The sequence below is a fragment of the Salmo salar genome, chromosome 01 (assembly GCF_965601325.2).
Source record: "Salmo salar chromosome 01, fSalSal1, whole genome shotgun sequence".
Taxonomy (NCBI): domain Eukaryota; kingdom Metazoa; phylum Chordata; class Actinopteri; order Salmoniformes; family Salmonidae; genus Salmo; species Salmo salar.
In genome coordinates, this window is record NC_138291.1 from 83421342 (window position 1) to 83565520 (window position 144179).

Consider the following 144179-nt stretch of genomic DNA (forward strand, 5'->3'; position numbering starts at 1 on the left):
TATTCACTTCGCCTACCACAGAGAACCGTTTCACCCCCGCTTTTTATGGAAGACCAAAGGAGCCAACAGCCCCAGTGGTTTTCCAAAGCCCCCTTCACATGCCCTGGCACGCATGCTCTGTCCATTGTACTGACACAGCGCAGCGGAGATACAGATTTTGAGCCAACCTGTCACTCAATTCTTACTTTTTTGCTATTTTTATATTGGGACATAAAACTGAAACTGAGGGGGCAGAGGTTCCAAGTTAGGGGGCTAAGCACCCTTTTACCCCCTTGTGGAGCCGGGTATGCCTTTGACACAGCACATTTATGGGAGCAAGACTTCTGAACAGGTTTCAAAACCATGGTCAGGGCTAGTAGAAGTATCATTCTCCTGGCAGAAGGGGCCTCATTAATAAATCGTGCATAAGTACAAAAAATAGACCCCAAAACATGCGTGTGCCAGTTTTCACGCAAAAGTAGGCATTCACAAAAACTTGACGTGAAAATGTGCTCACCTTCCCGTAAACTTTAGACCATGTGTACGCACATCTTCTAGTGGTTGAAGTATTGCATTGCAAGCAGACAAGTAGATTAGTAAATTGTGCACATGGAGGATCTGATGGACAAGCTTATTCGTAACAATAAACAGATTAATAACAAGATGCAATCTTCTTTTTTTTTTTGTATCCCCAATTTTACTAGGTAAATTGACTGAGAACACTTCCCATTTACAGCAATGACCTGGGGAATAGTTACAGGGGAGAGGAGGGGGGATTAATGAGCCAATTGGAAGCTGGGGATGATTAGGTGGCTATGATGATATGATGGCCAGATTGGGAATTTAGCCAGAACATTGGAGTTAAAACCCCTACTCTTATGATAAGTGCCATGGGATCTTTAGTGACCAGAGTCAGGACACCTGTTTAACATCCCATCCAAAAGACGTACCCTACAGAGGGTAATGTCCCCAATCACTGCCCTGGGGCATTGGGGTCTTTTTTTTTTGACCAGAGGAAAGAGCTTGCTACTGGCCCTCCAACACCACTTCCAGCAGCATCTGGTCTCCCATCCAGGGATGACAAGGACCAACCCTGCTTAGAGTCAGTGGCAAGTCAACAGTAGGTTGTATGCTCCTGGCAGGGTGGTATGCTGCTGGCATTTGCCAATAGTGATAAGAGAGAAAATCTATTTATTTTATCTTTGCATGATCATTGCATAATAAATTCCTCACCTTTTCTGTGATGTTTCATACCCACGAGGTAGCATAGGCCTACAACAAGGATACCAATCGTCCCATCTCTCCTTTAAATTGGACCCACTTCACAGTAGTAAATACAGTGCATTCGGAAAGTATTCAGACCCCTTGACTTTTTCCATATTGTTTTATTACAGCCTTATTTTAAAATGGATTAAATACATTTTCCCCTCGTCAATCTACACAAAATACCCCATAATAACAAAGCAAAAACAGGTTTTTATACATTTATGAAAATGTATTAAAAATAAACAGAAATACCTTAATTACATAAGTATTCAGACCCTTTGCTATGAGACTCGAAATTGAGCTCATGTGCATCCTGTTTCCATTGATCATCCTTGAGACGTTTCTACAACTTGATTTGAGTCCACCTGTGGTAAATTCAATTGATTGGACATGATTTGGAAAAGGCACACACCTGTTTATATAAGGTCGCACAGTTGACAGTGCATGTCAGAGGAAAAACCAAGCCATGAGGTCGAAGGAATTGTCCGTAGAGCTCCGAGACAGGATTGTGTTGAGGCACAGATCTGGGGAAGTGTACCAAAACATTTCTGCAGCATTGAAGGTCCCCAAGAACAAAGTGGCCATCATTCTTAAATTGAATAAGTTTGAAACCGTCAAGACTCTTCCTAGAGCTGGCCGCGCCGCCTAACTGAGCAATCGGGGGAGAAGCGCCTTGGTCAGGGAGGTGACCAGGAACCCGATAGTCACTCTGACAGAGTTCCAGAGTTCCTCTGTGGAGATGGGAAAACCTTCCAGAAGGACAACCATCTCTGCAGCACTCCACCAATCAGGCCTTTATGGTGGAGTGGCCAGACGGAAGCCACTCCTCAGTAAAAGGCACATAACAGCCCGCTTGGAGTTTTCCCAAAAGGCACCTAAAGGACTCTCAGACCATGAGAAACAAGATTCCCTGGTTTGATGAAACCAAGATTGAACTCTTTGTCCTGAATGCCAAGCGTCACATCTGGAGGAAACCTGGCACCATTCCTACGGTGAAGCATGGTGGTGGCAGCATCATGCTGTGGGGATGTTTTTCAGCGGCAGGGAATGGGAGACGAGTCAGGATGGAGGCAAAGATGAACGGGGCAAAGTACAGAGAGATCCTTGACAAAACCTGCTCCAGAGCACTCAGTACCTGACTGGGATGCAGGTTTATCTCCAAACAGGACAACAACTCTAAGCACACAGCTAAGACAACCCAGGAGTGGCTTCGGGACAAGTCTCTGAATGTCCTTGAGTGGCCCAGCCAGAGCCCGGACTTGAACCCGATTAAACATCTCTGGAGGAACCTGAAAATAGCTGTGCAGCGACCCTCCCCATCCAACCTGACAGAGATTGAGAGGATCTACAGAGAAGAATGGGAGAACCTACCCAATTACAGGTGGGACAAGCTTGAAGCATCACACCCAAGAAGACTCGAGGCTGTAATCACAGCCAAAAGGTTCTTCAACAAAGTAAAGGGTCTGAATACTACTGGTGAAAAGTTTTAGAAAACCTACTCATTCCAATGTTTTTTATTTTTTATTTTTTTTACTATTTTCTACATTGTAGAATAATATCAAAGACATCAAAACTATGAAATAACATATGGAATCATGTAGTAACCAAAAAATAGCCACCCTTTGCCTTGATGACAGCTTTGCACACTCTTGGCATTCTCTCAACCAGCTTCATGAGGTAGTCCCCTGGAATGCATTTCAATAAACAGGTGTGCCTTCTTAAAAAGTTAATTTGTGGAATTTCTTTCCTTCTAAATGTGTTTGAGCCATCAGTTGTGTTGTGACAAGGTAGGGGAGGTATACAGAAGATAGCTCTATTTGGTAAAACCAAGTCCATATTATGGCAAGAACAGCTCAAATAAGCAAAGAGAAACGACAGTCCATCATTACTTTAAGACATGAAGGTCAGTCAATACGGAACATTTCAAGAACTTTGAAAGTGTCTTCAAGTGCAGTCGCAAAAACCATCAAGCGCTATGATTAAACTGGCTCTCATGAGGACCGCCACAGGAATGGAAGACCCATATTTACCTCTGCTGCAGAGGATATGTTCATTAGAGTTACCAGCCTCAGAAATTGCAGCCCAAATAAATGCTTCACAGAATTCAAGTAACAGACACATCTCAACATCAACTGTTCAGAGGAGTGAATCAGACCTTCATGGTCGAATTGTTGCAAAGAAACCACTACTAAAGGACACCAATAAGAAGAAGAGGCTTGCTTGGGCCAAGAAACACGAGCAATGAACATTAGACCGGTGGAAATTTGTCCTTTGGTCTAAAGTCCAAACAGGTCATTTTTGGTTCCAACCGCTGTCTTTGTGAGACGCGGTGTGGGTGAATGGATGATCTTCCGCAAGTGTATTTCCCACTGTAAAGCATGGAGGAGGAGGTGCTATGGTGTGGGGGTGCCTTGCTGGTGACACTGTCTGTGATTTATTTAGAATTCAAGGCACACTTAACCAGCATTGCTACCACAGCATTCTGCAGCAAAACGCCATCCCATCTGGTTTGGGCTTAGTGGGACTATCATTTGTTTTTCAACAGGACAATGACCCAACACACCGCCAGGCTGTGTAAGGGCGATTTTACCAAGGAGAGTGATGGAGTGCTGCATCAGATAACCTGGCCTCCACAATTACCCGACCTCAACCAAATTGAGATGGTTTGGGATGAGTCGGACCGTAGAGTGACGGAAAAGCAGCCAACAAGTGCTCAGCATATGTGGGAACTCCTTCAAGACTGTTGGAAAAGCATTCCAGGAAGCTGGTTGAGAGAATGCCAAGAGCGTGCAAAGGTGTCATCAAGGCAAAGGGTGGCTACTTTAAAGAATCTAAAATATATTTTGATTTGCTTAACTCCTTTTTTGGATACTACATTATTCCATATGTGTTATTTTCATAGTTTTGATGTCTTCCCCATTATTCTACAATGTAGAAAATAGTAAAAATAAAGAAAAACTCTTGAATGAGTAGGTGTTCTAAAACTTTTGACCAGTATGTAAATGTGATAGCATTTTTATTTTTTTATACATTTCCAACAATTTCTAAAAACCTGCTTTTTCTTTGTCATTATAGGGTATTGTGAGTAGATTGATGAGGGAAAAAACTATTTAATACATTTTAGAATAAGGCTGTAACAAAATGTGGAAAAAGTCAAGGGGTCTGAATGCTTTCTGAATGCACTGTAAATAAAAAAATACATTAAAAAATCTGCATCTCTGCCCAGCCTGGCAAGATTAGCTCTAAGGGTGTTTAGCTTCTCCAGTGGCTCTGCAAGAATGGACAGGATAGTCTCCGCTGCTGGCCTGCACTCCAGGCACCATCACATGAGCCTGAAGCCACAGACTCTGGCCAAACTTGTGTTTCTAAAAATGAATTAAAAGGCACTGTAGACTGAGCCTAATAAGCATGTTTTCTTTCATTTGTATTTAATTCTAAGTAAGTCCCAACCTATATGCGCAATTTATAGACTATGATTTAATACAACGAAATGTTGTTTATTGCTGAGCGCTTTATGTCCCTACCAGCCTAGTGTCTCCCTCGCAAATGCTTCACAATGTATTTCTTTGTAGGCTATAGCCTTGAAATAATTGAAATAAATAGCCGGAATAATTCATTATCATTCCTTCTTAGGCTCCCTTTCTGGCTCCTGACCTATTTAGAGTGTTTATATGCCGTTTAATACGACATGTAACCTATTTCAAATGATGAGTGCTACTTAGGAGCAAGTTTAAGTTTGTTCCACCTGAGCAGAGTATTTGAGCGGAGTTGAGCGGTCGGAAATCGCGCTCATTGGTCATGGAGCAGCTCCAGCGCTCCACATCCTTTCCAGCGCTCCACCAATACCTTTTCCTGTTTATTCAAATACATTTCATTCAAATCATATGGTTTGGTTAAATTGTGAGCAGCAGCTTTATTATCTGTGAGCGCAGAGTGGTTTTTGGTGGAGCGGTTGGAAAGGATGTGGAGCGCTGGAGCTTCTCCATGACCAATGAGAGCGATTTCCGACCGCTCAACTCCGCTCAAATACTCTGCTCAGGTGGAACAAACTTAAACTTGCTCCTATTTTCAATGCTGAATTGAATGTCATTGAGAAAACAGAAAGGTGTCAAACATCCTTTCTGAATTTAAAAGTAATCCAAGAAGTTAAAAATATTTTGCTGGTAACTGATTGCAGTTACAGTTTTGTAATCAGTTTACATGTAACTGATTAGATGTTATCAGTTACTCTCTAACCATGTTGAAAAGATGTGTTGATATCCCCTGTTTATTGATTGTATATGGGACTATCCAAATAAAAGTGTGACCGTTTTATTTGTCATATATTGTTGGACAGGAAAAATGTGTCGTTTTTATTAGACAAGTTTAAAAGATTGACGTTTCGCCCTTCAGATTTATTATTGATTCTGAAGAAGGCCAATGAAGGATGAAATGTTTTAAACTTGTCTAATAAAAAAAACGAAGAAAAATATGGTGAGTGAGCGCTGCGCATTTTCCTGCCCAATGATGTCAACACATTTTTAGGTTGCACCTCTACTCACATTGGTTGAGTACCTTCTACTTCTTTCCAAAATGTTCATATATTGAACATATATTTGTATTGATATCCTATGTTTATTTGTATTGTCATTTAAATTCTAATAAAAATATACATTTGCCCTGCTACTGTAAGCGGGCTAGATCGGCAGTCATGGCATTACTAGGCAGACTGAGTTTGCTGCGGGTCATTCCAGCTGCAGAGTTTTTTGATGACGTGACTCTTCCTATTCAGTCCCTATTGGGCAAAACAAACCAGAACACAAGCAAAACAAACCACAAATGCATCCAACAAGTTTGTAGAGTCACAAACTTGATGTAGTCATTGCGTGCAAGGAATATGGGACCAAATACTTAACGTTTGACTACTTTGATACACTAAGTGAATTTGTCCAAATACTTATGACTTCTTCAAATGTGGGGACTAGATACATAAAGTTATTTGATGTCTAAATGGTAAAACAGATATGTATGAAAATACCCTCAAATAAAATCTGACATTCTAGCTCAAATCTAAAATGCTGGAGTATAGAGACAAATAAAATGTTTTCACTTTGCTGTCCAAATACATATGGAAGGGAGTAAAAACATAATGCTTACCTGCTCAGGGAATGGGCATCAAAAAAGAGCAAAAAAAAAAGCAATCTAATGTTAACATTTTACTGCAAGTGACACTAAAGTCCACAGAATAAAGGATGCATTGATATTTTAGTTAACCATGATAGCCTTTATAATAGAACGCTTGTGACAACACACATCTAAATATTGCACTTGGGAAAAACATCTTAAAGTAACTGCCAAGTGAAAATGTCACTTAAAAGTTCATATTTAGTTAACTCGTATCCAACTAATGTTGACTCGTCCTATACTCGTTTGTGGCCGGAGCATACGTTGGAGAAAAAACCCCCAACAACCCCACCTCAAACAGACCTTTTCAAAAATGCTTGCCATTTCCTCATAGAACATGTCATCTCCCTGAGGATGAGCTGGCCAATCAGATGTCTAGAGGAGGCTGAGCTGGCATACCAGCGGTCGACTTGCAAGAATATTTTGACCGGTATACGCCACACCATTTTGTTGTTGTTGTACACCCACACCATTCCGACACAGGAAAGTAGATTTTTAAGGTAATTTAAAAAATAATAATTGGAAGGAAAACCACTTCACTCATATTGTAAGTAATTATAGGTCAACCTTCATAGATCTCTGGAACATCTGGGCAGTTACTTTAAAATAGATAAGAATTCAGTGAATGTAGTCCATCTCACTCCATACACAACTCATACAGAATGAAACATAACAGACATTCTATTTTCGCTCTATTATAGTGGTGACGATAGCACAAGGCTACATGTGTGCAAAAATAATGTTCAGAGTTAAAAATAAAAATGCTCTCTCCACTCACACGATAGTGTTAGAGTATGTCAACAGAACAAAGCAATATCTTTAAGCATACACAGTCAGTGGGGTATTCTAGAAAGAAGGATTATCAGACAACAAATGCTGCCTGTGAGAGGTTGTACCATATCATCATAAAAATACCAGGAATCACAGAACCATACACTGAATTTTCACCAACAATGCTCAGTAGCAAATACTCTTTGAGAGCGAGAGAGTAAAGTAGAAAACATCCTTTACAAATTTAAAATAAAACCAATTGTAATTAACTTCAGAGGGCAAATGAACAGAAACCCAACAGACCGGTCCTATACCAACATACATTTTCAGATCACTTTCTTAAAAAAAATATATGAATAGAAAACACAAAACATATATTCCATCAAATGAAGGTCAATGGTGGCAAAACAGGCCTCTGAGATGCTACTGCATCCTATTTCTTGGGCTTCAACCTCTTCTTTAACGACTTTTCATCAGTTTAAAAGACAACACAATAAGCATAATGATAAACTTAACCACACACATGACATGGTAGACAAAGGAAGCTATGAACAACCACTTCAATTAACTTGCGCCAACATTATCCAACAACACCTCAATAACCCAAACACCACATTACAAAACTATGTCACACAGCTCCCCATTAAAATAAACAATGTTATAATAAAAAAATCTCCCTTAATAAGTTGAGATGACGACTATAAAGCTTCTGCACCCCAGGTTGGAGAGATGAGACGTGAGAAAATATCTAGTTCACAGAGAGGGAGGGGAGGTGGGTTTATGGTAGAAGGCAAAAAGGGACAAGAGGCATTTTGCTCAATGATTATCACTGCCCAAAATAGGCGCTACACTCAGAAATATAATCGCTAGAAGGGACAAAGCCCCTCAGGCCATGGTCTTTTGACCACCTGGAACAGTATATTTCTATGGCCACACCACCCGTAAACAATAAGTGAAGGCCTCCTGTTCTCTGTGAATGTTTCTTAATTCAGACTCATGGCCAACAGACTGATATTAAGTCTCAGTATCAGAGAGAGGCTGGCGAGACATCAACAAATCTGACTCACTGTCATATTCTCTACTACGACACGTCTTCGTCGGCAGGATGATATTCTCTACTACGACACGTCTTCTACGGCAGGATGATATTCTCTACTATGACACATCTTCTACGGCAGGATGATATTTTTTATTATGACACGTCTTCTACGGAACGATGAAGAACACACACGTCTGTAGAAAATACAAGCACTCGTGATTTATGCTACAGGAAAATATATCAAATTAGACATAATATTATGCCACACTGTACAATATATTTACCTTTAGTGAGATATATAGACAGTTAGGTATTGTAGACACTTTTTAGGGAATCCTGAAATTGTGTTTGCATCTTTGTAAGTATGTGATGCAACTTCATCAAGCAAGAGGCCAGAGGGATCATGCGTTTCAAGCAATCAAGAATCTACCATGCCGAGCATACGCCCGCATCACAAATAGGGTCAAAAGTACCATCTGAAAACATTAGTTCAATTCCATGGACTCTCAATTTGGAAACCAACATCTTCTCTCAGTTCCACCATCCTCACATACTAAGAATTCTCTTCTGAACTCCCTTCTGTTCATCTCTTATTTGCTCTTTCAAAGCTCACCTGAATGTCACAAGAAAAAGTTAAAATTTTTACTGTTACAATTGTTTAAGTATTGCACCAACACTTAGTGTGCTTCCCTGGAGAGGGTTATATGAGTACTGTAGCAGTCTTATAACAGTAGCCAAACATGAGTCACGCACGCACACACACACAAAATACAATACAAATAATAAAATATATCTGTGGTTAAAAGCGGCACCAGAGTGACACAGAGTGAAAACTGAGCTCCTTTCAGTCCAACAGAACTTCAAAAACTCTAAGTCACCTAGATAAAATAAGAAGCCTCTTTTTGGAGACATTCAAAATTCAACACTTTGTCACAAAATACCAATTTGAGCACACCTGGCCAAGATAAAATAATCAAAATATTTCATAATAATAAAATAAAAACAAGACCTACTCTTCCAAACAATATTCTTCCAATTGACTGATTCTCTAGGGTTGGTGACTTGGTTCCCATACCAAATGTTTGATGAAGCCAGAGTGCTACATGTACTGATGTGCATTTAAGATACTACATTACCAAGCTATCATTCCTATTCAGACACTAAAGTATTGTAGGAGTGGAAGGCCACTGGGCAGTGTGAGCACATTTCCTAAACGCTCCACCCTAAACCCTCCATACTAAACCTTACACTTGTGCCTTTTATAACATCACTACAATACTGACCATCTTCCCCTTATTTATCCATAATTCTTCCTCTCAGACAAGCATGTTAATTCACTCAAAAGCAGGCCTCTTTCTCCTTGTCTATGAGAACTGGGGAGAGCTGTGTTTATAGTATACAACACTAAAATGCATGCTGGTGTAGAGACACAGTACTCACAGTGCCCCATAGAAACACAGAGGAAATGGCACCCTATTCCCTATATAGTGCACTACTTTTGACCAGAGCAAGTAGTGAATATTGTGCCATTTTAGATGCAGCCAAAGACAAACACAGTAACAGCAGCAAACCCTTAGTGCAGAAGAGGCAGAGGCAGAGTGAGATGTGATTTTCTTCACACCCACCAGAGGGCGATGCAGGGGAGGAGAGGGACTGGAGCTCCAGTTCTGCTGGGTTTCCTCTTTTGCAACAAAAAAAGGCCACTCCATCTGCCAGTAACTCTGTCTGTACTGGAGATCTGTCAGTTGATCTGTCAGTAGTTTATCTGTACTGGAGATCTGTCAGTTGATCTGTCAGTAGTTGATCTGTACTGGAGATCTGTCAGTTGATCTGTCAGTAGTTGATCTGTACTGGAGATCTGTCAGTTGATCTGTCAGTAGTTGATCTGTACTGGAGATCTGTCAGTTGATCTGTCAGTAGTTGATCTGTACTGGAGATCTGTCAGTTGATCTGTCAGTAGTTTATCTGTACTCACACGTCCAGAACAAGCAACCTACACAACTACGACACAAATAGTCCACATCATGCTACAGACGCTAAAAGCACCTTAGTGTCAACGTGTTAGGTAAGGAGTGTGTGAGTAAATAGGGATGTACTGCTTTGGTTCTAGTGGATCTAGAGCCAGAACTGGACTGGTGTTGTTATAAAACACACAACGTTTCACAAACACAGTGGAAGACACGAGCAAACACACTTACTGCACTGCACTGATTCCCCATGGATAATCTTGTTCACTTGACACTTCCAATTTGCCTAGGGACGAGGTTACCCCAGGTAGGGAAATGGATGGAAAGTAAAAGGAATCAATAAATACTATATATATAAATAACAGTTCAAAAGTTTAGGTTCACTTAGAAATGTCCTTGTTTTTTTAAAGAAAAGCTACATTTTTTGTCCATTAAAATAACATCAAATTGATCAGAAATACAGTGTAGACATTGTTAATGTTGTAAATGAGTATTGTAGCTGGAAACAGCTGACTTTTAATGGAATATCTACATAGGTGTACAGAGGACCATTTTATCAGCAACCATCACTCCTGTGTTCCAATGGCACGTTGTGTTAGCTAATCCAAGTTTATCATTTTAAAAGGCTAATTGATCATTAGCAAACCCTTTTGCAATTATTTTAGCACATCTGAAAACTGTTGTTCTGATTAAAGAAGCAATAAAACTGGCCTTCTTTAGACTAGTTGAGTATCTGGAGCATCAGCATTTGTGGGTTCGATTACAGGCTCAAAATGGCCAGAAACAAATAATTTCTGAAATTCATCAGTCTATTCTCGTTCTGAGAAAAGAAGGCTATTCCATGCGAGAAATTGTCAAAAAACTGAAGATCTCGTACAACGCTGTGTACTACTCTCTTCACAGAACAGCGCAAACTGGCTCTAACAAGAATAGAAAGAGGAGTGGGAGGCCCCGGTGCACAACTGAGCAAGAGAACAAGTACATTAGAGTGTCTAGTTTGAGAAAGACGCCTCACAAGTCCTCAAATGGCAGCTTCATTAAATAGTACCCGCAAAACACCAGTCTCAACGTCAACAGTGAATAGGCGACCCCGGGATGCTGGCCTTCTAGGCAGAGTTGCAAAGAAAAAGCCATATCTCAGACTGGCCAATAACAAGAAAAGATTAAGATGGGCAAAAGAACACAGACACCAGACAGAGGAACTCTGCCTAGGTTTTCTTTCAAAAATAAGGACATTTCTAAGTGACCCCAGTGACCCAAAACTTTTGAACTGTAGTATATATATATATATATATATAAATAAACTGGGTGGTTCAAGCCCTGAATGCTGACTGGCTGACAGCCGTGGTATATCAGACCGTATACCACAGGTATGACAAAACATTTATTTTTACTGCTCTAATTATGTTGGTAACCAGTTTATAATAGCAATAAGGCGCCTCGGGTTTTGTGGTATATGGCAAATATACCATGGCTAAGGACTGTGTCCAGGCACTCCGCGATGAGTCATGCATAAGAATAGCCCTTAGCCGTGGTATATTGGCCATATAGTACACCTCCTCGGGCCTTATTGCTTAAATATATATATATATCCATATATACCAACTCGCTGTGAATTCAGATAAAAAATAAAATAAAATAAAACCTATTAAAAAAACGGAGTAGGTATTAGTTGTATCAGTGCGTCATCAGAGGAGAGAGATTCTGGTTGGGTGGAGTGGAGCAGGCCCCTTGGTTAGTCAGTGCAAAGGTCAGAAAACACACAGTAGTTCGGACAACTCACACATCTCAGCCCCAGAGAGACTTCCCATGCCAAACACACACAGTTCCGGTGTGAGTGTATAGTTGCTAGCCCTCCAGAGCCATGTCCATAGGGGCATCCATCCGTCCTGTGACACCCATTTTGTCCTATTAGTTTGGGCTGGTGGTGGTTGGTGGTGTGAGCCGTGAGGTGAGGGGTGAGTGCATTGCTAGGGCTGGCATTGCCTGTGCCATAGTAAACTCGTTTCCAGCCTCTTTAGGCTGGGGACGAGGTTAGTGCCACGTAGGCAGGGAGAATGGGAGCCCAGAGACTGTGCCGGCCACAGACAGCCCCCCCCCCAGTGGAGCTCAGAGCTGGTGCACAATGCTGTCTGTGTGGTTGACAGGCACAGGGCCGTCCTGGCGGAGCCGCTGCCACTGGAACGTGGTGCTGAGGGAACCCACCTCTTCCTCCTCGTTCTCCTGCTCCTTAGCAAACTCCATGAAGACCTGAGAGATGGAGTGTGAGAGAGAGCAAGAGAGAGACTAGCTAAGACAAATAGTCAGGAAGTGGATGGAGTTTGCATTGCAGTTGATGTAACATCATCACATGACATTCAAGGTAAGGTTCACAAATGAGTACTTACCTGCTCTAAGGTTGATTGTGAAAAGTTGTACTCTTCAAAGTTGAAGGCTTGCTTAGCTGGAGGCAGGGGAGAGCAGAGGACATTAGAACACAATGCATTTTGCCTAAATTGTAACTGATCAATGAAACATGAGGCAGATGGTCAGAGAGTGATCACAAACACACACTCACCACTCTCTAGCTGAGAGAAGGACTTGGCCAGTGACTTGACATCCTCCATGGGGATCTTGTAAACCATCAGGGTGGCAAAGCTGCAAGACAGAGGCAGCAGGTTTTAGCATGTCATTACACACACACACACACACACCTCTGCTCTGAATCACCTCTCCTGTCTTGCAGCGTGAGGGAAGATTCGACGGATCTCCTTGTGGAGGAGTGCCACTTGTTGAAGCCCTGTCAGCTCCTCTCTCAGCTTCACTTCCAGGCTGTAGCCACGCCCATACTTCCCCTTCAGGTGCTGGATAGACCCAATACACCTGAGAGACAGAGACACATCATCATCATCATCACAACTAGATAGACCCAATCCACCTGACACATCATCATCATCATCATCATCACAACTAGATAGACCCAATACACCTGAGAGACAGAGACACATCATCATCATCATCATCACAACTAGATAGACCCAATCCACCTGACACATCATCATCATCATCATCACCACAACTAGATAGACCCAATACACCTGAGAGACAGAGACACATCATCATCATCATCATCATCACAACTAGATAGACCCAATACACCTGAGACACATCATCATCATCATCATCATCACCACAACTAGATAGACCCAATACACCTGAGAGACAGAGACACATCATCATCATCATCACAAGTAGATAGACCCAATACACCTGAGACACATCATCATCATCATCATCACCACAACTAGATAGACCCAATACACCTGAGACACATCATCATCATCATCATCATCATCATCATCACCACAACTAGATAGACCCAATACACCTGAGACACATCATCATCATCATCATCACAACTAGATAGACCCTATCCACCTGAGACACATCATCATCATCATCATCATCACAACTAGATAGACCCAATAGACCCAATACACCTGACACATCATCATCACAACTAGATAGACCCAATCCACCTGACACATCATCCTGACACATAATCATCATCATCACCACAACTAGATAGACCCAATACACCTGACACATCATCATCATCATCACCACAACAGGATAGACCCAATCCACCTGACACATCATCATCATCATCATCACCACAACAGGATAGACCCAATCCACCTGACACATCATCATCATCATCATCATCATCATCACAACAGGATAGACCCAATACACCTGAGAGATATAACACATCCTCGTCATCATCATCCTAATCCCAACTACCACAAATCAACTCCCCAATACACAACCTGATCTCAACACCAAACAAAATATCTAAACACTAAAACGTACCTACAGTATGATAAGACAAAGTTATTGTAACAAAGTTATTTATAACCTAGTTACTGTGACATAGATTATTAGCTATAGCAATGTAATTGCAACATATCACACCTTTTCCCCAATGCCAGCCCCAATGTCAGAGCTTCTGGACGTCCCCCTGTCCCCCTCATTGAGTTGGATAGAGGGCAGACCACAAACAGCCATTGTGGCAAGTGCATTCTCTATCCAACACTATGTTCCACCCATCTTCACCGCTACTCTGATACACTCACCTGAGCTGCCCTGACACCATGATGGCCACGCGGTCACACACAGCCTCAGCCTCCTCCATGTAGTGAGTGGTCAGAATGGCCCCACGCTGGCGGTTCTTAAACGCTGCCCGGATAGCCCTCCTGGAGACAGGACGAACCAGAGGGACAGAAGGACCAAAGCCTTAGCACTTTACTGGCTACTTAACAGAGTAGAACAACAAAAATCTAAAACTAAAAACCAAACTGAAAACCTTTGAAACGGAAGTTAACATTTCTTTTGGTTATGTAGTGTATGGACACCTGTTCGTCGACCATCTCATTCCAAAATCATGGGCATTAATATGGAGTTGCTCCCCCTTTGCTGCTATAACAGCCTCCACTCTTCTGGGAAGGCTTTCCACTAGATGTTAGAACATTGCTGCAGGGACTTGCTTCCATTCAGACACAAGAGCATTAGTGAGGTGGGACACTGATGTTGGGCTATTAGGCCTGTTGGGCTAGTAGGCGTTCCAATTCATTCCAAAGGTCTTCGATGGGATTGAGGTCAGGGCTCTGTGCAGGCCAGTCAAGTTCTTCCACACTGATCTTGACAAACATTTTCTATATGAACCTCACTCTGTGCACGGGGGCATTGTCATGCTGAAACTGGAATGGGCCTTTCTCAAACTGTTGCCACAAAGTTGGAAGCACAGAATCATCTAGAATATTATTGTATGCTGTAGCGTTAAGATTTCCCTTCACTGGAACTAAGTGGCCAAGCCCGAACCATGGAAAACAGCTCCAGACCATTAATTCCTCCTCCACCAAACTTTACAGTTGGCACTTTGCATTCGGGAAGGTAGTGTTTTCCTGGCATCTGCTAAACCCAGATTTGTCCTTCGGACTGCCAGATAATGAAGCGTGATTCATCACTCCAGAGAAAGCTTTTCCACTGCTCCAGAGTCCAATGGCGGCGAGCTTTACATCACTCCAGCCGACGCTTGGCATTGTGCATGGTGATCTTAGGCTTGTGTGCGGCTGCTCGGCCATGGAAAAACATTTCATGAATCTCCCGACGAACAGTTATTGTGCTGACGTTGCTTCCAGAGGCAGTTAGGAACTTGTTAGTGAGTGTTGCAACCGAGGACAGACGATTTTTATGCGCTACACGCTTCAGCACTCGGTGGTCCCATTCTGTGAGCTTGTGTGGTCTACCACTTTGCAGCTGAGCCGTTGATGCTCCTAGACGTTTCCACAATAACAGCACTTACAGTTGACCAGTTGACCAGGGCAGCTCTAGCAGGGCAGAAGTTTGACAAACTGACTTGTTGGAAAGGTGGCATCCTATGATGGTGCCACTTTGAAAGTCACTGAGCTCATCAGTAAGGCCATTCTACTGCCAATGTTTGTCTATGGAGATTGCATGGCGGTGTGCTCAATTGTATACACCTGTCAGCAATGGGTGTGGCTGAAATAGCAGAATCCACTAATTTGAAGGTGTGTCCACATGCTTTTGTATATATAGTGTACATATACAAATGACAATGATACACGATACATTCTGGTTTCTATTGATTGCAGTGTGATTTTGCTGTAATTTCTCAGCCTTGTACCGCACAACTATTTCTTGTCAACAACATTGTTTTGGTTTGATTGTGCCTGTCCCAGGGAGAGGAGCATGGGACTCACCACATGCGTTGTTTGGACTTGGGGTCCATCCCTGTAGAAGGCTCGTCCAGCAGAACTATCTGAGGGTTCCCCAACATGCTGAGAGCAAAGCACAACTGAAACACATAAACAGGAAACACAAAGGAATACAGTCAACAACGTGTGGCACAGATACAAATGAAACAGGCAAATGAGAATTAGTGAGGGCAAAAGGATTTGAATGTTTTGGCTAGGCTGAAACACACAAAGAAAACGCAACAATCAAATCAAATGTATTTATAAAGCACTTTTTACATCAGCAGATGTCCCAAAGTGCTTATACAGAAACCCAACCTAAAACTCTAAACAGCAAGCAATGTAGATGTAGAAGCAAGGTTGGCTAGGAAAAACTCCCTAGTAAGTCAGGAAGAAACCTAGAAAGGAACCAGCCTCTGAGGGGTTGACAGTCCTCTTCTGGCTTTCCCAGGTGGAGATTATAAGATTGTCCATTAAGGCCAGATTGTTCTTCAAGATGTTCAAACGTTCATAGATGACCAGCAGGGTCAAATAATAATCACAGCGGTTGTAGGGGGTACAACAGGTCAGCACCTCATGAGTAAACGTCAATTGGCTTCTCATAGCTGAGCATTCAGCGATCGAGACAGCAGTCAACACACTGTGACACAGATGTACAAATTAAACAAGTGAGCAAAGTAAGGGTTTAGGATTTGGTAAATGTGTATGGGCTAAGCTTGGTGGTTATTTTACACACACTGATTCCCAGCTAACATTGTAGGGTGGTTTGAGCTGGCAGAGGGAGGAAATACTCACCTCATTTCCTCTCTCTATTATCTAACACCACATTAAATGATGGATGGTACTGCTAGGCCCAAACTGAATCTCTGAAGCAACCCCATTTCAGCTCTCCAAATGTCTCCCTGGCAGGCAGTTTCAAACTAAATGTCTCCCTTTCCACAGTGTTATGTGAAGGTGTGTGGAGAGTAGACAGAGTGTAAAGTGGAACTCGCTCTTGCTCTCCCTCTTTCTGTCTCACCTTCCTCTTGATCCCAGCTGAGAGGTTTTTGGCCTGCTTGTGGAGGTGGCCCTTCAGCTCCAGAGCATTCACCACACTGATAGGAACACAGAGACAAACACAGAGTTCACACAAGGTCCATTCCACAGGAGACCACAGCAAAAAGGTACATAACAGAAAAATAAAGAGGGTCAAGTCTAAAAGGCAGGTTAGATAAGATGCAAACGTTAGATACATTATTAATTTTTTAGGATTAAAATGAACTCCAGATAAACAATCCAATCAATGCTTAGTTGTCAACAGCACATCTCTGACTACATCAGGCATCACCTGTTACTACCACAAGACAGTTGTCATAAGGGTATTTATATCTATTATGGGGTCCAAACACATTAAAGCTCTTACATTACATTTACAACAAAAGAGAAAACAGTACATCATAACATTTACACCACTACATATCTACAATACAAACTGTATAAAACCACCATACAACAATATTACAATTTACGTGTCTGTAGAGTGTGTGTGCTAGAGCTTGTGTGTGTCTGCACCTTTGTGTGTGTCTCTTCACAGTCCCCGCTGTTCCATAAGGTGTATTTTTACCTGTTTTTTCAAATCTGGACTTGGGCATTGTGAAGAGACCTCTGGTGACATGTCTTGTGGGGTATGCATGGGTGTGTGAGCTGTGTGCTAGTAGTTTAAACAGACACCTCGGTGCATTCAGCATGTCAACACTTCTTACAAATACAAGTAGTGATTAAATCAATCTCTCTTCTACTTTGAGCCATGAGAGATTAACATGCATATCATTGTTAGCTCTCCGTTTACTTTAAAGGGCCAGCCGTGCTGCCCTGTTCCGAGCCATTTGTAATTACCCTAAGTCCCACTTTGTGGCACAGTGGTTAACATCTCTTTTCTGAGTGTACTGCATATAACCAGCTTCTCAGGCACCATCTCAGTGTGCTTCATTCTATAGCTAGAGGACTCCTGATAGTATCATTTTTTTGTCTTTATCTGTTGATGTCTAGTACTGTCTTTCTGCTAGCTAGGGCCATCTACTTTAAGCGCTCCCTGTCTTCACAGTGACCTACTTGGTGTCTGCTGACTGTTCATAATTTGCAGATAGTTCATGAGACATCAATCAGGATGAAGGTACAGGGCAATTTGTGACTTCTTTTGGTAATCAGTGGCTATATTGGAGGGGGAGTGCTTTCACTTCTCCTAGGCAATCAGCAATTAGTACAGGGAGGCGTGCTCTCCACCTCTGATAAGCAATTAGCAATTAGTGTTAGTTCTTCAGTCTCCCCTGGTTTCTCAGCGGTAGCTGTAAGCGGTGCTCGTGTCAGTTCTGTCTCATAACTAAGACCAACGACGAAACAAAGACGGTTCTTCGGAGTTGTTGGAGGAAGTCTCCACACTTTCACTTGAGTATATCTTACCTAGTTATTTACTTTCTGATTTTGCAGCTTTGTCAACCCTGTGTGTTTTCTATACCTGTTTGCACCTCTCCCTGTAGTATTTACAGACGTTCCCCACAACTTGGTTGCAACCCTCCTAATTTAGTGTACCCTGCATGCACAATCCATGTGGAATTCCTGGTCTCTGGCAGCATTTGGAGCTGTCACTCCGCGGTCAAGAATGCCTAGTTCATCTCAGCCTATGCTGCCCTTCAGTCCCTTGACTTTTTGGCCCTGACGAAGACATGTATCACCCCAGAGAACCCTGCTGCTCTACATCTGACTTTCTCTCAGTCTGAGAGAACCTGGTCTTTGGTGGTGGTGACACAGGTCTACTAATTTCTCCTAAGTGGCGATTTTCTATTCTCACCTGTCCATCTCTCCCTTCTGCTAAATACTTCTCCCGACGCGGCCTCTTCGTCTCTACTCCCCTCCCGCATCCTATGACCTGCACAGTCCCCTTTCCTCCCGGCCGGCTTGGCCCTCCCCTCCTGCTCCGTGGCTCATTGAGTTTACAGAACAGGGCTGCGAGCAGCTGAGTGAAAAATGGAGGAACACTAAACTTCCGGAGAAACACTAAACTTCTGGAGAACCTATCATCCTTTCACTCCCTCTGTATCTGCTGTAAAAGCCACTTTCAACCACTACATTTCATGCTTCTGCCTCTAACCCTAGGAAACTCTTCCACTTTCTCCCTCCTTAATCCTCTACCCCCTCCTCCCTCTCTGTGGACGACTTTGTCAACAACTTTGGGGGAAAAAAAGGTTGACATCCGCTACTCATTCACTCAGCCTATTGAGTACACTTGTCTCAGAACTACCCTAAGCCTTGACCTCTTTCTCCCCTCTTCCAGATGACGTCTGGCCACTGGACAACCTGCCCGCTCGACCCCAGACCATCTCTGGAGACCTTCCCCTATCAACTCATCCCTGACCACTGGCTGCGTCCCCTCTAACTTCAAAATGGCCAGAGTTGCTCCCCTCAAGAAACCAACACTCGACTCATCTGACGTCAAACTATAGACCTGTAGCCTTTTCTTTCCAAAACACTTGAGTGTGCTGTCTATGATCAACTCTATCGTTATGGCTCTCAAAGACCTTAACTAGTCAGGCTTCAAGATGGGTCACCCAACCGAGACTGCTCTTCTGTGTCAGAGGCTCTCTGCACTGCCAAAGCTGACTATCTCCTCTGTTTTCATCCTTCTAGATCTGTCCACTGCCTTTGACACCATGAACCATCAGATCCTCCTCTCCACCCTCTCAGGGCTGGTCATCTCGGGCTCTGCACACTCTTGGATTGCATCCTACCAGATGACGGAGAGGATCTGTGTCGGACAAAGATTTACTGGTGTCCCCCAGCGCTCGGTTCTAGGGCCTCTATACACTAAGTCACCATATCCTCACATGGTCTCCTATCATTGCTCTGCAGATGACACACTACTTTTCTCCTTCCCTTCTGACACCCAGGTGCCCGGCCCACCACCTCAAACCCAATAACTGCTCTTCCCCTGGGGGAAGGCCTGCTCGCTCAAAGACCTCTCCATCATAACTCCAGTGTCGCCCTCCCAGAGTACAAAGAACCTTGGCGTGACACCGGACAACACTATCGTTCTCTGCAAACATCAAAGCAGTTACCCCGCTCTTACAGGTTCATGCTCTACAACATCCGTAGAGTACGACCCTATAATACACCGGAAGTGGTGAAGGTCCTAATCCAGGCACTTGTCATCTCCCGTCTGGACTACTGCAACTTGCTGTTGACTGGGTTCCCCGCTTGTGCCATCAAACCCCTGCAACTTATCCAGAATGCTGCCGCCTGCCTGTTAAGTTCTCCCATGTCACCCTGCTCCTCCTCACGCTCCACTGGCTTCCAGTCGAACTCCCATCCACTACAAGACCATGATGCTTACCTACGGAACAGCAACTGCCCCCACCCACCACACTTTTGTTGCCTGGGATATGTGGTTCTCCTTCTTAGTTATCTTAACATGAATGCAGTCACACTGGAAAAGAGCACCTGCTAACTGTTTTATGATAGTGGATAGTTACCGTGTGATGATGCCAGGGACGTCCTGTCCGCGGAGGCCCTTGATGGCAGCGTAGATCTCCAGGTGTTCTTCCAGGGTGATGCGGGGCCACAAAGGGCTGACCTGGGGACAGTAGCCTATATGCTCCAGGGGGTTGTCTACTGGACGGAACTCTGTACTGTAGTCCCCCATCAGGACCTGAGGCAAGAAAAACTGACTGTCAAATTTAATCATATGATCAGATTGGACCTTAAATGCAGCTGTCTTTTTGTCTCAATATTAAACCATTTCTGGGCAATAATTAAGTACTTTTATTGAAAACAAACCTGAGCAATTTCTCAAGCAAGAATTGAGTTAGGACTGTCTGGGAGTGGACAACTGCAAACGAGCGGTCTTTTCAAACAGCTCCTACACTAAAAGGGCATTTTAATTTTGACAGTATTACTAACCTAAGTGGAAACGGTAAAGTATTCAGACCCCTTTTGTTACACTGAAAATCTCAATCTACACGATACCCCTTAATGACAAAGCAAAAACAGGTTTGTAGAATTGTTTGCAAATAAACATATTGCCACGACTTGAAATTGAGCTCAGACGTATCCTGTTCCATTGATCATATCCTTTGTTTCTACAACTTGATTGAAGTCCACCTGTGGTCAATTCATTGGACATGATTTGGAAAGTTACTATACAAGGTTCCACAGTTGATGATGCATGTCAGAGCAAAAACCAAGCATTGAGTTTGAAGGAATTGTCTGTAGAGCTCCGAGACAGGATTGTGTCAAGGCACCAAAACATTTTTGCAGCAATGAAGTTGCCCAAGAACACAGTGGCCTCCATTCTTAAATGGAAGAAGTTTGGAACCACCTAGACTCATCTTAAACTGCGCAATTGGGGGAGAAGGGCCTTGACCAAGAACCTGTGTTCCTCTGTGGAGATGGTTGTCCTTCTGGAAGGTTCTCCCATCTCTGCAGTACTCCACCAATCAGGCCTTTATGGTAGAATGGCCAGATGAAAGCCACTCCTCAGTAAAAGGCACTTGGAGTTTGCCAAAAGGCACCAGACCATGAGAAACCAAGATTGAACTCTTTGGCCTAAAAGCAAAGTGTCACATCTGGAGGAAACCTGGCACCATCCCTTAGGTGAAGCATGCTGGTAGGGCTGGGCGATATAGATCGTGCGACGATAGACGTTTTTCTATTATGCTCTATCGTTTATTTCGTTGTCGCAAATCACTCTTTACGGCAATATTTTTAGTCAATTGGACAATGCTTAGCATTCTTCCACACGGGGAAATTTGCAACACACAAACATGGAGGAGATGAAACGTGACAAAGTACGGAGCTCGTACCTAAAAAGGCTACTTCGGTCACATGGACGTGGTTTGGGTATGAAAAGTCTGACACGGACCAGAAAACCGCCCTCTGCAAAATATGCCGCAGGCCGGTCTCGACAACGGGCTCAAACACCACTAACGCAAGAATCGTGTGAAAAAGTACAGTCGAGTGCTCAAAACAAACCCCTGACTCAGACGTTGCAAGAGGCTTTTGCCCACGAAGATGGAAGGAGTTAACAGCTGCCGTTGCAAAGACATGGCCCCAATTTACTCGGTTGAGAAACGGGGGTTTCGTGAGTTGGTGCTAACACTCGACCCAAGGTACCAAATGCAAATTGATGTTACACGTATTAATGCCAAAGTAACATGCAAAACAGGCAAGCCCACAAAAATATTTTTTTTTTGGCCTATATTTATAGTTTTCCATTTACCTTTTATATTTTGTTACATGCTTAATTGAAAATTTGCACAAGTTCTAAATAAAATAATCAAATGAGTAAGTACCTTTTTTATTTGTTGAATATAATTCAAAATGTATAGGTCTTTACATGTGGTCATTTTATATAAACTATTTAGTCACTGAATTTACAGAATGTGCTATATCGGGATATGAGATTTTGACCATGTTGCCCAGCCCTACATGGTGGTGGCAGCATCAAGACCCTAAGCACACAGCCAAAACAACGCAGGAGGGGACAAGTCTTTGAATGTCCTTGAGTGGCCCAGCCAGAGCCCAGACTTGAACCAGATCGAACATCTTTGGAAAGACCTGAAAATAGCTGTGCAGCGACCCTCCCCATCGAACCTGAGAGGATCTGCAGAGAAGAATGGGAGAAAGTCCCCAAATACAGGTGTGCCAAACTTGTAGCATCATAACCAAGAAGAATCAAGGCTGTAACTGCTTCAACAAAGTACTGAGTAAAGGGTCTGAATACTTATGTAAATGTAATACATTTGCAAAAATGTATTAATATTTATTTTCTTTGTCATGGGGTATTGTGTGTAGATTGAGGAAAAAACAATTTAACACATTTTAGAATAAGGCTAACGTAACAAAATGTGGAAAAAGTCAACGGTCTTAAGGAAAATCAAGTTTTTGACTGCACTGGGCCTTTAAGGCTAAACCTCACCTTAAACAACCATCTTTCCTGTCGTTGTGCGCACACTAAACGATGGTGGCACAGACGGGGGTCACACTACAAGATTCTTCACTTGGTCTTGAGGATTGCCAATACCACGGTGTCGCACGAAAACAATGATGGGATTAGATTTAATGTAGCTACAACAAGCTGTGGCTCAAAGCAGCCCTAAATGTTTTCAGTCAGACATTCACACTTGCCATTCAGAGTTGAAATATCTAGCCAACAATTTGAAATGAATAACATTGATTGTGAACTTCAGAGCTGTAACAATTTGACACTTTGGCCTTGATTTAAAGGCAAGTACAAATGCATACTAGCAGTAGTCATCGCTCCTTCGAGTCTATACATTATGGGTGACACGAAACAACGTGCTCTCATTGGCTATTGCTCATCACCGTTCTCAAAACTTATTGCACATCTCACACAACGAGAATTGTTTGAAAATATCGTGACGTCTGGGACTGCTCAAAGACGAGATCGTTAGCCCTCAGATTGATTCTCTGACCCACTCCCATTAAACAAGCGTTGTTTACTGCCTCGCACCCCAAGTAGGCAACGACATGGGGATTTTGTTTCTGATCTCAAACTTGTCTGGGACCAAAATCGTGTAACGTACACCCAGCTTAAAAGGCATTTTCAATTGAAATGACTTTTAAGTCCAGGAAACTGGCCCTAAAAATTCCATATAGGGTCCAGTCAAAAGACAGAGGGTGAATGGTATGTACCTGTCCAGCGGTTGGGACTGTGTCTCCAGACAACATATGCATGATGGTGCTTTTCCCTGCTCCGTTGGGCCCCAGCAGTCCAAGCACCTCACCTGAACACACATACAGTTGATATACTGGTTATCTGTTATGAGACCATTGACATTGTTCAAAAACCCAAGCCTCACAGTGCAGACCACAGGGATTTCTCTGCTATTAATATCCTTGGACGGGCCGCCTATGTTTTTTTTTGGGTCGCTTAAGTACAAACAGTGTAAAATGTATATTACATTTTTTCATACATTTCGCAATAGAAAAATGTTTTCAGTGTAAACTTAAATGACTAAAAACAGAAAGTATGTAGAAAAGATAATGGACCTAAATATATTTTTTAATAATATAATCTTTGAACTAACAACCACCAAAATAAAATATAGACAGTCAGGGAAAATCCAAAAACAATTCATTTAGCAGTATATGTTTGGGCAAAAGAACACAGCATTAGCCATGGCAAAATGCATAGAATTGCAAGAAATCTGCTTTAAAACAAAAATAATAATAGCAGCTGCATGGAAAAAAAGTGTAGAATTGGCATGTCTATAATTTCTTGACACCGCCAAGATTGGGGCCACTAATTGTATTTTTTTACTGCGCCGGCAGAACAACTGCGCCCCTGCCACATCCCTTACCATGCCCACCACCTAAGCCCCATTTAAATCCAGTCGAGGCTGCTGAGGGGAGGACGGCTTATAATAATGGCTGGAATGAAGTACATGGAAACCATGTGTTTGATACCATCCTATTAATTCCGGTCCATCCATTACTACGAGCCGTCCTCCCTTCAGCAGCCTCCATCACCCTGGACATAAGTCATACACTCTCAAGATCATTGCATTCATAACTTCATGTGATAAATGTTAAGCAATGGAATTGTTTAGTGTTTGACTGATCAAATGTACAGTTTACAGTTGGAGATTGTAAGCTCAGCTGACCTTTGCGTACACAGAAGGAGATGTTCTTGGTGGCTACCGTCCTCCTCTTCTTGAGAGAGATTCCTTCCCTTGGACATTTATACTGCTTCCTCAAGTTACTCACCACCACTACTGGTTTCTGAAGGGGGGGGGGGGCACACAAGAAAGATTATTAGATGACAGTTAATAGATCTGAGGAAATCGTCAAAACATGGCAAATCCCCTTTCAAAGATGGGACTCATCTTCCACAGAGATCAAGGTGTGAATAAAAAAGCACTTAACACACACACCTCGTAATGGCCACACACACACACCTCCTCACAGCACTGGCAGGTGAGGGCCTCCTTCACCCGAGCCTTTTCCATCTGAACATCTTCATCCTCGTTGATCCCCTCCTCTGGGTTACGCTCCACTTTATCCTTAGTCTTGGAAGAGATCCTTCAGGAGAAAGACGATGGTAATATTCAGTTTCATAGTCTCACGTTACCATACTTTCAAGTCTCATTCAAATCAAGGAACCTTGGAATCAAAGCTAGGTGGAGTATTATGACGACTTAAAGATCCAATGCAGCCATTGTTATCTCAACATCAAATACCATACTGTGATTGTTTCTGTCTGACCTTTTCAATTTAAAACAAAAACAATTATTTTTTTAACAATAGTTTCTTTTCATTTTTCTTTTTGACATTTTTGACTACGTTTTTTAAAAATGTGTCATTTTTTGGTTGGGGGGGGTTACAGGTACAATATTCATGTGCATTTACACACTTTTAGTTTATACTACATGTACCGTAAGTTGCCCCTCTACAGAAAAAGAAAATGATCATATTAACCACACCGCATTCTGTAATAAAATTGGTAGGAAAAGACAAACAAAAAAGAGGTGGGCCTACAGAAGTCTCAAGTTTTTAGGGAGCGTGCAATTGGCATGCTGACTGCAGGAATGTCCACCAGAGCTGTTGGCAGAGAATTTAGTGTTAATTTCTTTAGCATAAGCCACCTCCAAAATCATTTTAGAGAATTTGGCAGTACGTCCAACACCGCAGACCACGTGTAAGCACACCAGCCCAAGACCTCCACATCCGGCTTCTTCACCAGCGGGATCGTCTGAGACCAGCCATCCAGACAGTTGATGAAACTGTGGGTTTGCAAAACCAAATGGTTTCTGACAGGTTGTGCAGAAATTATCTCAGGGAAGCTCATTTGCGTCAAGAGTATGTTAGCGGAGCAGAGCTGGAGCTGAGCGTGCCCAATTTGACTGGAGCGTGGAGAAAGATTCCTAAAGGCTAGAGCGCCGGCCTTCTCACCCGCCCCAAACTTCGCTTCAATAGCGCTCACTTCACGAGCTCTGAGCATGCCCGCCCCAGCATGCATTTGTAGTCTACTTATGCCCTTGCGTGAGCTACTGTCATGGAGTTTGCTAAATACAGTACCTTCAGAAAGTATTCAGACCCCTTGACTTTTCCCACATTTTGTTACGTTACAGCCCTATTCTAAAACGGATGAAATAAAAACAATTCCTCAGCAATCTACACACAATACCCAATAATGACAAAGCGAAAACAGGTTTTTAGAAACCTTTACATAAGTATTCAGACCCTTTGATATGAGACTCGAAATTGAGCTCAGGTGCAACCTGTGGTAAATTAAATTGATTGGACATGATTTGGAAAGGCACACACCTGTCTATATAAGGTCCCACAGTTGACAGTGCATGTCAGAGAAAAAACAAAGCCATGAGGTCGAAGGAATTGTCCGTAGAGCTCCGAGACAGGATTGTGTTGAGGCACAGATCTGGGGAAGTGTACCAAAACATTTCTGCAGCATTGAAGGTCCCCATGAACAAAGTGGCCTCCATCATTCTTAAATTGAATAAGTTTGAAACCATCAAGACTCTTCCTAGAGCTGGCCGCACCGCCTAACTGAGCAATCGGGGGAGAAGCGCCTTGGTCAGGGAGGTGACCAGGAACCCGATAGTCACTCTGACAGAGTTCCAGAGTTCCTCTGTGGAGATGGGAAAACCTTCCAGAAGGACAACCATCTCTGCAGCACTCCACCAATCAGGCCTTTATGGGGGAGTGGCCAGACGGAAGCCACTCCTCAGTAAAAGGCACATGACGACCCGCTTAGAGTTTGCCAAAAGGCACCCTCAGAGCAGGAGAAACAAGATTCTCTGGTCTGATGAAACTAAGATTGAACTTTCTGGCCTGAATGCCAAGCATCATGTCTGGAGGAAACCTGACACCAAATATATTTAGATTTGTTTAACACTTTTTTGGTTACTACATGATTCCATATGTGTTATTTCATCGTTTTGATGTCTTCACTATTATTCTACAATACAAATGCATTGAATAACAGATTATCTACATAGACAGTCCCCCAAAAATATAAAAAGGAAGTTTGTTCTGAACTGTCTCTAGAGAGACACTTATATCTAGAGATATAAGAAAGACCAGGAAACATTTATTAACATATTTAAAAAAAAAATGTATTTAAAACCTTATTTTTTTTATTAAACAGTCTCCATATATACTTCCATTCATTTTTTTCAACTGGCACCAGGGGACCTTCAGACGAGTCTTGTGAGGCCTGTGGGTGTTCTAAAGAACTGTTTGGGTCAAAGGTCCATTTGATACTCGTGGTGGCAGAGGAGCTTCCGACATTGTGTCAGAGACAATTACTCTATGCATTTGTCTCTCGCGGAATTTCAAATGATCTCTCCCATGCACTCTCCCTTTCTTTCTCTCTTCTCTCTCCCTCTTTCTTTTTCTCCCTTCCCCCTAGTCTGGGTTGAGAAGGACAGGGAACTGTTCTGGTCTGGGTGTGAACTCCACCACAGTGTCGGTGTGGGTCAAAGGTCCATTAGATACTTGTGGTGGCAGAGGAGACAGTTACTCAATGTATGTGTGTCTCACTCCCTCCCCCTCTCAGTCTGGCATTGTTCCTTGTCTTCCTAGCTGCTGTGCTGGTATTGTCTCTGGCTACGGGGAACATCCAGATCCACGCTCCAGAACTCATCAAGGCAAAGTGTGGCTATTTTAAATATCTCAAATATAAAATATATGTTGATTTGTTTAACCTCTCTAGGGTAGGGGGCAGTATTTGCACGGCCGGATAAAAAACATACCTGATTTAATCTGGTTATTACTACTGCCCAGAAACTAGAATATGCATATAATTGTTTGATTTGGATAGAAAACACCCTAAAGTTTCTAAAACTGTTTGAATGGTGTCTGTGAGTATAACAGAACTCATATGGCAGGCAAAAACCTGAGAAGATTCTGTACAGGAAGTGCCCTCTCTGACCATTTCTTGGCCTTCTACACTCTCTTTATTGAAAACTGAGGATCTCTGCTGTAACGTGACACTTTGTGAGGCTCCCATAGGCGGCAGAACGTTGAATGATAACTTTGCAGCCCATGGCTGAAAAACAGTAGCGCATTTGGTAAGTGGTCGATCTGAGAACAATGAGACGGGCGTGCGCGTGAAGAGTCCATTTTAGATTTTCAGTCTTTGAACGAAAACAGGGTTTCCCGGTCGGAATATTATCGCTTTTTTACGAGAAAAATCGCATAAAAATTGATTTTAAACAGCGGTTGACATGCTTCGAAGTACGGTAATGGAATATTTAGAAATTTGTCACGATATGCGTTACCCTTCGGATAGTGTCTTGAACGCACGAACAAAACAGAGGATATTTGAACATAACTATGGATTATTTTGAACCAAACCAACATTTGTTATTGAAGTAGAAGTCCTGGGAGTGCATTCTGACGAAGAACAGCAAAGGTAATCCAATTTTTCTTATAATAAATCTGAGGTTGGTGAGTGCCAAACTTGGTGGGTGTCAAAATAGCTAGCCCGTGATGGCGAGCTATCTACTCAGAATATTGCAAAATGTGCTTTTGCCGAAAAGCTATTTTAAAATCAGACATAGCGATTGCATAAAGGAGTTCTGTATCTATAATTCTTAAAATAATTATGTTTTTTGTGAACGTTTATCGTGAGTAATTTAGTAAATTCACCGGAAGTTTGCGGTGTTTTGCTATCGTTATAAAGCCATTTTGAAATCGGACAGTGTGGTTAGATTAACAAGAGTCTTGTCTTTAAAATGGTGTAAAATAGTCATATGTTTGAGAAATTGAAGTAATAGCATTTCTAAGGTATTTGAATATCGCGCCACGGGATTCCACTGGCTGTTGAGTAGGTGGGACGTCCCACATACCCTAGAGAGGTTAACATAACACACTTTTGGTTACTACATGATTCCATATGTGTTATTTCATAGTTTTGATGTCTTCACTATTATTCGACAACGTAGAAAATAGTAATAATAAAGAACAACCCTTGAATGAGTAGGTGTGTCCAAACTTTTAACCGGTAGTGTACATTGTCTAGGTAAAGTTAGATATTATCTGAGTATAATGAGATGGCATGATCCGTAGAATTGAGATTATTGTAATTTCTTTTGATTGTTGAAGTCCCTGGGCCAGGGCCTCCATAGACAATAAAAATAGCTGAGGTGAGATGGGATCACCTTGCCTGCTACTTCTAGTTATTCTGAACAGAACAGAGCAGGTATTGCCTGTTATTACTATGGCTGAGGTATTGGCATATAGTATTTTAATAATATTTTCCAAAACCGACCAAAGATATGACCATTTAGTCTATCAAAAGCTTTTTTCTGCATCGAGAGATATAACTGCCTAATGAGCTTTGGTTTCTGATGAAGCATGTAAGATACTGTAAGTAATAGACGACAGCGGCTATCTGAGGATGTACCAATTTGGTTAAGTAGGTTTTGAGACGGGACAACAGGATTTAAAATAATTGTTTAATATCTGTTTTTATCAAAGATAGAGGGTGATAGTGAGAGCACTGGGTGGAGTCTTTATCTTTTTTTTTATAAAAGCAAAATTAGCGCTTTATTTATATCCCTTCCAAGTAAACCTTTGTGACCGGTTGTGCTAATCATTTCAGCAAGTTTGTCCAAATGGTTCTCTATTCTATTGTATGCGAGTCCTTTTCGACTGCACTGGGACTTTAACTATGACTTTAGTTGTGTGATATTTTTATCAACATACTCCCCCTATCCATTGACCCCCACCTCTCCCCTCTGAGTAGCCCTGCCCCTCTTCTTCTTCTCTCATCCCTTACCTGCAGAACTGGTCATTCTTCATGGTCCTCCCTCCGTAGCGGATCTCCAACCAGCGCAGCATGAACAGTAGCAGGATGCACTGCAGATAGGGCTGGGGAGAAACAATGTGTGTGATGTGCTGTATGTCTGTCTACAAAAATATTGATATGCTAGGATGCTGTATGAAACAGAAATAATTTCCTACCAGACACAAAGTAACCAACAAACCCAATCCATGTTACACCTCAACATCTCCGTACTCTGACTCCTATTCCTACTATAATGTCCAGGGCATTTCCTGCTACTTACAGATAGGACAGCAATGAGCAGGTTCTTCCAGAGGAAGTCCTCTTCATAGAGGGAGGGCAGGAAGGTGGCCTTGGTGATAGAGTTAAGGCAGCCCATTAAGGGGTAGAGAGGGTTGAAGAAACATAGTGTATTGTGGAGGATCCTCGTCAGCCCGGGGTTGTCGTTCACAAATGACAGCTGGACGATGGAGGCAGACACCACACACACCTAGTATGCAACAGAACGACACACACACACAATAACCAAACACAAAGTAATATAGCTGCTTCCACATTGACACAAATCATTCATCTACTTATGAAGTTTTCTCTATAGTGAAAAAAAATATAATAAAAACAAATCATGGTTTTATTAATATTGTAAGAATGTTGTGTGAATGTTATATAAATGTTGTGTGACAGGGAGGGAGGGAAGGCTGTTGTTCTCACCATCATGGAGACCACAGAGAAGAAGTCTCTGTTACTCTGGACGCGTGTGAACATGAAAGACACCACGTAGGCGAACAGGATCATAGCTGGGCCAAAACCTATCAGACACAGGATCTATAGAAAATAAGATGGAGAGAGAGTCAGTCTGAGGGAGTGTACAGTGGCATGAAGAAGTCAGTCTGAGGGAGTGTACAGTGGCATGAAAAAGTATGTGAACCCTATGGAATTACCTGGATTTCTGCATAAATTGGTCATAAAATTTGATCTGCTCTTCATCTAAGTCACAACAATAGACAAACACAGTCTGCTTAAACTAATAACACACAATTATACGTTTTCATGTCTTTATTGAACACAGTGTGTAAACATTCACAGTGCAAGGTGGAAAAAGTATGTGAGCCCTTTGATTTAATAACTGGTTGACCCTCCTTTGGCAGTGTTAGCAATTTATGTTATTCTTCAATAACACAAACTCCAAAGCAAATCAGGGGGAGAAAAATAGGTTTATTTGAGAAGGACAAATCAGGATGTTATGCTGGGAGGTAGATGTTCAGCCTCCCCTCTCCTCAGCTTTTCTCCACCGAACAAAGGAACAGGCTGCCATTTATAACCCCCCCACCCTAACCTGGGGTTGACTAATCAGAAGTCATTGCAGTACAACTTGGCCAATGGCCAAGTAACAAGTATCCTGCCCCCGACTCAATGTACAGACTAATGAAACCGTGGCACACGTCGCTCTGAGTTCAGGAGTGACATTCTACAGATTCTAAACAGATGTTGAATTGAAACCCAACTCCTATTTACAATTTGCTATTGACCATTAGTACTCTAGTACTCTCATCCTCTGCGTTGTGTATTTATCTTCTAAATATTCTTATAGCAGCAATAACCTCAACCAAAAGTGTCTGTCGTTGCAGATCACACCTGCACAACGGTCAGGAGGAATTTTGGACCATTCCTCTTTACAAAACTGTTTCAGTTCAGCAATATTCTTGGGATGTCTGGTGTGAACTGCTCTAGAGGTCATGTCACAGCATCTCAATCGGGTTGAGTTCAGGACTCTGACTGGGCCACTCCAGAAGGCGTATTTTCTTCTGTTGAATCCATTCTGTTGTTGATCTACTTCTGTGTTTTGGGTCGTTGTCCTGTTGCATCACCCAACTTCTGTTGAGCTTCAATTGGTGGACAGATAGCCTTACATTCTCCTGCAAAATGTCTTGATAAACTTGGGAATTCATTTTTCCTGTTGATGATAGCAAGCTGTCCAGGCCCTGAGGCAGCAAAACAGCCAAAACCATGATGCTCCCTCCACCATACTTTAGGGTTGGGATGAGGTTTTGATGTTGGTGTGCCTTTTTCTTCTCCACATAGTGTTGTGTGTTCCTTCCAAACAACTCAACTGTAGTTTCATCTGTTCACAGCATATTTTGCCAGTAGCGCTGTGGAACATCCAGGTGCTCTTTTGCAAACTTCAGACGTGCCGCAATTATTTTTTTGGACAGCAGTGGCTTCTTCCGTGGTGTCCTCCCACAAACACCATTCTTGTTTAGTGTTTTACGCATCGTAGAGATGTTGGAATGTTCCAGAGATTTCTGTATGTCTTTAGCTGACACTCTAGGATTCTTCTTAACCTCATTGAGCATTCTGCACTGTACTCTTGCAGTCATCTTTGCAGGATGGCCACTCCTAGGGAGAGTAGCAACAGTGCTGAACTTTCTCCATTTATAGACAATTTGTCTTAACGTGGACTGATGAACATCAAGGCTTTTAGAGATACTTTTGTAACCCTTTCAAGCTTTATGCAAGTCAACAATTCCTAATCTTAGGTCTTCTGAGATCTCTTTTGTCCGAGGCATGGTTCACATCAGACAATGCTTCTTGTGAATAGCAAACTCAAATTTTGTGAGTGTTTTTAATAGGGCAGGGTAGCTCTAACCAACATCTCCAATCTCGTCTCATTGATTGGACTCCAGGGTAGCTGACTCCTGACTCCAATTAGCTTTTGGAGAAGTGATAAGCCTAGGGGTTCACATACTTTTTCCAACCTACACTGTGAATGTTTAAACACTGTATTCAATATAGACAAGAAAAATACAACAACTTGTGTGTTATTAGTTCAAGCACAGTGTTTGTCCATTGCTGTGACTTAGATTAAGATCAGATCAAATTTTATGACCAATTTATGCAGAATTCCAAAGGGTTCACATACTTTTTCTTTCCACTGTATGTGTATGTTGTTTCTGACTGACCACGGAAGTGTGCGTGTGTACTGTACTAGACACGTGAGTCTAACTGACCACTGCGGTGACGTTGCCAGAGGTAAGCAGGTTGGCAGTATGGAAGGAGAAGAGGATGCTGGTCATGGTGGTCAGTATGAGGTAGTAGAAGGGGATGTCCACTGCAGCCTGACCACACCAGTACGCAGACGGGACCAGGCCAGAGATACGCAGCGTTGAACGGCACTTTATCTAGGATTGAGAAGAGAAAGGAAAGATTTATCAGTCAATATGGAAAGCATTCTAAATGAATGCTTTTGAATGTAGATCACAAAAGGAGTGCCTTTTTGTTGTATTGTAGGCTTTCAGTTTCACCGCTATTGTTGTTCAATCAATCACCAATGAGGTCATTTCTGAATCGGGAGAAAACTGAAAGCTCCAGACAGTCCTGCATTCGAGCAGTCCCAGACAGTATTCATGGGATGTCTGCTATTCTGTGAATCGACTGCTTAGTGCTTACCCTCTCCGTCTCGGGTGAATCGACTGCTTAGTGCTTACCCTCTCCGTCTAGGGTGAATCGACTGCTTAGTGCTTACCCTCTCCGTCTAGGGTGAATCGACTGCTTAGTGCTTACCCTCTCCGTCTCGGGTGAATCGACTGCTTAGTGCTTACCCTCTCCATCTCGGGTGAATCGACCGCTTAGTGCTTACCTCTCTGTCTCGGGTGTGGTCCATGGCGAAGTAGGCAGGCATGCCTGCAGCTAGCATCCCCAGTATGATAGCCTCAATGTAGACCAGAGCATATGATGTGGCGTCGGGAATTTGCTAAGGAGAAGAACAGAGGAAACGTAAAATTATTGTAGCATGACGCTGACTCTTTCAGGCACCTTTTGTTCATTTGATAGAAAGATTAGATAGATACATGGATAAAAATACTTTATTACTTGTGTATGTCTGTAACAAGTTTTAGATAGAATATAACTTCATTTTTCTAGACTATTGCTGTACGTACTATTCTAACTAAACCATCACGGTGTTATTCCAATCATTAGTCTTATTGGACTTGACTTACATAGTCGAAGGGCTTGGTCCAGGTGTGGATGTGTTGTGTGCCGTTGAGGCCTCGTAGGATGGCGTTACTGAGGACGTTGACTGTCATGGGCAAAGAGTGGACGGTAGTACTGTTGAACGCTACACTGTATCGGAAACCCTGCATACCAGAGAAAGAAAAAAGTGTCTGTTGTCAATGGTTGTCTGTGTGTGTGCGCAGGCGTGCACGTGTGTGTGGGCTTGCTTGCGCAAAACTATGCTTAACTGAAACCCTATAACCAGACAGAAGAAGAGTCAATCAAGGACTGGGCATTTAAAGCGGCATTAGTGGCCTCTCTATGCCTTCTGATCTTATAACCCAATTACTGGCTAAAGAGCTGATTTGATTTTGATTGGTCAAAATAGTCCAAGGGGGGAAAATCAGAATTGGGCTGCTTGTGTAGACACATCCTATGTGGCTCTTCGCCATAGACAGACAGCCAGGGTAAACGTGAACCAACCACTCTACTGAAGCACCCTACTACCAATTAGGGCACTTGCTGCATAACTAGCCTCAGCCTAAGAGCACTCCATATAGCACTCAATTTAGAACCATCCACATCATGCATATAATCAGAGGGTAAACCACCCCCACACACAGAGAGAGAAAGAATGTCGCCCTTCTCCTGTATAAGAGGGGTTATTATTTTTCACCTTGTTGGATCCGGTGACGTTGATGGCTGCGCTGTGAGGAGCACAGGACATGTAGTCTGTGTTCTTCATCATCTCCACCTTGATGTCCTGAGATTCCAGGTTACGGATGAAGTCGGAGATATCCGAGCCTGCGCAGAGAAACAGACCACAGTTTTTTTGTGTGTGTTTCTAACCAGAGTGTTTCTACTCTCGTATTCAGCCACTCATATTCTGTGAACAGATGCTGCTAGGAACTCTACTGCTTGGAAGGAGCTAGATAGAGAACATAAAGTATTTCAGAGCTGTAGTGATGGGAGGATAACACAGTATTCAAGAGTATCAGTTGACAATATAGAAGAGAGTATGGACTAACCTGATGAGTTCTGGACCAGTAGACTGGTGGTGTATTTCCTGACTGATTGGCTGACGTACCTGATGAGTTCTGGACCAGTAGACTGGTGGTGTATTTCCTGACTGATTGGCTGACGTACCTGATGAGTTCTGGACCAGTAGACTGGTGGTGTATTTCCTGACTGATTGGCTGACGTACCTGATGAGTTCTGGACCAGTAGACTGGTGGTGTATTTCCTGACTGATTGGCTGACGTACCTGATGAGTTCTGGACCAGTAGACTGGTGGTGTATTTCCTGACTGATTGGCTGACTTACCTGATGAGTTCTGGACCAGTAGACTGGTGGTGTATTTCCGGGGGGCCTGGTTCGGTCTCAGCAGGTAGATGGGGACAAACTGCCGTTCTGGAGCGTGGATCTGGATGTTCCCCGTAGCCAGAGACAATACTAGCACAGCAGCTAGGAAGACCAGGAACAATGCCAGACTGAGAGGGGGAGGGAGAGAGAGAGACACACAAATACACTGAGTAACTGTCTCCTCTGCCACCATAAGTATCAAATGGACCTTTGACCCACACTGACACTGTGTTGGGGTTCACACTCACACCCAGCCCTGAACAGTTCCCCGTCCTTCTCAACCCAGACTAGCCCATGTAGCCAACGGCCTTCCTCTCCCTCTACATGTTGAGCATGTGGGGAGGGAACTGCTTACCTCCCTATTACCTTGCTTATAGCCTTAGTACAACAACACAGTGTATAAGGTCAATAACATCATATTAGGTTAGGTAATAGAGAGGTAAGCAGTTCCCTCCCCAGACTCACGTGTAGACAAAGGCCTTCCTCTCTCTCTGCATGTTGAGCATGTGTAGCCAGGCCACGGTGCTGAACTGCTGCCTCCACAGAGCATGGCCCTGGACCGCCTCTGGCTTGCTGTCAGAGAAGGTCAGTAGTCTTTGGTCAGTGTCGTCCAGAGAGGATGCATCACCCTCATCCTCAACCTGCTCCTGGTTGAACACACTGTAGTCTGGAGACGGGAGGGGTGGGAGAGAGGAATATGTTATTAGGCTACTCAACAGGGTCGTACTTTTAGGGCTCACTGTAGAAAATGTTTTTGAACAGAAAACGAAAAATTATATTTCTAATTGGACAAGTTCAGGTAGTCATCTCCCTGTTTGTCAGTTTTCTTCAGTTTGGTGCCTAATGAATACGACCTAGGTAACATAGTTGTCAGTAGATTGCATCTTATGATCACATGTGAAGTTAATGTGATAACATAAAACTACACGTGACAACATGTGAAATTAATGTGACAACATGGGATTCAAAATGTAAACGTGACAACATTTGAGCACATGTGAAAGCTGAGATGTCCAATATCATTTAGAATACTACTTAAAAAGTAATAGTTGATGTTAATGGACAGTATGCTGCTGTATGCTGATTACTTGGGACTCAACCTCACTTGGGATTTGAACTCACAACATCTTGGTTGCTAGCTACCTGATGTTGCTGCTGCACCACCAGATCGATGGACATAATGGAGATTAGCTATATATTTATTGCCAAGAATACGTTTGCAATGTGTCTAAAGTTGCAGTAAAAATAAAGTAAAAACGTACAACTTCTTATTTCTATAAACATGACAGTATACTGCTATATTCTGATTTCAATTACTGTAATATAGAATTTTGTACTGAGAACAATGCGTTTTACAGACTTATTGGCAATTTCTGCACTTTGCTAAAATCTGCACAAAATCAAGTAACGTAAATGTAAAACTAGCAGTGCTCCATGACACTTGAGAGAATATACAACAATTATTTGAGAATTTGAACTTGCAACCCCTTTCTTGGGAGTGCAACAATATTTCTGCAGTGCCACCAGGTTCATACTTATTGCTCGGAACATACAGTATATTAACACACTCAAAAAACAAGGGTATGGTTAGTGTAGTGTTGTTCCCTGGGCTACAAAAAGGTCAAAGATACTCTTCACAGCTATACATACTGTATAAACTCACATGGAACAGTTCGGTGTACCTCATAGGTATGTGAGATTTTTCTACCCAATATTTTGAACATAAGGTATGATCATCACTGCACTTTAAAATATAGGTGGGGGCAATGTACTGGTTGGGTCTCATTTGCATATTTGGGGGCAAAGTTAAATACACTACATGACCAATAGTATGTGGACACCTGCTCGTCGAACATATCATTCCAAAATCATGGTCATTAATATGGAGTTGGTCCCCCCTTTGCTGCAATAACAGCCTCCACTCTTCTGGGAAGGCTTTCCACTAGATGTTGGAACATTGCTGTGGGGACTTGCTGTGGGGACTTGCTTACATTCAATCACAAAAGCATTAGTGAGGTGGGACACAATGTTGGGCGATTAGGCCTGGCTCGCAGTTGTGTTCCGATTCATCCCAAAAGTGTGCAGGCCAGTCAAGTTCTTCCAGTCATTGGCAGCAGAGAACTGGAAGGAAAAGCGACCAAACGAGGAATTGGCTTTGGGGGTGACCAGTGAGATATACCTGCTGGAGCGCGTGCTACGAGTGGGTGCTGCTATGGTGACCAGTGAGTTGAGATAAGGCGGTGCTTTACCTAGCAGAGACTTGTAAATAACCTGTAGCCAGTAGATTTGGCTACGAGTATGAAGCAAGGGCCAACCAACAAGAGCGTACAGGTCGCAGTGGTGGGTAGTGTATGGGGCTGTGGTGACAAAACGGATGGCACTGTGATAGACTGCATCCAATTTGTTTAGTAGACTGTTGGAGGCTATTTTATAGATGACAACGCCGAAGTCGAGGATCGGTAGGATGGTCAGTTTTACGAGGGTATGTTTGGCAGCATGAGTGAAGGATGCTTTGTTGCGATATAGGAAGCCGATTCTAGATTTAATTTTGGATTGGAGATGCTTAATGTGAGTCTGGAAGGAGAGTTTACAGTCTAACCAGACACCTAGGTATTTGTAGTTGTCCACGTATTCTAAGTCAGAGCCGTCCAGAGTAGTGATGCTGGACGGGCGGGCAGGTGCGGGCAGTGATCGATTGAATAGCATGCATTTAGTTTTACTTACATTTAAGAGCAGTTGGAGGCCATGGAAGGAGAGTTGTATGGCATTGCAGCTCGTCTGGAGATTAGTTAACACAGTGTCCAAAGAGGGGCCAGAAGTATACAGAATGGTGTCGTCTGCGTAAGAGGTGGATCAGAAAATCACCAGCAGCAAGAGCGACATCATTGAAGTATACAGAGAAGAGAGTCGGCCCGAGAATTGAACCCTGTGGCACCCCCATAGAGACTGCCAGAGCTTAGATTGTAGGATGGCCGGGGTGTTAACCTCTCTTGGGCAGGTGAGACGCGGGACACACTATTCAACAGCCAGTGAAAAATCAGAGTGCCAAATTCAAAACAACAAAATGTCATAATTCAAAGTTCTCAAACATACGACTATTTTACACCATTTTAAAAAGGTACACTTCTCCTTAATGTAACCACATTGTCCAATTTCAAAAAGGCTTTACGGCGAAAGCATAAAGTTAGATTATGTTAGGACAGGTACAACACAAAACCACACAGCCATTTTCCAAGCAGGAGAGGGGTCACAAATACCAGAAATTCAGCTAACATTAAGCACTAACCTTTGACGATCTTCATCAGATGACACTCCTAGGACTCAATGTTAGACAATACATGCATGTTCTGTTTGATAAAGTTCATACTTATATCCAAAAACAGCATTTTACATTGGCGTGTGATGTTCAGAAAATATTTTGCCTCCAATACTGCCGGTGAATCAGCACAACAACTTACAAAAATACTCATCATAAACGTTGATAAAATATTAAACTGTTATTCAAAGAATTTTAGATAACCATCTCCTTTATGCAACCGCTGTGACAGATTTTAAAAAAGCTTCACGGGGAAAGCACACTTTGCAATAATCTGAGTACTACGCTCAGAAAAATACACCAGGCAATACAGATACCCGCCATTTTGGAGTCATCTAAAATCATAAATAGCATTAGAAATATTCACTTACCTTTGATGATCTTCATCAGAAGGCACTTCCAGGAATCCCAGGTCCACAATAAATGTTGTTTTGTTCGATAGTCCATAATGTATGTCCAAATACCTCCTTGTTGTTTGCACGTTCAGTATGCTACTCCAAATGTAGGAAGCGCGCCCAAAATTTCACGACGAAAAGTTTAAAAAAAGTTCTATTTACGTTGGTTGAAACATGTCAAACGTTGTATAGCATCAATCTTTAGTGCCTTTTTAACATAAAACTTCAGCAATATTCCAACCGGACGATTCCAATGTCTTGAAAAACGTTTTGGAACACAGCCACCTCTCACGTAAATGCGAGCCAATGAACTCATGTCCTTTCCTGAGTCACCAACTTCCCGGCCTTCTTGTTCGCTCTCTGTTCACTGCAAATGCCTGAAAATAGTTTCTAAAGACTGTTGACATCTAGTGGAAGCCTTAGGAAGTGCAAAATGAACCCTAAGTCACTGTGTGTTGGATAGGCATGACTTGAAAAGACTACAAGCACCAGATTTCCACTCTTCCTGGTTAGATTTCTCTCAGGTTTTTGCCTGCCATATGAGTTCTGTTATACTCACAGACATCATTCAAACAGTTTTAAAAACTTCAGAGTGTTTTCTATCCATATCTACTAATAATATGCATATTCTAGTTCCTGGGCCCGAGTAGTAGGCTGTTTAACTTGGGTACATTTTTCATCCGGCCGTGAAAATACTGCCCCCTACCCTAGAGAAGTTAAGCATGTCCCAGTTTAGGTCACCTAGTAGCACGAGCTCAGAAGATAGATGGGGGGCAATCAATTCACATATGGTGTCGAGGGCACAGCTGGGGGCAAAGGGTGGTCTAAAGCAAGCGGCAACAGTGAGAGACATGTTTCTGGAAAGGTGAATTTTTAGAAGTGGAAGCTCAAATTGTTTGGGTACAGACCTGGATAGTAAGACAGAACTCTGCAGGCTATCTCTGCAGTAGATTGCAACACCGCCCCCTTAGGAAGTTCTATCTTGGTGGAAAGGTTTATAGTTCGTGATGGAGATTTCAGGGCTTTTGGTGGTTTTCCTAAGCCAGGATTCAGACACGGCTAAGACATCCGGGTTGGCAGAGTGTGCTAAAGCAGTGAGTAAAACAAACTTAGGGACGAGGCTTCTAATGTTAACATGCATGAAAACAAGGCTTTTACGGTTACAGAAGTAAACAAATGAGAGTAACTGGGGAGTGGGAGTGGAGCTAGGCACTGCAGGACCTGGATTAACCTCTACATCACCTGAGGAACAGAGGAGAAGTAGGATAAGGGTACGGCTAAAGGCTATACGAACTGGCCGTCTAGCACGTTTGGAACAGAGAGTAAAAGGAGCAGGTTTCTGGGAACGATAGCATAGATTCAAGGCATAGTGTACAGACCAAGGTAAGGTAGGATGTGAGTACATTGGAGGTAAACCTAGGCATTGAGTAATGATGAGAGAGATATAGTCTCTAGAGATGTTTAAACCAGGTGATGTCATCACATATATTGGAGGTGGAACAACATGGTTGGTTAAGGCATATTGAGCAGGGCTAGAGGCTCTACAGTGAAATAAGACAGTAATCACTAACCAGGACAGTAATGGACGAGGCATATTGATATTAGAGAGAGGCATGTGTAGCCAAATTAACATATGGGTCCAGTGAGTGGTTGGGCTGGCTGGGGACACGGCAATTCAGACAGTTAGCAGGCCGGTGCTAACAAGCTAGCAGTTAGTAGGCCGGGGCTAACACGCTAGCAGTTAGCAGGCCGGGTTAGCAAGCAAGCAGTTAGCAGACCGGGGAAAGCAAGCTAGCAGTTAGCAGACCGGGGAAAGCAAGCTAGCAGTTAGCAGACCGGGGCTAGCAAGCTAGAAGTTAGCAGACCGGGGCTAGCAAGCTAGAAGTTAGCAGACCGGGGCTAGCAAGCTAGCAGTTAGCAGACCGGGGCTAGCAAGCTAGCAGTTAGCAGACCGGGCTAGCAAGCTAGCAGTTTGCAGACCGGGGCTAGCAAGCAAGCAGTTAGCAGACCAGGACTAGCAAGCTAGCAGACCGGGGTTAGCAAGCTAGCAGTTAGTAGACCGGGGCTAGCAAGTTAGCGGAAGGGCCTTTGGGGGATGTCGTGATGGAGGTAAGTCTGTTTTTGCCTCTTTGTGTGGTGACGTCGATAGACCAGTCGTGGATTAGTAGGGTTCCAAGTAGCTCTAGGTAGTTAGCAGGCCGTGGTTAGCAGAATGGACCTTCAGCGGACATCGCGCCTGAGGGGTCTGATTATGTCGGTATTCCAGTCGTAGAGTGTGGTTCCGTGCCCCGTACCGGCAGTAGAAGGGGTCCGGATATTGTAGCCCAGGAGTGGGCTTCGGTGGTAGCCCAGGAGCCCAAGCCGGGCTAGCTTCAGGCTAATTGGTGGATGGAAAAGCTAGCCAGGAGTAGTCACCTGGGATTGCAGTTAGCTAGTTGCGAAGATCCAGATGAAAATGTTCAGAGTTTGCGGTAGGAATCCCGGGATATGGGGGGAAAAAAATAGGTCCGTTATGCTCTGGTTTGAGTCACGTTGCACGAACTGGCGAGAGCTTTCCGAGCTAAAGGTTAGCAGATGACCGCTAGCAGTGGTTTGCTGACTGATAGCTGGTAGGTAGTTAGCTGGCTAGCTTCAGTTGAGGGATACCGGATCCGAAGTAAATAGAAATACTTTAGAAAAAAAACTGATCCACGCCACATTGGGTGAGGCGGGATGCTGCTGCTCCAGTTCCAACTGTTCTGCCTGCAGCTATGGAACCCTGACCTGTTCACCGGACGTGCTACCTGTCCCAGACCTGCTGGAACCCTGACCTATTCACCGGACGTGCTACCTGTCCCAGACCTGCTGTTTTCAACTCTCAAGAGACAGCAGGAGCGGTAGAGATACTCTCAAAGATCGGCTATGAAAAAGCCAACTGACACTTACTCTTGTGTTACTGACTTGTTGCACCCTCGACAACTACTATGATTATTATTATTTGACCATGCTGGTCATTTATGAACATTTGAACATCTAGGCCATGTGCTGTTATAATCTCCACCCGGCACAGCCAGAAGAGGACTGGCCACCCCTCATAGCCTGGTTCCTCTCTAGGTTTCTTCCTAGGTTTTGGCCTTTCTAGGGAGTTTTTCCTAGCCACCGTGCTTCTACACCTGCATTGCTTGCTGTTTGGGGTTTTAGGCTGGGTTTCTGTACAGCACTTTGAGATATCAGCTGATGTAAGAAGGCTATATAAATACATTTGATTTGATTTGAGAGTATTTAGAAGTTGAGGTTTAGGTTTAGGAAAATATTTTTTTTATTCGAAGAAAAAGATATAAAAGATATATACAAGGGACACGACAGGACAAAGACGTCTGACTGCTACGCCATCTTGGATTGCATGTGCCCTAGACCACATTTGGGAGATCTCCAGAGATGTAGAAAACATTGGAAATGCTAAAGGAATTGTGTAAATTGGCTCTGCAAAACAGAGAGGCTCTTGGCGATATTTTGGCAGGTCAAGGGAACACTTGTGCAATCATTGGTGATGAATGTTGTATTTTTGTCCCAGATCATTCTTCTGATATGACTGATCTCGCCGTATACATTGCCACTGTTGCTAAGAATAATTCCCCACAACCAGAGGGGATGCTTGCAACTTAGTTGGAATCCCTGTTTGGAAGTTGGGGATCCCAAATTGCCAAATGGGCTGCAGCGTGTGTTTTTTTTCATCGTTTGTCTAAATTGTGTCATTTACCATGCTGTGTATGTGTGTATTTTTTTATTAATTCACTCCCATTAATAGATGTATAACCTTTATTAGGATTATAGTCTTACCATACTATTTGGATTGTACAAACTAGAATGAAGGGTTTGAAATAAGGAAGTGTCTGTTTTTTCTGTGTTGATTTCCTTTACTTTAATAGGAGTATAGAATATTTTGATATAGAAGCTAAAATCTAAATCACATCACTATTGGCAATTTGGCAGTACACCTAGACCCTTGTATTGAGAACAACATCTCAGTTTCAAGGTCTCAGCTTAGAGAGAAGAAGCCTTGTGAGGTATTGGTCTGTCACATGCATGACCCAGTATTGGTCGGTTACATGAATGAAGCAAATGTTAGTGATTAATGAATTATGAATAAGTTGACTTGTCTGCAGTACATAAGAGAACTAACGGGACTGCCCCGGGAGAGCTCCTGACAGACGTTCAGACGTATGGTGCATCAAGTTTGTTGGAACCTCTCCAGCGCGCTGACACCACTATTTGTCAGCGCTCTGGAGAGGTTCCAACAAACTTGATGCACCATACATCTGAATGTCTGCCAGGAGCTCTCCCGGGGAAGTCCCGTTAGTTCACGTTTACACTGCTCCAAAGTCCAATGGTGGCGAGCTTTAAACCACTCCAGCCAACGCTTGGCATTGCGCTTGGTGATCTTAGGCTTGTGTGCGGCTGCTTGGCTATGGAAACCCATTTCATGAAGCTCCCAAAGGAACAGTTATTGTGCCGACGTTGCTTCCAGAGGCAGTTTGGAACTCGGTAGTGAGTGTTGCAACCAAGGACACAGTATTTTACGCATTACGCGCTTCAGCACTTGGTAAACCCGTTCTGAGAGCTTGTGTGGCCTACCATTTCGCATCTGAGCCATTGTTGCTCCTAGACATTTCCACTTCACAATAACAGCAATTACAGTTGACCACGGCAGCTCTAGAAGAGCAGAAATTTTACGAACTGACTTGTTGGAAAGGTGGCATCCTATGACGGTGCAATGTTGAAAGTCACGGAGCTCTTCAGTAAGGTCCTTCTACTACCAATGTTTGTCTATGGAGATTGCATGGCTGTGTGCTCGATTTTATACACCTGTCAGCAACAAGAGTGGCTGAAATAGCCAAATCCACTAATTTGAAGGGATATCCACATACTATTGTGTATATGTGTATTTGTGCAAACCGTCAGTCGAAGTGTTGGAGCAGTTTAACCTCTCTTGGGTAGGGGGCAGTATTTTCCCCCCCAGATGAAAAGCGTGCCCAAAGTAAACTGCCTGTTACCCAGGCCCAGAAGCTAGGATGTGCATATAATTAGATTTGGATAGAAAACACTCTAAAGTTTCTAAAACTGTTAAAATATTGTCTGTGAGTATAACAGAACTGATATGGCAGGCGAAACCCCGGGGACAAACCATCCAGGGGGAAAACAATTGAGGTAATAGGATTTTCCATTTGTTTTCTATGGGATACCCTTATTATTAGGAACCTGGTTGCAGTTCCTATGGCTTCCGCTAGATGTCAACAGTCTTTAGAAATTGTTCAATGTTTTTCTTTTGAGAAATTAAGAAGTAGTGCTATTCATTGTAAGTGTCACTCCAGGTGGACTCTACTGTTTTGATGTGCGTCAACTGGAGCGCGATTCACGTTGATTTTATCCGGTATTGGAAACAGCTTATTCCGTCTTAAATTTTATAGATTATTTACGTTTCTAGGGTACCTGAGGTTGGATTAGGAACGTTGTTTGAAATGTTTGGACCAAGTTTACAGGTAACTTATTGGGCGAGTTGAAACCGGTGTATTTCTGAATCAAACGCGCCAAATAAATGGACATTTTTGGGACATATAGAAGGACATTATCAAACAAAAGTACCATCTGTGAAGTTTCTGGGACATTTTGGAGTGCCAACAGAAGAAGATCTTCAAAGGTAGGGCATGAATTATATCACTATTTCTGACTTTTGTGGCGCACCTGCCTGGTTGAAATATGATTTTCATGTGTTTGTAAGCGGGGCGCTGTCCTCAGATAATCGCATGGTTTAATTTCGCCGTAAAGCCTTTTTGAAATCTGACACAGCGGCTGGATTAACAAGAAGTTAAGCTTTATTTTGATGTATAACACATATTTTCAAGAATGTTAAATATTTGAATTTGGTATTTTAGAATTTCGCGCTCTGCAATTTCACCGGATGTTGGCCAGCTGGGACGTCCCACCTGCCCATAAGAAGTTAAGTGTTTGATGGTTATGACGATGCAAGTTCAGCAACTCCTTTGACACTGTTCTGCAAACTTAGCAAGATAACATATCAGTCTGTAATGAGATGCACTGTAAAGAGGTTATTGTGCATTTTCCAGTAACTTAATGGTAACGTAATGGCATAAAATGCTGTGAATTTGTAATTTCTTAACTGGAAACTATTTGTCAGTAGGTTATGTAAAAGTCACAATAACTTATATGACACTTGCTGCCACTAGCAAGTATGGTCAGTAACCTACTGTGTCTTCACTGACGTTTCTGTTGACATCATGTACAGTTGAAGTCGGACGTTTACGTGTACTTAGGTTGGAGTCATTAAAACTCGTTTTTCAACCACTCCACAAATTTCTTGTTAACAAACTATAGTTTTGGCAAGTCGGTTAGGACATCTACTTTGTGTATGACACAAGTCATTTTTTCCAACAATTGTTTACAGAGATTATTTCACTTATAATTCACTGTATCACAAATCAAATGGGTCAGAAGTTTACATACACTAAGTTGACTATGCTTTTAAACGGCTTGGAAAATTCCAGAAAATGATGTCATGGCTTTAGAAGCTTCTGATAGGCTAATTTACATCATTTGAGTCAATTGGAGGTGTACCTGTGGATGTATTTCAAGGCCTACCTTCAAACTCAGTGCCTCTTTGCTTCACATCATGGGAAAATCAAAAGAAATCAACAAGACCTCAGAAAAAAATGTGTAGTCCTCCACAAGTCTGGTTCATCCTTGGGAGCAATTTCCAAACGCCTGAAGGTACCACGTTCATCTGTACAAACAATAGTATAAAGTATAAACACCATGGGACCACACAGCCGTCATACCGTTCAGGAAGGAGACGCGTTCTGTCTCCTAGAGATGAACGTACTTTGATGCGAAAGTGCAAATCAATCCCAGAACAACAGCAAAGGACCTTGTGAAGATGCTGGAGGAAACAGGTACAAAAGTATCTATATCCACAGTAAAATGAGTCCTATATCGACATAACCTGAAAGGCCGCTTTCTCAGCAAGGAAGAAGCCACTGCTCCAAAACCCGCCATAAAAAAGCCAGACTACAGTTTGCAACTGCATATGGGGACAAAGATCGTACTTTTTGGAGAAATGTCCTCTGGTCTGATGAAACAAAAATAGAACTGTTTGGCCATAATGACCATCATTATGTTTGGAGGAAAAAGGGGGAGGCTTGCAAGCTGAAGAACACCATCCCAACCGTGATGCACGGGGTGGCAGCATCATGTTGTGGGGGTGCTTTGCTGCAGGATGGACTGGTGCACTTAACAAAATAGATGGCTTCACGAGGAAGGAAAATTATGTGGATATATTGAAGCAACATCAGTAAGGAAGTTAAAGCTTGGTTGCAAATGGGTCTTCCAAATGGACAATGACCCCAAGCATACTACCAAAGTTGTGGCAAAATGGCTTAAGGACAACAAAGTCAAGGTATTGGAGTGGTCATCACAAAGCCCTGACCTCAATCCTATAGAAAATTTGTGGGCAGAACTGAAAAAGCGTGTGCGAGCAAGGAGGCCTAAAAACCTGACTCAGCTACACCAGCTCTGTCAGGAGGAATGAGCCAAAATTCACCCAGCTTATTGTGGGAAGCTTGTGGAAGGCTACCCAAAACGTTTGACCCAAGTTGAACAATTTATAGGCAATGCCACCAAATACTAATTGGGTGTATGTAAACTTCTGACCCACTGGGAATGTGATGAAAGAAATAAAAGCTGAAATAAATCATTCTCTCTACTATTATTCTGACATTTCACATTCTTAAAATAAAGTGGTGATCCTAACTGACCTAGGACAGGGAATTTTTACTAGGATTAAATGTCAGGAATTGTGAAAAACTGAGTTTAAATGTATTTGGCTAAGGTGTATGTAAACTTCCGACTTCAACTGTACATCACTTGCTGATTGGCAGCATACTTGTAGCTGTCAGAAAATTGCAGGAGTGGCTTATTCGAGGCGTGACTTCAGCTAGCTCTTGTTGGTCTCCCATGAGAGGGAATGTCATCCCAGTTAATAAACATTCAGCTTGTTCTGCAGCCTTTGCTGACATAAGTACATGTGATACCAAAGAGCCATATGGTATTTCATGCATAGCTAGTCACCATATTATAATACTCACTTACCTACCAGCTACAGTAAGTTATTATAACCCACTTGCAACTAGTTGATAGTTACTGAAAATTAAAGATGAACTTCCTGTGAACCAGCTGCCATTAAGTTAAGAAGAAGCACATTAACCTCTTAACAGTGCAGCTCTTGGTTGTCACAAGTTCTTACAAAGATTGCAGAACTGACATTGTCAAAAGATAAAACTGGTACAACATTTCCACTGAAACATATTTTTGACCATGCCCTCAAATATGCTAATGCACCCTCCCCCCCAGCACATTGCCCCCATCTACATCTCAGTACAAGTGCAGTACCTAATCCTGCGTTCGTAATCAAGTGGGAAGTGGGAATTTACCACATGACTGTGAAAAATGAACTTGAAAGGCCCTCCATCTGGTAATTACTAGTGGGAAATGCATCCATCATCCCAGAGCTCTGACTTCACCCACATGCTGACCTCACCTACTAAGGAAATTACCTCGATAAGAGCATTTTTCAGCAGTTAAATGTAACAAAACATTATTTATAAAAAGCTATCTATTAATATTGTTTTTGAACTCTATAATTTGTTTACAAGCATGATAGCTGTACTTACAGTTTATGGTTGATGCAGCTTGTTGGCGTTTCTCAACAAGTTCAAAGCACATGAATGCGTCCAACTTCACAACTAGTAAATTCCCACCTCCCACATGGTTATGAACGCAGCATTATATTGAATATATTGGGTAGAAAAATTTACCGTTATAGTAGATTATCTGCACATGTACCCTAAAAGGTACCAACCAGTACCATGTGAGTTCCTATGTGTACCTCTGAAGGTACCTTATGTGTACCTTTGACTTTTAGTACACCAGGGAACAACACTGTATTGTAACCATACTCTTATATCTGAGTGTGTAGCTATACACTCACCGGTCAGTTTTTTAGGTACACCCATCTAGTACCGGGTCAGACCCCCCTTTGCATCCAGAACAGCCAGAATTCTATGGGGCATTCTACAAGGTGTTGGAAACGTTTTGTTCCATTCTGACACGATGGCATCACGCGATGGACAGCGGTACATTCATGCTGCGAACAGCCCGTTCCAGCTCATTCCAAAGATGCTCTATTGGGTTGAGGTCTGGGGACTGACCAGGCCATTCAAGTAAATTTAACTTGCTGTCATGTTCCAGGTGATCTTTTTCTACTCCTCAATTGTCCAGTGTTGGTGATCGCTTGCCCATTGGAGCCACTTATTATTTTAGCTGTTAGGAGTGGAGCCCGCTGTGGTCGTCTGCTGCAATAGCCCATCCATGACAAGGACCCCGACGAGTTGTGTGTTCCGAGATGCCGTTCTGCACACCACTGTTGTACTGCTCCGTTATGTCTGTTTGTGGCCTGCCTGTTAGCGTGCATGACTCTTGCCATTCTCCTTTTACCTCTCTCATCAACAAGCTGTTTTAGCCCAAAGGACTGCTGCTGACTGGATGTTTTTGTTTGTCGCACCATTCTCGGTAAACCCTAACAGGGCCTAAAGTTAACACACACCCCCTGCCAAATGCAGGTAGATTTTGGCATTGGCGGGTAAAATGTCTATTTCTGCTGTTTTGTTTCATAGCTGGTAAATTAAATCGCACAAAGTCAAAGAACTACGAATCGTAAATAGCCTATTCCACCTCGTGCTGCAACACTGCCTTGCTGGGGGCTGTACGCACATAAATTCATTTTTAGAAGCGCTGCACACAGGCATAAAAATGTGTCTAATTTACTTAAAACTAAAGTCTACTGTAGTGAGACTCTGTCCTAGTCTTTCTTGGCTATTTATTTTGTTTTTCTATGTTTGAGTTTCAACGGCTAGGGAAGAGAAGACAACCCTTCTCCTAGTCAGACTCAATCTCACAGGCGCACTACCATAGTAACCTCCCGCCATCTTGAACAATCTGGCCTTAACTTCTCTAGGGTAGGGGACAGTATTTTGACGTCCCAATGAAAGGCGTGCCCGTAGTACACTGCCTGCTACCCAGGCTCAGAAGGTAGGATATGCATATTATTAGTAGATTTGGATAGAAAACACTCTGAAGTTTCTAAAACTGTTTGAATGATGTCTGTGAGTATAACAGAACTCATATGGCAGGCAAAAACCTGAGAAAAATCCAACCATGAAGTGTGGAAATCTGAGTTTTGTAGTTTTTCAAGTGATTGCCTATACAGTATACAGTGACTTAGGGTTCATTTTGCACTTCCTAAGGCTTCCACTAGATGTCAACAGTCTTTAGAACGTTGTTTCATGCCTCTACTGGGGAGAGAATAAGAGCATATGGAGTCAGACGACTGAGAAAATGACATGAGTTCAGTGGCGCAAGCTCACGTGTGAGTTAGCTGTGTTCCTTTTCTTTTTTGAAGACATTGGAATTGTCCGGTTGGAATATTACTTAAGATTTAAGATAAAAACATCCTAAAGATTGATGCTATACATCGTTTGACATGTTTCTACGAACGTAAATATAACTTTTTTTGACTTTTCGTCGTGACATTTTGCGCGCGCTTCCTGCATTTGGAGTAGTGGACTAAACGCGCGAACAAAAAGGAGGTATTTGGACATAAATGTTGGACTTTATCGAACAAAACAAACATTTATTCTGGAACTGGGATTCCTGGGAGTGCATTCTGATGAAGATCATCAAAGGTAAGTGAATATTTATAATGTAATTTTTGTCATTTCTGTTGACTCCAAAATGGCGGGTATCTGTATGGCTTGTTAGCACTGTATTCAGATTATTGCAAAATTTGCTTTCGCCGTAAAGCTTTTTTGAAATCTGACACAGCGGTTGCATTAAGGAGAAGTGTATCTATAAATCTTTGAATAACAGTTGTATATTTTATCAACATTTATGATGAGTATTTCTGTAAATTGATGTGCTCATTCACCGGAAGTTTTGGGAGGCAAAACATTTCTGAACATTACATGCCAATGTAAAATGGGTTTTTTGGATATAAATATGAACTTTATCGAGCAAAACATACATGTATTGTGTAACATGAAGTCCTATGAGTGCCATCTGATGAAGATCATCAAAGGTTAGTGATTAATTTTAGCTGTATTTCTGTTTTTTGTGACGCCTCTCCTTGCTTGGAAAATGGCTGTGTGGTTTTTCTTGTTTAGGTGCTGTCCTAACATAATCTAATGTTATGCTTTCGCCGTAAAGCCTTCTTGAAATCGGACAATGTAGTTGGATTAACGAGAAGTGTATCTTTAAAATGTGATATAATAGTTGTATGTTTGAGAAATTTGAATCATGAGATTTTTGTTGTTTTGAATTTGCCGCCCTGCTATTTCACTGGCTGTTGAATAGTGTGTCCCGCAGGTCCCACATACCCCAGAGAGGTTAATGGTCATGTACTCTAATAATCTCCACCTGGCCACCCCTCAGAGCCTGGTTCCTCTAGGTTTCTTCCTAGTTTCCTGCCTTTCTAGGGAGTTTTTCCGAGCCACTGTGCTTCTACATCTGCATTGCCTGCTGTTTGGGGTTTTAGGCTGGGTTTCTTTATAAGCACTTTGTGACATCTGCTGGTGTAAAAAGGGCTTTATAAATACTTTTGATTTGATTTAAAAGGGGCAGGTGAATTTGTCTTGTGATATTTTGGTTAAAATAGTCTTAAACAATATACCACATTACTTCTTAAAAGTAATACATTTGTTTTAGAAACATTACAAAGCATGCTCATGCATTTTTGTGTTTTGTTGGTATAATTTGAGCACCCAAGAATATTCTTCTGTGTTAAAAAAAAATCTGAGTGTCTGGTAGATTTTTAAATCTACCTGCCACAGAGGCTGGTGGACCAAAAATAAAATGCTATGCCCTGAACCCTAGAAACTGTTGTCAAAAGCCCAGGAGTGTGGCTGTTTCTGAGATACTGGATCCGGCACACCTGGCACTGACGATCATACCAAGCTCAGTCGCTTAGGTCACTCATTTTGCCCATTCCAACGTTCAATCGAACAGAAACTGAATGCCTCGATGCCTGCTTTATATAACAAGCCAGGGCCATGTGACTGTCTGTAGGAGTGATACATTGTTGTGAAAGGGGTGGTGTACCTCAAACTGTCCGGTGAGTGTATGTTCTTGGTAACAAGCTGTTTTCCCCCACAGGACTGCTGCTGACTGAATGTTTTTATGTCGAATCTTGTGGCACTCCAGTTTAAATCCAGAGAGCATTTATGCACTTAGGGCTAGATTCTATCAGATCACGAAATAAGGAAATTCAGGTTGCTGGCATCCAAGAGGTTGTGAGTTCAAATCCTAGGTGTGGTTGCGTCCCAAGTGTGCTAACCAATGAGGTCAATTCCATTCAAGTTCCAGTCAATTCAGAAAGTGAACCAAATACCAATTCCAAATGTATCGGTATTGAAAATAACAGTTCAGGCGTAGAAATACATTAAAACTTGTTTGCACTATTTTCACCATAACTCAGTAGCTGGTAGCTTACAGAATACAAAAAAATAACAGTTTGTGTCATAAGCACATCTAAACAAGTATCCTATAAGTTTAAATGCAATTGCAAGTGAAGCGTGCCAAGTTAATTTGCAGGACAAAAAGTGCATTGTTATTCACAGTAAATATAGCAAAACACTATTACTGTAGAAATGTAGAGTAAAATGACAAAAATCTACCTCAAAATTAACAGCAATGGCTAACAGTGTAATTTCAAGTTATGACATATTGAAACACATGATTTCAATACATGTCAAAACGTGTTTTTGGAACACGTGAAATTATGTGAAAAAGTGTTTTTCCAAAACTTCAATTTCAAACTTCACATGTGGAATTGCATGTGTTATTGCTGTTCAGCAAACGTATGACCCAACCTGGGATTTGATTGCACACCCTCTGGATTTGAGGTACACTGACCTTTCTGCTGTGCCACAAAGTCTGTAGCATTCCCCTACACATTCATTACCTATAATACATCTCTGCACTTAACAAAAGACTGCCAGCTGCACTGCTATTTTAGTTGTCAGTTATTCTGACTATTCTCTCATTATTTATTTAAATGTACTTATTTCAGAAATGTCAGGGTTTTCTGTACAGTTATTATTCTATTTTAATGGTACTCCTGAATCACTATGATAAATATAATAGTTTTTGAGCATATGCGATCACGTGAAAATCCACGTGAAATATCATAGGTGAAGTGTTCTAAGAACACATGGTTTCACATGTGAAAATCCAGATCATCACATGTGACGTGTTCCAAAAACACATGGTGTCACATGTGAAAATATCACATGTGAAATCATCTGGTTTTTCCATAAAGGGCAGGGCGTTAAAGTGCGACCAAGGAGTTTTATAATGGGAAACCTGTGCGATTATGAAAGAAATATCCCAGATAATAATTGTTGTAATGATAATGTTTCCGAGTACCCTAGAGAAAAAAGTGAAAACGTCTTGCTTCTAGCCCAACCAGGTCAAATGATCTGACCCATATTACCTCAACATTCGTATCTTCCTATAGTGGATCGCTAGGACTCCATTTTACATTCATAAACCATGTCGTTGGTTGTTCTAAAACTACTTGAGCGTTGTTAAATTATTTGTTCAATCATGTTACCTCATTGGCTAGCTAGCTAACAACCTGGTAACTTGACCAGTATATCCAAACATTTGGGGGCACAGAAAGAAAGGAAAAGGAATTTCTTCTTCAGGAGATCAATGATCATAGCAATGAATGAAAGATCTCTTGCATGTCATCATCAAAAACCTGACATTTTTAAAGAGACATGGTACAACTTTCAATAGGAAAATAGTGTTTTTACACAATGTAGAAACCTAATATTCCACAAATTAGTTTGTAATTTAAAAGATAAGTATTTGGATCAACATTTTAGCTTTTATAATAAATTCATGTCTTTACAGTGTTACATATTTGTTTCTAGGGCACAACATGTGCTGCAAAAGTAGCTAGAATTCATATAGGCCGTATCTCAATAAATAAAATGTATAATGTTTTCTGGTGCTCCAAAATCTAATGTGGTGCTCCTAACTTTTTTAAGTTGGGAGCACCAGTGCATGTGAATGTAGAGCCCTGCTTAGTACAGAAGGAGAGAAAAGAAGGAAGGCTCACCAGCCTGGTCCACCTCAGCCTCAGCCTCCAGACGAAGAAACACGTCCTCCAGCGTTGTCATGGACACCCCGTAGTTGATGATGCCCAGGTCTGGCCTGCAGTCTAGTTCTGAGAACAATCCTGAGAGAGTGAAGTCAAGGTACAGTAAGTAAAGAACCACATATCTAAAACTCTACCTGCTATATATGAATAGAAATATAATTCCTTGAAAGTGAATAGCCCCTCGGACTATAGCAATTTGACTTCCCCGTCATGGGTACACTCAATAGGAATTATATTTCTATGATAGGAGCAATCAACTGAGCCGTAGTACAGAGATTAGTTTCTGACCTGAAAAGGTGTCCATGCTTTCGAAAGGGAGGGTGAATGTCAGCTCAGCCTCTTGTTGCCGTGACAACTGAGCCTTGAGGACGTGGTGCTTGACCAATGATGTGACACCATCCACCTCACACCGTTCACCAATAGACATTCTATAGGAAGGGAAAAAAAACATTATTTAGCTGTGGTATGTATGCATCAGTCTTACTGTCATAAAAACAACATGATTTTTGAAGAACCAATGTGCTGGATGGCTTAAATAGGTCAAAACGCTTTAGGTTAAGATATGTTTTAAAGTGTATTTTTTAGTGACATTTGGAGAGCTGTCTGCCGAACTTACCTGAGGTGGTATCCTACTCCACACTTGGTCTTGAGATATAGGGAAGAACCAACACACTTAAGTTGGCCCTGAGAGATCACAGCTTTGCGGTCTAAAAGGGAACGGGAAAATATATATATGTGTGAGAGTGAGAGAGTGAGAGTGAGAGAGAGAAAGACGTAAGGGCATTGAGGGATAAAGAGAACCCTGCTACAGATGAACACATTGTTAGAGATAGAGAGGGAAGAGATGGGTGTACCAGCGAGTATGTCTGCCTCGTCCATGTAATGTGTGCTGAGCACCGTGACTCTGCCTGCTCTGCGACTCTTCAGCAGAGACCACACCTGGTGTCTGGAACAGGGGTCCATACCAGCAGTAGGCTCATCCAGGAGCAGGATCTAAACATATACACAAACACAAAATCTAATCAAATGTTATTTGTCACATGCTTCGTAAACAGATGTGGACTAACAGTGAAATACTTACTTATAGGACCTTCCCAAAAATGCAGAGAGAAAGAAAATAGAGAAATAATAGAAAAGTAAAACATGTAATAATAAAAGAAAATAGATACACAATGAGTAGCAATAACTTGGATATATACACTGTACAAGGGGTACAAGTACCGAGCCGATGTGCACGAGGTAATTGGGGTAAATATGTACAGTACCAGTCAGTCAAAAGTTTGGACACACCTACTCATTCAAGGGTTTTTATTTCTTTTTTACTATTTTCTACATTGTAGAATAATATTGAAGACATCAAAACTATGAAATAACACATATGGAATCATGCAGTAACCAAAAAAGTGTATTTAATATTTTAGATTCTTCAAAGCAGCCACCATTTGCCTTGATCACAGCTTTGCACACTCTTGGCATTCTTTCAACCAGCTTCACCAGGAATGCTTTTCCAACAGTCTTGAAAGAGTTCCCACATATGCTGAGCACTTTTTGGCTTCTCCTTCACTCTGCGGTCCAACTCATCCCAAACCATCTCAGTTGGGTTGAAGTCAGGGGATTGTGGAGGCCAGCTCATCTGATGCAGCACTCCATCGCTCTCCTTCTTGGTCAAATAGCCCTTACACAGCCTGGAGGTGTGTTGGGTCATGGTCCTGTTGAAAAACAAATGACAGTCCTACTAAGTGCAAACCAGATGGGATGGTGTATCGCTGCATAATGCTGTGGTAGCCATGCTGATTAAGTGTGCCTTGAATTCTAAATAAATCACCAACAGAATCACCAGCAAAGCACCCCCACACCATCACACCTCCTCCTTCATGCGTCACGGTGGGAACCACACATGCGGAAATCATCCGTTCACCTACTCTGCATCTCACAAAGACACGGCGCTGGAACCAAAAATCTCAAATTTGGATTCATTGTACCAAAAGGACAGATTTCCACCGGTCTAATGTCCATTGCTCATGTTTCTTGGCCAAAGCAAGTCTCTTCTTCTTATTGGTGTCCTTTAGTAGTGGTTTCTTCGCAGGAATTCGACCATGAAGGCCTGATTTATGCATTCTCCTTTGAACAGTTGATGTTGAGATGTGTCTGTTACTTGAACTCTGAAGTATTTATTTGGGCTGCAATTTCTGAGGCTAGTAACTCAAATGAACTTATCCTCTGCAGCAGAGGTAACTCTGGGTCTTCCTTTCCTGTGGCGGTCCTCATGAGCCAGTTTCATCATAGTGATGGTTCTTGAAATGTTCCAGAATGACTGACCTTCATGTCTTGAAGTAATGATAGACTGTCGTTTCACTTTGCTTATTTGAGCTGTTCTTGCCAGAATATGGACTTGTTCTTTTACCAAATAGGGCGATCTTCTGTATAACACCCCTACCTTGTAACAACACAACTTATTGGCTCAAACACATTAAGAAGGAAAGAAATTCCACAAATTAACTTTTTAAGAAGGCACACCAGTTAATTGAAATGCATTCCAGGTGACTACCTCATGAAGCTGGTTGAGAGAATGTTAAGAGTGTGTAAAGCTGTCATCAAGGCAAAGGGCAGCTACTTTGATTTGTTTAAGCAAAAAAGTCTTACTACAGTCGTGGCCAAAAGATTTGAGAATGACACAAATATTAATTTCCACAAAGTTTGCTGCTTGTGTCTTTAGATATTTTTGTCAGATGTTACTATGGAATACTGAAGTATAATTACAAGCATTTCATACGTGTCAATAAAAGCCTTTGACAATTACATGAAGTTGATGCAAAGAGTCAATATTTGCAGTGTTGACCCTTCTTTTTCAAGACCTCTGCAATCCACCCTGGCATGCTGTCAATTAACTTCTGGGCCACATCCTGACTGATGGCAGCCCATTCTTGCATAATCAATGCTTGGAGTTTGTCAGAATTTGTGGGTTTTTGTTTGTCCACCCGCCTCTTGAGGATTGACCACAAGTTTTCAATGGGATTAAAGTCTGGGGAGTTTCCTGGTCATGGACCCAAAATATCGAAGTTTTGTTCCCTGAGCCACTTAGTTATTATCACTTTTGCCTTATGGCAAGGTGCTCCATCATGCTGGAAAAGGCATTGTTCGTCACCCAACTCTTCCTAGATGGTTGGGAGAAGTTGCTCTCGGAGGATGTGTTGGTACCATTCTTTATTCATGTCTGTGTTCTTAGGCAAAATTGTAAGTGAGCCCACTCCCTTGGCTGAGAAGCAACCCCACACATGAATGGTCTCAGGATGCTTTACTGTTGGCATGACACAGGACTGATGGTAGCGCTCACCTCGTCTTCTCCGTACAAGCTTTTTTCCGGATTCCTGAAATAATCGGAAAGGGGATTCATCAGAGAAAATGACTTTATCCCAGTCCTCAGCAGTCCAATCCCTGTACCTTTTGCAGAATATCAGTCTGTCACTGATGTTTTTCCTGGAGAGAAGTGGCTTCTTTGCTGCCCTTCTTGACACCAGGCCATCCTCCAAAAGTCTCCGCCTCACTGTGCGTGCAGATGAACTCACACCTGCCTGCTGTCATTCCTGAGCAAGCTCTGTACTGATGGTGCCTCGATCCCGTGGCTGAATCAACTTTAGGAGACGGTCCTGGCGCTTGCTGGACTTTCTTAGGCGCCCTGAAGACTTCTTCACAACAATTGAACCGCTCTCCTTGAAGTTCTTGATGATCTGATAAATGGTTGATTTAGGTGCAATCTTACTGGCAGCAATATCCTTGCCTGTGAAGCCCTTTTTGTGCAAAGCAATGATGACGGCACATGTTTCCTTGCAGGTAACCATTGTTGACAGAGGAAGAACAATGATTCCAAGCACCACCCTCCTTTTGAAGCTTCCAGTCTGTTATTCGAACTCAATCAGCATGACAGAGTGATCTCCAGCCTTGTCCTCGTCAACACACACCTGTGTTAACGAGACAATCACTGACATGTCAGCTGGTCCTTTTGTGGCAGGGCTGAAATGCAGTGTAAATGTTTTTTTTTTTTAGGATTCAGTTCATTTGCATGGCAAAGAGGGACTTTGCAGTTAATTGCAATTCATCTGATCACTCTTCATAACATTCTGGAGTATATGCAAATTGCTATCATACAAACAGAGGCAGCAGACTTTGTGAAAATTAATATTTGTGTCATTCTCAAAACTTTTGGCCACGACTGAACATGATTCCATATGTGTCATTTCATAGTATATGTCGTCACTTTTATTCTACAATGTAGAAAATAGCAAAAATAAAGAAAAACCCTGCAAACAGTCCAAAAATGTGCTTTTCTTTCAAAACAAGGACATTTCTAAGGGACCCCAAACTTTTGAACGGTAGTGTGTGTATGTATGTGTGTAAACCTACACCTAAGCCAAGTACATTTATACAACATTTTTCACAATTCTTGACATTTAATCTTAGTAAAAATCCCCTGTCTTAGGTCAGTTAGGACCACCACTTTATTTTAAGAATGTGAAATGGCAGAATAATAGTAGAGAGAATTATTTATTTCAGCTTGTATTTCTTTCATCACATTCCCAGTGGGTCAGAAGTTTACATACACTCAAATAGTATTTGGTATCATTGCCTTTTAAATTGTTTAACTTGGGTCAAACGTTTCGGGTAGCCTTCCACAAGCTTCCCACAATAAGTTGGGTGAATTTTGGCCCATTCCTCCTGACAGAGCTGGTGTAACTGAGTCAGGATTGTAGGCCTCCTTGCTCGCACACGCTTTTTCAGTTCTGCCCACACATTTTCTATAGGATTGAGGTCAGGGCTTTGTGATGGCCACTCCAATACCTTGACTTTGTTGTCCTTAAGCCATTTTGCCACAACTTTGGAAGTATGCTTGAGGTCATTGTCCATTTGGAAGAACCATTTGCAACCAAGCTGTAACTTCATGACTGATGTCTTGAGATGTATCTACAATATATCCACAATTTTCTATCCTCATGATGCCATCTATTTTGTTAAGTGCACCAGTCCCTCCTGCAGCAAAGCACCCCCACAACATGATGCTGCCACCCCCGTGCATCACGGTTGGGATGGTGTTCTTCGGGTTGCAAGCCTCCCCCTTTGTCCTCCAAACATAACGATAGTCATTATGGCCAAACAGTTCTATTTTTGTTTCATCAGACCAGAGGACATTTCTACAGAAAGTACGATCTTTGTCCCCATGTGCAGTTGCAAACCGTAGTCTGGCTTTTTTATGGCGGTTTTGGAGTAGTGGCTTCTTCCTTGCTGAGTGGCCTTTCAGATTACATTGATATAGGACTCGTTTTACTGTGGATATAGATACTTTTGTACCAGTTTCCTCCAGCATTTTCACAAGGTCCTTTGCTGTTGTTCTGGGATTGATTTGCACTTTCCGCACCAAAGTACGTTAATCTCTAGGAAACAGAACGCGTCTCCTTCCTGAGCGGTATGATGGCTGCGTGGTCCCATGGTGTTTATACTTGAGTATTATTGTTTGTACAGATGAACGTGGTACCTTCAGGCGTTTGAAAATTGCTCCCAAGGATGAACCAGAATGGTGGAGGTCCACATTTTTTTTCTGAGGTCATGGCTGATTTCTTTAGATTTTCCCATTATGTCAAGCAGAGGCACTGAGTTTGAAGGTAGGCCTTGAAATACATCCACAGGTACACCTCCAATTGACTCAAATGATGTCAATTAGTCTATCAGAAGCTTCTAAAGCCATGACATCATTTTCAGGAATTTTCCAAGCCATTTAAAGGTACAGTCAACTTAGTGTATGTAAACTTCTGACCCACGAGAATTGTGATCAAGTGAATTATAAGTGAAATAATCTGTCTGTAAACACTTGTTGGAAAAATGACTTGTGTCATGCACAAAGTAGATGTCCTAACCGACTTGCCAAAACTATAGTTTGTTAACAAGAAATTTCTGGAGTGGTTGTAAAACGAGTTTTAATGACTGAAACTTCCGACTTCAACTGTATAGCTTCACACACACGTTCAAAAGTTGTGTCCTTGTTTTGGAAAGAAAACCACATTTTTTGTCCATTAAAATAACATCAAATTGATCAAAAACACAGTGTAGACATTGTTAATGTTGTAAATGACTATTGTAGTTGGAAACGGCTGATTTTTAATGGAATATCTACATAGGTGTACAGAGGCCCATTATCAGCAACCATCACTCCTGTGTTCCAATGGCACGTTGTGTTAGCTAATCCAAGTTGATCATTTTTTGAGTGAGAGAGAGAGTGAGAGAGATTTCTGTTGTGTTCTGAGGGTGGATGATCAAGGATCCAGCTACCTTGGGGTCTCCCAGGATGGCTATGCCCACAGACAATTTCCTCTTCTGGCCTCCACTCAGGTTCTTAGCCTGGGCGTCCATGATCTTCTCCAGGTCTAGATCCTTCAGCACCTTGGACACCTAACAGACAGATCCAACACACAGGAGGGAGGGAGAGAAAAGGATGTGATCCCAAACACTGACTCAATATTAATCCATCTTGTGAGTTGAAGCTGAATTCAGAAATACGAAAGCAACATAGAGGCCCGCCAGTTAACTTCACTAGGGTAGGGGGCAGCATTCGGAATTTTGGATGAAAAGCGTGCCCAAAGTTGTGTTAGCTAATCCAAGTTTATCATTTTTTGAGTGAGTGAGTGAGTGAGTGAGTGAGTGAGTGAGAGAGGGGATTGCCTGCTACTCAGTTTCAGAAGCTAGGATATGCATATAATTGGTAGATTTGGATAGAAAACACTCTAAAGTTTCCAAAATGGTTACAATAATGTCTGTGAGTATAACAGAACTGATATGGCAGGCGAAAACCTGAGGAAAATCCATCCAGGAAGTACTATTATTTTGAAAGGCTGTTTTTCCATTGAAAGCCTATCCACCATACAAAGACTTAGGACCCAGTTCACGATCTCTATGGCGTCTTCTACATGTGGCCAGTCTTTAGGCATTGCTTCAGGCTTTTACTCTGAAAAATGAGGGAGATACAGCACTTTCGATGAGTGGACAGTGGAAATTTCCAGACATGAGTCCAGCGCGCGATCGGGCCTTTCTTGTTTCTCCTTTTCTATTGACGAAGCTTTTGTCCGGTTGAAATATTAGATTATTTATGACAAAAACAACCTGAGAATTGATTTTAAACATCGTTTGACATGTTTCTACGAACTTTTATTGTACTTTTTTGATTTTTCGTCTGTCTGTTGTGACCGCGCTTTGTTCCAATGGATTGCTGAACAAAACGCACCAACAAAACAGAGGTTTTTGGACATAAAGAGGGACATTATCGAACAAAACAAACATCTATTGTGTAACATGGAGTCTTCGGAGTGCAACCATATGAAGATCATCAAAGGTAAGTGATACATTTTATCGCTATTTCTGACTTTTGTTACTCCTCTTCTTGGCTGCTAACTGTTAGTAATGATTTGTCTGCTGGGCGCTGTTCTCAGATAATCGCATGGTTTGCTTTCGCCGTAAAGCCTTTTTGAAATCTGACACAGCGGTTGGATTAACAAGAAGTTTATCTTTAAGCTGGTGTATAACATTTGTATCTTTTATGTATGTTTATTATGAGAATTTCTGTTTTGTTGTTTCACGCTCTGCAATTTCACCGGATGTTGTTTGAGACAGTGGATTATTGAACAAAACGCGCTAACAAAACTGATGTTTTTGGATATAAACATGGACTTTATCGAACAAAACGAACATTTATTGAGTAAATGGGAGTCTTGTGAGTGCAAACATATGAAGATCATCAAAGGTAAGTGATTAATTCTATCACTATTTCTGACTTGTGTTACTCCTCTACTTGGCTTGTTACTGTTTGTAATGATTTGTCTGCTGGGCGCTGTTCTCAGATAATCGCATGGTATGCTTTCGCAGTAAAGCCTTTTTGAAATCTGACACCGTGGTTGGATTAACCAGAATTTTACTTTAAACCCATGTATAACACTTGTATGTTTCATGAATTTTTATAATGAGTATTTCTGTTTTTGAATTTGGCGCTCTGCAATTTCACTGGATGTTGGCTCCCACACCCCCTAGTGAGGTTAACAACCAGCCATGCTTGAGTGACCGAGTGATCATATATGATGCATTTTACACTTACATTTGACTAATTTAGCAGACGCTCTTATCCAGAGCGATTTGAAACAGCATTCAGTATCACAAGTAAATCCTTCTTGAAAATAGCCGCAGGTAATAAAAATCCCCTCACCTCATTGTCAATGTCAGAGGGGAGAATCCCTTTAATGGCAGCGAATATCCTCAGGTGCTCTTCTACAGTCAGCACGTCAAAGATGATGTTGAACTGAGGGCAGATGCCCACCAGCTGCCTCATCTCTGCCCCCTCAGCGATCTCTGCCACAGGGGAGCCGTAGATGGAGGCGTGGCCGTCGGTCGGAGGGCAGATCCCACACAGGATGTTCATCAGAGTGGACTTCCCCGCTCCGCTGTGGCCCAGGAGGGCTGTGATCTGACCTTCGTAGATGTCAAAGGTCAAGCCTGGATAGAAGGGAAGGGGGCGGGACATGAAGACATTAGGGTCTACGAAGAGCCTCATATGGGGCGGTTTCTCGGACACAGATTAAGCCTAATCATGGATGAGGATAAACAGAGAAAGGTAAGACAACGTCAGGATCTGTTAAGGAAGTTCGGAACTGCCGATTTCCAATTTGTCTGTTAGATACGGCAACTAGAAAAGAGGCTCCACACAGACACAGACACAAGAGTGACAAGAGAAATATGTAGAGCAATGAGCCTCACCCCTCAGAGCTTCCACGATGCTGTCCTTCTCTTTGTACACCTTGCGGATGTTGTTAATGCTGCCAGGGTGGGGAGACAGAGACGAGGGTAAACGACAGGTTTCAATCTGGCACTCATTCTTTCTGGGTCAAAGCTAATGGAAGTTTGCAGGCTGGCAGCAGACCAAGCCAGTTGGTTCCTATCAGGAGCTCATCTATATCGATACAGCTCGGCTGAGGTTATCGTTTCCCCTGGACTAAAAAGCCTGTATTTCTGTCCTGGAAAGTCAATAATGGGGCCAGGTTTCTCAATAATGTAAGAGGATATCAGCCTGATCCGGACCTGTCGAGCTGAGGCAGCCACAGTCTATTTTCAAAGCCACTTGTTCCAGAGAGACACAAGTGTTCTCTTCCAGCCAGGGACAGGAGCATTATGAAAAGAAAGAAAGATCTGCACCAAAATGTTTCATATCATGCACCATCAGAACTGACATCAATGGAAAGTTGCTGATTCACACTCCTTCTGGCTTCAAAAGAAAAACAGGCCTTATTCCTAAAATTTAATCTCAACTTCAAGTTTTTTGTAAATTGTTGAATATGCAATTAAAAATTCCAAGATATTTATGAGGTTACAGCCTCAATCTCATTGCCCTGACAGGTAGTAATAGGTGAACGGTTCAGAGGTCTATTTCTTGCTTTAGAAAACACAATTAGTTTAGTCAGCATTGAGGAGACAACAATAAACAACAGTATAATCAGCATAAAAGTGAAGTTGTGCATTTTGCACATTTGTCTTCATTATTTATAAAATAGTGAATAAGAGGGGACCAAGTCCCGAGCCCTGGGGCACACCATTACAGACAGACAATTTAGCAGACATGAGCACATCAAATTGAGTGCACCGAGTTCTATCAGACAGATCGTTAGCAAACCATGCAACTACATGCTCGGAAAGACCTATGCTCGATAATCTCTGCCTCAGTACAGCATGATCAACTGTATCAAAAGCCTTAGAGAGATCAATAAAAAAGTGAGACAGTGCTGTTTTTAGTCAAGGGCTTCAGTGATATAATTTAAAACCTTCATGGATTTCAGGGCTTTATGTACCTCCTGCACTGAGAATGGCAAAAAGCTAAACGTTTGACCAGCTCTCACCGGTTCATCCACACAGGGCTGTATAGAGACAGAAGATACTAAATCAAACAGCCTATCAGATGACACAAAGTGTTCATTGAAACAATTCAGCATTTCAGTTTCGTCATGAACAGCAACAGAGTCCTTCAACAAACATGAAGGTATTTCATTAACAGTACTGTTACCAGACAGATTTAATAGCCCTCCAAAACTTCCTAGGGTCATTCAGGTTATCAGTAGTAACAGACATAAAATATTCAGACTTGGCCTTCCTGAAAAGAGAAGAACACTTGTTTCATAGCTGCGTAAAAAGAAGCCAATCAGCATCAGAAGATGATTTCTTTGCTTTTAGCCCAGGCTAGATTACGGTCGTGAATAATACAAGACAGCTCAGAAGAAAGCCATGGATTATCCCGCCCTTTATCTCTGAACCTGCGGAATGGGGCATGTTTTTTACTATTTGGAAAAAACAATCATGAAAGAATTTCCAGGCAGTTTCCACATCAGGAAAAAGCTCAATCTTGTTACAGTCAAAATAAAATAAATCATGAAAGAAAGCCTGCTCATTAAAGGTTTCTCTTCAAATCATATTTTGTTTGTCACATGCGCCGAATACAACAAGTGTAGACCTTACAGTGAAATGCTTACTTACAAGCCCTTAACACTTATTGTTCTAAAACTGCATTTTTGGTTAAGTAAAAAAAATCTGTAAAAAATAGAAAAAGAAAAGTAACAAATAATTAAACAGCAGCAGTAAAATAACTATAGCGAGGCTATATATAGGGCGTACCGGTACAGAGCCAATGTGCAGGGGCACCGGTTAGTGGAGGTAATATCTACATGTAGGCAGAGTTAAAGTGACCATGCATAGATAATAAACAGAGTAGCAGCAGCGTAAAAGAGGGGTCTGGGTAGCCCTTTGATTAGCAGTTCAGGAGTCTTATGGTTTGGGGTTAGAAGCTGTTAAGAAGCCTTTTGGACCTAGACTTGGCACTCCGGTACAGCTTGCCGTGCGATAGCAGAGAGAACAGTCTATGACTAGGGTGGCTGGAGTCTTTGACAATTTTTAGAGCCTTCCTCTGACACTGCCTGGTGATGTACTGGGCCGTACGCACTACCCTCTGTAGTGCCTTGCGGTCGGAGGCCGAGCAGTTGCCATACCAGGCAGTGATGCAACCAGTCAGGATGCTCTCAATGGTGCAGCTGTAGAAACTTTTGAGGATCTGTGGACCCATGTCAAATCTTTTCAGTCTCCTGAGGGGGAACAGGCTTTGTCATCCCCTCTTCACGACTGTCTTATTAGTGTGTTTGGACAAGGATATTTTGTTGGTGATGTGGACACCAAGAAACTTGAAGCTCTCAACCTGCTCCACTACAGACCCGTCAATGAGAATGGGGCGTGCTCGGTCCTCGTTTTCCTGTAGTCCAGAAATCAGCTCCTTTGTCTTGTTCACATTGAGGGGGGGTTGCTGTCCTCGCACCATCGTTGTCGGTGATCAGGCCTACCACAGTTGTGTCATCGGCAAACTTGATGATGGTGTTGCCTGGCCATGCAGTCATGAGTGAACAGGGAGTACAGGAGGGGACTGAGCACACACCCGAGCGGCCCCCCGTGTTGAGGATCCGCGTGGCGGATGTGTTGTTACCTACCCTTACCACCTGGGGGCGGCCCGTCAGGAAGTCCAGGATCCAGTTGCAGAGGGAGGTGTTTAGTCTCAGGGTCAAGGGCTTGTAAGTAAGCATTTCACTGTAAGGTCTACACCTGTTGTATTCGGCAAATGTGACAAATAACATTTGATAATATTTTGTATAGTTTTATCTAAAAAAGATAACTTTAATGTTTTACCATTTTTGTTCTTATGAAATTCACTGAGGAGGATGGTCAACCCCTTCCTCCTCTGAGGAGTCTCCACTGAACTACACCCATCGTACAGGACACCTCCAGCAACTATGGTGGATGCATAACCAGGCCAGCCCAGTACAGCTTGGCTTAGATCAGTAGTGTGGAAAGGGTATAAGTCTTCCCTGTGGCTCAGTTGGTAGAGCATGGTGTTTGCAACGCCAGCATGGTGTGTGCAACGCCAGGGTTGTGGGTTCGATTCCCACGGGGGGCCATTACAAAAAAAAAAAAAAATGCATGAAATTGTATGAAATGTATGCATTCACTACTGTAAGTCGCTCTGGATAAGAGCGTCTGCTAAATGACAAAAATGTAAATGTATAAAGGGGAGGCTCTTACCGGATGGCCTCTTTCCCCCTGAATTCCGGAGAGACGGGCTCCACAGACTCATCCACTCCTGGGGCCCCATTCACCTCCGTCTCGTAGACAGAGCTCACCTCGACGTAGCGCTTACTGCGCTTGGACCAATAGGATGGCTTCATGAAGTATACCAGGGAGCGCCGCATGCCAAACTCACCTGCACAAAGGATACAGGAATACGGAAGGTCATTTGAGATAAATAGACAGGTCGCTCTTAAAATAAATTTACGCAACTAAGACCAAACTGTATGAGTAAAGGTTGAATGAAATCAATACTTCCTTCATGTGTTGAGGAGAAGTCAAAACAGTACCTGGTAGGACCTGGTCCAGGTAGACAGCCAGCAGCAGGTAGAGTATACAGTCCAGGACGAGCATGAGAAGGGGGGCGTAGAGGGGATGGGGGCCGTTGGCCAAGGTAGTGAACACAGCTCCGTCCCCCTGGGCCTCCAGGTACACCACCTACACACAGAGAATAGAACAGAATAGCTTTATTACATGGGGGGTGGACTCCGTAAACATTGCACACTGTTCTGGACAACCTTGACAATAAAATGTTGGGCAACTCCATGGTAACAGGCTGATGCTGTGAGTCCGTTTTTTCATTTTAAAATGTATGTCAAACAAAAACCAATGATTGCAAAGTTAAACAAACCATTCAACTTTATGTACAAGAATAACTTAACAATTTCCACAGAACATTTTACAAAAACACATTTACTTGAACAGATTTGCAGATGCAAAGTTTGGTAACAGAATGACGGTTTGTGCTGTTTGTTCTGTGATTCTGTTACCAAACTTTGCACCGTTTCACCACAGAAAATATGCGCTTCTATTGGCCAAGTCCAGGTAGTTGCTCCCTGTTTCGGTCTGTTTAATCCCGTTTGGTGCTTAATGAACACGACACGGGCGTTGCGTAGGTTGGTTACCTGGGCAATGCCGATGGAGAACGCGCTGGGGGACAGCAGACAGAGAACCCAGACCAGCGGCTGGGGGAAGTCCTTCATCAGGACAGTGAACAGGGACAGGCAGCCGAACACCACAGTCAGCATTGAGCCCACAGTACTGGCAAACTTTGGCTTCTTAAACAGAGGGGTCAGCATGAAGGAGAAGAAGATCTGGGGAAGGATAAAATACAAGAGTTTAAAGAGGTAGTTCACTGAGGTTTGAAATCGGATGGAACATTCTAGGTAAGTAAATAATAATCTACACTTAAAAAAAGTGAACAATCCCTTTGTTATGGCCTGTCACAACCAATGCAAGTCAACCAAATGCAGCGTCAAATCTATTGCTAGAGGGGAGTTAAAAGCTAACAGCATCCAATGCTAACTGAAATTAAGAAGTTAATTTCTGGTCAAATCTGTGACACACATGGCACATTAAATAGAAATCTTGGCCTTAAAACCTTTTCAGACATCTTTCCTCTGACACGCACATAAAAGCGTCTGCTAAATATAAATAAACTCAGCGAAAAAAGAAAAATCGGCCCTTTTTCAGGACCTTCTCTTTCAAACATAACTCGTAAAAATCCAAATAACTTCACAGATCTTCATTGTAAAGGGTTTAAACACTGTTTCCCATGGTTGTTCAATGAACCATAAACAATTAATGAACATGCACCTGTGGAACGGTCGTTAAGACACTAACAGCTTATAGACGGTAGGCAATTAAGGTCACAGTTAAGAAAACTTAGGACACTAGGGAGTCCTTTCTATTGACTCTGAAAAACACCAAAAGAAAGATCCCCAGGATCGCTGCTCATCTGTATGAACGTGCCTTAGGCATGCTGCAAGGAGGCATGAGGACTGCAGATTTGGCCAGGGAAATAAATTGCAATGTCCGTACTGTGAGACGCCTAAGACGGCGCTACAGGGAGACAGGACAGACAGCTGATCGTTCTCGCAGTGGGAGACCACGTGCAACAACGCCTGCACAGGATCGGAACATCCAAACATCACACCTGCGGGACAGGTACAGGATGGCAACAACAACTGCCCGAGTTACACCAGGAATGCACAATCCCTCCATCAGTGCTCAGACTGTCCGCAATAGGCTGAGAGAGACTGGACTGAGGGCTTGTAGGCCTGTTGTAAGGCAGGTCCTCACCAGACATCACCGACAACAACGTCGCCTATGGGCACAAACCCACTGTCGCTGGACCAGACAGGATTGGCAACAAGTGCTCTTCACTGACGAGTCGTGGTTTTGTCTCACCAGGGGTGATGGCCGGGTTCGCGATTGTTGTCGAAGGAATGAGCGTTACACCGAGGCCTGTACTCTGGAGCGGGATCGATTTGGAGGTGGAGAGTCCGTCATGGTCTGGGGCGGTGTGTCACAGCATTATCGGACTGTGCTTGTTGTCATTGCAGGCAATCTCAACGCTGTGCATTACAGTGAAGACATCCTCCTCCATCATGTGATACCCTTCCTGCAGGCTCATCCTGACATGACCCTCCAGCATGACAATGCCACCAGCCATACTGCTCGTTCTGTGCGTGATTTCCTGCAAGACAGGAATGTCAGTGTTCTGCCATGGCCAGCGTGTCAGTGTTCTGCCATGGCCAGCGATGAGCCCGGATCTCAATCCCATTTAGCACGTCTGGGACCTGTTGGATCGGAGGGTGAGGGCTAGGGCCATTCCTCCCCAGAAATGTCTGGGAACTTGCAGGTGCCTTGGTAGAAGAGTGGGGTAACATCTCACAGCAGGAAATGGCAAATCTGGTGCAGTCCATGAGAAGGAGATGCACTGCAGTACTTAATGCAGCTGGTGGCCACACCAGACACTGACTGTTAATTTTGATTTTGACCCCCCCCCCCCCCCCCCCTTTGTTCAGGGACACAATATTCAATTTCTGTTAGTCACATGTCTGTGGAACTTGTTCAGTTTATATCTCAGTTGTTGAATCTTGTTATGTTCATACAAATATCTACACATGTTAATATGCTGAAAATAAACATAGTTGACAGTGAGAGGACGTTTGTTTTTTTGCTGAGTTTATATACAGTGCTTTCAGAAAGTATTTATACCCCTTGAGGTATTTTGTTGTGCTACAGCCTGAATTCAAAATGGTTTCAATTGTTTTTTTTCCTCACCCATCTACACACAATACCCCATGATGACAAAGTGACATGTTGATTATTTTTTATTTGCACATTTATTGAAAATTAAACTAATTTACGTAAGTATTCACACCCCTTAGTCAATACATGCTAGAATCACCTTTGAAAAGTGATAACAGATGTTCTTCAAGCTCTGTCAAGATGTTTGTTAATCATTGCTAGACAGCCATTTTCAATCTTGCCATGGATTTTCACGCCGATTTAAGTCAAAACTGTAACTAAGCCGCTCAAGAACATTCAATGTCGTATTGGTATGCAACTCCAGTGTATATTTGGCCCTGTGTTTTAGGTTATTTTCCTGCTGAAAGGAGAATTTGTCTCCCAGTGTCTGTTAGAAAGCAGACTGCACCAGGGTTTCCTCTAGGATTTTGCCTGTGCTTAGCTCTATTCCATTTATTTTTTATAAACTCCCTAGTCATTTCCGATGACAAGCACACCCATAACAACATGATGCAGTCACCACCATACTTGAAAATATGATGAGTGGTACTCAGTGATGTGTTTGATTTTCCCCAAACATAAACTTTGTATTCAAGACTTTCAGGACAAGTTAATTTCGTAGCAATTTTTTTTGCAGTTTTACTTTAGTGCCTTGCTGCAAACAGGATGCATGTTTAGGAATATTTTTATTCTGTAGGCTTCCTTCTTTTCACTCTGTTATTTAGGTTAGCATTGTGGGGTAACTACAATGTTGTTGAGCCATCCTCAGTTGATTCCTCCTATCACAGCCATTAAACTCTAACTGTTTTAAAGTCACCATTGGCCTCATGGTGAAATCCCTGAGCAGTTTCCATCCTCTCTGGCAACTGAGTTAGGAAGGACGCCTGTATCTTTGTAGTGACTGGGTGTATTGATACACCATCCAAAGTGTAATTAATAACAACTTCACCATGCTCAAGGGGAGAGCGAATGTCTTTTACATTTTTTTTTTTTTTAAACCCATCTACCAATAGGTGCCCTTCTTTGTGAGGCATTGGAAAACCAAGTTGGTCTTTGTGGTTGAATGTGTTTGAAATGTACTGCTCGACTGAGGGACCTTGTAAATAATTGTATGTACGTGGTACAGAGACGAGGTAGTCATTCAAAAATCATGTTAAACATTATTATTGCCTTACAGAGTGAGTCCATGCAACTTACTACATGACTTGTTAAGCACAATTCTACTCCTGAACTTATTTAGCCTTGCCATAACAAAAGGGTTTGAATACTTATTGACACATGACAATTCAGCTCTTCATTTTTAATTAATTTGAACATTTATAAAAACATAATTACACTTTGACATTATGGGGTATTGCGTGTAGGCCAGTGACACACAATCTCAATTTAATCAATTTTAAATTCAAGCGGTAACAACAAAATATGGATCATATTTTCACCCATCAGGCTATTCTCAATTTAAACATTGTCTTTACTAACATGTCAAATTAGTTTAGATTTAGAATGGCCCATTATCAAATGGGCAGGAACAGTTGTAAGAGAAAAAAAGACATCCGTATGCATTCGATTAGCAAATGGCGGCCACTTTCCCGCCAGTTTGTTTCACTCATGTCGGGTAGGCTACTCCACAGGTGATATTCCGCCTAAACTGTGTGTGCCATGGACTCTCCAACCCTGTTCCTTCAGCTACCCAGTGTTTAATTTGGGAAACCAAGTGAAATCAGTTTGAGAACATTAATAGTATGATGTTTTCACAACAAAACATATTTAATTAAACTGTTGTCAGACTCTCTCACTGCGCACCGGAGAAAGGAATGAAGGAGAGACGGGTGAAAGAAATGCTTCACCGTAGGGATGGTGCCAGGTTTCCTCCACACGCGACGCTTGGCATACAGGCAAAAGAGTTAAATCTTTCTTGGTTTCCTCAGGCCAGAGAATCTTGCTTCTATGACAGTCTTTAAGTGCCTTTTGGCAAACTCCAAGAGGGCTGTCTTGTACTTTTACTGAGGAGTGGCATCCATCTAGCCACTCTACCATAAAGGCCTGATTAGTGGAGTGCTGCAAAAACAGTTGTCCTTCTAGAACAGGGTTTGGCAATTCCAGTCCTGATTGGTGTCACAGTTTTGCCCCAGCCCCAGCTAACACACCTGGCTCCAATAATCACCTAATCATGATCATCAGTTTAGAATGAAATTTGATTAATCAGCTGTGTTTGCTAGGGATGGAGAAAAAGTGTGACACCAATCAGGCCCTTGAGGACTGGAGTTGCCCACCCATGTTCTAGAAGGCTCTCCCATCTCCACACAGGGTATCTGGAGCTCTGTCAGATTGACCATCGGGTTCTTGGTCACCTCCCTGACCAAGGCCCTTCTCCCCGACTGCTCAGTTTGGCCAGGCAGCCAGCTCTAGGAAGAGTCTGGGTGGTTCCAAACTTCTTCCATTTAAAAAAGATGGAGGCCACTGTGTTCTTGTTGACCCTCAATGCTGCAGAAATGAATTGATACCTTTCCCCAGATCTGTGCCTCAACACAATCCTGTCTCAGAGCTCTACGGACAATTCCAAACCCCATAGCTTGTTTTTTTTCTCTGACATGCACTGTCAACAGTGGGACCTTATATAGACAGTTGTGTGCATTTCCAAATCATGTCCAATCAATTGAAATTTACCACAGGTGGACTCCAATCAAGCTGTACAAACAGCTCAAAGATGATCAATGGAAACAGGATGCACCTGAGCTCAATTTCGAGTCTCATAGCAAAGGGTCTGAACACTTATGTAAATAAGGTATTTCTGTTTTTAATATACTTGCAAACATTTCTAAAACCTATTTTAACTTTGTCATTATGGGGTATTGTGTGCAGATGGCTGAGATTTTTTTGTTGATTGAATCCTTTTAAGAATAAGGCTGTAACGTCACAAAATGTGGGGAAAGTTTCCGAAGGCACAACACACACACACAACCAGTCAAAAGTTTGGACACACCTACTTATTGCAGGTTTTCTTTCTGTATTTTTATTATAATAATAGTGAATACATCAAAGCTATGAAATAACACACACGGAATCATGTAGTAAAAAGTGTTAAACAAATCAAAATATATTTTATATTTGAGATTCTTCAAAGTAGCCACCCTTTGCCTTGACAACAGCTTTGCACACTCTTCGCATTCTCTCAACTCAGGTAGTCACCTGGAATGCATTTCAATTAACAGGTGTGCCTTGTTAAAAGTTCATTTCTGGAATTTCTTTCCTTCTTAATGCCTTTGAGACAATCAGTTGTGTTGTGACAAGGTAGGGGTGGTATATAGAAGATAGGGCTATTTGGTAAAAGACCAAGTCCATATTCTGGCAAGAACAGCTCAAATAAGCAAAGAGAAAGGACAGTCCATCATTACTTTAAGACATGAAAGTCAGTCAATACGGAAAATGTCAAGAACTTTGAAAGTTTTTTCAAATGCAGTCGCAAAAACCATCAAGCACTATGATGAAACTGGCTCATGAGGACCGCCACAGGAATGGAAGACCCATATTTACCTCTGCTGCAGAGGAGTTACAAGCCTCAGAAATTTCAGCCAAAATAAATGCTTCACAGAGTTCAAGAACAGACAACTCAACATCAACTGTTCAGAGGAGACTGCGTGAATCAGGCCTTCATGGTCAAATTACAGCAAAGATACCACTACTAAAGGACGGCAATAATAAGACACCTGCTTGTCCAAGAAACACGAGCAATGGACATAATTTTTTTGTTATAACCACCGTGTCTTTGTGAGACGCAGAGTAGGTGAACGGATGATCTCCGCATGTGTGGATCCCACCGTGAAGCATGGAGGAGGAGGTGTGATGGTGCTTTGCTGGTGACACTGTTGGTGATTTATTTACATTTCAAGGCACTCTTAACCAGCATGGCTACCACAGCAATACGCCATCCCATCTGGTTGGCGCTTAGTGGTACTATCATTTGTTTTTCAACAGGACAATGACCCAACACACCTCCAGGCTGTGTACGGGCTATTTGACCAAGGAGAGTGATAGAGTGCTGCATCAGATGACCTGGCCTCCTCAAATCACCCGACCTCACCCCAATTGAGATGGTTTGGGATGAGTTGGACTGCAGAGTGAAGGAAAAGCAGCCAACAAATGCTCAGCATATGTGGGAAATCCTTCAAGACGGTTGGAAAAGCATTCCAGGTGAAGCTGGTTGAGAGAATGCCAAGAGTGTGCAAAGCTGTCATCATGCAAAGGGTAGCTACTTTGAAGAAGCAAAAATATATTTTGATTATTTTACAACGTAGAAAATAGTCTAAATAAATAAAAACCCTGGAATGAGTACGTGTGTCCAAACCTAGGAAACTAGGCATATGTCGCACATCACTACTTCACAAGAGGCATTTTTATTTTTTTTATTCATCAAAATGCATTTTTTTTGGCAGAAATGCCTTCTGGAACATGTGAACTTTCATGTGCCTTAATAACTAACTTTTATGCCATCCGTAAATTTGAATAAATAAATACAATTACAGGCCTAGTTGGTTTAGCCACGGAAAAAGACAGGAACTTTCCCGCTAGCCATGATTGGCTAAGATAATGGATGATCTGGACATGCTAAGAGAGGAGAAAGGATTGGTCTGCCATGTAGCATGCTTGTCTTTAACATGAGCTGCTCAGTATGTATTGGTAATCCTTACTACTGTGTCTTTTTTGAAAGATATCATGAAGAACAGCAAAAGTGTTGCTACTGTACTGCTCTCCACTTTCTGGAGTACGATTGTGCCATGCTGACTCTCTCGGACTTTGAAAATGAATCAGACTATAAGGAAATCCCTGATTTAAGTTAAAACATTTTCATTGAACCAGACATTGTGGAGTTTTCTCAAATGCTAATCAACATTGTTGTTGTCACGGAAGAAGTTAACAGAGTTTTGAAATCAGTGGAATGCCCAGTGAAAGCAGAGTATGCTAGCTAAGGATATGGGAGAAAATTCTGGCTTTTGATTTCAAATATGCAGAGTGAGTCAAAAAGAGAACACACAGAAGGCTGTTGTATAAAACACCTGTCTCCGGATTACAGCTTCAATTTAAGGGCAACCAAGGCATCCATGACAGAGGGAGAAGCGTTCATCCATGTATACGGGTAATATAGTCTAGCTAGCTACATTTTCAAATATTATAAATTTCTAATTTTGTCAGAAAGTTGTTTTCATTGCAAGTTAAAGAGTACTGTTAGATAACATTTGCTAGCTAATGTTAGCTGGCTGGCTCGCTAGCTAGCGTTACTTGTATGATCTGTGTAGTAATATTATTTGTATCTCAGAAAGCCATTTGCATTGCTAGTCATAGCCTAATGTTAGCTAGCTAGCTAACATTGAACCTAGTTAGTTAGCTTTAGCTACCTGCAGATTCATGCATAGTAGCTAGCTATGACAATCAGTTTGTATTGCCAGTAGTTATGATTGGGATTATTGCCGCATTCAAAACAACTGGGAACTCAGGAAAAAGAAAACGAGCTCCGACTGGGATTTTTTTGTTGTTGTTGCAGCCATTCAACTCGGAACCTCGGGCCTCTTTATAGAGTCCCCACTTTCCGACCTGAAGAGCACTGATGCCATGATTTGACCTCGTATTTTTCCAAGTTCCCAGTTGTCTTGAAAGCAACCTTAGGTTCATTGTTTATCTAGCTACATGTCTAAACAAAAGACTCTACTTCGCCAGATGATTACATGATCCACCAAGTTAGCCAGGTGTGATTATGGTCATCTATTGTACTTCATGAACATGCTTAGACAATAGTGACCCATACACTTAACTAGATGTGGCTGGGGGGTGGTTACAGCACTTCTTTCACATGACCCATCAATTTAGACAATTGTGTCTGGGTAGGAATCATCTAATAAATATAAAATATTTACATGGACACTTTATATTTTTGATATTGCTACTATTCAAATATGCAAGTAACCATTTCACTGTATCATTTACACCTTTTGCATCCTGTGCATGTGACAAATAAACTTTGATTTTGTTTGATATGGTGTGTGTTTACCAGAGATGGTAAGGTGAAGAACATGACCTGCCCCAAAGTCAGATTAGGATATAGGCCATGGACTAGATAAAGTGTATTTTTGCTACTACTTACCACTTTTAGTATTTCAATCTTTGGTTGTTTACTAAACTACTCACTATGTTTAGCACATGGCCTCACATGTGAATCCTTAAAAAGATGGGTGGGGCTAAGGCTTAAAAGGGTGTAAACCATGATGAATGGGTATAGACAAAGAAGAGCTCTCCAGTAGGTGTACCCAAACATTCAAGGGCCATTTTCTCATAAGTGGAGTTACAAGTTTATCAACTTTCAAAGCATAACTGCAGTGTATGATATACCATTATCCAGCTATGAGTCTCTACTTTTATCCAATGTAAAAATCACAACTTCAAATTTTGCTACAAAGGACAGAATCGAGCCAGTCGGTGTCACACATACACACACCCACACCAGTGGCGGTCTGTCCCGTTTAAGATGAGGAAAGATTATACAGTTGAAGTCGGAAGTTTACATACACCTTAACCAAATACATTTGCATCTGTTTTCACAATTCCTGACATTTAATCCTAGTAAAAAATGCCATGTCTTAGGTCAGTTAGGATCACCACTTTATTTTAAGAATGTGAAATGTCACAATAATAGTAGAGAGAATTATTTATTTCAGCTTGTATTTCTTGCATCACATTCCCAGTGGGTCAGAAGTTTACATAAACTCAATTAGTATTTGGTAGCATTGCCTTTTAAATTGTTCAACTTGGGTCAAACATTTCTTGTAACCTTCCACAAACTTCCCACAATAAATTGGGTGAATTTCGGCCCTTTCCACCTGACAGAGCTGGTGTAACTGAGTCAGGTTTGTAGGCCTCCTTGCTCACACACACTTTTTCAATTCTGCCCACAAATGTTCTATGGGATTGAGGTCAGGGCTTTGTGATGGCCACTCCAATACCTTGACTTTGTTGTCCTTAAGCCATTTTGCCACAACTTTGGAAGTATGCTTGAGGTCATTGTCCATTTGGAAGACCCATTTGCGACCAAGCTTTAACTTCCTGACTGATGTCTTGAGATGTTGCTTCAATATATCCACAGAATTTTCCTTCCTCACGATGCCATCTATTTTGTGAAGTGTACCAGTCCCTCCTGCAGCAAAGCACCCCCACAACATGATGCTGCCACCCCCACGCTTCACGGTTGGGATGTTGTTCTTTGGCTTGCAAGCCTCCCCCTTTTTCCTCCAAACATAACGATGGTCATTATGGCCAAACAGTTCTATTTTTGTTTTATCAGACCAGAGGACATTTCTCCAAAAAGTACCATCTTTGTCCCCATGTGCAGTTGCAAACCGTAGTCTGGCGTTTTTATGGCGGGTTTTGGAGCAGTATCTTCTTCCTTGCTGAGCGGCCTTTCAGGTTATGTCGGTATAGGATTCATTTTACTTTGGATATAGATACTTTTGTACCTGTTTCCTCCAACATCTTCACAAGGTCCTTTGCTGTTGTTCTGGAATTGATTTGCACTTTTCGCACCAAAGTACGTTCATCTCTAGGAGACAGAACGCGTCTCCTTCCTGAGCGGTATGACGGCTGCGTGGTCCCATGGTGTTTATACTTGCGTACTATTTTGTACAGATGAACGTGGTACCTTCAGGCATTTGGAAATTGCTCCCAAGGATGAATCAGACTTGTGGAGGTCTACAATTTTTTTTCCTGAGGTCTTGGCTGATTTCTTTTGATTTTCCCATGATGTCAAGCAAAGAGGCACTGAGTTTGAAGGTAGGCCTTGAAATACATCCACAGGTACACCTCCAATTGACTCAAATTATGTCAATTAGCCTATCAGAAGCATCTAAAACCATGACTCATTTTCTGGAATTTTCCAAGCTGTTTAAAGGCACAGTCAACTTTGTGTATGTAAACTTCAGACCAACTGGAATTGTGATACAGTGAATTATAAGTGAAATAATCTGTCCGTAAACAATTGTTGGAAAAATTACTTGTGTCATGCACAAAGTAGATGTCCTAACCGACCTGCCAAAACTATAGTTTGTTAACAAGAAATTGGTGGAGTGGTTGAAAAACGAATTTAAATGACTCCAACCTAAGTGAATGTCAACTTTCGACTTCAACTCTATTTTTTCATGAACATGGCCTTATTTCTATTACAGCATATTGGATGACTGTCATTCATATTCTATTCATCCAGTTAAATGTAAATTAAATAAAATTGGTTACATAAACATATTTAGCAGATGTTATTGCGAGTGTAGAGAAATGCTTGTGTTCCTAGCTCCAACAGTGCAGTAATATCTAACAATTCACAACAACACATACAAATCTAAAAGTAAAATAATGGAATTAAGAAATATAAATATTAGGACGAGCAATGCCATAGTGGAATTGACAAAAATACAGTATATACATATGAAATGAGTAAAGCAATATATAAACATTATTAAAGTGACTAGTGTTCCATTATTAAAGTGGCCAGTGATTCCATGTGTATGTAAATAGGGCAGCAGCCTCTAAGGTGCAGGGTTGAGTAACCAGGTGGTAGCCAGCTAGTGATCATGTAGTAGCCTAAACGTATGTAATGTCGATAGCTTTAGGCTACTACAAGATACTCAAATTTTCCCTGAACCCATCATGAGGTTGCTACAACCTAGACTATGAATGAAAGTTCACAACGTATGTTCACAGGTTGAAAGAATTTTGAGTAATCAAGGCAACAGACACATTCATAAACGCCTTGCACACTATTGCATGCATCTACCTGATCTAGGGTGTAATCATTAATTCAACAGTTGCAAATGTGAGTTTCTATTGCACAAATTCAGGTAAGTTTATTCCTGTTTTGTTCCGTTTGCTTCAGGTTAAGACATTTTTCTCAACAGAATTGGCGGCATGAATACACCCCTGATCACACGCAAACACTTTTCACTTCTATAGCAGCAGTGCTTGACTTGGGCAGGAGCTCTCCGGAGCGGAATACTGGAACTTCAAATGTTCTACTGCTTGAGCTCCTGTTCCTCTTATAGAATATTAGCTCAAAAGTAGTGTAGCTCCTGCACCTAAATATAAACAGTACCGACACCCAAAAGGAGTACCGGAACACCCCCACACCTCCTCCTCCATGCTTCACGGTGGGAACCACATATGCGGAGACCATCCATTCACCTACTCTGCGTCTCACAAAGACACAGCGGTTGGAACCAAAAATCCCAAATTTGGACTCGGACCAAAGAAAACATTTCCACCGGTCTACTGTCCATTGCTCGTGTATAGAGGTCCTGGAAGGCAGGAAGCTTGGCCCCAGTGATGTACTGGGTCGTACGCACTACCCTCTGTAGTGCCTTGCGGTCGGAGGCCGAGCAGTTGCCATACCAGGCATTGAAGCAATAAATATATTTTGATTTGTTTAACACTTTTTTGGTTACTACATGATTCCATGTGTGTTATTTCATAGTTTTGATGTCTTCACTATAATTCTGTACTGTAGAAAATAGTAAAAATAAAGATAAACCCTGAAATGAGTAGGTGTGTCCAAACTTTTGACTGGTACTGTATACTATCTTTTAGAACAGTCTGAACTTCAACTCTGTTCTTCTGTTTCAGGGATTTAATTGAACACACAGTAAATGACATGTCATGAACCAACCAGGGCTCATTAGAGGTACTCACAGAGGAGATGCCGTAGAGGAAGATGAGAAGGAAGATGACGATGAAGTCACTGTTGGGGAAGAGGGCTGTATAGGTAGCGATGATGGACATGAGGATGGACATGGTGGTGACCAGAGCTGCATACAGCAGGCCCCACGATAGCCTGTTGAAACATCAACACACACACACCTTTATAGAGAAAAAAAAGCAGATATCATAACATAAATTATGTAAAAATCCTCCCCTCAGACTCTCTTAAAAAAATGTTTACCTTTATTTAACTAGGCAAGTCAGTAAAGAACAAATTCTTATTTTCAATGACGGCCTAGGAACAGTGGGTTAACTGCCTTGTTCAGGGGCAGAACGACAGATTTTTACCTTGTCAGCTCAGGGATTTCATCTTGCAACCTTTCGGTTACTAATCCAACGCTCTAACCACTAGGCTACCTGCCACCCTTATGTGGGGTGATGTAAAAAGCCTTAATAATGTTATTTATTTAACAACATAGCTTGGCACATGGTACGCCAGCCTCCATCATTGAGTCAGTTAACCTCTCTTGGGTAGGGGGCAGTAAGTGGGAAATCTGGTGCTTGTAGTCCTTTCAAGTCATTGCCTATCGAACACACAGTGACTTAGGGTTCATTTTGCACTTCCTAAGGCTTCCACTAGATGTCAACAGTCTTTAGAAAGTTGTTTGAGGTGTCGATGGTAAACAGAAAGCGAACAGAGGAAGTTGGAAGTTGTTGACTCAGGAAAGCACATGAGTTCATTGGCGCACATTCACGTGAGGGGTAGCTGTGTTCCAAAATGTTTTTCAAGACATTGGAATCGTCCGGTTGGAATATTATTGAAGTTCTAAGTTAAAAAGGCCCTAAAGATTGATGCTATACAACGTTTGACATGTTTGAACGAACGTAAATATAACTTTTTTTGACTTTTCGTCGTGAAATGTTGCCCGCGTTTCCTACATTTGGAGTAGCATACTGAACGTGCAAACAACAAGGAGGTATTTGGACATAAATTATGGACTTTATCGAACAAAACAACATTTATTGTGGACCTGGGATTCCTGGAAGTGCCTTCTGATGAAGATCATCAAAGGTAAGTGAATATTTCTAATGCTATTTATGATTTTAGATGACTCCAAAATGGCGGGTATCTGTATTGCTTGATGTCTTTTTCTGAGCGCAGTACTCAGATTATTGCAAAGTGTGCTTTCCCCGTGAAGCTTTTTTGAAATCTGTCACAGCGGTTGCATAGAGGGGATGTTCATCAATAAGTGTTTGAATAACAGTTTAATATTTTATCAACGTTTATGATGAGTATTTTTGTAAATTGTTGTGCTGATTCACCGGCAGTATTGGAGGCAAAATATTTTCCGAACATCACGAGGCAATGTAAAATGCTGTTTTTGGACATAAATATGAACTTGATCGAACAAAAAATGCATGTATTGTGTAACATGATGTCCTAGGAGTGTCATCTGATGAAGATCGTCAAAGGTTAGTGCATAATTTTAGCTGGTTTTCTGGTTTTTGTAACGCCTGTCCTGGCTAGGAAAATGGCTGTGTGGTTTTTCTTGTGTTGGAACTGTCCTAACATAATCTAACTTTATGCTTTCGCCGTAAAGCCTTTTTGAAATCGGACAATGTGGTTATATTAAGGAGACGTGTATCTTTAACCTCTCTAGGCTAGGCGGGACGAATTCGTCCCACCTACGTAACAGCCACTGCTATCCTGTGGCGCGATTTTCAAAACCTTAAAAATCCTATTACTTCAATTTCTCAAACATATGACTATTTTACAGCCATTTAAAGACAAGACTCTCGTTAATCTAACCACACTGTCCGATTTCAAAAAGGCTTTACAACGAAAGCAAAACATTAGATTATGTCAGCAGAGTACCAAGCCAGAAATAATCAGACACCCATTTTTCAAGCCAGCATATAATGTCACCAAAACCCAGAAGACAGCTAAATGCTGCACTCACCTTTGATGATCTTCATCAGATGACAACCCTAGGACATTATGTTATACAATACATGCATGTTTTGTTCAATCAAGTTCATATTTATATCAAAAACCAGCTTTTTACATTAGCATGTGACGTTCAGAACTAGCATACAAACTTCCGGGGAATTCGCTAACATTTTACTAAATTACTCACGATAAACGTTCACAAAAAGCATAACAATTATTTTAAGAATTATAGATACAGACCTCCTCTATGCACTCGATATGTCCGATTTTAAAATAGCTTTTTGGTGAAAGCACATTTTGCAATATTCTAAGTACATAGCCCAGGCATCACGGGCTCGCTATTTAGACACCCGGCAAGTTTAGCACTCACCATAATCATATTTACTATTATAAAAGTTTGATTACCTTTTGTTGTCTTCGTCAGAATACACACCCAGGACTGCTACTTCAATAACAAATGTTGGTTTGGTCCAAAATAATCCATCGTTATATCCGAATAGCGGCGTTTTGTTCGTGCGTTCCAGACACTATCCGAAATAGTAAAGAAGTGTCGCGCGCATGGCGCAATTCGTGACAATAAAATTCTAAGTATTCCATTACCGTACTTCGAAGCATGTCAACCGCTGTTTAAAATCCATTTTTACGACATTTTTCTCGTAGAAAAGCGATAATATTCCGACAGGGAATCTCCTTTTCAGCAAACAGAGGAAAAAATCCCAAAGGCGGGGGCGGTCGGGGTCACGCGCATAAGCCAGTGTCCCTTGATCGGCCACTTGAGAAAGGCGATAATGTGTTTCAGCCTGGGGCTGGGATGACGACATTCTGTTTTTTCCCGGGCTCTGAGCGCCTATGGACGACGTGGGAAGTGTCACGTTAGAGCAGAGATCCTTAGTAAATGATAGAGATGGAAAACAAGTTCAAGAAATGGTCAGACAGGCCACTTCCTGTAAAGGAATCTCTCAGGTTTTGACCTGCCATTTGAGTTCTGTTATACTCACAGACACCATTCAAACAGTTTTAGAAAATGTAGGGTGTTTTCTATCCATATGTAATAAGTATATGCATATTCTAGTTACTGGGTAGGAGTGGTAACCAGATTAAATCGGGTATGTTTTTTATCCAGCCGTGTCAATACTGCCCCCTATCCTAAACAGGTTAAAATGGTGTAAAATAGTCGTATGTTTGAGAACTTTGAATTATGACATTTTGTGGTTTTGAATTTGGCACTCTGATTTTTCACTGGCTGTTAAATAGTGTGAACCGTGGGTGGGAACCCGCTAGCGTCCCACCTCCCCAAGAGAGGTTAACTGTTGGAGGTTCTTTATGGCAATATAGTATTAATGTATACAGCAGTTACTTTAACAAACACAAATCATCCTACTGACCAGAAGGCAGAGTCGTAGAGGCCCATCATGGTCATTGTGTCTTTGAGCCTGTGTTCCTTCTCTGCTGCCACGTTGACGATGAGGAAGGTGATGAAGGGTGTGAAAGCCAGCACCAGGTAGATGGAAATGAGAGCGTGGGGGAATTTTTGGACCTCCACTGACCCTGGCTGGCCCATCATCACCACACGCAGGTGGTCCATCTCACTCCACACTGACCGCTTGGTCTGCATCTGAACACAGGACACAGGCAGGGATCAAGCATTAATATACACTGAACAAAAATATAAACGCAACATGTAAAGTGTTGGTCCCATGTTTCATGAGCTGAAATAAAAGATCCCAGAAATTCCACACACACAAAATGCTTATTTCTCTAAAATTGTGGGTACAATTTGTTTACATCCCTGTTGGTGAGCATTTCTCATTTGCCAACATAATCCATCCACCTGACAGGTGTGGCATATCAAGAAGCTGATTAAACAGCATGACCATTACACAGGTGCACCTTGTGCTGGGGACAATAAAAAGCCACTAACATGTGCAGTTTTGTCACACAACACAATTCCACAGATGTCTCAAGTTGAGGGAGCATGCAATTGTCATGCTGACTGCAGGAATGTCCACCAGAGCTGTTACCAGAGAATTGAATGTTAATTTCTCTACCATAAGCCGCCTCCAACGTCATTTTAGAGAATTTGGCAGTACATCCACCTTCTTCACCTGTGAGATCGTCTGAGACCAGCCACCCGGATAGCTGATGAAACTGAGGAGTATTGCTGTCTGTAATAAAGCCTTTTTGTGGGGAAAAACTCACTGATTGGCTGGGCTTCTCACCCGGACAGTTGATGAATCTATGGGTTTGCACAACCGAAGAATTTCGGCAAAAACTGTCAAACCATCTCAGGGAAGCTCATCTGTGTGCTCGTCGTCCTCACTAGGATCTTGACCTGACTGCAGTTCGGCGTTGTAACCAACTTTAGCAAGCAAATGCTCACCTCCGAATGCCACTGGCACACTGGAGAAGTGTGCTCTTCACGAATAAATCCCAGTTTCAACTGTACCGGGCAGGTGGCTGACAGCGTGTATGGTGTGGTTGAGTGGTTGAGTGGTATGCTGATGTCAGTGTTGTGAACAAAGTGCTCCATTGTGTCGGTGGGGTTATTTTTTTTATGGTATGGGCAGGAATAAGCTACGGACAACGAATACAATTGCATTTTAACAATGGCAATTTGAATGCACAGAGATACCGTGACGAGATACTGAGACCCATTGTCGTGTCATTCATCCACAGCAATCACCTCATGTTTCAGCATGATTATGCCCGGCCCCATGTCGCAAGGATCTGTACTCAGTTCCTGGAAGTTGAAAATGTACCAGTTCTTCCATGGCCTGCATACTCACCAGACATGTCACCCATTGAGCATGTTTGGGATGCTCTGGATCCACGTGTACGACAGCATGTTCCAGTCCCTGCCAATATCCAGAAACTTCCCACAGCCATTGAAGTACAGTGGGACAAAATTCCACAGGCCACAATGAACAGCCTGATCAAATATATTCGAGGTCGACCGATTAAATCGGCATGGCCGATTAATTAGGGCCGATTTCACGTTTTCATAACAATCGGTAATCTGCATTTTGGGGCGCCGATTATGGCCGATTACATTGCATTCCACAAGGGAACTGCGAGGCAGGCTGACCACCTGTTATGCTAGTGCAGCAAAATTCCAACAGAACAAAGTGTATAAATCAATATCAAATATTTCAATGCCCTTGGACACTGGAAAAATGGGTCACCTTTTTTTAACATAAATGCTACCTGATTCAAAGTATGGAATGACCAACTTGTTACTTTTAGGGGGTGAGGGATCTGGTATGAACAAACATCTAAACATGATACAGACAAGAGCACGTTTGTTCCTCACGGTCATTTTTATTGTTGTTCACAACATGGCTACAACGCCGACGGTGGTGGTTCACCAAGTTGCTAGCTAGGATTAAACTCATCTTATAAAAAACAACCAATCTTCACATAATCACTAGTTAACTACACATGGTTGATGATATTACTAGGTTAACTAGCTTGTCCTGTGTTGCATATAATCAATGCGGTGCCTGTTAATTTATCATTGAATCACAGCCTATGTCGCCAAATAGGGGATGATTTAACAAAAACGCATTTGCGAAATAAGCACAATCGTTGCACGAATGTACCTAACCATAAACATCAATGCCTTTCTTAAAAGCAATACACAGGCAATATTAACTAGGGAAATTGTGTCACTTCTTGCGTTCATTGCACGCAGAGTCAGGGTATATACAACAGTTTGGGCCGCTTGGCTCGTTGCGAACTAATTTGCCAGAATTTTAGATAATTATGCCATACCATTGAAGGTTGTGCAATGTAACAGCAATATTTAGACTTAGGGTTGCCGCTCGTTCGATAAAATACGAAACGGTTCCATAGGGCCCTATGGGCCCTCAAAAGTAGTGCACTACATAGGGAATAGGGGGTCATTTGGGACTCCTTCGCAGGTTCAAAGATCAATCATCCAAGCAGGAGGTCAAGTAAGATTGACGTTGAACATCCTGAAGACATCTCTACAACAACCTTTGACCTGTTAAACATGGGGCCTGGGGGAGGGCTGCCGTCTTATCGGCTCTTCACCAACCACGCTATTTTGTTTGTTTTTTCGCGTTGTCCGTAACTTGTTTTGTACATAATGTTGCTACTACAGTCTCTTATGACCGAATAGATCTTCTGGACATGAGAACTGGCATTACTCACCTCAAATTGGACGAGGAGTTCTTCAATGAGTCGGACGCGAGGGATATACTACAGACACCCGACCAGGCCCAGATCCCTGTGATTCGCTGGAATAGGAAACGTAGGTTTCGCGAAAAGAGATCAGGATGCCTTGTGAGGATCAGGCGACGAGTGGCTAATCTGCCCTTGCCTTCCGTTCTGCTAGCTAACATTCAGTCGTTGGAAAATAAATGGGACGAACTGAAAGCACGTATATCCTACCAACGGGACATTAAAAACTGTAATATCTTGTGTTTCACAGAGTCGTGGCTGAACGACGACATTAAGAACAAACAGCTGGCGGGTTATACACTCCATCGGCTGGACAGAACAGCAGCCTCTGGTAAGAAACAGGGCGAGGGCCAATGCATATTTGTAAACAATAGCTGGTGCACGATATCTAAGGAAGTCTCAAGGTTTTGCTCGCCTGAGGTAGAGTATCTCATGATAAGCTGTAGACCACACTATCTACTTAGAGAGTTTATCTGTATTTTTCATAGCTGCCTCCATACCACCACAGACAGACTGGCACAAAAACCGCACTCAATGAGCTGTATTCCGCCATAAGCAAACAGGAAAACGCTCATCCAGAGGTGGCGCTCCTAGTGGCCGGGGACCTTAATTAATGCAGGAAAACTTAAATCAGTTTTACCTCATTTCTATAAGCATGTTAAATGTGCAACCAGATGGAAAAAAAAATCTAGACCACCTTTACTCCACAAACAGAGACGCGTACAAAGCTCTCCCTCGCCCTCCATTTGGAAAATCTGACCATAACTCTATCCTCCCGATTCCTGGATGCCACCTGTTCTGTAAAATACGGAACAGTTCCTTATTTCACTGAAAGAATAAACGTTTTGTTTTCTAAATGATTTGACCATATTAATGACCTAAGGCTCGTATTTCTGTGTTATTATATTATAATTAAGTCTATGATTTGATATTTGATAGAGCAGTCTGACTGAGCGGTGGTAGGCAGCAGCAGGCTCGTAAGCATTCATTCAAACAGCACTTTCCTGCGTTTGCCAGCAGCTCTTCGCAATGCTTGAAGCACAGCGCTGTTTATGACTTTAAGCCTATCAACTCCCGAGATTAGGCTGGCAATACTATAGTGCCTATAAGAACATCCAATAGTCAAAGGTATATGAAATACAAATGGTATAGACAGAAATAGTCCTATAATTCCTATAATAACTACAACCTAAAACTTCTTAACTGGGAATATTGAAGACTCATGTTAAAAGGAACCACCAGCTTTCATATGTTCTTATGCTCTGAGCAAGGAACTTAAACTTGAGCTTTTTTACATGGCACATATTGCACTTTTACTTTCTTCTCCAATACTGTGTTTTTGCATTCTTTAAACCAAATAGAACATGTGTCATTATTTATTTGAGACTACATTTATTTTATTTATGTATTACCGTAATTTCCGGACTATTAAGCGCACCTGAATATAAGCCGCACCCACTGAATTTAAAAAAAGAATAATATTTTGAACATAAATAAGCCGCACATGTCTATAAGCCGCAGGTGTGCGGCTTATGTGCCTACCGGTACATTGAAACTAATGAACTTTACACAGGCTTTAACGAAACACGGCTTGTAACAAAAATAAAAAATTAGCAGTAAGCTTTAGTTGTCTTTTTGCACTGAGTCAATTCCTCACGCTGCTGTTTCCAACGTCTTATCATCGACTCATTAAGACCAAGCTCACGTGCAGCAGCTCTATTTCCTTTTCCAACAGCCAGATCAATCGCCTTCAACTTGAAAGCTGCATCATATGCATTTCTCCGTGTCTTTGCCATGATGAGGGTGACAAAATGACTACCGTAATCAGAATGATGGGAAGTTTGAGAGCGCTCGATTTAATCTAAACAGTAAACAAAAAAGTTGTTTGACCTTAACCCGTTCGGCAATTTCATTGGTCTAATGAAAGCTTCATGTCGGCAAAAAACTGAGCAAGTCACAGAATGTGTTTTTTTGGAGAGAAAAAAAATTGAAAGCGGGAAAAATCCATATATTAGCCGCGTCATTGTTTAAGCCGCGGGGTTCGAAGCGTGGGAAAAAAGTTGCGGCTTATAGTCCGGAATTTACGGTAAGTTAAAAGTGTTCATTCAGTATTGTTGTAATTGTCATTATTATAAATGTATATATAAAAATTGGCATCGGCTTTTTTTGGATCTCCAACAATCGGTATCGGCGTTGAAAAATCATAATCGGTCGACCTCTACCCTGAACAGCTAATCAAATGGCTACCCACACTATTTGCATTGCCCCGCCCCCCCCACCCCACCCCCCCCCCCCCCCCCCCCCCACGCTGCTGCTACTCTGTTAATATCTATGCATAGCCACTTTAATAGCTCTAACTACATGTACATAATTACCTCGACACCGGTGCCCCCCGCACATTGACACTGTACAGGTACCCCCGCGTATATAGCCCCGCTATTGTTATTGACTGCTGCACTTTCATTATTTGTTATTCTTATCTCATACTTTTTTAAAGGTATTTTCTTAAAACTGCATTGTTGGTTAAGGGCTTGTAAGTAAGCATTTCACTTTAAGGTCTACACCTGTTGTATTCGGCGCATGTGACAAATAACATTTGGTCTCACCTGTATGATGGCGGCGTCGATGAGAGTCTGCAGGCGGATGAAGCCAGAGTACCAGTAATTAGCTGCTCTGCAGTTCACTGAGCTGGCAAAACAGTTGGCTGAGGGAGGGAGGACAAACAAAGAGACACAGAGAGACACACTCCATTATTGCCTTCATAACTCACATCTGTACATGGACTAGTGACCAATCCTTTGAATTATCTTGGAGTTTATAATCATCTAGCAGTATGCAAACAATACATCTCCAAGCGGAAGGCTTTCTATTGTATTGGGGATGTTCTGCTTGTACAAAGAGGGTAGGGTCAAACTCTGTCTCTCACTAATGGACATTAGGAAGGAATAGGCTCAACTCTCGCTCACAATTAAAAAATAAATACTTTATTTATCTATAGCAAAATTAAAATCATCTCTCACCAATAGACTCAGTGTAGTCGCTGGGCAGGGGCAGATGGTTGTAAGGGAAGCGCAACCTGTACGAGGTGGGTGTGCTGCCCATGAAGACCACCCCAACGTAGCCTGAGGGCTCATAAAGACTGGCATTCTCCAGATCCTCTTCACTAGAGAACATCTCCAGGCGATCCTGCAAGTCTACAGTGCAATCAGGAAATCACAAGAAATAAGGCAGACATAAATAGTGTCTCGTCCCCAATAGCACAGTATTCCTGTTATAGTGCACAACTTTTGACAAGGGCCCATATAAATTCCCTCCAGGCTACAATCAATGCTTAGCCTAAACCAAGGCAATGCTTTCAGGCTAAATCCATGCCGGGACAGGGAGGGCTTAATCCATACCTTGGTTTGTTTTGTTAACCTGGTCACAGTCGCCAAATGCTAACGTTTTAGCATTTGTGCGACAAATCCAAAGCAAGTCAATATCCCCTATATTAGCATTTTACGCACTTCATGTCCATCCTCCTACTTACGCATTTCCTGGGCCACCTCTTCCATGATGTGATTGGTGGCATTGTTAATGGGGGTGTATCCCAGGCCTTTGAGTAAGTGGTAGTCCTCCCTCTCCAGCTCCATGGTACTGATGCCTCCGTAGTAGACATGTGGGTTCAGGGTGCTGATCAGAATCAGCAGGCACAGCAGCAGCAGTGGCAGGATCAACTCCTAGAGGAGAAAAGGCACCAATCAAATCATCTCCTGGAGGGAAAGGGCATTAACTCAACCACTCACTACCTCTATAAATCAAATTGATTTATAAAGGGCATCAATTAATCAATAATTCAATAAAACAAATGTATTGATAAAGCCCTTTTATATCAGCATTTATCAAAGTGCTTGACAGTAACCCGGCCTAGATGGAAGGACACAAGACTGAGGTTAAATGAACATATCAGCATGTCATTCTAATAAACAGCACAGTGACACTACCGTAAACATCCTACTACCGTAAACACTACTCCTCCCCCATAACCACTCGATGGCCGTGTTTGAGCGGATCAAATCTGTGACGCATTGTGATTGACTGACTGATCTACAAATAATAATGACTGAGTAGTTATTAATGATGGAAAGTGATTTGTCAGTCAGTCGGCAGTTGCTTACACTGTCAGCTACAATGTCGAACAAGCCCACTGTCTGCAGCTTTTCCAAGGTCTGAAACTCTCACTACCATCAAGGTTGGCGACAAACAGTGCTATTGGGGAGCAGTGAGATTAATTGAAACACTTAATTGGAGTGTTTGGCATGGCATGTCATGCCCTGAGCTGGAGGCTTACGTATCTTCAAACAGCCATGGATAAAAATATGTGTTAGCTACTCCTATGCTGATTAAGTCCAACTAAACAAACTGTGGGTTGGTTTTCCGGAGCAAAAAACACACATTATGAAGGGGGTTTTAAAACCGCTTAAATGTTTAGTCCCTTATTTACGAAACAGAGCGGTTCTGGATCGGTTCTGACCAATATTTCAGTGTACAGCGTACCCTGTGAACAGCACATCAATTGCTATACACTCTCTAAAAGCGCTGGTTGTCCCGATTCATATTGCAAGCGCAGCTGTGAGGTTCACAAACACAGGAAATTGTTAATTTGCATAGGGAGCAACGCGTCATAATTTCTGGCCTATCCGGACAAAGGACTTCCTGTGCCTGTGAACCTCATAGCTGAGCTTGCATATGAAACGGGAGTCTATCGGATGCAACAATAGCAGTTTCCTCTCGCTGCGAAGTTCTCAGCTGGATTTATAGCTCTCAACAGGAAAAAATACAAAATAATTTTGTAGAATTGAAACAAGACCACTTTCTCTTCGTCACAGACTGACTAAATTGCTTTGTGCTTAAAGCTGTAACGAGGCTGTACACATTTGAATGGTATCTCCCTCAGAAGACGTCTGGCAGAAAAGTGTCAGTTTTATTAAATTGTGCAAATATTGTACTGTCACTACAATGATCATATTTACTTTACAGTTATAAGAAGGTGAAATCTTATAGTAAGTATTTTATAATTTCATTGTTACTATATTTAGAATAGGGGTGTGAACGTTTAAAAGCTAAAATGTTTAAACAAAATTGGGATCTTTAACATTAAGAAAAATCCCTCTGGGAAATTCTGTCTTTTTCCCCCACAAAATGTTTATCACAGTGCAACTGGCTTGCCTGCTTTCTCTTTGCTAATGATGCAAGTGGGTGTTCACTCTTCGGTCTGTTGCACGTAGAATATCCTAGCCTATTCATTGATGATAGGCCCTGCTTTACTGAAGTTGCGAGGCATTGCAAGCCAAGAAATTGCGAAATTCAGCATTCCATTGCGAGATACAGCTTTTGATTACAGATAGATAGGCCTAGCCAAGGCACTTAAGGATATATGACTGCAGTAGATAGGCTAGAACTTCATTGCCCGGCTCTAGCAGTCATAGATACGTAATAGGACCATTATTCAGCATTGTGAATTGCTGTGTAATTTTACGTTTTTTTCTTATCGTTCAACGGAAAGTCAATAACAATTGCAGTTTAAACATTAAGCAAAATTGTCCATTTGTCACCTCCTTAATTTAGAAAGTATTTTAGTCATTTCAAGCCCTATTGTCCCACTTCTGTTGAATAGGAAAAAAGAATGATACTGAACAAAAATATGAAAGCAACATTTCAACAATTTTACAGAGTTACAGTTCATATAAGGAAATCACCAGGCCCACCCACTGGCGGAGCCAATCAGAATGAGTTTATCCCCGACAAAAGGGCTTTATTACAGACAGACATACTCCTCATTTTCATCAGTTGTGGAGGTCCTGGCAGGTCCTGGGCTGTCGTGGTTACACATGGTCTGCGGTGGTGAGGCCGGTTGAACGTACTGCCAAATTCTCTAAAACTAAGTTGAAGGCGGCTTATGGTATAGAAATTAAATTATCTGGCAACGGCTCTGGTGGACATTCCCAACTGCACACTTCCTCAAAACTTGAGACATCTGTGGCATTGTGTTGTGTGACAAAACTGCACATTCAGAGTGGCCTGTCAGGTGGATGGATTATCTTGGCAAAGGAGAAATGCTCACTAACAGGGATGTAAAATCATTTCTGCACAGTTTGAGAGAAATAAGCTTTTGTGCATATGGAACATTTCTGGGATAATTTATTTCAGCTCATGAAACATAGGACCAACACCTTACCTGTTGCGTTTATATTTTTGTTCAGTGTAGACGATTAATATTTCTATAATATTTGTACTATGTACTTCAGCTTGTTTCCTCAAAAGTGAGTACACCAAAAAAGGTATGCAGCTTTACCAGTTATTTTTTAATTTACCTGGCTATCCAAACTCCTTGCTTCGGCCAAATGCTATGCCCACGAACATTTGTTCTACCAATGAGTCTGGATCGGAGTATCTCCCCGCCGATTTCTAAAACGGAAAAACATTCTAACAGTTCTGATTGGTCCTAGAAACCGATGCCATTGTCTGGTTAGAGATGATCACTGATGACTTCGTTCTGTACAACAGACCTAATTTCCACCACAAACTACTTAAATGATGGCAGTTTCAGACTGAAGTATTGTATGTAGCGAACAATAGAGCAGCGGAAGAACTCAGTTTGAGTCGTCAGTTGGGTTGCACATTTTAGGGAATATTCAGAGGTGGGAACTTTTTGTGGGAATTAATGGGAAATAACAGATATATATGCAAATTAATATTAATAACATTTAAATGTAGATGTTTTTTGCATTGGATATGTTTACCATATGGAGACAGAACAAAAAAAAACATTTTACCTTATCATAGGTAGACAATTACAAATGAATAAATCCTTCCAATAGAAAAAAATATATATTTACGAATTGAACTTGAATAAAATGAGTTTACTCTTCACATTATACACACACAGTACCAGTCAAAAGTTTGGACACACCAACTCATTCCAGGGTTATTCTGTATTTTTACTATAATAATAGTGAATACATAAAAGCAATAAAATAACACATGGAATCATGTAGTAAGAAGTGTGAAACAAATCAAAATATATTTTATATTTGAGATACTTCAAAGTAGCCACCCTTTGCCTTGATGACAGCTTTGCACACTCTTGGCAATCTCTCAACTCAGGCAGTCACCTGGAATGCATATCAATTAACAGGTGTGCCTTGTTGAAAGTTAATTTGTGGAATTTCTTTCCTTCTTAATGTGTTTGAGCCAATCAGTTGTGTTGTGACAAGGTTGGGGTGGTACTAGGGTTTCACATTTTGGGGAAAATTCAGAGGTGGAAACTTTCAGTGGGAATTAACAGAAATACATGCAAACTTATATTTACACCATTTAAATGTAGATGTTTAATGCATTGGATATACAGTTGAATGTATTTGGCTAAGGTGTATGTAAACTCAGTTTTTCACAATTGCTGACATTTAATCCTAGTACAATTTCCCTGTCTTAGGTCAGTTAGGATCACCACTTTATTTTAAGAATGTGAAATGTCAGAATATTAGTTGAGAGAATGATTTATTTCAGCTCTTATTTCATTCATCACATTCCCAGTGGGTCAGAAGTTTACAGACAATCAATTAGTATTTAGTAGCAATGCCTTTAAATTGTTTAACTTAGGTCAAATGTTTTGGGTAGCCTTCCACAAGCTTTCCACAATAAGTTGGGTGAATTTTGGCCCATTCCTCCTGACATAGCTGGTGTAACTGAATCAGGTTTGTAGGCCTCCTTGCTCGCACACGCTTTTTCAATTCTGCCCACACATTTTCTATAGGATTGAGGTCAGGGCTTTGTGATGACCACTCCAATACCTTGACTTTGTTGTCCTTAAGCCATTTTGCCACAACTTTGGAAGTATGCTTGGAGTCATTGTCATTTGGAAGACCCATTTGCGACCAAGCTGTAACTTCCTGACTGATGTCTTGAGATGTTGCTTCAATATATCCACGTAATTTTCCTACCTCATGATGCAATCTATTTTGTGAAATGCACCAGTCCCTCCTGCAGCAAAGCACCCCACACAACATGATGCTGGCACCCCCGTGCTTCACGGTTGGGATGGTGTTCTTCGGCTTGCAAGCCTCCCCCTTTTTCCTCCAAACATAATGGTCATTATGGCCAAACAGTTCTATTTTTTTTTTTCATCAGACCTGAGGACATTTCTCCAAAATGTACAATCTTTGTCCCCATGTGCATTTGCAAACCGTAGTCTGGCTTTTTTTATGGCGGTTTTGGAACAGTGGCTTCTTCCTTGCTGAGCGGCCTTTCAGGTTATGTCAATATAGGACTCGTTTAACTGTGGATACAGATACTTTTGTACCCGTTTCCTCCAGCATCTTCACAAGGTCCTTTGCTGTTGTTCTGGGATTGATTTGCACTTCTCGCACCAAAGTACGTTCATCTCTAGGAGACAGAACGCGTCTCCCTCCTGAACGGTATGATGGCTTCGTGGTCCCACGGTGTTTATACTTGCGTACTATTGTTTGTACAGATGAATGTGGTACCTTCAGGCGTTTGGAAATTGCTCCCAAGGATGAACCAGACTTGTGGAGGTCTACAGTTTTTTACTGAGGTCTTGGCTGATTTATTTTGATTTTCCCATTATGTCAAGCAGAGGCACTGAGTTTGAAGGTAGGCCTTCAAATACATCCACAGGTACACCTCCAATTGACTCAAATGATGTAAATTAGCCTATCAGAAGCTTCTAAAGCCATGACTAATTTTCTGGAATTGTCCAAGCTGTTTAAAGGCACAGTCATCATAGTGTATGTAAACTTCTGACCCACTGGAATTGTAATACAGTGAATTGTAAGTGAAATAATCTGTCTGTAAACAATTGTTGGAAAAATGACTTGTGTCATTCACAAAGCAAATGTCCTAACCGACTTGCCAAAACTATAGTTTGTTAAGAAGAAATTTGTGGAGTGGTTAAAAAACAAGTTTTAATGACTCCAACCTAAGTGTATGTAAACTTCCGACTTCAACTGTATTTACCATATGATATGGTGACAGAAACAAACCTTTTACCTTACCATAAGCAGACAATTGCAAATGATTAAATTCTTCCAATAGAAATAAAAAAAAATATTTAGTTATGAATTGAACTTTAATTAAATGAGTTGACTCTTCACATGGGATAATTTCACTTAACAAAAAGAAAGAGAATATTGAATGATCCATCGCATCTCCCAAAAACGTTTTCAACATACATCTGTAAAATGATAGTGGAGAAACTAAAGCTTTGGTTGTCTTCCTCTCAGGCTTTCATGTTCTCTCCCTGGAACTCCTCAATGTCCACCTCTTGAACATCAGACTCTGAGGCCTCATCTTCACTGTCACTTTCCAACCTTGCTGAGGGTGGCCTGTTGTCAGGCTCAAAATGCCTCACATTTGCCCGGATGGCCACCAATTTTTCAACCCTTGTATTGGTCAGCCTGTTGCATTCTTTGGTGTGTGTGTGTGTGTGTGTGTGTGTTCCCAAACAAGGACCAGTTGCGCTCTGAGGCGGCTGATGTTGGTGGGATTTAGAGGATGATGGAGCCAACAGGGGAAAGAGCCTCAGATGCACAAAGTCCCTTCCACCAGGTGGCTGATGAGATATGTTGGCACGACTGCCATATTGCATCTCTATCCCAAAGCCCTTGCTTGGAAGTGTACTTCGCCAAACTGCCAAGAACCTTGCCCTCATCCAGGCCAAGGTAGCGAGACATGGTAGTGATGACACCATAGGCCTTGTTGATCTCTGCACCAGACAGGATGCTCTTGCCAGCATACTTGGGGTCCAACATGTACGCTGCGGCGTGCATGGATTTCAGGCAGAAGTCTTCACACTTTTTGATGTATTTCAGAACTGCAGTTTCCTCTGCTTGGAGCAACAGTGAAGTGGGCAGGGCAGTACGGGTTTCTTCTCTTACATCTTTAAGCAGAGTCTGAACATCAGACAAGATGGCATTGTCCCCCTCAATCCATGCAATGGCTTTTACTATAGGTTTCAGGAGTTTCAGGGTGCTTACCACTCTCTCCAAAAATACATATTCCAGGAGGATCCTCTTGATGGGGCTGTCCATATCGGCAGACTGTGATATGGCCATTTCTTGGAAAGACTCCTTCCCCTCCAGGAGATTGTCAAACATGATGACAACACCACCCCAACGGGTGTTGCTGGGAAGCTTCAATGTGGTGCTCTTATTCTTCTCACTTTGCTTGGTGAGGTAGATTGCTGCTATAACTTGATGACCCTTCACATACCTAACCATTTCCTTGGCTCAGAGTGCATCCATTGTTTTCAGTGCCATGATGTCCTTGAGGAGCAGATTCAATGCATGAGCAGCATAGCCAATGGGTGTGATGTGTGGGTAGGACTCCACTTTAGACCAAGCAGTCTTCATGTTCGCAGCATTGTCTGTCACCAATGCAAAATCATTCTGTGGTCCAAGGTCATTGATGACTGCATTCAGCTCATCTGCAATGTAGAGACCGGTGTGTCTGTTGTCCCTTGTGTCTGTGCTCTTGTAGAATACTGGTTGAGGGGTGGAGATGTAGTTAATTATTCCCTGCCCACGAACATTCGACCACCCATCAGAGATGATTGCAATACAGTCCGCTTTCTCTATGATTTGCTTGACCTTCACTTGAACTCTGTTGAACTCTGCATCCATAAAATGAGTAGATAAAGCATGTCTGGTTGGAGGGGTGTATGCTGGGCGAAGAACATTCAGAAATCTCTTCCAATACACATTGCCTGTGAGCATCAGAGGTGAACCAGTTGCATACACAGCTCGAGCAAGACATTCATCAGCATTTCTCTGACTATGTTCCTCCATTGAGTAAAACAAAACTTCTGATTCCAGGAGGACCATGAGCTGTTGCTATCGATAAGGTGTCTGATTCATCATTTTCACCTCGAATAGAAGTAGAGGGACTTTTGTCAGAGGTTGCTTGTTATGAGCGCTGAGGGAACTTTATGTACTTGGCCAGATTATTCTGCATCTTTGTTGCATTCTTCACATATGATTTGGCACAGTATTTGCAAATGTACAGTTTTCCTTCTACATTAGCTGCAGTGAAATGTCTCCACACATCAGATAGTGCCCGTGGCATTTTCCTGTAAAGAAAACAAAATTGTAAAAAAAAACAAATACAATTCCATGTACAGATAAATAGTTAAGCAGTTAGATTAAACAACTCCTTTGTAAGATAAATGTTTTCAAATGAAACATGTATGGAAACAGGTGAATTAACACTCAGTTAGCAGGCTCAAGCAAGCTAAAAATCACATGGTAGCGAAAACTAACTAGCAGAAATTGTTATTAACAAGTTAGAAATGATTTAAAAACACTTTGCTGTAGACTACTATTTACCAGTTAACAAAACATCATGTATGTCATACAAAATATATTCACCCCACCAAGTATTGTAATCAAAACTTACCAGAAAGCATGTAGTCCTTGGCTCAGACAGTGTAGTAGTGTGGGCTCAATAGCATCTCTTTAATGCGCAAGATCTTGAGAATCACCTGTACATGTGTTGGAAGACTGCACTGCACATGTGATGGAAGAATGCACTGTGCATGCAGAGGGTTGCAATTCCATTGAATGGCATATTTTGGTTAAACTATCCCCCAAGACCTAGAATTGCCTTATGTGAATCCCACCAAAAAATGGTTCACTGTTATAAGTAAACTTTTTTGATGAATTTAAGCAAAATCCCCCAAATTCCAGGGCTTAACTTCCCATGGAAATTTTCCGGAAATTTTCCGGAAAGTTTCCAACCCTTTGTAACCCTAGTCTTCAGGCAAATTGTTTATGGCCATCGCATAACATTTTTTTACTTTTGGGTATGTCCATTTAGGCAGAAATCTACATTTTACCATGACGTTCAAGTTCAGTTGTTTATAAACTATTAATTACTTGCTTATCATTAGTTTATAAATCTGTAATGAACGGCTATTACAAAAAAAACACGTTTGATAAACACAGCTTCGTCAAAGGATAATCATTAGCGCTAAACTGGCATTGGTGCTTTGCTCCCAGACAAGCTTGGCACGGAGGCATGGAGTGTTACATAACACGCTTAATTTATTTGGTTGCATTTTAATAACCTTTAAAAGGATTGCAGCCAGCCCAAGACGGATTATGACATTCAGCGAGCGGTTGATGTGGCTAGCAGGATTAAAATGCAGAGTCGACCACTTCATTTTGACAGCACAGGTGCAGTAGGAACTGTATGCTAAGTGTCAGCCTGAGTCCCGATATAGTGCAAAGGGACAAGAGTACCATTTGGAACGCAACCCTAGTTATTCAACACTTTCTGACTTCCCTTATACAGCGACTTAATTTCCAGGAAGCCCCTCTCAAACACTGGCTACCCCGGACGGAAAATATGAAACAGGGAAATGCATTACAGCAATTTAGCAACTCTAAATGAAAAACGCATGGCCCTACAAAGGAAAATAGAGGAAGGACTAAAAACAAACAAAATATAACTATTGTAAAACAGATTGTGTATAAACTGAAGGTAGAAACCTAAGTGTTATTGTTTATTAGTTTACTCCAATTGGGGGAGGGGTGGTAGGGTTTGCGGGGAAATAATAAAGATATATTTTTTAAAGTGTGTATATGCATGTACGTTTATGTACACACACACACACACCAAAATATATGGGGGATTGGAAATGATGCAGACAATTACATTGATGGAAGCAACAATCCACAATATTAAAGCGGATCCACCCCTAAAAAAAAAAACTAAAATATATAAAATAATACAAAAGAAGGAATATGCACAAAAAAAAAAAGAGTTAAAAGTTTCTTATTTTGTTCAATTCCAAATCAAAGTTGTGGAGACCAGCTGAGCTGCGAAGCAGAAGGCAGTCATATTTTCACTGGTCATAACTAGGGATGTACAATATTTTGTTTTTATTTAACCAGGTAGGCCAGTTGAGAACAAGTTATCATTTACAAATGCAGACCTGGCCAAGATAAAGCAAAGCAGTGCGACAAAAACAACAACACAGAGTTACACATGGGATAAACTAAGGTACCGTCAATAACACAATAGACAAATCTGTATACAGTGTGTGCAAATGAAGTAAGGAGGTAAGGCAATAAATAGGCCATAGTTGAAGTAATTACAATTTAGCAATTAACACAGGAGTGTGCAGATGAGGATGTGCAAGTAGAAATACTGGTGTGCAAAAGAGCAGAAAAACAAATATGGGGATGAGGAAGGTAGTTGGTTGGATGGACTATTTATAGATGGGCTGTGTACAGCTGCAGCGTTTGGTAAACTGCTCTGACAGCTGATGCTTAAAGTTAGTGAGGGAGATATGAGTCTCCAGCTTCAGTGATTTTTGCAATTCGTTCCAGTCATTGCAGCAGAGAACTGGAAGGAAAGGCGGCCGAAGGAGGTGTTGCCTTTGGGGTTGACCAGTGAAATATACCTGCTGGAGAGCATGCTACGGGTGGGTGTTGCTATGGTGACCAGTAAGCTGAGATAAGGCAGAGTTTTACCGAGCAAAGACTTATAGATGACCTGGAGCCAGTGGGTTTGGCGACGAATATGTAGCGAAGACCAGCCAACGAGAGCATACAGGTTGCAGTGGTGGGTAGTGTATGGGGCTTTGGTGACAAAACGGATGGCAAATGTGATAGACTGCAGACAATTTGCTGAGTAGAGTGTTGGAGGCTATTTTGTAAATGACATCGCTGAAGTCAAGGATCGGTAGGATAGTCAGTTTTACAAAGGTATGTTTGGCAGCATGAGTGAAGGAGGCTTTGTTGCGAAATAGGAAGCCGATTCTAGATTTAATTTTGGATTGGAGATGCTTAATGTGAGTCTGGAAGGAGAGTTTACAGTCTAAACACATACCTAGGTATTTATAGTTGTCCACATACTCTAAGTCAGAACCGTCCAGAGTAGTGATCGTTTGCGGGCAGCGATCGTTTGAAGAGCATGCCACGGAAGGAGAGTTGTATGGCATTGAAGCTCGTTTGGAAATTTGTTAAGTGTCCAAAGAAGGGTTAGATGTATACAGAATGGTATCGTCTGCGTAGAGGTGGATCAAAGAATCCCCCGCAGCAAAAGCGACATCATTGATATATACAGAGAAAAGAGTCGGCCCGAGATTTGAACCCTGTGGCACCCCCAAAGACTGCAAGAGGTCCGGACAACAAGCCCTCCGATTTGACACACTGAACTCTATCTGAGAAGTAGTTAGTGAACCAGGTGAGGCAGATATAAAATCGGTGAACATATCGGAATCGGCTGATATTAGCTAAAAATGCCAACATCGGTAACGGCCGATGTCTAGTTTAACGGCCGATGTGCAAAACCGATGTCAAAGCTGACGTGCATACCTATATAACGAAGGTACATGACGCCACGTAAAATGTTGCGCTATACGTGCAACACAGCATTCCTAAACTAGCCCACAATCTCTGCTGTGCGGATCGAGCAGACAACAAGTCAAGCAGTCATTTGAAAGAGTAACAAAGTTTCAGCGAGACAACTAAATGGCGAAATCCAAGATAATGGAATTCATTGCCCTTGACAATCAACCGTTCTCTGTCGTGGGTGATGTTGGCATTCGCCGACTGGTCGAGCACTGGGTAACACTACCATGTGCGCTATTTTTCCGATGTTGCCCTACCGGAGTTACACAGTAATAGCGTCACTGCTATTAGCTTCACGACATACATACTATGGAACGCTGTTTGGGTCTTTGCGTGTCAAAAAATATACAGTAGCACTGTCAAAGCTTTACAAAAAAAGTCAGCAAACAAGCAAACACCGGCCACGAATGATGTGTTTACAATACCGCACTGGTAATAAAGCATCATTTGTTCGACCACAACTTCTGGGGTAGCCTGAAAACAATGACCAGTAAAAAACTTGTGTCATTTTCATTGTTCTTAGCAATGATTTAGGAATCCTTGTAAGTATTAGCTAGGTTGCCACTTGTTGTTCACCTATTGATATTGAACTTCAGTTCATGAAAATAAATAGCTAGCCAGCTACTTAACCCTGTTGGCCAAAGCTAACGTTATAAGCAACCAACTAGCTTCATCTGGCTAGTGACGCTCGACCGGACCGGGTTATGTGTTGTGAAGCTAGCCACAATAAGGATTAGCCACAATAGTAGGTTTGCCTTCAAAATAAAATAATGTAATTGACAGTGACGCAATTGAATATAAATAGTAGAATTATGCCATACTTTTATTTTGAAGGCTAACTGCAAAGCCTACTATTGTGGCTAGCTTCAAACATGCGCCCGACAACCATTAATCAAATAAGAACTGGTTATTTTAGACGATGACACCTAGCTATATGGTTAGCTTGCTAACTACAGCTACTGAAACAGATGTCGTTTTGCTATGTTTTTGGGGAAGAACATTGTTTGCATCCATGAGCAAGCCAGCATTTTTTTTATGACCAGCACTTTAGGTGCACGAGACAACTTTACCAGCATCATAGCATACGTATCGATGAATCGTTGTGACATAAAATATGATTGAGTGTAATCAATGTGTAATAACTACATCAAACATTTGTAAATGTGTTAAATTATTATGTGACGAGCAGTCATATTCAGGTCCTGATTGGTCAACAAGCTTATTTGACACGTTAAATAGTATATTTTTTTGACACACAAAGACCCAAACGGCGTTCCATAGAAATCCTGGTTTAGAATGAAACGACTGAACAACGAAACAGCACAGCAAGTAAGTGAAAGAAATAGGTTTTGATTATGTTTTACTGGTAATGGGGACATACGTAAATGCCAACAAAATAACTTTTTGGTCAGTGTGGTGTGTGTAATCTTTATTTAACTAGGCATGTCAGTTAAGAACAAATTATTATTTACAATGACGGCCTACCCCGGCCAAACCCAGACGACGCTGGGCCAATTGTACACCGCCCTATGGGGCTCCCAATCACAGCCGGATGTGATAAAGCCTGGATTCGAACCAGGGACTGTAGTGACACCTCTTGCATTGAGATGCAGTGCCTTAGACCGCTGCGTCCATGTGTATGTGTGTGTGTTAACTATAACTGTACTAGAATGCTTAAAAGGCCACTGAAATATTAAATATTGGTTATCTGTATCGTTTTTTGGGGGCAAGGAAAATATTAGATATCGGTATCAGCCAAAAATGTCATATCGGTGCATCACTAGTCACAACAACTAAAGAAGCTTGCGAGCGGTTGGGAGGTAAAACAAGATAAAGGAAGGTACATGTGACTGACCATGGCAGTGCACTCCTAGCCCTAAAGGAGTACCGTAATTTCCGGACTATTAAGCGCACCTGAATATAAGCCGCACCCACTGAATTAAAAATATATATATTATTTTGAACATAAATAAGCCGCACATGTCTATAAGCTGCAGGTGAAACACGGCTTGTAACAAAAATAAAAAATTAGCAGTAAGCTTTAGTTGTCTTTTTGCACTGAGTCAATTCCTCACGCTGCTGTTTCCAACGTCTTATCAACGACTCATTAAGACCAAGCTCACGTGCAGCAGCTCTATTTCCTTTTCCAACAGCCAGATCAATCGCCTTCAACTTGAAAGCTGCATCATATGCATTTCTCCGTGTCTTTGCCATGATGAGGGTGACAAAATGACTACCGTAATCAGAATGATGGGAAGTTTGAGAGCGCTCAATTTAATCTAAACAGTAAAAAAAAAAGTTGTTTGACCTTAACCCGTTCGGCAATTTCATTGGTCTAATGAAAGCTTCATGCCGGCAAAAAACGGAGCACGTCACAGAATGTGTTATTTTTTATTGAAAGCGGGAAAAATCCATATATTAGCCGTGTCATTGTTTAAGCCACGAGGTTCAAAGCTGGGAAAAAAGTTGCGGCTTATAGTCCGGAATTTACGGTAGTATGAACCTGATTGAATGGTGTAGGTAGGCTATAGACACCACATACAAATCATCCTTCAGCCGGCTGCAGTACTATTACCCAACTAACCCTTATAGTCCTAAATGGGGGCAGCTTAAAGTTTGGTGTGAATATTATCATAGAATTTAATGAGACTTTTGTACTACCATTCTCCTGGCAGAAGGAAATTATGATCGCAGCATGGGTTAGATACAGATGAGTTATATAGTTAGCTATACAGCTAGCTACTTTTCTCAGATGCAAAACATAATTAAAATTGCTTTTTAGTCCTTGACTAGGCTTTATCTGTGTCTGGGAAACTGTCCCAAAGTGATTCAAATCAGGCAGACAAGGTGCAGCAAGTAACCCACCTGCAGACTCTGTTGTTTAGTCCTCCATTTGATGAGTAGATTCTTGTAAAGCAGGCTTTTCGTTTGATGCCAGACTCCGGCATCTCTTCTGATTATGTTGGGCTGCATACTAACGTTACTACCAGCATGCTTCAACTGTCTGGGGCATGAATGAGGACGTTCTCCACAGCTGGGCGCAATAGCTGCAAAACAAGAGATAAAGCATCCTCCTTGTTTTGAGCAACGTTTTTTAGATGGCTCACTAACTACTAGATTGATAAATTGTTGGCATTCATTTGATGATGGAAGGGATCTCAAGGGAGGTAGCTAGCTAGCTGGCTGGCTAGCTAAATTAATGCATGGGTCAACAATTTAAGCTAGCTAGGCTAATTGGACGATTCCACGGCAGCTGAAAATATTTTTGGCATCTCAGATTGTTCTTGAAATTCTCACATAGAAACTTCATTGGGAGGAAGGATGTTTAACATGTTTTTTACATTTGTATCACAAATCATTTTGTAGAAAATCATGATGAAATTAGCCATTTTAGGCCATATAAAGACCTATACATGCCTCCAGTAAGACCCTATGATCAGTGAACCTTACATGATACAGAAACCATCTTGGTGTCATTATACTCCTTATAGTGTTCTCTTAAATATGGAGTATGTCTACATTCTGAAATACAAATGTTCATGTTCATTTCATTAACATTAAAAATATTAATATACCCCTTTTTGATTGATTATTGTTAGACATTGTTTGCAGCAATAGTTATACTCTTCTAACACGTTGAATTTCCAGAGTTCTCCCTCTGGTACTTTTAATGATATGACCCATTTTATAAATAGAAATGGACATTATAGGTCATCAACCAATCACAGCCCTTCTTTAGGATTGCACATTCAGCAAGTCACCAGAGGGAGTTCCCACTGAATCCATTTTTCCATTCACGGTGTTGGTGGTGCTCATAAAAGGTATCCTCATTTCAGAATTAGCAGACAGCCCACTCTTGAAAACGTATTTAAGCTTTATTTAACCCAATGAGTCCAACTGTCTCGCCAGTGTGATTTAGGACTTCTAACCCATTTTAAACAGTGTGTTTGTGCTATAGACTTATTGTACCATAGGATATGTCTATTTCTTCTGCATGTGTTGGTACCAACCATTCATCTGTGTAATTAATTGGGGCTGAGCTAGAGCAGTCTTTGTGAGACAAGTGCTGATCTGTTTAATAAATATGTGCAGATCTTTTTTTTATAAAAATGTCTGTAGTCAGAATGATTAGAGCTACAAACTATGAAAAGCTTGATGGAAATCTGAGACTCATGAACACGCATGTGTAACATGTTTTGCTCTATGACGCTCACAAGCTACACAAGAGTCACAAGAGTTGGAAGGGGTTCTTCTACATAGAAGATAATTGAAAATACCAGGACATACTGTCTACAATACTGTAATAAACTCATACTGCAGTTTCTGTCACAAACAGTTGTCACTGACTAGTTGGTTATTCATTTCCTGCAGAGCAAACAATTTCTGTACTTACATCATTCATATAAAATCTTTTTTTGTTTGTTTTGGAAGGCATTTTTTTTATTTTGACATTTGTCACTATTTCACAGGAGAGGCATTTGAACAAAAACATGTATTTTTTTATCAAAATGCGTTTTTTGGCAGAAATGCCTTCTGAAACGTGAACTTTCATGTGCCTTAATAACAAACTTGTATTCCATCCATAAACATGAATAAGCCCAGTTGGTTAAGCCACGGAAAAAGACATGAACCTTCCCGCTAGCCATGATTGGCAGAGATAATGGATGGGCTGGATATGCCAGGAGATGAGTTTGAATTGGTCTTCCATGTAGTATCTTCTGTCTATAAACGTGAGCTGCTCAGTATGTGTTGATAGTCCTTTCTACCGCACCATTTTTGAAAGATATGTTAGCCATCGAAAACTACAAAAGTTTTGATACTTTTCTCAACAACATTGAAACCCTGAATTTAGCAGGCGCTATCGACAGACCAGTTGGAACAAGTGATGGGTACTTTCTGCACATGCTACGGTCAGTGTGAACCGGAGTGACTTAACAACGCTGGCCAAAAAAGATGTAGCTACAAACAAAACGGAGTTAAATGGTTCCAGTCTGCCATGAAGCATTCATCCATGAAACGGGTAAGAGTCGAGCTACATTTTCAGATATAAGTTTCTAATTTTGTCAGAAAGTAATTTTCATTGCAATTTAAAGCATACTGTTGGCTAGCTAGCGAACATTAGCTTGCTGGCTAACATTATGTATTATCTGTGTAGTAATATTATTCAAATCAGAATTCCATTTGCATTGCTAGTTATAGCCTAATGTTAGCTAGCTAACATTGAAGCTAGTTGTTAGCTTTAGCTACCTGCAGAGTCATACTACAGCTATGACAAGCTCAATGTAAATCAAATTTTATTGGTCACACATTGGTCCAGCAGATGTTATTGCGGGTGTAGTGAAATGCTTGTGTTCCTAGCTCCAACAGCGCCGTAGTATCTAACAATTCACAACAACACACAAATCTAAAAGTTAAAGAATGGAATTAAGAAATATCTCAATATTAGTATGAGCAATGTCAGAAGGACATGTCTAAACAAAAGGCTGCACTTCACCAGATGATTACATGACCCATCAAGTTAGCAAGGTGTGACTAGGGGTGATGACGGCCATCTATCGTATTTCATGAACATGTGTACATGTCTAGACAATAGTTACCCATCCACTTAGCTAGATGTGGCTTGGGTTGGTTTTAGCATTTCCTTCACATGACCCATCAAATTTAAACAAGTGTGTTGGGAAAGCGTCATCAAATAACTAAACATTTTAAATCTGGACACGTTCTCCTTTTGATATTGTTACTATGCAAATAACCATTTCACTTTACCATTTACACCTTCTGTATCCTCTGCATATGACAAACTTAGATTATATTTGATATAGTGTGCGTTTACCAGAGACGGTAATGTGAAGAACAACATGACCTGCACCAAAGTCAGATTAGCATATACGCCAAGGACTAGATAGTGTATTTTTACCTGGAGTTTTTCCTTATATTAGGCAACTATTTTTACCACTTTTAATCTTGAAATCTTTAATGTTTACTTAACTACTCACTCTGTTTAGGACATGGCCTCACATATGAATACTTAAAGAGATGAGTGGGGCTAAGGCTTAAGAGGGTGTGAATGATGCTGAATGGGTGTAGACAAGGAAGAGTTCTCCAGTAGGTGTACCAAAACAATCAAGGGCCATTTTCTCAAAAGTGGTGTTACAAATTTATCAACTTTCAAAGCAGAATTACTTTTCCCATTGTTCCTCAATCTACTTTTATCCTACGTAAAAAACACAATTTCAAATGTTGCTACATAAGACCGAATCGAGTCGATCGTCACATTTTAGAGCACAATATAAGGAGTAGCTATAATGTAATGACACCAAAATGCTGTCTGTATCATGTAACGCTATCAGTGGAGGCACCTCAGAGGAAGGGGAGGACCATCCACATTTTGCAAAGGTCTACAGTAGCCTCCACAGCATCTGTAGGGTAGGACCATGGTATAGCTGGAGGACAGCTATCTTCCGTCTTCCTCTGGGTACATTGACTTCAATACAAAACCTAGGAGGCTCATGGTTCTCACTCCCTTCCATAGACTTACACAGTAATTATGACAACTTCCAGAGGACGTCCTCCAACCTATCAGAGCTCTTGCAGCATGAACTGACATGTTGTCCACACAATCAAAGGATCAGATAATCAATTTAGTACTGAACACATAAGCTACAGCTAGCTAGCTAGCACTGCAGTGTATAAAATGAGGTGAGTAGTTGACTCAAAGAGAGAGAGAGAGACAATAGTTGAACAGTTAAACTAATTTCTTCCAAAATGAAGGAGAAGTAAGAGAGTAATTTTTTTTCAGTTTCACTTAGCTAGAAAATGCAGCTAGCTAGTTTAGCCTGCTCAAACAGAGGGATGCTATGTTAGCTAGCTGGCTATGACTATCCAACACAACACAGAAACTCTTTCAAGGTAAGCTTTTGGTTTGACTAATTTATTGCCACCGGGGCCCGCCGGTGTAACTACTTACTGACTGTACACTAATGTAACTGCATGATTGTAGCGGGTTTACTAACTCGTTAGTTCTTTTAGCTATGCTGACTATGACGTTACTTTAGCAAATATGGTGAGAATAATGTAGGCTGTGTGTAGCGGTTTGGCTTGGAAAGGTTTTTGCCTGGTCACATACAGCTGATATGTTGTGCATCCACAAGCGAAGAGGTGAGAGGAGAGCGCATAGATAAAAGAAGGAATACAATGTGGCTGCTATGAAAGTGAACAGTGTTTACACTGCTTGTGATTACTGCTGCTCTTTAATTACTTGATACTTTTTTTTTTTTTTTTTTTTTTTAACTGCATTGTTGGTTAGGGGCTCGTAAGTAAATATTTCACTGTAAGGTCTACACCTGTTGTATTCGGCACATGTGTCTAATAAAACTTTAATTGATACTCATTCTGAATGATTCTATTGAAAAATGTGTCTTAAACGGATGCAAACGCAACAAAACAGGGATAAAAAAAAATACCTATATTTGTCCAATAGCAACTCTTGTTTGCAACTGTTGGACTAATTATTACACCCTATATCAGCTAGATACAGGCAAGAGTGTGCAAGGTGGTACTGAATGTCACCGTCAGTCCATGTCATGGTCTGTCACTTCAAATTTGTCTCTAGACCTGTGTGCACCTACGTTGTAAACTTTCATTCATAGGCTAGGTTGTAGCAACCTCATGATAGGTATAGGGAAAATTTTAGTATCATGTAGTAGTCTAAACCTATCGCTGTCACATTGAACTGGGTGAATGGAATATGAATGACAGTCATCCAATATGCTGTAATAAAAATAAGGCCATGCTAATGAAAAAACATCGTCCTCCCTCATCTTAAACGGCACTGACCGCCACTGAGCGTTATTGTTCACCGATTATAGTCTTACAGGAGGCATATAGGTCTAAAAAGGACCACTTTAATCATGATTTTCTCAAAAATGGTTTGTGATACAAATGTAAAAAGCATGAACAATGACGTTTGAGAATTGCCAGAACAATGGCATACCAAAAATATTTGGTGTGGAATCGCCATATTATTCTACAACGTTCGTATAACACAGGGTTCAATGTGTTCAATGATTTATATAACATGCAACACGAGGAAAATCGCCAACCGAGCTGTGGCCATGGATCAATAAATAACCCTGTTGTACACGTTAGCTAGCTAGCTACAGTTGCTAGGATGCTAGCTACCTAGTTAACTAACGTTACCGACTAACTACAGTTCATGTTAGATAGCTAACATTAGCTAGCAATATTAGACAAGTGGGAATGTTAGAAGACAAAATATTATGTAGTGGATAGATACAAATATCCCAATTTAAAAATATATATTCTGGTCGGTTTTTATGTAGCTAACGTTAGCTCACTACGATACCCGTTAACTAGCTAACTGAGTGCACAAGGAGCGATGCTAGAAAAGAAAGAATGCTAACACAAAAATAGCTCTGCAATTAAATAAAATATAAAAGGTTTAGCTACTCACGTATGAAATACATTAAGACATGTCTTTTTGTCTAATTTGTTCCTTTGTGGCCCTTGTGCTCTAGGTTTAGGTCCGTTTATGTAAACAAACCCAAATCGCCGTTCCTAGTCGTCACTAGTTACAACAGTCACAAAGTCATACACCCCGCCTATTTCTACAATCTATCTTCTTAAAATGTTATTTTAAACCTAACACTAACCTTAAGCCTAACCGTAACCACACTGCTAACCTTATGCATAACCCTAAATTAAGACCAAAAAGCTAATTTTTGTTTTCATACATTTTCACGATATTGTCCAAATTGACTTTGTGGCTATGGTAACTACTAGAAATCGTGTTTTCTGTCGTACTTCGGTCTCTGCCATCGAATGCGGTACCACAGAGTGTGACGTTGACCAATCAAGAGTCATTGAAGCTGTAGTGTGCTCTGGGCTGTTGGTAAATTCAGAGCGTAGTCAGATTGTCCGTTCGTAAATGTATGGCACAACTGTAACTTTTATAGAAGAAAATAGACTGAGATAAAAACTCGGTGCCAACCAAGACCGATAGCAGGGATAGGGTAGCAATTTCAGCAACACTATGGCTCTATAGTTACTCCTCAATAAGTTTCTTTATGTAGACAAAAAGTCTGAATGCACATTGGGTAAACCTACAATACAAAATATTGCATGTTGAGTCCGTGCACAATAATATGGTCCAGTAAGGAATTATTCCCCATCTTAATGTAGCTTTATGTGTTTTTGGTGGAATTTCAGCAAATTATCAAACGCCGTATACACGGGCGAATGGAATGCTGGGTAAAGTTGTACCCAGCACCACTACTTTCTGATTTTTTCGCAGAGAAAATATGCTTCATTCCGCTGTTAAACTACAGCATTGATATCTGGAATGACACGTTTGAAATTACAAGTCAAAAAGCTGCTAACCAAATAGAACATTTTCTTCGTCTAACTTTCGCCAAAACAGCATTTACGCATGCGCAGACAACAGACGTCAACAGTTCCAGTTCAGGGTCGTCACTAGTTACCACAAACACAACGTTATAAACCCCGCCTATTTCTACAATTTCTCTTCTTAAAATGTCATTTTAAACCTAACAATAACCTTAAACACACTGCTAAGCATAACACTAACCTTAAATTAAGACCAAAACCAAATTTTTGTTTTCATGAACAGAATAAGTTAGAAGAAAAACATAAAGAAATGGAGTTGCTTATTCAAGAAAGATCAAGTGTAATATATTAACAACATAAAGCGAACTGGATGAAATATTGGAAAAAATGCCCCAAATTCTTTTTTAATCTTCAACATAGAAATGCTACCAAAAATAATATACAGAAACTTGTTACAAATGACAGTGTCATCGATGATTCACCAAACAATATTTTGAGAGGAAGCAAAGTACTTTAAGCTTATGTTTTCAATTCAGTCTAGTCCATCTCTACTAACTCAAGTTAATTGTGAAGATTTTTTTTCTATTAGTAGTGTGAAATGAACAGCTGTACAGAAAGACTTGTGTTTAACTGTTCAACTCGATTACAGAGGATGCATTTCTAGATGTAATTAAAGCCTTTAAGTCCAGCAAAACTCCAAGGCTGGATGGCATACCATTTGAGGTATATCAAATATTTTTAGATGTACTCAAAGGTCCATTATTAACATGTTTTAACCACTCCTATAAAAATGGAGAACCCTTACACTTCAGTGTTGTGATTCCAAAATTCTAGCAAAATGTATAGCACTTAGAATTAAAAAGGTGTTGTCGAATATTATTCATCCTAATCAGATTTTTTACATGGGAGATACATTGGAGATAATATAAGACTATAACTGAAAACAATAGAACCAGGCCTGCTATTCATAGGCCTTTGATAAAGTCCAACTAGAATTTATATATAAATGCATGGACTATTTTAATTTAGGAGAATCTCTTATACAATGGGTTAAAGTTACAGTATGTATAGTAACCCCAGGTGTAAAATAGTAAATAATGTCTACATCTCAGAAAGTATTAAACTGTAAAGAGGAGTAAAACAAGTTTGTCCACTATCAGCATATCTATTTATTATGGCCATGGAAATGTTAGCTAGTAAAATCAGATCCAACAATAAATCCGCAATATTGATATCTGCATCGAGAGCATCCTGACCGGTTGCATCACCACCGGGTATGGCAACTGCTCGGCATCTGACCGTAAGGCGCTACAGAGGGTAATGCGTACGGCCCAGTGCATCACTGGGGCTAAGCTTCCTGCCATCCAGGACCTATATAATAGGCGTGTCAGAGGAAAGCCCATAAAATTGTCAGAGACTCCAGTCACCCAAATTATAGACTGTTTTCTCTGCTACCGCACGGCAAGCGGTACCAGAGTGCAAAGTCTAGGACCAAAAGGCTCCTCAACAGCTTCTACCCCCAAGCCATTGGACTGCTGAACAATTCATAAAAATCGCACCGGACAATTTACATTGATACTGTCGCAAAGCTAACTAAAAAGCAGCATTCCCCCAAGAGAGGATGGATTTCACTTCAGCAGTGATAAATTCATGAACTTCTTTGAGGAAAAGATCATGATCATTAGAAAGCAAATTACGGACTCCTCTTTAAATCTTCGTATTCCTCAGTTGTCCTGAGTCTGCACAACTCTGCTAGGATCAAGGGAGACACTTAAGTGTTTTAGTACTATATCTCTTGACACAATGATGAAAATACTAATGACCTCTAAACCTTCAAGCTGCATACTGGACACTATTCCAACTAAACTACTGAAAGAGCTGCTTCCTGTGCTTGGCCCTTCTATGTTGAACATAATAAATGGCTCTCTATCCACCGGATGTGTACCAAACTCACTAAAAGTGGCAGTAAAAAAGCCTCTCTTGAAAAAGCCAAACCTTGACCCAGAAAATATAAAAAACTATCGGCCTATATCGAATCTCCCATTCCTCTCAAAAAATTTTGAAAAAGCTGTTGCGCAGCAACTCACTGCCTTCCTGAAGACAATGTATACGAAACGCTTCAGTCTGGTTTTAGACCCATCATAGCACTGATACTGCACTTGTGAAGGTGGTAAATGACCTTTTAATGGCGTCAGACCGAGGCTCTGCATCTGTCCTCGTGCTCCTAGACCTTAGTGCTGCTTTTGATACCATCGATCACCACATTCTTTTGGAGAGATTGGAAACCCTAATTGATCAACAAGGACAAGTTCTGGCCTGGTTTAGATCTTATCTGTCGGACAGATATCAGTTTGTCTCTGTGGATGGTTTGTCCTCTGACAAATCAACTGTAAATTTCGGTGTTCCTTAAGGTTCCGTTTTAGGACCACTATTGTTTTCACTATATATTTTACCTCTTGGGGAAGTCATTCGAAAACACAATGTTAACTTTCACTGCTATGTGGATGACACAAGGCTGTACATTTCGATGAAACATGGTGAAGCCCCAAAATTGCCCTCGCTGGAAGCCTGTGTTTCAGACATAAGGAATTGGATGGCTGCAAATGTTCTACTTTTAAATTCGGACAAAACAGAGATGCTAGTTCTAGGTCCCAAGAAACAAAGAGATCTTCTGTTGAATCTGACAATTAATCTTGATGGTTGTACAGTCGTCTCAAATAAAATTGTGAAGGACCTCAGCGTTACTCTGGACCCTGATCTCTCTTTTGACGAACATATCAAGACTGTTTGAAGGACAGCTTTTTTCCATCTACGTAACGTGGCAAAAATCTGACATTTTCTGTCCTAAAATGATGCAGAAAAATTAATCCATGCTTTTGTCACTTCTAGGTTAGACTACTGCAATGCTCTACTTTCCGGCTACCTGGATAAAGCACTAAATAAACTTCGGTTAGTGCTAAATACGGCTGCTTGAATCCTGACTAGAACCCCCAAATTTTATCATATTACTCCAGTGCTAGCCTCCCTACACTGGCTTACTGCTAACCTACAAAGCATTTCATCGGCTTGCTCCTACCTATCTTTCCGATTTGGTCCTGCCGTACATACCTACACGTACGCTATGGTCACAAGACGCAGGCCTCCTAATTGTCCCTACAATTTCTAAGCAAACAGCTGGAGGCAGGGCTTTCTGTTATAGAGCTCCATTTTTATGGAATGATCTGCCTACCCATGTGAGACACGCAGACTCGGTCTCAACCTTTAAGTCTTTATTGAAGACTCATCTCTTCAGTAGGTCCTATGATTGAGTGTAGTCTGGCCCAGGAGTGTGAAGGTGAACGGAAAGGCACTGGGGCAACGAACCGCCCCTGCTGTCTCTGCCTGGCCGGTTCCCCTCTCTCCACTGGGATTCTCTGCCTCTAACCCTATTACAGGGGCTGAGTCACTGGCTTACTGGTGCTCTTCCATGCCGTCCCTAGGAGGGGTGCGTCACTTGAGTTGGTTGAGTCACTGACGTGGTCTTCCTGTCTGGGTTGACGCCCTGTTCTGGCCATGTTCTGTTATAATCTCCACCCGGCACAGCCAGAAGAGGACTGGCCACCCCTCATAGCTTGGTCCCTCTCTAGGTTTCTTCCTAGGTTTTGGCCTTTCTAGGGAGTTTTTCCTAGCCACCGTGCTTCTACACCTGCATTGCTTGCTGTTTGGGGTTTTAGGCTGGGTTTCTGTACAGCATTTTGAGATATCAGCAGATGTAATTGATGACAGAAAGCTTGGCCACAGTGATGTACTGGCACGTACGCACTACCCTCTGTAGCGCATTACGGTCGGATGCCGAGCAGTTGCCATACCAGGCGGTGATGCAACCGGTCAGGATGCTCTCGGTGGTGCACCATTTTTATTTTTATTTTATTTTTTATTTCACCTTTATTTAACCAGGTAGGCTAGTTGAGAACAAGTTCTCATTTGCAACTGCGACCTGGCCAAGATAAAGCGTAGCAATTTGACACATACAACAACACAGAGTTTCACATGGAATAAACAACCATACAGTAGAACAAAAGAAAACAAAAAAAGTCTATATACAGTGAGTGCAAATGAGGTAAGTTAAGGCAATAAATAGGCCATGGTGGCGAAGTAACTATAATATAGCAATTAAACACTGGAATGGTAGATGTGCAGAAGATGAATGTGCAAGTAGCGATACTGGGGTGCAAAGGAGCAAGATAAATAAATAAATACAGTATGGGGATGAGGTAGGTAGATAGATGGGCTGTTTACAGATGGGCTATGTACAGGTGCAGTGATCTGTGAGCTGCTCTGACAGCTGGTGCTTAAAGCTAGTGAGCTAGATATGAGTCTCCAGCTTCAGAGATTTTTGCAGTTCGTTCCAGTCATTGGCAGCAGAGAACTGGAAGGAAAGACGACCAAAGGAGGAATTGGCTTTGGGGGTGACCAGTGAGATATACCTGCTGGAGCGCGTGCTACGAGTGGGAGCTGCTATGGTGACCAGTGAGCTGAGATAAGGCGAGGCTTTACCTAGCAGAGACTTGTAGATAACCTGTAGCCAGTGGGTTTGGCGACATGTATGAAGCGAGGGCCAACCAACGAGAGCGTACAGGTCGCAATGGTGGGTAGTGTATGGGGCTTTGGTGACAAAACAGATGGCACTGTGATAGACTGCATCCAGTTTGTTGAGTAGAGTGTTGGAGGCTATTTTATAGATGACATCACCGAAGTCGAGGATCGGTAGGATGGTCAGTTTTACCCTGGGTGTGTTTAGCAGCATGAGTGAAGGATTCTTTGTTGCGATATAGGAAGCCGATTCTAGATATAATTTTGGATTGGAGATGCTTAATGTGAGTCTGGAAGGAGAGTTTACAGTCTAACCAGACACCCAGGTATTTGTAGTTGTCCACGTATTCTAAGTCAGAGCCGTCCAGAGTAGTGATGCTGGACGGACGAGCAGGTGCGGGCAGTGATCGATTGAATAGCATGCATTTCGTTTTACCTGCGTTTAAGAGCAGTTGGGGGCCACGGAAGGAGAGTTGTATGGCATTGAAGCTCATCTGGAGGTTAGTTAACACAGTGTCCAAAGAGGGGCCAGAAGTATACAGAATGGTGTCGTCTGCGTAGAGGTGGATCAGAGAATCACCAGCAGCAAGAGTACCATCATTGATGTATACAGAGAAGAGAGTCGGCCCGAGAATTGAGCCCTGTGGCACACCCATAGAGACTGCCAGAGGTCCGGACAACAGGCCCTCCGATTTGACACACTGAACTCTATCAGAGAAGTAGTTGGTAAACCAGGCGAGGCAATCATTTGAGAAACCAAGGCTTTCGAGCTTGCCAATAAGAATGTGGTGATTGACAGAGTCGAAAGTTTTGGCCAGGTCGATGAATACGACTGCACAGTAATGTCTCTTATCGATGGCGGTAATGATGTCGTTTAGGACCTTGAGCGTGGCTGAGGTGCACCCATGACCAGCTCTGAAACCAGATTGCATAGCGGAGAAGGTACGGTGGGATTCGAAATGGTCGGTAATCTGTTTGTTAACTTGGCTTTCGAAGACCTTAGAAAGACAGGGTAGGATAGATATAGGTCTGTAGCAGTTTGGGTCTAGAGTGTCACCCCCTTTGAAGAGGGGGATGACCGCGGCAGCTTTCCAATCTTTGGGAATCTCAGACGATACGAAAGAGAGGTTGAACAGGCTAGTAATAGGGGTTGCAACAATTTCAGCAGATCATTTTAGAAAGAGAGGGTCCAGATTTTGCAGCTCTTTCAGAACATCAGCTATCTGGATTTGGGTGAAGGAGAAATGGTGGGGGCTTTGGCAGGTTTTTGTGGAGGGTGCTGGGCAGTTGACTGGGGTAGGGGTAGCTAGGTGGAAAGCATGGCCAGCCGTAGAGAAATGCTTATTGAAATTCTCAATTATAGTGGATTTATCAGTGGTAACAGTGTTTCCTAGCCTCAGAGCAGTGGGCAGCTGGGAGGAGGTGCTCTTATTCTCCATGGACTTTACAGTGTCCCAGAACTTTTTTGAGTTAGTACTACAGGAGGCAAATTTCTGTTTGAAAAAGCTAGCCTTAGCTTTTCTAACTGCCTGTGTATATTTGTTCGTAACGTCCCTGAAAAGTTGCATATCACGGGGGCTATTCGATGCTAATGCAGAACGCCGCAGGATGTTTTTGTGCTGATCAAGGGCAGACAGGTCTGGAGTGAAACAAGGGCTACATCTATTCCTAGTTCTACATTTTTTGAGTGGGGCATGCTTATTTAAGGTGGTGAGGAAGGCACTTTTAAAGAATAGCCAGGCATCATCTACTGATGGGATGAGTTCAATGTCATTCCAGGATACCGCGGCCAAGTCGCTTAGAAAGGCCTGCTCAGAGAAGTGTTTTAGGGAGCGTTTGACAGTGATGAGGGGTGGTCGTTTGGTCGCAGGCCCATTACGGATGCAGGCAATGAGGTAGTGATTGCTGAGATCTTGATTGAAAACAGCAGAGGTGTATTTGGAGGGCGAGTTATTTAGGATGACATCTATGAGGGTGCCCGTGTTTATGGTTTTGGGGTTGTACCTGGTAGGTTCATTGATCATTTGTCTGAGATTGAGGGCATCAAGCTTAGATTGTAGGATGGCTGGGGTGTTAAGCATGTCCCAGTTTAGGTCACCTAGTAGCACGAGCTCAGAAGATAGATGGGGGGCAATCAATTCACATATGGTATTGAGGGCACAGCTGGGGGCAGAGGGAGGTCTATAGCAAGCGGCAACAGTGAGAGACATGTTTCTGGAAAGGTGCATTTTAGAAGTAGAAGCTCGAATTGTTTGGGTACAGACTTGGATAGCCTGTAGAGTTCTGTATTACTATCTTTACAGTAGATTGCAACACCGTCCCTTTTGGCAGTTCTATCTTGGCGGAAAATGTTATAGTTAGCGATGGAGATTTCAGGGTTTTTGGTGGTTTTCCTAAGCCAGGATTCAGACACGGCTAAGACATCCCGGTTGGCAGAGTGTGCTAAAGTAGTGAGTAAAACAAACTTAGGGAGTAGTCTTCTAATGTTAACATGCATGAAACCAAGGCTTTTACGGTTACAGAAGTCAACAAATGACAGCACCTGGGGAGTGGCAGTGGAGCTAGGCACTGCAGGACCTGGATTAACCTCCACATCACCAGAGGAACAGAGTAGGATAAGGGTACGGCTAAAGGTTATACAAACTGGCCGTCTAGCACGTTTGGAACAGAGAGTAAAAGGAGCAGGTTTCTGGGCACGATAGCATAGATTCAAGGCATAGTGTACAGACAAAGGTAAGGTAGGATGTGAGTACATTGGAGGTAACCCTAGGCATTGAGTAATGATGAGAGAGATATAGTCTCTAGAGACGTTTAAACCAGGTGATGTCATCGCATATGTAGGAGGTGGAACAACATGGTTGGTTAAGGCCTTTTGAGTAGGGCTAGAGGCTCTACAGTGAAATAAGACAGTAATCACTAACCAGGACAGTAATGGACGAGGCATATTGATATTAGAGAGAGGCATGCGTAGCCAGGTGAACATATGGGTCCATATGGGTCCAGTGACTGGGGACACGGCGATTCAGACAGTTAGCAGTCCGATGCTAACAAGCTAACAGTTAGTAGGCCGGGGCTGGCAAGCTAGCAGTTAGCAGACCGGGGCTAGCAAGTTAGCCTTTGTGGGACGTCGCGATGGGGGTATGTCTGTTTTTGCCTCTTCGTGCGGTGACGTCGATAGACCAGTCGTGGAATTAGTTGGGTTCCAAGTAGCTCTAGATAGCTAGCAGGCCGGTTAGCAGAATGGGCCTTCGGCGGACGTCACGCATGAGGGGCCTGTTAGACTCCTCGGGCAGATTATGTCGGTATTCCAGTCGTAGAGGATCGGCGGGTTTCCGTGCCCCGTACCGGCAGTAGAAGGGATATTGTAGCCCAGGAGTGGGCTTCGGTGGTAGCACCTGTAGAACTTTTTTAGAATCTGGGGACCCATGCCAAATCTTTTCAGTCTCCTGAGGCGGAAAAGGTGTTGTTGTGCTCTCTTCATGACTGTCTTGGTGTGTTTGGACCATTCTTGTTTGTTGGTGATGTGGGTACGGCTAAAAACGTGAAACTCTCGACTCGCTCCACTACAGCCCCGTCAATGTTAATATGGCCTGTTTGGCCCTCCTTTTCCTGTTGTCCACGATCAGCTCCTTTGTCTTTCTCACATTGAGGGAGAGGTTGTTGTCCTGGCACCACACCTCCAGGTCTTTGACCTCCTCCCTGTAGGCTGTCTCATCATCGTCGGTGATCAGGCCTACCACTGTTGTGTCATTGGCAAACTTGATGATGGTGTTGGAGTCGTACCTGGCCATGCACTCATGAGTGAATAGGGAGTACAGGAGGCGTAGCATCCACATCATCTGACCACTTCCGTATTGAGCGAGTTACTGGTATTTCCTGCTTTAGTTTTTGCTTGCAAGCAGGAATCAGGAGGATAGACTTATGGTCAGATTTTCCAAATGAAGGGCGAGGGAGAGCTTTGTATGCGTCTCTGTGTGTTGAGTAAATGTGGTCCAGAGTTTTTTTCCCTCTGGTTACACGTGTGACATGCTGGTAGAAATGAGGTAACTCAGATTTCAGTTTGCCTGCATTAAAGTCCCCAGGCCACTAGGAGTGCCGCTTCTGGATGAGCATTTTCTTGTTTGCTTATGGTCTTATACAGCTTGTTGAGTGCGGTCTTAGTGCCAGCTTCGTTCTTTGGTGGTAAATAGATGGCTACAAATAATATAGATGAGAACTCTCTTGGTAGATTGTGTGGTCTGCAGCTTATCATAATGTACTCTTCCTCAGGCAAGCAATACCTCGAGACTTCTTTAATATTAGACATCGCGCACCACCTGTTATTGACAAATAGACACACACCCCCTGCCCCCGTCTTACCAGACGTAGCTGTTCTGTCCTGCCGATGCACGGAAAACCCTGCCAGCTCTATATTATCCATGTCGTCGTTCAGCCACGACTCTGTTAACATGAGATATTACAGTTTTTAATGTCCCGTTGGTAGGACAATCTTGAACGGAGATCATCCAGTTTGTTTTCCAATACAATGTTATGGATATGGGGGATGCAAACATCCCAGATCTGCATATTTTGCTGCAAAGATAAATAATCATTAGATCACTTGTTTTGGTATTGCCCATATGTAGTTTGTTTTTGGTCGCAGGTTCAGGAATGGCTGTAAAATCGCAACATTTACTTAAAGCTATCTTTGCAAATAGCACTGCCGGGTGACTTGAAAAGCCATGGTCAGTCGAACAATAATATAATAGTACTTTTAATAAAGGTGTTCATCTTTAATTTAGAATCTGTGGAAACTATAAGAATAGAAAGGTTCAGAACTTTTGTGAAACATCACAGCACGGTGAAAAATATATGGCAAGTATAAGTCAAGACTGGATGGTTTTTAGAGATATATAGGAGGGGTTAAGGGTAGCTGAAGGCTGGGATAAAAAAATCATAAAATGTGGATTGAAGAGTGTAGAGAAATAGTGAAGTGTAGGAACAGGGCTTTCAGAATGTTGAAAAGGACCCATAATTACCAGCACCTGATTCAGTATAAACAAGCAGTAGTAAGAACAATCATTAGGACAGTTAAGAGAGAGTATGGGTGCCGGTTCTGTGGAAACATAGGCAGAACCACTTCTGGTGGAAAGGTACTGTATAGGGGATGATTAAGAGGATGAGTGGGGTCAGAATAGATTGGGATCTCCCTGTGCTGAAAAGTGGGGAGATTGTTGCAGTGAGAGATATGTGGAAAAGGCAGAGATGTTAGCCCAGGCATTTGTGGAGGTGCACAGCTCAAATGATCTGACAGAAGAGTGGGAGAGAGAGGGTCAGAGGAGAACATCCGAGGGTCCTGGATCAGAGAGCGAAAGTGGGGGATACATTGAATGGCCCTTTTACGTTGGCTGAGATGAAGAGAGCATTAGCTAAAGCTGGGGTAACATCTCCTGGGATGGATGGGATGTGTTACATCATGATGGCTCATCTCAGTGACACTGCAATGGGGAAAGTATTGGGCCTTTACGATAAGGTGGGGCAGGAAGGGAAACTGCTTGGAAGTTGGAGGCAGGCGGTAGTGGTGCCAATATGGAAACCAGGGAAAGACCCTAAATGTCCTTCAAGCTGTAGGCCGATAGCGTTGACATCTCATGTATATAAACTTAGGGAAAGAATGATAACGGAAAGGCTGACATACTTTCTGGAGAGTAGAGGACTAATGTCACCAGATCAAAGTGGGTTCAGGAAAGGCAGGGGAACAATGGATCCTGTACTGTGCCTTGAGTCAGTCAAACGGAAGGCACGGGCAAATAAGGAGGTGGTGGTAGCCGTTTTCTTTGATGTAGGCTTATGATATGATGTGGAAGGAAGGCCTACTCATCAAGGTGGATAACATGGGGGTCGGAGGAAATCTCGATAAAAATCATGGATGCGTTGAGTAATGCGGCATCAGTTAGAATAACAAGAAGTGTTTTCTTTTTTTTGGTGTCTGCGGAGCAGAAGAAGTGTGCTTTGTGCCCTTTAAACAGTTATCTGAATGGAATATGTAGTTTGTGGGTCTTCAAAGCAGGGCACCTATCACGGGGGTTACCTCTGGGGTGGCGCTGGAAGTTAATGCAGATGATATAACTGAAGAACTAGATGGAGTGTTTGGGGCATGTTACTGCTAGCTATCTACCTAGCTAAGTATAGCTTTTAGCCATCACCCACGCTAGACCTTTGTTTACCACTTACTAGTTAGCTAGTCATGGTAACAAATATACTTTTAAAAATCTTTGGAAGTAACGTTAGCTATGAAAGTTAGTCTATTGGGTATTAACTAATCTGTCTCCTAATCCCCTCCCTCCTAGCCTGGTCCCAGATTATTTGTGCTCTTGCCAACTCACTGAATGTGTGTGTGAGCTACTGGCCGCTGCCTGTAAGGTTTCTGTTCGAGAGAAGGGCACTTTCTATCTTCCTATATGTTCTTCTCAGTGGTGGCTGGTGGGAGGAGCTATAGGATGACAGGCTCATTGTAATGTTTCTAATGGAATAAATGGAATGGAGTCAAACATGTTGTTTCCATTTGTTTGATGTGTTTGATATTGTTCCATTTATTCCATTCCAGCCTTTACAATGAGCCAGTCCTGCTATAGCTCCTCCCACCAGCCTCCTCTGGTTCTTGCCGACCTTTCTATCTGTTCTTACCCAGTAAGCAAAATTACATTGAAAATACGTCTTTTAGACATCTTTTCCAGACATTGACATCAAATGCATTTGCACAAATAAGTACATATTTGGTTGGTGTGGACCAGATACAAATCTGAATGAATCATAGAGATTTAGGCTATGTTTCACAAGTTTGAACATCACAGTACAGAAAGGCAGTTTAATACAGTAGAACACAGAAGAGTACTGTACAATATGGTACGGTACAGGACTGTAGAGTTTAATTCAGTAGAGTACAGTATATTACAGAACAGTACAGTAGAGTTTAATTCATTAGAGTAGAGTAGAGTAAAATAGAGTAGAGTACAGTACACTACAGTACAGTAGAGTTGAATTTAGTAGAGTAAATGTACAATAGAGTTTAATTCAGTAGAGTAGAGCAGAGTACAGTTTAGTTCAGTAGAGCAGAGTACAGTTTAGTTCAGTAGAGTAGAGTTCAGTTCAGTAGAGTACAGTTTAGTAGAGTACATTAGAGTAAAGTAGGGTATAATACATTACACTATCCTTTACTTTACTGTACTCTACTTTTCTTTACTGTACTGTGTACTGTACTCTACTATACTGTATTGTGCTGTACTGTGCTTCCCAAACTTGTGCAACATAGATGTCTATGACTGGTTCAGATCTGTGGATGTCTATGATTGGTTGGAAAATCTACATCTGCAGACGTTCATATCAAGACCGGTCCAGACCACAACCCCCAAAAATAAAAAAAGAAGACATTGCCTGACATCAAATGCTTGATGGGTAGCACCAAAAAAATGCATGTCAATAGTCTGAAGTGGATCTTCTTTTCATTGGCCCTGTATTGCCCCCATTTGAGACGGGGACACACACACACACACACACACACACACACACACACACACACACACACACACACACACACACACACACACACACACACACACACACACACAGCATTGGAGGCTGCTGAGGTGAGGACGGCTCATAATAATGGCTGTAATGGAGCAAATGAAATGGCATCAAACACATGGAAACCATGTGTTTAATATATGTGATACCATTCCACCTCTAACGCTCCAGCCATTACCATGAGCAGTCCTCCCCAATTAATGTGCCCCCAACCTCCTGTGACACACACACAGCCTCACACCTTGTTTCGTTGGCCTACCTGTTCCATGGCTCTGTTCTGTTGATAGTATGTAAATAAATTGTACATAGGACAAGAGCGCAATCTAGTGGTGATTTGTTAGTACTGCTGAATAATATATTTTTATTCCCGTGTCATTTCATTCACTCTACCTTCTTGTGCACGGCACATGTGGCAAATAACGTTTGATTTGATTTTATGTATTTTTGTCGTCTCACTTGATTGTGTCTTGACTGACATTCCTATAGGCGTGATGTGAGATGATGGCATAAACTTTTATTTATATAATTTATTTAATCTTGATCATGTTTGTTACTGTATGTAAGCACTGCAGTTCACTCCTTCATCATCTGAGTAGGTAGGGTGAATGTCAGAAAAATAAATAAAGTAAATGTCAGAACCAAGTTTGGCGAGTTTCAGTTTGTCAGTAGTGCACTTACACACACACACACACACACACACACACACACACACACACGCACACACACACACACACACACACACACACACACACACACACACACACACACACACACACACACACACACACACTATACATATTTATGTATGGCTAACCCCTATTTAGTCTCCCAGGCTCTAGCAATGGCTCTTCCGTTTCCTGTGGTTCTTTACTTTACTTTATAACCAACTGATAGTAACATTGTGTTGGTTGATCTCAGGAGACATAAAGAAAAGCCCTCAGTGTGAAAGAGGTATGGGAACCTGCTAATCCAAACTTCATCTACAGAAAATAGACCAATATAGGTGGTAGGTGTGTGTGTCAGAGAGTTAGTAGGGCCTTGGGGATTCAAGGAATGTTTTTGCCACTCAACACCAGCATCAAAGCCATGTTTGCCAACTAGCCTACCACAAAACAGAGTTGATGACAACAGCAGCTGTCTAGATATGCCTCTCGGAACAAAGTCCTGTTTTAAATTACAAAACAAAATAATGTAGTGCAATCAAGGTATGAAATTATTGTATTTGAAAATACAATTTCTTTTGGGGCTTAGTTGTGGTCTATTTGTTATGTTCTGGCCGCCGACCATCTGCTCCAACAAAAATCGTCCCACTGCTGAATCTAGTTGCCTACCCCTGCTTTAGTCTCTGGGTGTGTCCCAAATGGCACCCTATTGCATATATAGTGCACTACTTTTGACCAGAGCACTATGGGGCAGCAATCTGTCGATCATTCATCTCTTCAATCTTTAGAATGGAGTGAGTTGATTGACAGAAATCACTGAGACTTTACAGCTCCCTCCATTAAGGGATTCAGGCCTTCATCACGTTAAGGAGCTAGTTACAGATATGTGTGTGTGTGTGTGTGTGTGTGTGTGTGTGTATGTGTGTGTGTGTGTGGTGTGTGTGTGTGTCTAGGTTTAAGGTAAGTGAGTGAAGTTAGGATTTCCATCCAACAGGAGACTGCACATGGCGTTGTTTTGAGTGTGACAACTCCACCTTCATTTGCACGTAAGTAGAAAGGCATGGTTTTAGTTTGATATGTAAGCATAATTTAACACCCCTCTACCTACAGTATAATTAGTATACATGTAGCAGCATGAGCGGTATTGTTCACTGACAACGTCTTGACTATTTTGGCTTCTTTCCAAGTCGAAAATTTAAATATCAGTCCTGTTGAAATCCTCTCACATCCCACTATTATTATCATCACAGTGCTCAATCAAACCTTTTGTGGCCTCACACTGTAAAACATTTCCTGTCAGATTTCTTGCAACTTACTGGCAGCAATTGGCCAGTAAGTTACTTTAATTTATTTTAGAGCACAGCTACTGTAATCCATTTGACAGTAATCCATTTTACAGTACCTAATACTGAGCAATTAGTGCTTTTTGAAATCAGTTCGGTTTCAGTAAGATTATAAAACAAATTATCATGGTTTTCGATTTCAATTTTTCAGATTTTTTTTGTATTTTGTACATGAAATGCACTATCCAATTTGCATACCGCTCAAACAGATGATGCAATCTCTATTGCACTGCCCTTTCCCACCTGGACAAAAGGAACACCTACATAAGAACGCTATTCATTGACTACAGCTCAGCATTCAACACCATTGTGTCTTCCCTGTGGCTCAGTTGGTAGAGCATGGTGTTTGCAACGCCAGCATGTGTGTGCAACGCCAGGGTTGTGGGTTTGATTCCCATCAGGGGCCAGTACAAAAAAAAAAAAAAATATGCATGAAATGTGTGAAATGTATGTATTCACTACTGTAAGTTGCTCTGGATAAGAGTGTCTGCTAAATGACTAAAATGTAAATTGTGCCCTCAAAGCTCATCACTAACCTAAGGATCCTGTGACTAACCACCTCCCTCTGGATCCTGGCCTTCCTGATGGGCTGCCCCCAGGTGGTAATGGTAGGTAGCAACACATCTGCCATGCTGATTCTCAACACTGGAGCCCCTCAGGGGTGTGTGCTCAGTACTCCCTGTTCACCCACGACTGCATGGCCAGGCATGACTCCAACACCATCATAAAGTTTGCAGATGACACAACAGTGGGAGGCAATATCACTGACAATGATGAGACAGCCTATAGGGAGGAGGTCAGAGACCTGGCTGGGTGGTGCCAGAATAACAACATATCCCTCAATGTTATCAAGACAAAGGCGATAAGGAGGACTGAGCATGCCCCCATTCTCAAGCTTCCTTGGTGTCCACATCACCAACAAACTAATATGGTCCAAGAAAGTTATGAAGAGGGAATGAAAAAAACCTATTCCCCCTCAGGAGACTGAAAAGATTTGTCATGATCCTCAAAAGGTTCTACAGCTGCAACATCGAGAGGATCCTGACAGGTTGCATCACTGCCTGGTACAGCAACTGCTACAGAGGGTAGTAGTACATCACTGGGGCTAAGCTGCCTGCCACCCAGGACCTCTATACCAGGTGGAGTCAGAGGAAGGCCCTAAAAATTGTCAAAGACCCTAGTCATAGACTGTTCTCTCTGCTACCGCATGGCAAGCGGTACTGGAGCTTCACAACAGCTTTTACCCCCAAGCCATAAGACCCCTGAACACGTAATCAAATGGCTACCCGGACTATTTGCATTGTGTCCCAGCACCCCGCCAATCCCTCTTTTACGCTGCTGCTACTCTCTGTTTATCATCTATACATAGTCACTTTAACTATACATTCACATACATATTACCTCAATTAGCCCGACGAATCGGTGCCTCCACACAATGGCTACCAAGACTATTTGCATTGTGTCCCGCCACCCCGCAACCACCAACCCACTCTTTTACGCTGCTGCTACTCTCTGTTAATCATCTATGCATAGTCACTTTAATTGTACCTACATGTACATACAGTTCAAGTCAGAAGTTTACATACACCTTAACCAAATACATTTCAACTCAGTTTTTCACAATATAATCCTAGTAAAAATTCCCTGTCTTAGGTCAGTTAGGACCACCAATTTATTTTATTTCTTTCATCACATTCCCAGTGGGTCAGAAGTTTACATAAACTCAATTAGTATTTGGTAGCATTGCCTATAAATTGTTCAACTTGGGTCAAACATTTCTTATAGCCTTCCACTAGGTTACCACAATAAATTGGGTGAATTTTGGCCCATTCCTCCTGACAGAGCTGGTGTAACTGAGTCAGGTTTGTAGGCCTCCTTGCTCACACACACTTTTTCAATTCTGCCCACAAATGTTCTATGGGATTGAGGTCAGGGCTTTGTGATGGCCACTCCAATACCTTGACTTTGTTGTCCTTAAGCCATTTTGCCACAACTTTGGAAGTATGTTTGGGGTCATTGTCCATTTAGAAGACCCATTTGCGACCAAGCTTCCTGACTGATGGCTTGAGATGTTGCTTCAATATATCCACATACTTTTCCTTCCTCACGATGCCATCTATTTTGTGAAGTGCACCAGTCCCTCCTGCAGCAAAGCACCCCCACAACATGATGCTGCCACCCCCGCGCTTCACGGTTGGGATGGTGTTCTTTGACTTGCAAGCCTCCCCCTTTTTCCTCCAAACATAACGATGGTCATTATGGCCAAACAGTTTTATTTTTGTTTCATCAGACCAGAGGACATTTCTCCAAAATGTACAATCTTTGTCCCCATGTGCAGTTGCAAACCGTAGTCTGGCGTTTTTAAGGCGGGTTTTGGAGCAGTGGCTTTTTCCTTTCTGAGCGGCCTTTTAGGTTATGTCAATATAGGACTCGTTTTACTGTGGATATAGATACTTTTGTACCTGTTTCCTCCAGCATCTTCACAAGGTCCTTTGCTGTTGTTCTGGGATTGATTTGCACTTTTCGCACCAAAGTACGTTAATCTCTAGGAGACAGAACGCGTCTCCTTCCTGAGCGGTATGACGGCTGCGTGGTCCCATGGTGTTTATACTTGCGTACTATTGTTTGTATAGATGAACGTGGTACCTTCAGGCATTTGGAAATTCCTCCCAAGGATGAATCAGACTTGAGGAGGTCTACACATTTTTTTTCTGAGGTCTTGGCTGATTTCTTTTGATTTTCCCATGATGTCAAGCAAAGAGGCACTGAGTTTGAAGGTAGGCCTTGAAATACATCCAGAAATACACCTCCAATTGAATCAAATTATGTCAATTAGCCTATCAGAAGCATCTAAAGCCATGACTCATTTTCTGGAATTTTCCAAGTTGTTTAAAGTCACAGTCAACTTAGTGTATGTCATCGTCGTGTGTGTAGGTGGCAAGGAAGTCAGGCGCAGGAGAAACCAACTTGGTATAACTGGAGTAGTTTAATAAATAATAAACTAACACGAACTCCAAAAACCAACGTACATAAAATGACATGGGTAAAAATACCCTAGCTCACCAATACAAAAATACACAAAAATCAATAACAATCAAAACAATCTCGGACAAGGACATGAGGGAAAACAGAGGGTTAAATACACAACATGTAATGAATGGGATTGGAAAAGGGTGGGTAGGAAAACAAGACAAAACCAATGGAAAATGAAAAATGGATCAGTGATGGCTAGAAGACCGGTGATGTCGATCGCCGAGCACCACCCGAAAGAGGAGGGGCATCGACTTCGGCAGAAGTTGTGACAGTGTATGTAAACTTCTAACCCGCTGGAATTGTGATACAGTGAATTATAAGTGAAATAATCTGTCTGTAAACAATTGTTGGAATAATTACTTAAATTACTTAAAGTAGATGTCCTAACTGACTTGCCAACACCATAGTTTGTTAACAAGACATTTGTGGAGGGGTTGAAAAACGAGGTTTAATGACTCCAACCTGTGCAAGCAGTTACTCCCAACGCAACTTGGGTACACTGCAGCATCAACCGAGAGGCTCTTGCTACCAAGGGAATGCCTGACAGCTTGAAAGACGTTTTGGACACTACAGTGAAAATGATTAACTTTGGTAAAGCAAGGCCCCTGAACTCTCGTGTAATTTCTGCATTATGCAATGATATGGGCAGCGACCATGTAACGCTTTTACAACATACAGAAGTGCGTTGGATATCAAGGGGCAAAGTATTGACACGTTTTTTTAAAAATTGAGAGACGAGCTTAAAGTTTTCTTTACTGATCATCATTTTCACTTGTTTGACCGCTTGCGTGATGACGAGTTTCTCACACTACTGGCCTATCTGGGTGATGTTTTTTTCTCACCTGAATGATCTGAATCTAGGATTACAGGAACTCTCCGCAACTATATTCAATGTGCGGGACAAAATTGAGGCTATGATTAAGAAGTTGGAGCTCTTTTCTCTCTGCATTAACAAGGACAACAGACAGGTCTTTCCATCATTGTATGATTTTTTGTGTGCAAATGAACTCAAGCTTACGGACAATGTCAAATGTGATATAGCGAAGCACCTGAGTGAGCTGGGTGCGCAATTACGCAGGTACTTTCCCGAAACGGAAAACACAAACAACTGGATTTGTTATCCCTTTCATGCCCTGCCTCCAGTCCACTTACCGATATCTGAACAAGAGAGACTCATCAAAACTGCAACAAGCGGTTCTGTGCAAATTGAATTTTATCAGAAGTCACTGCCAGATTTCTGAATAGGGCTGCGCTCAGAGTTTCTTGCCTTGGCAAATCACGCTGTTAAGACACTGATGCCCTTTGCAACCACGTACCTATGTGAGAGTGGATTCTCGGCCCTCACTAGCATTAAAATGAAACACAGGCACAGACTGTCTGTGGAAATGATTTAAGACTGAATACAACCCAACATTGCAGAGTTATGTGCATCCTTTCAAGCACACCCTTCTCATTAACCTGTGGTGAGTTATTCACAATTTTTGATGAACAAATAAGGTTTTATATGTAAGATGGCTAAATAAAGAGCAAAATTATTGAGTATTATTATATTATTATATATGCCCTGGTCCTATAAGAGTTTTATGTAAATGTATCGTATAGTGTGTGTGTAGCAGGTTAACAATGATGGCAAAAACAACATTTGAGAATGCGCTGACCCTGGTGCTAGATGGGCTACACAACTGGAGGTTGAATGTTTGAAGGGGTACAGGACTATAAAAAGTTTGGGAACCATTGCTGTTATTTAATTTACAGTATATTACTGGAATTACCGACCCAGCGACATATTACCCAGTCTTCTTTGCAAGTTTTCATTTTTCAATTTACATCTTGGCCATTTAGCGAGCACTCTTGTACTTATCAACTTACAGTCAGTGCATTCAACCAAGGTTGATAAAGATAACACATATCACAGTCATAGCAAGTAAAACGTTTCTGTAACTGTTACTGAAAATGTTATAGTTAAGGATACATTGGTCTTCAATGTAATTGTAATTATAGCAAGATATCTTATGATGTATCTCTGACTAGATCCAATCCAATCATATACTGAGATATTAATGGTAATTTGAAGCCAGAGCAATAACACACAGAACAGTAAAAGTGACTTTAAAGTTCTAACTAAATTATTTCTACAGTATTTTACTGTAATTACAAGGTATTACAGCTTGCAGGTTGGCTGCAGTCATTTACACATTACAGCATATTAATTCATACTTGGTGTTGTATATTGCTTGCACTTCTAGAGGCCTGTCACGCCCTGACCTTAGAGTTCCTTTTTATGTCTCTAGTTTGGTTTGGTCAGGGCGTGAGTTGGGGTGGGCATTCTATGTTCCCTATCTAGGTTTTGTATTTCTGTGTTTTGGACTGGTATGGCTCTCAATCAGGGACAGCTGTACATCGTTGTCGCTGATTGGGAGCCATACTTAGGTAGCCCTTTTTCCACCTGTCTGTGTGGGAAGTTGTTTTTGCATTGCTGTGAGAAGCCTGCGAAACCGTCCGCCGTCCGTCCGTCCGTCCGTCCGTCCGTCCGTTCGTCCGTTCGTCCGTTCGTCCGTTCGTCCGTTTCTTGTTTTGGTTTTTGCTGGTTCACCGTTTATATTAAAATATGATGAACCCAACCCACGCTGCGCCTTGGTCTCATTCCGACAACGGACGTTACAAGGCATAAACAAAAGCTTCCTAACTGGCTGTAATCACAGAGCAAAACAGATCAAATGGACATGGGTAACGGGTTAAGCAGTAAAAAGTTTAAGACCCACTACCACTCTGACCTGTGCCCTACAGTGAGGGAAAAAAGTATTTGATCCCCTGCTGATTTTGTACGTTTGCCCACTGACAAAGAAATGATCAGTCTATAATTTTAATGGTAGGTTTATTTGAACAGTGAGAGACAGAATAACAACAAAAAAATCCAGAAAAACGCATGTCAAAAATGTTATAAAATTATTTGCATTTTAATGAGGGAAATAAGTATTTGACCCCTCTGCAAAACATGACTTAATACTTGGTGGCAAAACCCTTGTTGGCAATCACAGAGGTTAGACGTTTCATGTACTTGGCCACCAGGTTTGCACACATCTCAGGAGGGATTTTGTCCCACTCCTCTTTGCAGATCTTCTCCAAGTCATTAAGGTTTCGAGGCTGACTTTTGGCAACTCGAACCTTCAGCTCCCTCCACAGATTTTCTATGGGATTAAGGTCTGGAGACTGGATAGGCCACTCCAGGACCTTAATGTGCTTCTTCTTGAGCCACTCCTTTGTTGCCTTGGCCGTGTGTTTTGGGTCATTGTCATGCTGGAATACCCATCCACGACCCATTTTCAATGCCCTGGCTGAGGGAAGGAGGTTCTCACCCAAGATTTGACGGTACATGGCCCCGTCCATCGTCCCTTTGATGCGGTGAAGTTGTCCTGTCCCCTTAGCAGAAAAACACCCCCAAAGCATAATGTTTCCACCTCCATGTTTGACGGTTGGGATGGTGTTCTTGGGGTCATAGGCAGCATTCCTCCTCCTCCAAACACAGCGAGTTGAGTTGATGCCAAAGAGCTCCATTTTGGTCACATCTGACCATAATACGTTCACCCAGTTGTCCTCTGAATCATTCAGATGTTCATTGGCAAACTTCAGACGGGCATGTATATGTGCTTTCTTGAGCAGGGGGACCTTGCGGGCGCTGCAGGATTTCAGTCCTTCACGGCGTAGTGTGTTACCAATTGTTTTCTTGGTGACTATGGTCCCAGATGCCTTGAGATCATTGACCAAGATCCTCCAGTGTAGTTCTGGGCTGATTCCTCACCGTTCTCATGATCATTGCAACTCCACGAGATGAGATCTTGCATGGAGCCCCAGGCCGAGGGAGATTGACAGTTCTTTTGTGTTTTTTCCATTTGCGAATAATCGCACCAACTGTTGTCACCTTCTCACCAAGCTACTTGCCGATGGTCTTGTAGCCCATTCCAGCCTTGTGTAGGTCTACAATCTTGTCCCTGACATACTTGGAGAGCTCTATGGTCTTGGCCATGGTGGAGAGTTTGGAATCTGATTGATTGATTGCTTCTGTGGACAGATGTCTTTTATACAGGTAACAAGCTGAGATTAGGAGCACTCCCTTTAAGAGTGTGCTCCTAATCTCAGCTCGTTACCTGTATAAAAGACACCTGGGAGCCAGAAATCTTTCTGATTGAGAGGGGGTCAAATACTTATTTCCCTCATTAAAATGCAAATCAATTTATAACATTTTTGACATGCGTTTTTCTGGATTTTTTTGTTGTTATTCTGTCTTTCACTGTTCAAATAAACCTACCATTAAAATTATAGACTGATTATTTCTTTGTCAGTGGGCAAACGTACAAAATCAGCAGGGGATCAAATACTTTATTCCCTCACCGTATATACATTTAATTGTTAGGAAACTTCTACCACATATCACTTAAATTGGTACAGGACTCTCACTAACAGGTGTAACAAATATAGCCTCTTACAAGACACGCCTCAAAATATGTTAATGAGTGAGAAACAACAATACCATGCACCCATTAGTGTTCAAAATAATTTTTTGTTCTCCAAAAATGTGGTACGACACTGTATTCTGAATTACATTAAATTACTTGTAGCAATTCACCAGTAAGTTACTGTAGAGTTTCAGAAAAAGTTCTATATAATTAATAAAATACAGTATGTTACTGTATTGTGTGGGGGTACAGGAGTCTCACTCATGGGTGCAACAAATATAGTCTCTCACAATGCATGCCTTAAAATATTCTAATGAGCCAGAGACTCCCCGCCTACAACATTTTCCCACAATGCACCATAATTAATACTATAAAACATATTTATGGTATTTTACTGTGCATTCTTTTTCTTTTCTTTTTTTTACCCTTTTTCTCCCCAATTGGTAGTTACAGTCTTGTCCCATAACTGCAACTCCCGTACGGACTCGGGAGAGGTGAAGGTTGAGAGCCGTGCATCCTCCGAAACACAACCCAACCAAGCCGCACTGCTTCTTGATACAATGCCCATTTAACCCGGTGACCAGCCACACCAATGTGTCGGAAGAAACACTGTACACCTGGCGACCGTGTCAGCGTGCATGCACCCGGTCTGCCACAGGAGTCTCTAGAGCGCGATGGGGAAAATACATCCCTGCTCCATACCCTCCCCTAACCCGGACGACGCTGGGCCAATTATGCGCCGCCCCATGGGTCTCCCGGTCGCGGCCGGCTGTGACAGAGCCTGGACTCGAACCAGGATCTCTATTGGTACAGCTAATGTAGCACTGTGATGCTGTGCCTTTACTGTGCATTCTACATTGTATTACTCTTGAAATTACAGGAAGCTCTTACAGTGTGCTGTAAAACAAATGTACAGAATTTTACTGTGCATTCTATGGTAATCTACTGTATTCAGTTTATACAGTATCATACCTTTGATTAATACAGTAAATTACTGATAAAATTACAATAACAGCTAACACTGCCGGTTAAAGTTGGATTACCTAAACATGTACTTTACATCTGTCAAACAATTGAACTACAACAGATGATTCTTAACAAAACGCTGGGAGAACAATTTGTTTAATTTGTCCAGACAAACTGTTAAATCTTGTTTCAGCTGCTTTACCCCCCTTTCTCTTTCTCTCTCTTTCTCTCTGTCCTCTGGGTCCCTTCATTGCTCTCTCTCCTTATCTCTCTCCGTCTCTTTTCTCTCTCTCTTCCCGCTCTCCCCTCTAGTACCCTCAATTTGCTCTCTTTCCTTGTATCTGCCCTTTCTCTCTCGTTTTGTTGTTATTTTTCTTTCATCCCTATAGGTCACAATCTGTGCTCCTCCCTCTCTTCCTCCCTCCCTCCCTCTCTCCACTCCACTTGTTTTGAAGACCTAGTCTCTCTGCAGACAGCAGGCAGGCAGCAGTGTTCAGTGTTAGGGGGAGAGTTGGAGGAGGCTTGACACTCACACACTGACTGACTGCAGGGATCTGAGGAAGACTAACTGGGAGAAAACCAGGACAAACTAAGCCTGACGGTGTGATAAACGTGGGCTAAACCAGGCTAAAATCAAGTCAAAGAGCAAGCAGGATCCTTTCCATATTGCCTTGTGGATCCATAATCTTAGAAGCGGTAAGTCTTGTCATATTATCTAGAATGTTAATTTTGTTGAATTAAATCTAAATGTCAGGAATAACGTGTAGATATCTATTAAACTTGATTAAACACATTCTGCTCAGATCCAGTTTCTATAGTCTTTGCCACTGGACACTATTCCTTATGAAATGTGTTAACAAAGCCTGTCCAAACAGACACACACACAGCTTCTGTGGAGTTGTGACAAACCGTTACCAGATGGCGTACTAAAATGCCCTCTACCCCATGTCAGAATACAGAAATACATGTCTCTGAGACTTTACAGCGGCTGCAGGGTCAGTGGTAAGAGTTAACCACTCTAACACTCAGCAAAGTGTTTTCACTAAGCAAAGTGTTGAATTTTTTGTTTGGAAAGCAAAAACTGTCACCATGAACTGAGTAAGTACTGTAGTGGTGTCATCTGGCCTATATTCAATGCTGGGACTGAATGCATTTGAGATAAATCATGAATGATTTCAGCACCTCACTGAACTGCGCTAGCTGACAGCAAGTGGCTGACACATGTTTTAAACTTTTATTTTCTGTTGTCGTTGGATACTTGTCGATCATTTCTGTGTTTGTTTTGTTCTGAGATGACTGCATGGTTTTTGCTTCACCCGGTCTCCCGTGACAGTGTAGTCAGATACGTAAATACTTGAATTGGTCCCAAATAACATCCTATTTATATTGTAGTGCAGGTCCTGGTCAAAAGTAGTGCACTATAGGGAATAGGGTGCCATTTGGGACTCATTCCTTGTCTCTCTGTTAGACAGTAACAATGGTGATAGTATAAAGACAGGGATATAATCAGAGAGCAGAAGTAGAGCTGGTTTGAGAGGGATAGGCATCTGAGTGTCCCAAAGTGGCAAAGTGAAATTAATGTGGGACAGGAATTCTTTGGGCATACCATCACAAAGCCTGTAGGCTGCAGCTGAACTTACTGCTTCCGCACTGGTCATGTCCTGCCTTGGGAGAGAGGGATAGAAAGAGAGAGGGAGTGTCAGAGAATACAGAAAGCAATGTCTAAACATCATACCTTACATAACAAAACAAAACAATGTTCTTCTACAGTAGTTCCCTAACCAAAAATATTGCTGCTGTCAAAAGGCACTGCACTTGTTCAATCCTTGTCTGCATACTCTACACCGTTTTTCTAATTTTATCAGTAACCTACTGTATTAATCAACAGCATGATACTGTATAAACTGAATGCCATAAATTACTGTAGAATGCACAGTAAAATACTGCACATTTGTTTTACAGCACACTGTACAACCTTTCTGTAATTTCAACTGCAGTACACAGTAGAATGCACTGTAAAATACTGTAAATGTGTTTTACAGTATTCATTATGGTACATTGTGGGAAAATGTTGTGGGCGGGGAAAGTCTCTGGCTCATTAACATATTTTACGGCGAGCCTTGTAAGAGGCTATATATGTTGCACTTATGAGTAAGAATGCTGTACCCACACAGAATATCGTAATATAGTGTACTTTAGTAATTTTACACACTTTGTTCTGATACTCTATAATAATCTATTGGCTAATTGCTGCTAGTAATTTACTGAAATTTAGAATACAGTAGCATACCATAAGACCACTAGCGGGTGCATGGTATTCCATTTTTGTAATTTAGCAGATGCTCTTATCTAGAGTGACTTACAGTTAGTGCGTTCATCGTAAAATAGCTAGGTGGGACAAGCACATCACGGCATAGTAACTACACGTTCCTCAATACATTAACTATCAGCAAAGTCAGAGCTAGCAAGGGGGGGAGTCAAGTGCTGGTTCAGGATTATTATTTTATCAAATAAATACAAATGGGGGGGGGGGTGTCAAGGTGAGGTGGAGGATTATTTAAGATACTCTTTGAAGAGGTAGGGTTTCATGTGCTTTGGGATGATATTGACTCATTAACATATTTTAAGGTTTGCCTTGTAAGTGGCTGTATTTGTTGCATCCGTTACTGCGAGGCCTGTACCAATTTAAGTGATATGTGGTAGTAGTTCCCTAAATATTTTGTGTACAAGAAATAGATCACTAGTGATGGGGAAACTAAGCTTCCTGAACCATTGAGGCTTTCCAGCCAATTGTGTCAAAAATAGGTTAATTACTTGAGGTATTGATCAACACAGTGTACACTAGTGGCACCTGCTGGTCATAAGAATTTAGAATAGTCAAATTATTAGAGATAACGTCACACATGCCGCAGCGCATGGGCAGTGTAGCCTTTTTGTCTTCCACCGAAACCAATGCGAAACCAATCAGGTGGTTGTTCGACGAAACAAAGCTTTCAACATCATTGATCACGTGCTTCTGATAAAGCGAGACAGGCATCGGCACACCGCTACGAAATAAATTAAGCGATTCCGACGCATGCCTCGGAGCGGCTGTATCAAATGTAACATCACTATAGTGGGTCTTAATAAACCTTTTAATGCTTCACAATTTACCCATGTCCATTTAATCTGTTTTGCACTGTAATCACAACCAGTTTGGAAGCATTTGTTTAGGCCTCTAGAAGAGAAAGTGATAAAAACCAAGTATTCAATAATATTATGTAATATGCAAATGCCTACAGCCAACCTGCTTCCTCTAATCCCTTGTAATTACAGTAAAATACTGTAAAAATAATTTTCTTACAGCTTAACAGTCCCTTTCACTGTATTGCACTGTGTTTCATTGCTCTGACATCGAGTTCCCATGAATATCTCAGTATTGTATTGGCACTATCAGGATATATCATAAGGGATATATCATAAGCTATCTTGTTGTAATTACAATTATTTTGAAGACCAATGTATTGTTAACTACAACAACATTTTCAGTAACGGTTACAGAAGCTTTTTACTTGCTATGACTGTGATGTGTGTTTTCTTTATCAACATTGGTTGAATGCACTGACTGTAAATTGATAAGTACAAGAGTGTCCGCTAAATGGCCAACATTTAATGTAAATGACAGGTCAATTAATGTAAATGACAAGTCAATCAAAGACCATAGACTTTCTGAAAGAGGTGTTTTGAGGGATCTTGAAGTTTATATGGAATTGGATAGGGAGCCAGTGAAGTTTGATGAGGTTCAGGGTCGGACTTAGTGATTTAGAGAGCGCAGGCCAGTAAAAATGTATTACCTTTTAATGAACCAAACCAATCATAAAAAAAGTAGGATACCTTCGCACATTCATCCAAAAACAATTCCAGCATCTGAACAGTGCACTGTGCACCACAATTTTCCTTAAATTCGAAAGTATTTTTACTTAAGTACTTTACAGCAATGCAGGTCTGAATACTCTACAAGGTGAGTACAGGTCTGCATACTCTATCAGTGAGTACAGGTCTGTATACTCTTTCAGTGAGTACAGGTCTGTATACTCTACCAGTGAATACAGGTCTGTATACTCTAGCAGTGAGTACAGGTCTCTATACTCTACCAGTGAGTACAGGTCTGTATACTCTACAAGGTGAGTACAGGTCTGTATACTCTACTAGTGAGTACAGGTCTGTTTACTCTACCAGTGAGTACGTCTATTTCCATATTGTTGTTTTTAGCCTTCACTATATCATTAATAGGACTGCGTCCCAAATGGCACCCTATTCCCTATTTAGTGCACTACTTTTGACCAAGGCACATAGGGGTCTGGTGGGCCCTTGTCAAAGTAAGCCACTATATAGGGAATATGGTGCCATTTGGAATGCAACCTAGGTGTTTTGTTTAATTGGTCCTCTATCGTGCTACAGGTGAAAATGCTCCTGGCATGTTATCATTACTGTGTGTGTGTGTGTGTGTGTGTGTGTGTGTGTGTGTGTGTGTGTGTGTGTGTGTGTGTGTGTGTGTGTGTGTGTGTGTGTGTGTGTGTGTGTGTGTGTGTGTGTGTGTGTGTGTGTGTGCGTGTGTGTGCATGTGTGTGCAAAGATGGGCAGTATTTCTGTTACATATATTTGAAATACTTATTTCAATTACTTTTGAGTATTCCGTCATTTGTATTTCACTGGCTTGCAGTGAAATACAAACTACAATCTAATGTATTTTGTAACAAGATATTTTTGAGACCTGTAATTTGTATTTTACTTGTTTGTTGTAAATTACAAAATACTTTTCTATACCATTTGTTTTTACAGAGGTTCATAATATTGTGGCCGACTTTCACCCTGCATTGGTGTCAGATGTCTCATGATACTATGGTATGGTAAGAGTGTCTGCTAAATTTCAAAGTGTTAATATAAAAATGAATGCTTGCAAAGCAAGCTGGGTATTATTATAATGAGCTCTGCCACCTAAAGAAGGCCAATAATAACACCCAGTGTGCTTTGCAATTGTTAATTTTTTACAATTACATTTTGGTCAAAAAGCAGACACTCTTAAAGTCAGTGAATTCAACTAAGGTAGATAAACAACCACATATCACAGTCATAGCAAGTACAATTGTATTTCTTTGTTACTGAAAATGTTGTTGTGTAGTGAAGGTGTGTAATTGCAAATGTAAATACAAAATACTTGGGTAGCACTTTATAATAACTTCATGTAATAAAGCATTTATAATGGATCAGTAAATAGTTTGTTCATCATTTATTAGTCAGTACTCCCACATTTGTAAACGTTAGTAACATAGTTATTCACACATTTATAAACAACTTTTAAAGTATTTATAATGATTCATAAGATTATTCATAAGACGTTTAATATGGGTCTTTATAAACCATTTACTAATCATTAATTAAGTCTTTTTGCATGGCCTCATCTAAAGTGTGGGCTTTTTAAAATTGTATAAATACTTTATCAATGTTTTTAGGGACCAGTGTAATTTCTCACAATAGATGGACATGCCATTGCTAGACATTCCAGCAGTACCTGATGCTCCTTAACTCTTAAGCTGACAGACCCCAAAATCAGGCAATAGAATTACTTTAAAAAATATGTATATGTTTATATGACTTATTTAATTGATTTCCCACCATTTTATAAATCAGAAGACCATCCATCCAATCAATCAATCAATCAATCAATCAATGAAATGTATTTTATATAGCCCTTCTTACATCAGCTGATGTCACAAAGTGCTGTACAGAAACCCAGCCTAAAACCCCAAACAGCAAGCAATGCAGATGTAGAAGCACGGTGGCTAGGAAAAACTCCCTAGAAAGGCCAGAACCTAGGAAGAAACCTAGAGAGGAACCAGGCTATGAGGGGTGGCCAGTCCTCTTCTGGCTGTGCCGGGTGGAGATTATAACAGTACAAGGCCAAGATGTTCAAATGTTCATAGATGACCAGCAGGGTCAGATAATAATAATCACAGTGGTTGTCGAGGGTGCAACAGGTCAGCACCTCAGGAGTAAATGTCAGTTGGCTTTTCACAGTTGATCATTAAGAGTATCTCTACCGCACCTGCTGTCTCTAGAGAGTTTAAAACAGCAGGTCTGGGACAAGGTAGCATGTCTGGTGAACAGGTCAGGGTTCCATAGCCGGAGGCAGAACAGTTGAAACTGGAGCAGCAGCATGAGCAGGTGGACTGGGGACAGCAAGGAGTCATCAGGCCAGGTAGTCCTGAGGCATGGTACTAGGGCTCAGGTCCTCCGAGAGAGCGAGAGAGAGAGAGAGAAAGAGAGAGAAAAAGAGATAAAAAGAGAGAATTAGTGAGAGTATACTTAAATTCACACAGGACACCGGATAAGCCAGGAGAAATACTCCAGATATAACAGACTGACCCTAGCCCCCTGACACATAAACTATTGCAGCATAATTACTGAAGGCTGAGACAGGAGGGGTCGGGAGACACTGTGGCCCGACGATACCACCGGACAGGGCCAAACAGGCAGGATATAACCCCACCCACTTTGCCAAAGCACAGCCCCCACACCACTAGAAGGATATCTTCAACCACCAACTTACTATCCGGAGATAAGGCCGAGCATAGCCCACGAAGATCTACCCCACGGCACGAACCCAAAGGGGGGCATCAACCCGGACAGGAAGATCACGTCAGTGACTCAACCCACTCAAGTAACACTCCCCTCCTAGGGATGGCATAGAAGAGCACCAGTAAGCCAGTGACTCAGCCCCCATTGGGGTGGCAGCGTAGCCTAGTGGTTAGAGCGTTGGACTAGTAACTGAAAGGTTGCAAGTTTGAATCCCCGAGCTGACAAGATACAAATCTGTCGTTCTGCCCCTGAACAAGGCAGTTAACCCACTGTTCCTAGGCCATCATTGAAAAAAATAATTTGTTCTTAACTGACTTGCCTAGTTAAATAAAGGTAAAAAATTAAATTAATAGGGTTAGAGGCAGAGAATCTGAGGGGAACGGGCCAGGCAGAGACAGCAAGGGCTGTTTGTTGCTCCAGTGCCTTTCCGGTCACCTTCACACTCCTTGGCCAGACTACACTCAATCATAGGACCTACTGAAGAGAGGAGTCTTCAATAAAGACTTAAAGGTTGAGACCGAGTCTGCATCTCTCACATGGATAGGCAGACCATTCCATAAAAATGGAGCTCTATAGGAGAAAGCCCTGTCTCCAGCTGTTTGCTTAGAAATTCTAGGGACAGTAAGGAGGCCTGTGTCTTGTGACTGTAGCGTACGTGTAGGTATGCACGGCAGGACCGGAAAGATAGGTAGGAGCATGCCCATGTAATTCTTTGTAGGTTAGCAGTAAAACCTTGAAATCAGCCCTAGCCTTAACAGGAAGCCAGTGTAGAGAGTCTAGCACTGGAGTAATATGATCAAATTTGTTGGTTCTAGTCGTGTTTAGCACTAACTGAAGTGTATTTAGTTCTTTATCCGGAAAGTAGAGAATTGCAGTAGTCTAATCTAGAAGTGACAAAAGCATGGATACATTTTTCTGCATCATTTTGAACAGAAAGTTTCTAATTTTTGCAATGTTACGTAGATGGAAAAAAGCTGTCCTTGAAACAGTCTTTATAAGTTCGTCAAAAAAGAAATCAGGGTCCAGAGTAATGCCGAGGTCCTTCACAGTTTTATTTGAGACGACTGTACAACCATCAAGATTAATTGTCAGAGTCAACAGAAGATCTCTTTTTTTCTTGGGACCTAGAACTAGCATCTCAGTTTAAAAGTAGAACATTTGCCGCCATCCACTTCCTTACGTCTGAAACACAGGCTTCCAGGGAGGGCAATTTTGGGGCTTCACCATGTTTCATCAAAATGTACAGCTGTGTGTCGTCCGCATAGCAGTGAACGTTAACATTAAGTTTCCGAATGACATCACCAAGAGGTAAAATACACTGCTCAAAAAATAAAGGGAACACTTAAACAACACAATGTAACTCCAAGTCAATCACACTTCTGTGAAATCAAACTGTCCACTTAAGAAGCAACACTGATTGACAATAAATTTCACATGCTCTTGTGCAAATGGAATAGACAACAGGTGGAAATTATAGGCAATTAGCAAGACACCCCCATTAAAGGAGTGGTTCTGCAAGTGGGGACCACAGACCACTTCTCAGTTCCTATGCTTCCTGGCTGATGTTTTGGTCACTTTTGAATGCTGGCGGTGCTTTCACTCTAGTGGTAGCATGAGACGGAGTCTACAACCCACACAAGTGGCTCAGGTAGTGCAGCTCATCCAGGATGGCACATCAATGCGAGCTGTGGCAAGAAGGTTTGCTGTGTCTGTCAGCGTAGTGTCCAGAGCATGGAGGCGCTCCCAGGAGACAGGCCAGTACATCAGGAGATGTGGAGGAGGCCGTAGGAGGGCAACAACCCAGCAGCAGGACCGCTACCTCTGCCTTTGTGCAAGGAGGAGCAGGAGAAGCACTGCCAGAGCCCTTCAAAAGGACCTCCAGCAGGCCACAAATGTGCATGTGTCTGCTCAAACGGTCAGAAACAGACTCCATGAGGGTGGTATGAGGGCCCGACGTCCACAGGTGGGGGTTGTGCTTACAGCCCAACACCGTGCAGGACGTTTGGCATTTGCCAGAGAACACCAAGATTGGCAAATTCGCCACTGGCGCCCTGTGCTCTTCACAGATGAAAGCAGGTTCACACTGAGCACATGTGACAGATGTGACAGAGTCTGGAGACGCCGTGGAGAACGTTCTGCTGCCTGCAACATCCTCCAGCATGACCGGTTTGGCGGTGGGTCAGTCATGGTGTGGGGTGGAATTTCTTTGGGGGGGCGCACAGCCCTCCATGTGCTCGCCAGAGGTAGCCTGACTGCCATTAGGTACCGAGATGAGATCCTCAGACCCCTTGTGAGACCATATGCTGGTGCGGTTGGCCCTGGGTTCCTCCTAATGCAAGACAATGCTAGACCTCATGTGGCTGGAGTGTGTCAGCAGTTCCTGCAAGAGGAAGGCATTGATGCTATGGACTGGCCCGCCCGTTCCCCTGACCTGAAACCAATTGAGCACATCTGGGACATCATGTCTCGCTCCATCCACCAACGCCACGTTGCACCACAGACTGTCCAGGAGTTGGCGGATGCTTTATTCCAAGTCTGGGAGGAGATCCCTCAGGAGACCATCCGCCACCTCATCAGGAGCATGCCCAGGCGTTGTAGGGAGGTCATACAGGCACGTGGAGGCCACACACACTACTGAGCCTCATTTTGACTTGTTTTAAGGACATTACATCAAAGTTGGATCAGCCTGTAGTGTGGTTTTCCACTTTAATTTTGAGTGTGACTCCAAATCCAGACCTCCATGGGTTGATAAATTGGATTTCCATTGATTATTTTTGTGTGATTTTGTTGTCAGCACATTCAACTATATAAAAAAAGTATTTAATAAGATTATTTATTTCATTCAGATCTAGGATGTGTTGTTTAAGTGTTCCCTTTATTTTTTGAGCAGTATATATAGTGAAAACAATAGTGGTCCTAAAATGGAGCCTTGAGGAACACCAACATTTACAGTTGATTTGTCAGAGGACAAATCATCTACAGAGACAAACTGATTTCTTTCCGACAGATAAGATCTAAACCAGGCCAGAACTTGTCCGTGTTGACCAATTTAGGTTTCCAATCTCTCCAAAAGAATGTGGTGATTGATGGTATCAAATGCAGCACTAAGGTCTAGGAGCATGAGGACAGATGCAGAACCTCGGTCGGACGCCATTAAAAGGTAATTTACCACCTTCACAAGTGCAGTCTCAGTGCTATGATGGGGTCTAAAACCAGACTGAAGCGTTTCGTATACATTGTTTGTCTTCAGGAAGGCAGTGAGTTGCTGCGCAACAGCTTTTTAAAAAAATGTGGAGATGAATGGGAGATTCGATATAGGCCGATTAGTTTTTTATATTTTCTGGGTCAAGGTTTGGCTTTTTCAAGAGAGGCTTTATTACTGCCACTTTTAGTGAGTTTGGTACACATCCGGTTGGATTCGGAGCCGTATATTATGTTCAACATAGAAGGGCCAAGCACAGGAAGCAGCTCTTTCAGTAGTTTAGTTGGAATAGTGTCCAGTATGCAGCTTGAAGTTTTAGAGGCCATTACTATTTTCATCAATGTGTCAAGAGATATAGTATTCAAAAACTTGAGTGTCTCCCTTGATCCTAGGTCCAGACCTTCCTAGGACCATGTAAATGTCCTCTATCAAATAACCTTGTATTTGCCTCCCTCTGGTGGTTGACTGCATCATTACATCCATTTATATAACTTGACTGCAACATTACGTCAAAGGGGCGGTCCATAGAAAAACATTCATCCAGCTTGACTGCTTCACGGCACAGACATGGCAAAGCAATCGCTAAATTTGTCTCAAGCAGGCAGATCTAAATACATAACTTTCATAGTTCTACGATAAAGAAGGAAACCTACCCACTTCCTAAAACCTAAAATAAGTAAAGAAGTAATTTTGTGTGGAAGTCAAACATTTGTTTTACGTTGGAGGCAGACACATTGTATATGCAAAGAACGATATAATTGAGCCCTTTACATAGACCTTCTTTCCTTGTCTATAGGAGGGACCAACGCTGTTAAACTGGCCCAAACGTTGATTTAGACATTCACAAATTTAACACATTTTGAGTATCACTATCGTCATGATATGTTTGGTAAAGTAATAAAGAGGATTACATATTTTGGGTAGATGATCCAAAAACAAATTATATATATATGGACATATTCCATCCTTCCACTTGACATTGTGTCTTGAATGTTTTTGGACTACTTCCAAACTTGAAATCCACTTGGATTTACTCTTTTTGGACTCTCCTCGGCCCGGTGTAGTGCTTGCCACCCTCCCGGCTTTCCACTGTCCTGTACTGGAAACTACATCCCCTCCAAGGTGTTTCTCTCCTGGCTATCTTTCTGATAACACGGCCTCCGTTGCATTGCTGCTTTGATGGACCCCAGCATTTAATCACCACTCTCTCCCAGCTGTTGTTTTCTTCACCAGTTTTGTGCCTTGGTTGTGTTTATTGTGGGTCCTAGTGCTGGCTGGAGTTTAGTCTGTGGTTGTGTTCTGGCTTGCTGCCTATAACTGTGGTGATCCTACAAACTGTGTGATTCAATCTAACTATCACACTGTGTGGAGTGATTGACTTTTAGCTGATTCCTCGACAACATAATTTATTTGAGTGGATTTTAACAGAATTATTCGAAAATGATGTCTACCATGTTCCGCCATAAGGGGAAACTTTGTTTTTCCCAGATTGGCGGCAACCACCTTCAGAGATTACAAAGAACGTTTCATCAAGTTTGGAACCACCAAGACTCTACCTAGAGCTGGCCGCCCGGCCAAACTAAGCAATCGGGGGAGAATGGCTTTGTTCAGGGAGGTGACCAAGAACCAGATGGTCACTCTGACAGAGCTCCAGAGTTCCTCTGTGGAGATGGAAGAACTTTCCAGAAGGACAACCATCTATGCAGCCCTCCACCAATCAGGCCTTTATGGTAGTGGTCAGACGGGAGCCACTCATCAGCAAAAGCCACATGACAGCCCGCTTGGAGTTTGGCAAAGGGCAACTAAAGGACTCTCAGACCATGAGAAACAAGATTATCTGGTCTGATGAAACCAAGAATGAACTCTTTGGCCTGTAAGCCAAGCGTCACATCTGGAGGAAACCTGGCACCATCCCTACAGTGAAGCATGGTGGTGGCAGCATCATGCTGTGGGGATGTTTTTCAGGGACTGGGAGACTAGTCAGGTTCGAGGGAAAGATGAACGGAGCAAAGTACAGAGAGATCCTTGATGAAAACCTGCTCCAGAGCGCTCAGGACCTCAGACTGGGGCGAAGGTTCACCTTCCAAGAGGACAACAACCCTAAGCACACAGCCAAGACAATGTGGGAGTGGCTTCGGGACAAGTCTCTGAATGTCCTTGAGTGGCCCAGCCAGAGCCTGGACTTGAACCCAATCGAACATCTCTGGAGAGACCTGAAAATAGCTGTGCATCGACCATCCCCATCCAACCTGACAGAGCTTGAGAGGATCTGTAGAGAAGAACTGGAGAAACTCCCCAAATGTGTACCAAGCTTGTGGCGTCATACCCAAGAAGACTCAAGGCTGTAATCGCTACCAAAGGTGCTTCAACAAGGTACTCAGTAAAGGGTCTGAAAACTTATGTAAATGGAATATTTCATTTTCTTTTATACATTTGCAAAAATGTCTAAAAACCAGTTTTAGCTTTGTCATTATGAAGTATTGTGTGCAGATGGATGAAGCTGTAAAATAAGGCTGTAACGTAAAAAATTTGGGAAAAGTCAAGGGATATGAATACTTTCTGAATGCACTGTATCTCTGGTCCCATCTCGTTGCTGGGTCGCGGCTGCGAAAGGTTCAGCAGGCTCTTAGCACTTCATATCTGGCGTAAAGACTACTGCCACTCTGTTGGCATGATAACCCTCAATTTTCGACACTTTTTGGAAATAAAAGATGCTCTACAGGGATGATGGGCTCCACCCAAACCATCTAGGAGCCTGGACCCTGTGTTCATATTTCAAGGCTGTGTTAAGATATTGACTCAGAGACAGAACAAGCTCTGCTCAGGCAATACCTACCATCCTCTCGAAGCGTTATCGTCATACTATTGTCTATACTGCTAGGAGTGTTGTCAGTTGTAATCTTGTACCCCTTCGTTTGAACTCCACTCTTAGATCTGCTATTGTTAGCTCAAAAGAGGAGCCCACTGTGGTCTGCTCACTCAGTGCTTTTAGTTCAAATGTGAATTCCATAAACTTGATATCACGTAGAGGGCTTGGGCTGTTGCTCGATAGCAACCAAAGCCCATGTAAGTCAGTTTATAACATTCCATCATTGGTTACACTGAGAGTTCCTCATACAGTATTAACATTGGCAGCAGCCTCAGCCCCTATGCTGCTAACCTTAGAAAAGTAATTCCAATTTCTTCTCCTTCCTCTATTACTAAGAGGGATAGACCAAATGGTGTAGTTCTAGGCAATCTTATAGCCATACCAACTATACCAATATAAACCATCAGACAGGGCCTGCAACTGTCTATTGAACGTAGCTTGTTTTGAGTTGGAGTTTCCATGTGACTTTAAACATCGTAAAGGTCTTGGGTTGATACATCTGAACATTAGGAGCTTACTTCCAACACTGGATTACATCAAGATCTGGGCTATGCAGACAAATCCGGATAGTCTGGTATTGACTGAAACTTGGATCTCTGGGGACATTCTGAACTCTGATATTAATATTGACGGTTATGATGTGATCAGAGCTGACAGACAGGGTAGAGGTGGTGGAGTGGCATATTTATAAAACTATATTTATCTGTCTCTTTACTGAAATTCATTTCCCTTGCCAATTTTGTTTAGCTACTATCTTTAAGCCTTTGTCTGGCAAAAATGTATCCATAACTGTTATAGGGGTCTACTGTCCTCCCTCGGCTAACCTTTTTTGCACTCAAGGAAATAACTAGTTTGTTGTCTTCTTTTACTAAATCAGCAGTTATTATCCGGGGTGACCTAAATTATGATTGGGAAATACAGGCTTCAGACAATCT

General features: G+C 42.0%; 2 protein-coding genes across 5 annotated transcripts in view; one reads left to right on the forward strand and one right to left on the reverse strand.

The window, feature by feature from the left end:
* Positions 1–6487: 6487 nt before the first annotated feature.
* abca5 (ATP binding cassette subfamily A member 5) lies at positions 6488–107407 on the reverse strand. 4 transcript variants are annotated; one of them, XM_014212913.3, is made up of 37 exons: positions 107070–107407; positions 101462–101643; positions 87712–87901; positions 87203–87376; positions 86789–86886; positions 81365–81594; positions 78020–78161; positions 66169–66357; positions 65554–65701; positions 65222–65399; positions 61871–61929; positions 61323–61609; positions 59402–59521; positions 53938–54076; positions 53700–53790; positions 53372–53511; positions 53042–53161; positions 35566–35767; positions 35062–35228; positions 34415–34542; positions 33744–33881; positions 33383–33496; positions 32754–32924; positions 30457–30570; positions 30029–30235; positions 29740–29831; positions 24893–25016; positions 24599–24716; positions 23628–23719; positions 20447–20622; positions 16960–17035; positions 15948–16042; positions 14301–14420; positions 12895–13047; positions 12743–12822; positions 12573–12628; positions 6488–12435 (listed from the first exon to the last, which is right to left on the reverse strand). In XM_014212913.3, exons 1-37 carry the CDS (start codon positions 107080–107082, stop codon positions 12295–12297), a joined length of 5064 nt encoding a protein of 1687 aa, XP_014068388.1. In that variant the 5' UTR covers positions 107083–107407; the 3' UTR covers positions 6488–12294. The 4 variants fall into 4 exon arrangements, with proteins under 4 accessions (XP_014068388.1, XP_014068379.1, XP_014068397.1 ...); XM_014212904.3 differs by having other exon boundaries at positions 24869–25016; XM_014212922.3 differs by lacking the exon at positions 101462–101643 and having other exon boundaries at positions 24869–25016.
* A 23592-nt stretch (positions 107408–130999) lies between these two features.
* The window catches only part of LOC106612072 (complement C1q tumor necrosis factor-related protein 1), a 39649-nt gene continuing 26469 nt past the window's right edge, over positions 131000–144179 (forward strand). Inside the window, exon 1 of the mRNA XM_014212896.3 lies at positions 131000–131251. The gene's annotated coding sequence lies outside the window, so the exon portion shown is untranslated. The remainder of the gene's footprint in view (positions 131252–144179) is intronic.

What these genes read in the sequence shown, in the direction of transcription:
- abca5 (XM_014212904.3), bottom strand. An exon ending in CCTGGACCAGGTCCTACCAG is followed by an intron (nt 65,400 to 65,553) that starts GTACTGTTTTGA and finishes TCCTTTGTGCAG; the next exon opens with GTGAGTTTGGCATGCGGCGC. An exon ending in AAGAATGACCAGTTCTGCAG is followed by an intron (nt 25,017 to 29,739) that starts GTAAGGGATGAG and finishes TTTCTCCTGAAG; the next exon opens with GATCTCTTCCAAGACTAAGG.